Source organism: Gobio gobio (genome assembly GCF_949357685.1).
Source record: "Gobio gobio genome assembly, chromosome: 17".
In the NCBI taxonomy this organism is placed as follows: domain Eukaryota; kingdom Metazoa; phylum Chordata; class Actinopteri; order Cypriniformes; family Gobionidae; genus Gobio; species Gobio gobio.
This window is the reverse complement of record NC_137110.1, coordinates 15,487,403-15,609,444: the sequence shown is the minus strand read 5'-3', so window position 1 is coordinate 15,609,444 and position 122,042 is coordinate 15,487,403. Positions and strand designations below refer to the sequence as shown.

General features: G+C 37.9%; 5 protein-coding genes across 16 annotated transcripts; 1 reads left to right on the top strand and 4 right to left on the bottom strand.

Moving 5' to 3' along the window:
* Positions 1-13,995: 13,995 nt before the first annotated feature.
* On the bottom strand, positions 13,996-45,392 carry vdrb (vitamin D receptor b). Of its 2 annotated transcripts, none has more exons than XM_079840538.1 (9): positions 44,632-45,392; positions 29,308-29,452; positions 29,020-29,150; positions 24,813-24,997; positions 23,905-24,004; positions 22,100-22,286; positions 19,457-19,608; positions 18,268-18,384; positions 13,996-18,156 (listed from the first exon to the last, which is right to left on the bottom strand). In XM_079840538.1, exons 2-9 carry the CDS (start codon positions 29,448-29,450, stop codon positions 17,903-17,905), a joined length of 1,269 nt encoding a protein of 422 aa, XP_079696664.1. In that variant the 5' UTR covers positions 29,451-29,452; positions 44,632-45,392; the 3' UTR covers positions 13,996-17,902. The 2 variants fall into 2 exon arrangements, with proteins under 2 accessions (XP_079696664.1, XP_079696663.1); XM_079840537.1 differs by having other exon boundaries at positions 23,887-24,004; positions 44,632-45,374.
* Positions 45,393-50,559: 5,167 nt separating this feature from the next.
* On the bottom strand, positions 50,560-78,118 carry tns2b (tensin 2b). Of its 5 annotated transcripts, XM_079840513.1 has the most exons (26): positions 77,738-77,989; positions 72,100-72,205; positions 71,775-71,812; positions 68,345-68,377; positions 67,266-67,300; positions 66,937-67,120; positions 66,801-66,851; positions 66,549-66,671; positions 65,980-66,044; positions 64,792-64,875; positions 64,601-64,713; positions 64,125-64,185; positions 63,585-63,660; positions 62,464-62,593; positions 62,302-62,364; positions 62,097-62,213; positions 59,924-61,225; positions 58,633-58,702; positions 57,701-58,512; positions 56,041-56,265; positions 55,853-55,930; positions 55,696-55,773; positions 54,592-54,760; positions 54,194-54,262; positions 53,850-53,879; positions 50,565-51,286 (listed from the first exon to the last, which is right to left on the bottom strand). In XM_079840513.1, the coding sequence occupies exons 1-26, from the start codon at positions 77,849-77,851 to the stop codon at positions 51,142-51,144; spliced, it is 4,371 nt and encodes a 1,456-aa protein (XP_079696639.1). In that variant the 5' UTR covers positions 77,852-77,989; the 3' UTR covers positions 50,565-51,141. The 5 variants fall into 5 exon arrangements, with proteins under 5 accessions (XP_079696640.1, XP_079696642.1, XP_079696639.1 ...); XM_079840514.1 differs by lacking the exon at positions 53,850-53,879 and having other exon boundaries at positions 50,560-51,286; positions 77,738-78,118; XM_079840517.1 differs by lacking the exon at positions 71,775-71,812 and having other exon boundaries at positions 77,738-77,876.
* A 3,619-nt stretch (positions 78,119-81,737) lies between these two features.
* On the bottom strand, positions 81,738-98,795 carry eif4bb (eukaryotic translation initiation factor 4Bb). Of its 7 annotated transcripts, XM_079840528.1 has the most exons (15): positions 98,760-98,788; positions 96,662-96,802; positions 92,089-92,294; positions 91,861-91,977; positions 91,725-91,779; positions 91,483-91,635; positions 89,944-90,105; positions 89,598-89,735; positions 89,252-89,507; positions 88,956-89,029; positions 86,840-87,083; positions 86,722-86,750; positions 86,506-86,635; positions 82,399-82,471; positions 81,745-82,145 (listed from the first exon to the last, which is right to left on the bottom strand). In XM_079840528.1, the coding sequence occupies exons 1-15, from the start codon at positions 98,770-98,772 to the stop codon at positions 82,068-82,070; spliced, it is 1,869 nt and encodes a 622-aa protein (XP_079696654.1). In that variant the 5' UTR covers positions 98,773-98,788; the 3' UTR covers positions 81,745-82,067. The 7 variants fall into 7 exon arrangements, with proteins under 7 accessions (XP_079696656.1, XP_079696658.1, XP_079696655.1 ...); XM_079840530.1 differs by lacking the exon at positions 86,506-86,635 and having other exon boundaries at positions 81,738-82,145; positions 86,673-86,750; positions 98,760-98,790; XM_079840532.1 differs by lacking the exon at positions 82,399-82,471 and having other exon boundaries at positions 81,738-82,145.
* A 1,011-nt stretch (positions 98,796-99,806) lies between these two features.
* LOC307141282 (trypsin-like) lies at positions 99,807-102,550 on the bottom strand (the record flags this gene model as incomplete). The annotated part of the gene is made up of 7 exons (XM_079841341.1): positions 99,807-99,814; positions 101,007-101,298; positions 101,480-101,625; positions 101,714-101,982; positions 102,065-102,233; positions 102,314-102,334; positions 102,502-102,550. 7 exons carry the CDS (start codon positions 102,548-102,550, stop codon positions 99,807-99,809), a joined length of 954 nt encoding a protein of 317 aa, XP_079697467.1.
* Positions 102,551-107,552: 5,002 nt separating this feature from the next.
* On the top strand, positions 107,553-109,490 carry prss60.1 (serine protease 60.1; the record flags this gene model as incomplete). Its single annotated transcript, XM_079841340.1, has 8 exons — positions 107,553-107,601; positions 107,740-107,760; positions 107,852-108,020; positions 108,113-108,381; positions 108,470-108,615; positions 108,793-109,138; positions 109,244-109,354; positions 109,480-109,490. The coding sequence occupies 8 exons, from the start codon at positions 107,553-107,555 to the stop codon at positions 109,488-109,490; spliced, it is 1,122 nt and encodes a 373-aa protein (XP_079697466.1).
* Between the last annotated feature and the right edge of the window lie 12,552 nt (positions 109,491-122,042).

Genomic DNA, 122,042 nt, shown 5'->3' with positions numbered 1-122,042 from the left:
CAGCTTCAAGTCTCACAAGGAGTTCGTAGGCCGCGCTCCCTCTCTACTCGCCTATCGTACATACAATTTCTCAACAGTTATACTCTTTTCAAGGTCTAGCCACGGGATTTTGATTGGCTCAGAGAAAATGGACAGTCATGGTAAATTTCCACACATTATCAGTTAATCAGATTCATCTGTCCATAGATCACTTGTTGACGCTTTCACCCCGGAATTAGGCACATAGCGACCTTCCAGCACTGGAGCAGGCGCCAGCTTGCCCAGAACAACAAGTCCACCCATCTCTTAGGATGTCCGTAATCCACCTCCAGTACTGATTTGTAACAGAGAACACTACGCACACACACAGATACACAGTCTCTTCAAGGTTGAAGTTGGTTGAGCTCTGGTCCTAACCAAAAAAAGTTTCCCAAAACATACTGATAACATGTGCTTTCTCTCAGTGAGAGGTACAGACAATAGTACAGGCAATATTCATACCATTCTTAAGGGTTTCAGTAAAAGAAAATATAAAATGAATAAAATATAATATAAAAATGAAAGACTGATCCATATTTAATCTCTGGGCTAAGTGAGCAAGCACTCTTACTGCACTCCTGTCAGGTTAGGGGTGTGTGATCCCTCCAAAATCCAGACACATGACTGAAATCAAGTGTTTAGTGAGACATCACACATCCCTAGGAAAGACCCTCAGTCACCACTCAGAGACCAAACACAAACTTTAGAAAATATAAAGGAAGAAACAAACAATCAGTGGTTCTATTGATTAAGCAAAATCATAACTGGAAAGAATAATTAAAAAACAAAAAATCCTATATTATTATAATAATAATATAGGAGGATAAATATTAAGGCTTTGATTGTGAATTTAATTAGGATATATGGGTCAATGACAAATAATAAAAAAAAAAAAAAAAATTAAGCAAAAGAGTTTTAAAATGCATTTTTATGTCCAAAAAATGTATGGTGTTTTGATTCATATTGGTTTTTACAGCTTTTAAGACAGCATTAATTCATCATTAAACAAGATTTCAGATTTTACCACCCAGAAAATGTCAGGTGGTGCAACCATATATTAATTTAAAATAATATACATAAACAATATACACTCACCTAAAGGATTATTAGGAACACCTGTTCAATTTCTCATTAATGCAATTATCTAATCAACCAATCACATGGCACATTCAATGCATTTAGGGGTGTGGTCCTGGTCAAGACAATCTCCTGAACTCCAAACTGAATGTCAGAATGGGAAAGAAAGGTGATTTAAGCAATTTTGAGCATGGCATGGTTGTTGGTGCCAGACGGGCCGGTCTGAGTATTTCACAATCTGCTCAGTTACTGGGATTTTCACGCACAACCATTTCTAGGGTTTACAAAGAATGGTGTGAAAAGGGAAAAACATCCAGTATGCGGTAGTCCTGTGGGCGAAAATGCCTTGTTGATGCTAGAGGTCAGAGGAGAATGGGCCGACTGATTCAAGCTGATAGAAGAGCAACTTTGACTGAAATAACCGTTACAACCAAGGTATGCAGCAAAGCATTTGTGAAGCCACAACACGCACAACCTTGAGGCGGATGGGCTACAACAGCAGAAGACCCCACCGGGTACCACTCATCTCCACTACAAATAGGAAAAAGAGGCTACAATTTGCACGAGCTCACCAAAATTGGACAGTTGAAGACTGGAAAAATGTTGCCTGGTCTGATGAGTCTCGATTTCTGTTGAGACATTCAGATGGTAGAGTCAGAATTTGGCGTAAACAGAATGAGAACATGGATCCATCATGCCTTGTTACCACTGTGCAGGCTGGTGGTGGTGGTGTAATGGTGTGGGGGATGTTTTCTTGGCACACTTTAGGCCCCTTAGTGCCAATTGGGTATCGTTTAAATGCCACAGCCTACCTGAGCATTGTTTCTGACCATGTCCATCCCTTTATGACCACCATGTACCCATCCTCTGATGGCTACTTCCAGCAGGATAATGCACCATGTCACAAAGCTCGAATCATTTCAAAGTTTCTTGAACATGACAATGAGTTCACTGTACTAAAATGGCCCCCACAGTCACCAGATCTCAACTCAATAGAGCATCTTTGGGATGTGGTGGAACGGGAGCTTCGTGCCCTGGATGTGCATCCCACAAATCTCCATCAACTGCAAGATGCTATCCTATCAATATGGGCCAACATTTCTAAAGAATGCTTTCAGCACCTTGTTGAATCAATGCCACGTAGAATTAAGGCAGTTCTGAAGGCTAAAGGGGGTCAAACGCAGAATTAGTATGGTGTTCCTAATAATCCTTTAGGTGAGTGTACATATGAATCCTTGTAAAATGTCAAGTCAAGTCAAGTCAACTTTATTTATATAGCGCTTTTTACAATGCAGATTGTTTCAAAGCAGCTTCACAGTGTTAAACAGGAAAATAATGCAACAGAATTGTATTCGGCCGTACAGCCGCTCTGGAGAAAACGGTGATGTCATTTAACTCATTTCAATTATCATACAGTGACAATGTGAGCATTAGATTAGTAATTAGATCAGTAATTTAGTTTATATGGTTAATTTAGTTTACTAATTAGTTTTATTTGGATATTTAGTTGAAAAATGCATATCACATGGTAAATTCCCTTTCCCTTTTCTATGTATTGGCCTTTTAGTCCAATTCATATAAACGGACACTTTTCTGTGTGTTCAGAACACAATTTTCCATAAGGAGTTATGTTTTTTTTGTATACATTATATAATGGTTTACATTTATATTTCTTACTTCAATTTACAATTGCAGTGGGAATTGATACTTTTAAATGTAAATTTGCTGGTCGCACCACCTGACATTTTAGGTCTTTGAAACACCACAACTCAAAAAGTCAATTGAATTTCAAAAAAATTAAAAGAGTATCTTATAAAGGAAATATTTTAGATCAATTTGATATGTGACAAGTATTTATTATTATTTTTTCTTTAGGAAAATAAGGAATTCGGACACAAAAATTACATACCCATACTCAAGTCATACCCCCATATACAATTATATTGAAGCGGCAGTAGATTTCAGAATCCACCTTTCAGAATGGGAAAGGACCACGAGCCGAGGCTCGAACTTGGGTCTCCCATAGAGGAACAACTGCGCTATGTCAGAATGAGGCCCACATGGCTATCGGCTCCAACTTTAGGATAATTTCTAAGACAATTACACACATTTCACTCAGTCTCATTACCATAATGCATGTGTGTGATTTTTTTTAAAAATATTAAAAACGTATTTATGCCTTATGGGAGTGTTTGTATTTGTTGTACTGCTTGCATTTATGCTGATTAAATAAAGACAGAAAGTTTTTTTTATAGTATGACCAGACCTACACTTAAAACATCACAAAGAATTATATTTTAGATCTAGACTAGTTGAACTAACTACTTATATCTTTTGAATTCACATAAAGTATTTCACTTAAACAAATTCTATACAAATTTAAATGAAATTATTTTATTAAATAGTTGATGCCTATGCTTTTTTAGTTGGTCAAAAAAAAAACACTGTCCCAAATTTAAAAATTATAAGCGAATAAAATGTAGACTGTGTGTTTTAGGCAAACACCTGGTTTGGAACACTTACAGTAAAGCTAACCAAATTCTCAGTAGGCAGTTGATCTTCACCAGGAAACTCATATCAGCTAGGGCACGACTCCAAGGCAACACCCACAGTATTAATATCGAGACAGAAATAGAAATGGGACAGGAGTTGATAAGACAGCCAATAATTTTTCAGCTTTTACACAACTTTATCTAAAAGACTTGCAGCACGCACCCCGCCCTGATTTAGACCGATGTTTACACACTAAAACAGACACACACAGTCACACACACCCAACTACTCTTTTAAGTCAGCATGCCCAAAAACGCATTCTATTCTGTGAATTTTAGCACACACCATTATATTTTAATAATACACAGTGTTGGGTGTAATGCATTACTAAAATTCATTACTGTAATTACTTTTCCCTTAAAAAAATAAAGTAAGGGATTACTCTTAATTGATCTTAATTCATGTAATTGAATGACAGTTACTTCTGATGTAATTACATTAAATAGTGTATAGATTATTGAAGAATTCTATATAAAAAAACAGTAGTGGATTTAACATCAAAATGTTGTCTAATGTTAAAATGTACGTTTTTAATGTAATGTAACCTTCTCCCTTGAAATACTGTCAAGCTGTCTGTTCAAGAATAATTCATGTCATTTAATATTATTTATTTGAAAGAATTAAAAGAGCAGTTTCATTTCCAGAAAGTAATAAGTAATGCAATACTTTTCAGAGAGTATAAATAGTCTGGTAATCTAAGCACACTGTTGAATACGTAATTAGTAGTTAGTAATTAATTACTTTTTTAGAGTAATTTACACAAATATAAATGTAAACCAAAAAACACAAAAAAATATAAAGCTTAGATTGTACTAAGTTAAGGAAGATTTCAAACAAAACATTGCACTGAATCATGGCAAGCATATTTTCATTAGTAAGTCTGCACATTGATATGACGCAAGATTGGTGTTTATATGTTGTCATTGTATATACTTTTTTAAATACAATTTTTGCTGACCAAAAATATGGTTTGATATTTTTGCATGTTATATACAGTGGGGCAAAAAAGTAAGCCACCAATTGTGCAAGTTCTCCCACTTAAAAAAGATGAGAGAGGCCTGTAATTTTCATCATAGGTACACTTCAACTATAGACATAATGAGAAAAAAATCCAGAAAAGCACATTGTCTGATTTTTAAAGAATTTATTTGCAAATTATGGTGGAAAATAAGTATTTGGTCAATAACAAAAGTTAATCTCAATACTTTGTTATATACCCTTTGTTGGCAATGACAGAGGTCAAACGTTTTCTGTTAGTCTCCACAAGGTTTTTACCCACTGTTGCTGGTAGTTTGGCCCATTCCTTCATGCAGATCTCCTCTAGAGCAGTGATGTTTTGGGGCTGTTGCTGGGCAACACAGATTTTCAACTCCCTCCAAAGATTTTCTATGGGGTTGAGATCTGGAGACTGGCTAGGCCACTCCAGGACCTTGAAATGCTTCTTACGAAGCCACTCCTTCGTTGCCCGGCGGTGTGTTTGGGATCATTGTCATGCTGAAAGACCCAGCCACGTTTCATCTTCAATGCCCTTGCTGATGGAAGGAGGTTTTTTACTCAAAATCTCATGATACATGGCCCCATTCATTCTTTCCTTTACACGGATCAGTCGTCCTGGTCCCTTTGCAGAAAAACAGCCCCAAAGCATGATGTTTCCACCCCCATGCTTCACAGTAGGTATGGTGTTCTTTGGATGCAACTCAGCATTCTTTCTCCTCCAAACACGACAAGTTGAGTTTTTACCAAAAAGTTCTATTTTGGTTTCATCTGACCATATGACATTCTCCCAATCCTCTTCTGGATCATCCAAATGCTCTCTAGCAAACTTCAGACGGGCCCGGACATGTACTAGCTTAAGCAGGGGGACACGTCTGGCACTGCAGGATTTGAGTCCCTGGCGGCGTAGTGTGTTACTGAAGGTAGCCTTTGTTACTTTGGACCCAGCTCTCTGCAGGTCATTCACTAGGTCCCCCCATGTGGTTCTGGGATTTTTGCTCACCATTCTTGTGATCATTTTGACCCCATGGGGTGAGATCTTGCGTGGAGCCCCAGATCGAGGGAGATGTATTCTTTTATTGTATTTTATTGGTCTTGTATGTCTTCCATTTTCTAATGTCTTCCATTTCTTCACACCAAGCTGCTTACCTATTGCAGATTCAGTCTTCCCAGTCTTTCTTCTTCTGGTGCCCTTTGACAGCTCTTTGGTCTTGGCCATAGTGGAGTTTGAAGTCTGACTGTTTGAGGTTGTGGACAGGTGATTTTATACTGATAACGAGTTCAAACAGGTGCCATTAATACAGGTAACGAGTGGAGGACAGAGGAGCCTCTTAAAGAAGAAGTTACAGGTCTGTGAGAGCCAGAAATCTTGCCTTTTTGTAGGTGACCAAATACTTATTTTCAACCATCATTTGCAAATAAATTCTTTAAAAATCAGACAATGTGATTTTCTGGATTTTTTTTTCTCATTCTGTCTCTCATTTTTGAAGTTTACCTATGATGAAAATTAGGCCTCTCTCATCTTTTTAAGTGGGAGAACTTGCACAATTGGTGGCTGACTAATACTTTTTTGCCCCACTGCCCCACTCTTTTCTTTTCGCTGTAAATTAATCCAGTTTACGCTCCAAAATTTTTGTTGAAAACTCAGCCCAAAAAAGTTTTCACCTTTACTTAGTATTTAATTTTTCAAAACAATATCCTTGAGTATTCTTCTTAAATGCACTGTCAGTAAACAAGAGTTTCCTGTTATAGGGGCATGTTGTCTAAAGTCAACATGTAGTAAATTAACTTTTATCCTGGCTAGTAATGGTGAAAGTTTCAATAGTGTTCGCGAGTTCACACTTACATATAATAAGACATTTGATCATGCGTATTTGGTGTGCTGTCTGAGGAGAAGAGAGGGCTCCGAGCACGGAATTTGGTCCGAACCCAAAGTAATCCTCCACCTATCCCTGGCTAGGATAGGAATAATTGAGACAAAGGAGATGGGGTGGAGGAGGGAAGCTGGAACATTGTTGTGGAACAGTGGTAAGTCGGCTCTATATATAATATGGCTTCCTCTCGCGCTAATTGGGTAGATTATCTGACCATGCACCTCCTGAACTTTTATTAAAAAAAATAAAATACAAATTTTGTCGAGAAAATATATCTATAAAAATAAAAAATGTAACCAGAATACATTTTTACTAATAAGGTTAAGCATAATACATGCATTATGAGTTTTTAAGCATATTATACTGTATATGTAAAGGATCTGAAGTGGCTTAAAAGGTCAAATACAAAGGTCATTCTCATGCAAGCCATAAAGAGGGTTTAAGAAAGCACTAGGAGTCACCGTGTCAACAAACTATGTTTGCAGTCGGGAAAAGTATTTTAAAGGCTATGAAAGGGGCCTCAATCTTTAACCCATCATTCCAGCTTAATATTAAGTAAAAAAAAAAGATGTTGCTTAGTGCTGTGTTGTGCATCTGTTTTTGTTTTGTTTTCCATGCTTTCTTCTCCCGTCTGTCTTTTCTAATAGCACACAGGTGCAGCGAGTTACGGTTGTTAGAGGCGGAGTGGTGTTGGTGTTCCAGCGGAGTGTATTTAAGCAGTCGAGCAGTAATCAAGCAGTCGGACTGAAACGGATTTCCAGAAATGTGTGTTGAATAGGATTTCAAACCACATAGTAGCTCGAAACTGATTTTTTTTTTTTTAATCGTGTGCTTTTTGACCGTTCACACTTGCTAAAGTTCAATCGGATATGCACAAAAATTGGATTTGGACTGACAGTCTGAACGTAGCCTTGACGGTACAGATCCACTTTTGCGCCACGACTGAAGCGTGGTGTTTTGCAACGCTTCCCCTCATTTGTACGTTGATGGGCGTTCCTCAAGTTTACTGCTAAGGGCGTGGTTTTGAGCCAGCAGGGAATGTTGTGTTTTTAAAGCATTTGCTCGAAACCAACCTAACTTCTTCCCTCTCGAATTTTGAAATTTGGAGGGAGAAGTGATGTCTATGAATGTGAATTTTGTTGAGCAGACATGGATCGAAAACAGAGAAGGATCATTGTAGCTGCTCTGCTCTGCCTCCAGAGGAAGAAGCCACGTCGTCGCCACTGGGTTCACCCTATCCGGAGTGAAGTTGCCCGCGAGAGACTTCCCCCGGTCTCCATTTGCTCTACTTCAATTGGATAGTCGCGTTAATTTGCATAAAGATGGGCATTGGCCAGCTTTTTGACGCACAGCATTTTTACAAATGCAGCGCCACCTTCCCAGAAATAAGCCCTTTTAATGAAAATAAAGATCCATGTTTAATAAAAATGTTCACGAAACTAATTGAAAATGTTTCGAGAAATTAGATAATGTTTAAGAGATTGTTAATTTAGTTGTATACATGTTCTCACATCCATATATTCTGTTCTAATGTCACAAGTAATACTAGGTTTACTGGGTTTTACACGATTCTTTCATAGTGTAGTTTTGGTAAAGTTTAATAAAGTAAACATTGTCATGCGTGTACTTCTTCACACCATTATTTCCTGATGGTTTATAGAACAATTACTCCAAGTCGCCCTCTGTCATTTCAAAGAATAGAACAACGGCGAGCGCGTCGAGTATAAACACCTCCCTAAACGAACAGTCAGTGGAGGTTGTCCTTCGCTGCGCTGCGGAGACATACGAAAGTATAAACAAGGCTTTAGTGTTGCCAACTCATGCTCAGTGTGTCCATTTCAAGTAAACATTGACTATCAGGACTCGACATTAAGCCTGTTCACACACTTGTCCTTCGGACAAGTAAATCTGTCATTCACTTGTCCGAGTAAAACATTTGCTTGTCCGGATATTTTTTGTAAATATAATCTATTCTGAAGCAATATTCTCACCAGTGTTTAATCAGCTTTGACATATTTAAATATGCCTATTTGTCATATTTGTATCTTTTTATAAAGGGCATTTTTCCATAATCTTATTAAATATAGGATATGCTTCAGATTTCCTTTTATATTCTTAAATTTGATCTATGAATTAAATTAGAATAAGACACTATAGGCTGTTACCAATCAAATTAAATCATTTACACTGAAAAATTACAACTGCATTAAATAATGTTATGAGATTATTTAATTTTTTTTTTGCATATACAAATAAGAAATGTTGGAAAGATGAAACCAAATTGCCAGTAGGTGGCAGCATGTGACCGTCTTAATGAGTGAGTCATTGCATCGATTCGTTCAAACGGCTGATTCATTCAAGAATTTGGTGGTCGTTTACGAATAAATCATTGAATCTTTGATTCAACCGATTCATTAAAACGCTGAATCATTCAGTAACACGCTGTTGCTGTGAGATGCGTTACGGTTCTGCAGTGATATTTGTTTGGAACTGTTTTCGCTGCTGAAATAGAACAAAAACTCCATATTGCATCTAAAATGTAAGTGACTTAATGTTAAATAATTGTGTATGGAACTGGCGTATGAAATCAGTGTCATTTTCAGTCGTGATGGTATTCAGGAAAACCACACTCTTGTTAGTGTAATGTTGCTTAACTGTATCATATGTTATAAATATAAAAACTACACAATTTTAACTGTGTATGTGAACTGAGTTTCTTTGTATGAGCGGCGCTCATTTGTTTTCGATTTTCCCCTCGAGAGGCTGCGCGAGCCTCAACAGCACAACCTTGTTAACGTCAGTTTGTTTAATATTATTATCCACTATCGATCGCCACTTACACTGAATGCAGAATCATTATTGCACTTTGGTGATTACCTAGTTATTTTTTGTTTTGACGTCTTAACCAGGATACTTGTCCATCGGGCAAGTAAAAATATTTTTCACTTGCCCCTTCAAAAAATCCACTTGTCCCGGACAAGTGGACAAGCGTTAATGTCGAGCCCTGACTATGTTGTTTTGTGTACAAGGCCGCAAGTCTTCCTGCTTACTGTACGGAGACCCATGTAGGTCAGGGAGGTAAGATTATGTTGATTATTTTGTCCGGTTTCTTCTCAATGTGTAAGAAAGAGGTTAAAGTCAGCTGGCTACTTTTATTTATTTTTTTGGCTTCCCCAACTCCCAAAGCTTTTTGTTGGTCTCCTAGTAACTGTATGCTTAAATAAAACCTTCCTTTAATTGTATCCCCTGACCTGAAGGTTTTTCTTGAACAGTTAAGTTTCAGAGTGGGAGATGAGACTCCGGGCACCTCTGACTAGTCTGCGGGCTTGAGGTTTACTTTGTGGTGGAGCAGCTTTGTCAGACAATGTAACAGATGATGATTAAAGGCCTCCTGTGTGAAGACTCAAGAAAAGCTTGAAGAGATATAGAAATGGCCTGTCTCTGATTTTGGAGACCGAATGAAATCCACCACTCATCACATAGCTTCACTGACTTTGGTTCAGTCTCCCCTCCCTTCTCCTCCTGGGTTCGGGGTAACGACCGACCATCTACTCTGTGGCACAAGGCAGCTCTTATCTCCTGTTCCCTGCATGGCAACGAAAATCAACCTACGCTCTGCTAACGATCATCTTGTGACTGTGCGCCCTGATAAACTCTATTCTCTCCTTACTCTCCCTCACACCCACACTCACCACAATGAGATGAAGGTACTCAGGCAGCTGGGGAAAAAAAAACATGTCTGCTTTGTATGAGATATTTGAGGGTGCTCAAAAGATGAGATCTACCACTCGCAGCGGCAAACACACACTCAAATCCCAGCAATCCCAGACCCATCCAGCCAATATTGGATGAGTAGCTGCTCTCATAGATCTTAAAATCCTCTCCTTTAAATTTAAAGTTCATATGATATTTTAGGTTATGACTTGACTTGGTAACGTAGCGCAGTGTTTCAGGCACATACAAACTCAGTCTATTCACTACGTTACTTCATCGGAGCGATCACTTGCTCAGGAGGCCCTGAACAAGTTAATCAAGATCTTCAGGGTCACAGGCTGCATCCAAAATCGCATACTCTCTCTTTGGATAAGTAATTACTTTGTGACTGTTAAAAGAGTATGTTCTATGTAGCATGTGTGCAGTATGAATGTACTATTTTTTCATTGTCATGTGACCAGGGTTTGAAATTATCATCCGCCAACCCGCCAAATGCGGGTAAAAATCAACTGTGGCGGGTAACACTGTCAAATCACTAGCCAATTTGGCAGGTCACTTATTATTAGGGGTGCTCCGATCGATCGGCAACCGATCTCGATCGGTCGATAATCGCTTTGGGATGATTGATCGGCGGTCTCCAAAAAGGCCGATCTCATGAACCGATCACATGCTGACGACACATAAAACCCGCACCTGCCGTGAGAGCTAGGGCATGATATGCAGCGACACCGTCTCATTCCCTTTCCAGCGCGGGTAAAATAATTATAATGCTGAGGTTGAGGTACAATTCATATTTCTATATTAAATAACTTTAAATAAAGTCATTTGAAAACGTTCTGTGGGACGTAAGTTCACAAACAGCGCGCGTGAATCACCGCGTGCGCGCACTCTCTCTCCCTTTCAAAATGCTCAAATGGCTTCACATCAGCTCATCGCATGTGCACTAAAATCGAGCTGCACAGTTGACACAGGATTTGCCACTTTGCACAATCGAGGCAGTGTCGCATCGTCACTAAAGTTTATCATTTGCATTTATTTTTAAGTCTTGCCAGTGTTCAAACCGCACTTGCGCGCACGGTCTGGAGAGACACACACACACAGGCCATCTCACAAAAAGCTTGTGAGTACAAATTGCGCTGAAATGGTCAGATACACACAAATGTATGTACTAAATTACCGTCTTGACGAGTATGCACGTAAACCCCGTCGTGACTCGCGAGTGAACGTTTGTGCAACTCTAACCGTATCCGTGTTCGCTCTTAAAGTGACAGCTGTCGAATAAACTGCTGCTGTCTCTGAGTTTCTCTTTGTCTTGTGTTGTTTGATGAACCTTTATGACACTCACTGCTCTTGAATGACTAACTTTTGCAACCTTAAGTGTAAGGATTAATCTAATTTAATTTATTCAGGGAAGACCAATATTAATTTACATTTGATTTCTTATTAAATGTCTTTAGTATTTCTTACCTCAATACTAATGTTAGACCTACCTGAAAAATTGTTTTTAAAAACAAAAATGCACTGCATGATCAAATATTTAGGTGAGATAATTATATACATTTATTATATACATTTATTTGGGAAAGATGGCCTACAGTAGCCGAAAGTTATCTCATTTTCTAAAATAAACACTTGGTGGTTCTTCAAGATCTTGACTCAGTTAATTTAGAGTTAGTTTCATTTCTACAAATGGTGCAAACTCTGCAAGATTATAGATAAAAGATTGCCATTCCCCTGCCATTCTGTGATCGGCAGTGATCGGCAATCGGCAGATCATGATCTTGGTGATCGGTAATCTGTGATCGGCCCCAAAAATGCTGATCGGAGCATCTCTACTTATTATGTTTACTCACTTTTTATATATGAGGGCGCTCATGCGCACTGTCTGTGAATGTCCTGTGACGCACAGACAGCGCACCAGAATCGAGTTCTCTTTTTGAACAATAACAATAACACACAGACTTATGCCAAAGTACCTGTTTTGTCGAGTATCCTCATAAGAGCAGTCTTAAATTTGCGATATGACGTCTTAAATGAACTGAGAATGAGATGCGCGTCAATAAACCAGTTGCTGTGTTGTCTGTCATTGATGTTTATCAAAGAACAAAGGTAACAGAAAATTCTAGCTGTATTAAGGATTAATCTGTTTAATTTATTACTTATGCAGTGCAGACTGTTTGATAACTTTATTCAATTTCTGGTTATTTCCTACCTGTTTGACAGGAATGCCACAGGTATGACATTTATTATAATGGGTTATGTGAGGATTGTTTTAAGTTTACTTAAATTAAAAGTTATTTTTTTAAGCCTAATAAATGTTGAAATTGATATAGCTTTTAATTATACTGTAATGATGAATGTCTAATCATTAATGTAAAAAAAAAAAAAAAAAATACATCAGTATTAGTATCAGTGATACTGGCATTCATTCATAAAAAGATACCATTACAACAAATATTTAAAATATAATGCATTTAAGTTGTTTCTACATTAATTTGGAGAGTAACTGTGATATTATTACAATATTAAAATATTAAAAAAGCTGTGGATGTGATGTAGTCAATTCAGTTTATTTTTATTTTTTTGGCTAGTAGAAGTTCTGAATGGCCAGTAACTTAAAAATGTAGTAGCCAAATTGGCCGGTGAGTGGAAAAATACATTTCAAACACTCTGCATGTGACCTTAATTACCTTGATACATTGCTAGCCGCCATACTGGATAGGTCACGAGCCAGATAAGTACATTGATAACTTTCCAAAAGATTTTCACAAGGTTTGGTATAGCCTACATTTTGCATTCCAGATAACTCAAAATTAAAAAAGAATGCTAGTGACTAACTAATAGTAATGAAAACGTTTTTGTAAAAGTAACGGAATCAGAAAAGGTAACACAAAATTCAAATCATATTTGTTTCTAAATTAGACCCAACCATCGTACATTGTTTAATATTCGAACCCATAATCTAAGCTTGTAGGCCTATTAAGTGAGATGCCAACATTAAAGTTTAATATGACGTCTTTGTGAAGGGATGAAGTTGCTCACTAACCTTCGGTGTACGTTAGGCCCTACAGACGGAAGTTCCCTCCTTTCTGCAAAAACGCCGTTTGCTCCGTAAGTTACTTTTTTAAAAAATCTTTCTTGTATCAAACCTCAAATAAAGTTCTACAAAAAATAAATATGCCATGACAAACATTTTGAAGACTATCACACTGCAAATCAAACGATTATTTTGGCTTATTAATTATTAATATGGCAAACTGAGGCCTCCTCTGTCGATTGCCATTCACTCCGTTCCGGGATGGCAGCGCTGTTGCAGATGCAGTTCCAGGGCCAGAGTTGGTAGCCTATCGTGCTGTCGATTTTATCTTTTTAATTTTGTGAAACTTTGATAAGTAAAAGTACTTTACGTAAAGTTAGCACACAGCCTAATATCAGCACAATCTGTTCCACAGGCCGATTGCCTCAGTGTGTGTGTGTGTGTGTGTGTGTGTGCACAAAGTCTCCATCTAGTGACCATAAAAATGAAATGCAAGTGAGCTAAATATAATAGTGCCTATACCTGGGAAACTTTATATTGTATATGTAATATTACATGGGTAAAATTTGCTTTGACAAACAGGTTTGATAATATTTGATGGGCCCTTGCTATATGGTCACATATATAGTTTAATTTAGCTAGAACAGGCCTGACACAGCCTACCCCACTCTCCCCTGTATGACAGAAAGTCAAACAAGTAACCAGTGTTTATTATTATATTCTTTTATTGATTTGTAAAACATTTGACCAATATTACATGAAATCAGGAACATGAATTTACAATACTTTATGATGAAAAAGAAAAACTAAATGTTTCATGAATGGTCATATTCAACTGGTTTTGTCCTGGTGAGCAGGCATACTACTGTTAGCCTGTAAACAGCTAGCATTTGCATTACAGTTTTTCTTTATGGTACCCATTCACTCAGAGACAGAAGTGCTTCAGCACTTATGAGCCATTTAGTGCCACAAACTTTCTATTGATCTCCTGTCCTACGGTGCCCAGACAGAAGAGGAGAGGTAAAGAGCATGTCTCTCTTCATCAACTCTTTGTCACAGATGACTCTGCCATCAATTCGAATCCATCTTCTACTCCGTTTTAGGATTGACCTGGCATGAGGTATTGACCATAGAGCGTATTTATGCGTTTTTGTACGAGGTAACATTTGAGCATGTGTGATTTGCAGGGCAGATGATGTCCACTTGACAGATCACCGTTTAAAAAGAGAAAAAGAGAGAAGGCCATGCTCTGTCATGTTTTGTGTAATTATTTTTGTGGAGCAGCAAAATCCAACTGAGCAGTCAGAATAAAGAGGGGGAGGGGCCTGAGGATGGCCAACCAATCCCAGCAGCAACTGAACACTGTCAATCATGGAAGTGACCACGCCTTAACAGCTCTCAGCTTTCTTGTGAACATGTAGGTTTTGTTGTCTGTCAGTCCGTGTATGTGAATGTTTGAACGCGTTGGAGAAAGCTAAGGATACAAATACTGTACACACAGATAATAATAGTTTAAAAAAATCTGATAAAACAGCTGTTAAGGCGTCTTTGTTGTTAAGTGATATTCATACATGAGGTACTGGGTTGTCCATGTGAGCCACTGCACAGCAATAAATACAAATGAATCATAAAAAAATACAAATCAAATGTGTCTGTTCCCCAGAGAGGTAGTTTGTTATGGTTACATTTTGCACTCGGAAAAGAGACCAACATCAATTTCATCTCTGTCTTTCTCATGCATCGCCATCACCATCATCATCATCATCATCATGCATAATGTATATCTTGCAACGGTTTAAACATGACGTTGTCCTGGTTTGTCTGATATCAATTTATGGTAAGTGCTGCAGGGATATTCTCACTCGTTCGTCGTGAAATCAGAACAAAACAAAGAAGTGAAAGATTACAAAAATGCTCAAAACTGGAAGATTTCATCGTTTTCCAGTTTCAAATTGAGTGTACACCCTCATCCCACAAAGTAAAGAGCAGCTTAGTATAGAGAGAAGGCATGAAGACGATAAAATAGACAGTCGAAAGAGAGCAAAGCACTGGGCAGGAGGTTAGCATTCAATCGTACTTTCCTATATATTTGCATACCTACCCACACATACACAAACAACCATCTGCCCTCTGCCTCCACCTGTACAGATACCAGAATATCAAAACTAGTCTACAAGAAAATATTTTAATCTTTTACATTTGCAAAGTAATACTCATAGATATATATATAAAGCAAACCTTCCATATCATTAAATCGTAAGTGCCATGACTAAGTTATTTATTAGTAATGTACTGAGGAAACGATGACCTTTTCACTCACACACAAATTACCCATCTATGCTGGGTCGAATATGACACCCAATCAAATATGAATATACTTGGTGTATAGGTAAATGCTATACATCGCCCTCGCTTCATAAACACATGCTTCCACAGACACACACGCGCACTGCGCTTGCCGAGGAGCCGCAGTTTCCAGGTAGTTAAATTCAGCTTACATGATCATTAAATCGTCGACCCAGTTCCGACACCAAACTCGCACCTACAGACAATCTTCATTAACTATGATTAACTCTCATACCACAGAAAAGTTTTTTTCTAATGACCCTGAGCCCTGACCGAGAAGTAGAAGATTCGTATAAATCAGACGTGATTAAAAAAGAGCTTGTGGAGAACGTGGAGAGCACGAGATATATAAAGCAACAGAGACGGTGCTCTGTAAGTATCAGCCCTCTAATGCGACTCAGGGAGTCGACGGTCTCGCGAATATCACATACAGCTATAATACACAGCGGAGAAAAGGACATACTTAAAAAGCATAAAAAGATCAATTCAATGAATAACTGTGAATGGCTGAGGCCAAGCTAAGGCAGCTGTGTTTGGTTTAGAGGACACAATGCAGGCAGTGGCTAGAGTGATATTAATACGGTGAACAAAGACATGCAAAAAAAAAAAAAAAAAAGAGTCTATACCACGGCCGATGTGGTATTAGGTGACTGTAATTACTGTTTATATAATAACAACCCAGCATAAGAAAAGAATCCTCTGAGTTGTGTTATGCTGTAATTAGATAATGCTTTGAAGGATCTGCCTGTGCAAACAAATACCAAAAACACCCAGGTAGCATGTAAAACCGTAGCTACTGATGGCAAATAGCATGCTGCTATTAGAGTTATCCTAAAAAAGTGAGAACCAAACAGTCTCTTATTTCACAGTAAAGTCCTTCTTACTAGTGTGTGATGCACAAAACCAAAAAATAAGTTTAATCTCCCAAAAACCTGTCAAGAAGAAACTGGTCATATTTCATCCTAAAATAAAAAAGTAATACTTTTTTTTTTTTGGAGTTACATTATTTTTAATTCATGTTTCCAATTAATTACATTTATTAAGAACATTTTCATTACCGTATTGTAAAAAAAAGTCCTCATTACTAGAATACGAAGCAAAATAAATATTATTTCAAATGTTATGTATGTATAATTGTAATATTCATTATGATATTACAATAATTCATTTTTTTCTTTTGGGTTGAAATATGACCTAAACAGTTTTTTTTTATTATAGCTTTCAAACTCTTGCTTTTGTGAAACATACTATAAATTAAAAAGTGGTGATGTGATGATTAATGAAGGGTCAAATTTTGTTAGAGAAAAACGTAATTTGATGAATTAATCTGGGGGGAAAAAATAAATAAAAAGTGTCCAAAAGAAAAAATAATTGATGGAATGCAAGAGTTGAGAAATGTGTATCGCGGGATTTACAGATGTGACTTCAAAACGATGTAAAGAAAAGAGGTAATGCTCGCATTTTTCCAATTCCTGTGTGTTTGCACGAACGCACGGTTAGATCTTTACATATTGATGGTAGCCAGCCAGGGCTGCAGGGTCTCCCTTCGCTAGATTCTACCATAAGCCACAAGAAGCGCTTATTTTAAACTCTACACTAATCGAAATAGGTACGAATATAGATACTGAGTCTTATTTACAGATTAGCTGTGTGGCAAGCGCTAATTCCGCACTAACCACTTTGCAGAGGCGTCAGATAATTGGCCAATCACAGCAGAGGCAAACATTAGAGAAGACAGCCATTGTTCAGCAACCTATCAGAGCTCGGGAGGCAAAGGGAGGGGGCGGAGCTGCCGATTAATTGGTTAAGTGGCTAGGCGAGGGGTGAGTTAGAGCTGTGTGCTTGCATTAGTACTTTTAACCCTGTGCATTTAAAGGCAGGAGGTGAAGAGACAGGACATCAGCAGTAGTGGACAGCGCTTTGGGGACCATGCAGAGGTTTAGAACAGGACCGCACACTTACACACTCATCCTACACATGCAGTGTAATAATGTTGGCTATTGACAATACAGTAAAATATTACTGTATCGAGTTGCCACAGTGAAAAACACCATGACCATTTTACATTCTTTTAAGAATGTCCTCCTTACATACAACAAACAAAAGGAAACATCTATGGCACTCCCTAGCCGATCTGAAAATGATGAGGGATACACACACACACACCACTCACAAACTTCGTCCTGGAAACTCTGTATGCATTTTAAGGTGATTGTCCGTACATTCACTCCACACCCCTCCGGGTCACACCATTTAACCCAAACGTCTTGATCCGACTCGGGTGAAGTTACTAGGTCACCTGCCCGCCGAACACTTCCAGCACCAAAGGGGTCAGCTGCATGCTGTGTTCGGGCTGGAAAGAAAGGGAGCGGTACTGCTTGGAGTGCTCTTCGTTCAGGCTACGGAGGTCCGCCAGCTTCTGGATCATCTTAGCGTAGAGCAGACGGCCCCCCGAGTGATGCGCACGAATGTACGCCTGCAGAACCTCAGATAACCTGTCCTGCAACGCTTCCACTCGCACGTGGTCCTGCACCCCGGGCCGGTCTATGAGCACACACACACACACAGACAAATGAGATTCCTGTTTGCAAGCATGGGCATGTTTTTAAAGTCCCAGTCTGTCTAATGTTTAGTGTATTTGGGATACACACGGACCTGGAGACAGCAGACAAATGCCCATCAGCAGCACATGTTCCTCCTCATGTAGGTTAAGCTTTTTCAAGCCCACCTGAAACTTCACCAGAGGCTCCAACAGCTCCACAGTATGTCCAGCTGCTCCCCCAAACATACACAAAATTCAGGCGTTCATAAGACATAACCACAGATCCTGTTCATCACAAACTGAACATTTTTTTATAATTATTTTGATAACCTGAAAGTGACCAAAAAAATCTAATTTTTTAATAATATAGCTATTGTTTTATAATTGACATTTAATTATTATTATATAATTATAATAAAAATACAATAAACAATATTTCCATAGCATGTATCGGTCTAATTTAATCATTATTATAATGAGTAATAACAGTTATTAATATTATAAATCAACAATTTGAAAACGAAAAATGTCATAAAACAACAATAAACAATACGTTCATAGTTTCATAGCATATATTGGTAACATTTATGCTAAATTCTAATGTTAAATTGTACAATATGAACTAATATTAATTTATGCACAATAGTATGTTTATAAATGATCAAACCTAGATAAAAAAAAATGCTGTAAAAAAATAGTTAATTGTTAGTTCTTGATACCTAATGATAAGGAATTGTAAAAAGTTACTCAAAACTAAGTTTTTTTGTGAAATGCTTGTGCTATATTTCTTTAAAAAAAAAAAAAGATTAACTTATTTTGGTATTAATCATCAATACAAAGATTTGCATACAGTGCAGCGCAAGTGTCAAAACAGTTTGAGCCACTGTAACTGTCTCCATGCATAAAACTGGGATCAAAATTATTTAAAAAAATATTTCTACATTTCAACCGGCAATGAACTTTCATAAATCATAAGATTAACTACTGATAAGACATGAAATGCAGTAAAACATCCTCTTCAAAATCAAGGAAAACTTTTTGACATAACATGCAACTCTTCAGTGTTATTTTAGTATGATTACATACTATTGTAGTATTTATTAATGTATTTTTTTTTTTAAATATATTTTCGGTTTCATTTTAATTTTAGTAATTTTATGTCGTTGTTTTTTCTTCATCTTATTTTTATTTCAGTTTTAGTCATTTTAGTACAACTTAAATGTATTTTATTTCAGTTAGTTGCCAAGGCAACATAATTTATGTCATTGAACTAAAACTCAATGTGAGCTTGAGTTTGTGTACCTTTTGTCACATCATTGACACAGTATTTAAAGTCTGGTCCTCCACAGCTCCAACTCATGTCCTCTAGACTGAAAGACTGGTTGGACCTTAGCATGATGACTTCTATAGCGCTGGACTTCAGCAAAGCAATCTGATCTTCAGCTGTCAGCTCTCTGAGACACACAAGAACAGACACAAACGCATACACATCAAATGTTGGCTCATGCTGGATTCTGTGAATGGCAGATGTAAGAGGGAGTGGGTGAATTCAGTTCAGATAACATGACACTCCTATGGTTACCACAGCAACCGGAGGTCCATAATGAATATGCATTAACGCATATTCTGAGGAAGCCGGGAAATACATGGAAGTGCACAGAGGCAGGAAAGACACATGTACTGAGAGTGACACTTTATAAGGTCAAACCTATTTTTATGTTCCTGAGGAAATCAAATAGATGACAGTCATGTCAACAATAACCTGTCGGGAAAAGGGTGGAACTTTCCACAAACGAGATCCACTAAATGGATTAAATTAATGTACAGAACACCCTTGCTCAGATATATACACACATATACATACAAACAAACTCACTGGCCAGTTTATTAGGTACACCGTTGGAACCCGTTTCGCCTTCAGAACTGCCTTAATTCTTCATGCCATAGATTCAACAAGGTGCTGGAAACATTCCTCAGAGAATTTGGTCCATATTGGCATGATAGCATCCCGCAGTTGCTGCAGATTTGTCGGCTTCACATCCATGATGCGAATCTCCCCTTCCAAAGCATCCCAAAGGTGCTCTTTTGGATTGAGATCTGGTGACTGTGGCGGCCATTTGACTAATGTTCAAGAAACCAGTTTGAGATGATTTGATCCCCCCACCATTAGCAGATAGAAGGAAGACAGGATGGATCCATGCTTTCATGTTGTTTACACCAAATTCTGACCCTACCATCTGAATGTCGCAGCATGAATCAAGACTCATCCGACCAGCAAGGTTTTTCCAGTCTTCTATTGTCGAATTTTGGTGAGTGGCACCAGTGTGTAGCCCATCTGCTGTAGCCCATCTGCTTCAAGCTTCAACGTGTTGTGCATTCAGAGATGCTCTTTTGCAAACCTCGGTGGTAGCAAGTGGTTATTTGAGTTACTGTTGCCTTTCTATCAATCAGCCAATCACATGGCAGCAACTTAATACATTTAAGTACGTAGACATGTTCAAGACGATCTGCTGAAGTTTAAACAAGGCATGTAATTTAAGGGACTTGAGGCTGACTTGAGGTAGCCTCTACACCGTGAGCTACGCGTCGATTTTCATTTATACGTCTGCATCCTTTACCGCGTCGATGTACAGTTACACATGCAGAGGGAGTATGTGTACCCCAGAGGGAGGGGTTCTGTCAGACCAATCACAGCGCTTGCGGTCCACGTAGAATTGACACGGTGTTGCATTTTTGGAGAGGTGCATGTCAGGGTAAGTCGTACGTAGTTTTTATTTCACCAAAAACTGGTGAAAATATCCAGTGAATGGCAGCTGAGTGGGTGAAAATGCCTTGTTGATGCCAGAGATCAGAGGAGAATGGCAAGACTTAATTAGATATTTGCGTTAACAAGGTGTACCTAATAAAGTGGCCAGTGAGTGTATGTATACAGTATATATTAGGGATGCACGATATTATCGGCACGACATCGGAATCGGCCGATAAATGCATCAAATATATAAATCAGCATCGGCTGATATGAAAAAATTATGCCGATATGCCTTGCCGATATGATAACGTGTTGATACGAGCCTGCAATAACTCACATGTGCAAGGACTGCTATAGTGCTATAATGTCAGCTGTGTGGTCATTCTTGAAGCAAAAACAAGCATATACATTGCATGTATGGTTATTTATATTGACCGTTTTTAAATACTGCCTTGAATTTGTGAAAGTACAGAAGGACGTGACCGACAACATAGGGTTGCCGGGTTTTCACAACAAAACTAGCCAAAAACCCGCCCACTAAAATGTTATATAAATGTAGAGGGGGGCGCTGTTGTTACAGTAATACAATGAAAAGTAGAATACACAAATAAATTGAAGTTTCTTTTTTTTCTGAATAAATAAAGCAGTAATGATGTCAAATCACAAACATGACACTGTTTCAAATTAAATACTTGTATATACAGTTTATTAATCTGTAATAAAATTTTATGAAATGGATGATGAAAAATAATCCAAGGAGCACTAAAATAATTGTATATTTTTTTATTTGAAGCTAAAGACACCCCCCACATAGGCACAAACATTAAATCCAAAAATAAATATTTAGATTACAACTGAATCTGTCTGGGATGAAAAATCACTGACTTTATTATTATTATTTTTAGAGAAAATATACTCTTATTATAAAAATAACTTTATTAACATTTATTTATCTTTAACAAGTATCAAAATGGTGTTGTTTCCAAACAAAGGGAAAAAATAAACATATATCGGTATCGATATCGGCATCGGCCAAAATGAGTTGAAAAATATCGGCATATCGAATATCGGCAAAAATCCAATATTGTGCATCCCTAGTATATATCATTTAATAAATTCCTTGAGATGACTGTTGAATTTCTTCAAATTGCAATTCAGTAATTCCTCCTGCATTTCAATTCATAAATTAACTTTACCTGAATCCAGGAATCATTTTAGCAAAGCCGATGACTTTTTGGATGCTGTAGGAAACCAGGTCAGCCAGGTGAGGAAGCATGGAAAGACCGGAGCTCTCATCCTCCTTTGAGTCCGGACTGGAGCTCAAACCCTGCTCCTGATACATCATCAACAGATTACTCAGATTCATCTTACGATCTCCTGATTCTACATATGTGGAGGGGGGGGGGGGGGGGGGGAGAGAAAAGAAGAAAAAAGGATTAATGCTTTGCTTCATCTCAGCAACCTTTAACAATTCATAACCGTCTTCATAACCAAAGCATTTTCTGATGGTTGACTAAGGGATTTACACTCCGAACAGATGAAAACAAATCAAAGGAAATTAGATCATTCTTTGACGGTACTGAAGTTACTTTGCATGAAATAAAATTAATAATTTTTGTGGTGAAAAAGTTGGTAGGGCAAGTAAAAATCTGACTCAATGGGCAAAGAAAAAAAAATGGACAAGCACATTATTTTAATACACTGGCAGATAACTCTTAGCTGAATAACAGAAGCATTATCTCCCCCTTGTGTCTGTTCCAAAATCTGCCATCAGCCTTATATAATACAGACGGATAACATACATCTTCTGTTGTTAATATTTAGTGAATTGTATTTTAATTTTACAAATCAGCAATTTTGTGTATATGTCATTTGCTGTCATTAAATTGCATTATGTATTATGAGTGCACGATTATGGGAAAAATCATAATTGTGTATGTTTTTACCCTTGATATTATAACTTTTTTATTAATTTGGATTTTTTGTTATTCAGATTTGTAATAAATGAAGCACAGCTTGCAATAAAATCAGTGAAAACGTCTTTCCTGCATGTTTCTACAGGTACACAGGGCTGGTTGAGCCTGCAGCTCAGCACAAGCTCACTGCCTGTCAACGTACTGTGTTCCGAACTCTTGCAAACGCCTTCGTGACAGTAAACAAAGCTGTCAACAGTCAACACAGCCAAATAAATCTCTTACTTAAATTTTCCCTTTAGAGCAAACAATATCAACATATCTGAAAAACAGCGTTTGATTCAACACGAATAGACATAAATGTAATGCCGCCATCAACACTTTTCACAATGAATTAAATCAGCAGCATTTGAAAAATGAATTATATTATTATCAAAAACAGAGATTTCTAATGTGTGTGTATATATATATATATATATATATACAGCTCTGGAAAAAATTAAGAGACCACTTAACATTGATTTCTCAATGTTAAGTGGTCTCTTAATTTTTTCCAGAGCTGTGTATATAAAAAAGTACTCATATTGTGAGATGTAAGATTATGGTCATACCAATTATCCCTAGTAGAGAATTTATAACAAATGTCATATTTAATGTTACAAAAACAATTTGCTGCTTCCAAGACGAGCCAGATGTGTGTGTGTGTGTGTGTGCGCGTGTGTGTGTGGTAAACCCTACTATGGGGACCAAATGTACCCACAAATATAGTAATACCAGTCATTTTTGACCTTGTGGGGATATTTTTTGGTCCCTATAAGGAAATCAGCTTATGTGAATAGTCTGTTTGTCATTAGAGTGGCTCTCCTGTGACGTCAGGCATGGTGAGATCCTGCAGAGAGACTGCTGTGCATATAAGACACACAAACCTCTAACACAAAACACTCACGCCTGCCTGTGCCTCACACTGGGCTGAAAAACATTTCTGAGAATGAACTTTACAGGTGATTTACGCACAAACGACTGTGTGTGCATTTGCTTAGCATGCGTACGCATTTGTGTGTGTGTGTCACCTTGTGTGTGTGTGTCACCTGGAGAGTGGCTGAAGGAGTCTGAGGAGGCGTCTGATAGTGAATGAAGAGACGCGGCTCGGCTGGCACTACGTGTAACTGGACCCTCTCTAACTGGAGGCTGCAACACAAAACACACACATATACATATGAACACACTGAACAAGTTAGCAATGAATAGATGCCTAATAAACAAAAAACATGAAAGTATTTGAACACTTAAAGTATGAACGTCTCTGCATTATATAACAAAATATAAATAAAAAAAAATCAAACATTTGGTCATGGAGAAAAAGGTTTGTTAGATTTCAAAACAAAATAATACAAATATTGTTCAAAATTAAGACAAAAGGTCTCTGGACACTTTCTAGTGGAAAATGTTCATAATTAATGTACTAAACTATGGTTTCTCTGCAAGGAGATATGCATATCAAATATAGACTACAGTTCAAAGAGAAAATTTTATTTTAAAAGGAATCAATACTTTTATTCAGCAAGGACTAATTCAATCGATCAAAAGTGACAGTAAAGACTTTCACATTGTTACGAAAATGTATATTTTAATGCTGTTCTTTGGAACATTGTATTCATCAAAGCAAAAATGTATCAAAAATGTATAAAAATATTCTCAACATTTATAATAATAAGATATATTTCTTGGCAAGCAAATCAGCACAGAATTATTTCTGAAAGATAATGTAATGGCTGCTGAAAATTCTAACATTTGACTTAAAATCACTTTAGCACAAGTTGGTTGAGACAAGTTTGTTCTGAAATGTAGAAGGTACTTTGCTTGATATTTATTATTGTTTTTTTTTTGTTCACTCAAGTGTACAAAAAGCACATTGCGGCCAATGTAAAAGAGGATACTAAAACTGGTTCGGTTGAAAACAAGAGAATGATAAGCAGAAGAGGTAAAGAGTATTTACTCTGAAACGTGAGAAGTCGGAGTAGGAATCGTCATAGGTTTTGTGATGCGCATCCACCAGCGTGTCAATGATGGTGCGCTGCTCATCTGAGAGCCGGGGCTTCTGTGCCTCCTTCTGTGCCTCCTCATCCTTTCTCCTCTGGATCAGATCCTTTTTCCTCTGAACCTCTTCATCCGTCAGTATAACTGAAGGAAAAGATGAGTATCATCATCACTATACCCATGTAATATAACTTTATTACAGGTGAAATATATCTAAAAAATAAATAAATAACTAAAATCCAGTGTTCTATTATGACCATAATTTAGTTGTTTGCTGATGATAATCAATAGCTTTAAATTCAGTCTCAGGATATTTCTCTTAATTTTCCACACCAAGCGGATAATAACTATTATCATTATTATTCTTTTTCAATCTTTCTGAATAAAATTGTTATTATTTATTTTTAAGTTTAACTGAATTTAACATCATTCTCTGTACCTTCCCTGATATACTCTGGCCCACCAAAGAATTTGAAAACATGGAGTGATGACCTATATCAAATTACATTACTACTAGGTGTATTACTACTAGGGTTGTGCCGGTAAACTTGATAACGGCATTGAGTAGCACCGGCGGTGGTCCACCAAAACACTTCTTATGATTCTATTTACATATACTGTATATTTGGCCTCAGCTCAACCTTTGTCAACACCGTCAGTATTTGTCAACTCCATCAGTATTTTACACCGTCAGGTGAAGGTTTTTGTTAATTTTGAAAGAAAAGTCTGATTCTTTTTTCAATTTATTGTGTAAAAGTGTTAAAACATCAATGGAACTACATGATGATATGTCTTAATTACCTAAGAAACATTGGTGATATATGTTTAATATTAAAAGGAGGGACGAGAATTAAGGAATTTAGAAACTGGGTTGTTCATAATAGTGTGAAAACAAACAAAAAATAAACAGAGAATGCATTTTATGATTTAGATCCTTTACTGAACACCAGTATTACATAACTGAGGTTTTTACATTGTTTTTGGATGGATTAAATTAAATTAGCATGCTTTTTAGTGTGTCTGACGGAGTTGACACAAATTAAAGGGATAGTTCACCCAAAAATGAAAATTCTGTCATCATTTACTCATCCTCAAGTTGTTCCAAACCTGTATGAGTTTCTTTGTTCTGCTGAACAAAAAAGAAGATATTTTGAAGAATGTTTGTAACCAAGCAAATAGAGAAACCATTGACTACCATAGTAGGGAAAAAAATACTATGGTAGTTGCTCTATCTGCTTAGATACAAACATTCTTCAAAATATCTTCTTTTGTGTTCAGCAGAACAAAGAAACTCATACAGGTTTGGAACAACTTGAGGGTGAGTTAATGATGACAGAATTTTCATTTTTGGGTGAACTATCCCTTTAAGTTATGGACTGAATAAATGTAATTTTTTTTTTAACAAAAATTTAGAAAAAAACCTGTACCCTTACATGGTTCCTTATCTGAGACCTTTGTCTACAAAAATACCCATTTTTAATAATGTAGCGTTAAGTTTTTATTTTGTAACATTTTAAAACACGTTTTGTCCCTCATCTCAAGAATCAGTGATATATTCAGTGGGGAGAACAAGTATTTGTACACCGCCGCTTTTGCAGGTTTGCCCACTTACAAAGCATGTATACGAAGTCTGTAATTTTTATCATAGGTACTCTTCAACTGTGAGTGACAGAATGTAAAACAAAAATCCAGAAAATCACATTGTATGATTTTTAAGTAATTAATTTGCATTTTATTGCATGACATAAGTATTTGATACATCAGAAAAGCAGAACTTAATATTTGGTACAGAAACCTTATTTTGCAATTACAGAGATCATACGTTTCCTGTAGTTCTTGACCAGGTTTGCACACACTGCGGCAGGGATTTTGGCCCACTCCTCCATACAGACCTTCTCCAGATCCTTCAGGGTTCGGGGCTGTCGCTGGGCAATACGGACTTCCAGCTCCCTCCAAAGATTTTCTATTGGGTTCAGGTCTGGAGACTGGCTAGGCCACTCCAGGACCTTGAGATGCTTCTTACGGAGCCACTCCTTAGTTGACCTGGCTGTGTGTTTCGGGTCGATGTCATGCTGGACCCATCTTCAATGCTCTTACTGAGGTATGGTAGACTGGGTAAACCCAGCCTGATCTGCCAGCGATTTGATTTCGCCCTGCAACTCAGTCTGGAAACCTGTACATTCATTTCTACTGCTTCTGTTACACTTTTGCGGGAACCAATCACAGACTGGCTTACCCACCTGGCCCGCTATTGGCGGGTTTAACACAATGACGGATCGAGAAGTGATGGATCGGTGGCCGTTTGATCACGCCTCTTGTGGTCTGATTGGTTGAGGACAATCCAATTGCGTACAGAGTACTTGAATTTATGCTCGTTTATCACGCTTCTTGTGCAGTAGAAAATACATAGCAGACTACCCAGACCAATGTTCAATCTTAAATTGAGCTTGGTCTGGTGATAGCCAGACAAGAGAGAAGGAGGTTGTTGGCCAAGATCTCGTGATACACGGCCAAGTCCATCCTCCCCTCAATACGGTGCAGTCGTCCTGTCCCGTATGCAGAAAAGCATCCCCAAAGAATGATGTTTCCACCTCCATGCTTCACGATTGGGATGGTGTTCTTGGGGTTGTACTCATCCTTCTTCTTCCTCCAAACACGGCGAGTGGAGTTTAGGCCAAAAAGCTCTATTTTTGTCTCAACAGACCACATGACCTTCTCCCATTCCTCCTCTGGATCATCCAGATGGTCATTGGCAAACTTCAGACGGGGCTGGACATGTGCTGGCTTGAGCAGGGGGACCTTGCGTGCCCTGCAGGATTTTAATCCATGACGGCGTAGTGTGTTACTAATGGTTTTCTTTGAGACTGTGGTCCCAGCTCTCTTCAGGTCATTGACCAGGTCCTGCCGTGTAGTTCTGGGCTGATCCCTCACCTTCCTCATGATCATTGATGCCCCACGGGGTGAGATCTTGCATGGTGCCCCAGATCGAGGGAGATTGACCGTCGTCTTAAACTTCTTCCATTCTCTAATAATTGCGCCAACAGTTGTTGCCTTCTCATGAAGCTGCTTGCATATTGTCCTGTAGCCCATCCCAGCCTTGTGCAAGTCTACAATTTTATCCCTGATGTCCTTACACAGCTATCTGGTCTTGGCCATTATGGAGAGTTTGGCATCTGTTTGATTGAGTGTGTGGACAGGTGTCTTTTATACAGGTAACGAGTTCAAACAGGTGCAGTTAATACAGGTAATGAGTGGAGAACAGGAGGGCTTCTTAAAGAAAGACTAACAGGTCTGTGAGAGCCGGAATTCTTACTGGTTGGTAGGTGATCACATACTTATGTCATGCAATCAAAATGCAAATTAATTATTTAAAAATCATTCAATGTGATTTTCTGGATTTTTGTTTTAGATTCCGTCTCTCACAGTTGAAGTGTACCTATGATAAAAAATGACAGACCTCTACATGCTTTGTAAGTAGGAAAACCTGCAAAATCGGCAGTGTATCAAATACTTGTTCTCCCCACTGTATATGTAAATACACACACACACACACACACACACACACACACCCCAACCACTGTGACACCGCAGGTAGTTACTACCAGTATTAGTTGGTCCACTAATTGCCAGTTTATTTTGGCTCAAACTGTGACTATGAGCAATATTCAGGTTTATAGCTATTATGATTATTGGGGTCAATAAACATTTGCATCAAATATTGCCCCTTTATGACTTGTTTAGTTATCTTATTATCTTATCTTTCTGTGTGTGTTGTTTGTTTTAAATAAACAAAACGTGGCAACATACAAGCTACACATTTCGCTGATGATTCTTCACAACACAAGAGCAATTGAGCAATTTGAAAATCCCTGAAGTACCTTTCACTTTTAAAATGAAGTACTGCCACTCAGGACCATGTCCTCACAAATGGCTAAGCTACTTCCTTATACTAAGGATCACTTTGCTAACAGCCTTGTGTAAGGAACCGTCCATCATAAAAAACTTATAAAAAACATTCCCTTTCTTCAAATATGACAGTTAGGGCACGTTGAGACTCTTACCCGGTTTAAATAAAATCGAAACTATAATTAAAACATGATGTAACAAAGTGACTTGGCTCCCCGTGATCAGTGTTCCAAGATGTGTCATGTTGGCTAGTAACTCACACTCTTTCATCATGCCAATATCCAGGCAACGCTTGAGTCTGCAGGACTGGCAGTGGCGACGGTTATCTTTAGTGATGGTGCAGCTTCCATTAAAAGGACAGGTAAAACTGGCTTTCCGCTTCATACTGCGCCTAATGAACGCACACGCAAAACGCACACACATAAACTATAAATAGTCTGGCAGTATCACATTGGTTACAGATAATACGTGTTAATGTGTTTCTTAATGAACATCGGTGTAAATGTGCGAATGCCAAATTGGATGAGAGAAAGTGTGTGCGCGTGTACCTGAAGAAGCCTTTGCATCCCTCGCAGGTCATCGCATTAAAGTGAAAGCCAGTGGCTTTGTCTCCACACACACCACAGATCCGTGGAACATTACGATCAAACTCATCTGCCACTTGAGTGGATGTACTAACGGCTGACTCCATCACTGTAGGAGACGAAGGAGGAGGAGAGACAGTCAGTCGTACATACAGAATTATGCATTTATGGGGATGATGGAAAGAAAAACACTGACTGTGTAATGTACACTACTGGTTAAACATCTGGAGTAATTAAGGTTTTTTCAAGTCTCTTCTGCTCACCAAGTCAACATTTATTTGATCAAAGTAATAAGTAAAAACAGTTATATTGTGGAAAATTATTCCAATTTAAAAGAACTATTTGAATATATTTTATGCCACATGATCCTTCAGAAATCATTCTAATATGATTCAATGTTGAAAACAGTTTTTGCCTTTTTGTGGAAACCTTGATACACTAATATTTAAAAGTTTGGTGTAAGACTTAAAAAAAAAAAAAAAAAAAGTATACTTATATTTAACAAGAATTTTAAAATGATCAACCGTGACAGTAAAGACATTTATAAGGTTAGAAAATATTTCTAATTTAAATCAATGCCATTCTTCGAGCTTCCTATTCGTCCTGAAAAAAATGTATCACATTGTCCACAAAAATACTAAGCAACATTGAAAACATGTTTTAAAGAACCTTTATATTATAATTATTAATAATTAATAATAGTAATAATTGATTAAACCTGAGCACCAGATCAGCATGAAGGATCATGTGACACTAAAGACTGGAGTAATGGCTGCTGAAAATTCAGCTTTACCATCACAGGATCACATCGCATAAGATTTCACAATATTACAGCTTTTACTGTATTTTTGATCAAATAAATGTAGCCTTGGTGGCCAGAAGAGACTTAATCTTAATTATTCCAAACTTTTGACCGGTAGTGTGTATGTAAAGCAGAAAAAAAACAAAAACAAAAAAAAGGAACTTCCCTATTTCTTCAACACTGTGACATAACAAAACCACAAATCATAACTGACATTCTTTAGCAAGTGTTGAATAATTAACAATCCTTTAATAGTACGATATATCATTCTGATTAAAGCCATGAGACCAGTATAACAAACCGAATGGGGAAAAACAGAGTTCTTTATATAAGCATCACTAATGTATGCGCATTGATAAAGAGCGTACGAGATAGAGGGGAATATTAATTAGCTATCAGTGCTACTGAGGAAGGGCTGGACCGCTCGGAGGATCGGAGTGGTTGTAGGAGACCGTGCAAATGAAAACAAACAGATGTCTGCTTCGATATCTCCATCGGAAGCTTTTTTCAAAAAATAAAAAAGAACAAGGTCAGCAAACACATAAACAAAATCATTATAGCTCGATAGAACAACCCATGAGGAGGAGCAGCCTTGCTGAAATGAGTCAGAGGTCACAGTGACATGCCAACTCAAGCAGCTAAAAAGCATCAGGTGATAAGAATATTGTCACAATAAATGTGTATAAGATAATAGCACATGGTTAACCCTTTCACGGATGTAGTAAATGTGACCAGCAATGAAGAGGATATCTATGTGAAAGGTCGCAGGGACATCACGATTCTGTGTGTACAAACAGGAACAGTGCAACAAACCAAATAAACACAACTCAGCATAGAGAGTGATGTCACGCTTATCCTGTTTTCACTCCTTTTTGTGAGCTGTTCTGCAAAATCTTTCAACGAAAAAATATCTACTTCATATAGGCCTAGTGCAAGTTCCACAACAGAAATACCAGTTCATGCCTAGTACACGCGCGTGCCGCACACACACATGATGAGACCTCTTCAAGAGAACGTTCTCAAATGATTCTAATGCACACAGAAAACTCACACTAATAAAATATTTCAAAACACTTCAGCACATAATGATGCATTTATCTAAATTGGGCTGTTCATTTATTCATCTATTCAAAATGTGTGAAACATTTGCAATCCCTGTTTGTGAAGATTTAGTTGGCAGTCAGCCATAAACATGGCACTACTTATGTGCATATTTTTGAAGTTAACCTGCAGATGGACGTTGTTATTTTTCTTGACTTTTTCCAGTAATGATAATGATTGTTTTTGGTCGTCAATATTCAACAAAGGTAGATGGAAGTAAATCATGTAATAGTAAATCAAATTTAAATGAATAAATAAATAAACATTTAACAAAAATTAAATAATAATAATTAAAAAAAACATTTAACAAAAAAATAAAAATGCTTTAGCACTGGGACCATTTTGGAGGATTTCCACCTGGATTTGGCCTACCCAAATTGAAAAGCTTCCCATACCCACATACAGTGGTCTAAATACACAATTTTGGTGTCATTTTACAGGAAACCCTTTGAAGTAACATAAACCACTGCCCTCCTTCAGATCCATTAAAATAAATCTTGCATACAACATGATACACAGAAAAACCTTTTTTCCAGTATTTGCTGCCATCTAGTGGAAACAGCCCAAACTGTCTGCAGGGTGCTAGAGCACACATGGCCTGAAGGGGGGGGGGGGGGGGGGTGTTACAACTCAGACAACATATACTTTTCTATTTACAGGTTTCCTGTAAAATGACACCAAAATTGTTTATTTAGACCACTGTATGTGGGTATAGGACGCTTTTCAATTTGGGTAGGCCAAATCCAGGCGGAAATGGTACCAGAGTAATTTAGTGTAAACAAGTTACTTTGTGTAAAACAAATGCCAAAGTGATGCATGTCTCCAGAAAGTAGAGACTCTAAGCTTTCAAATGGTACCACATATGAGGTCAGATCTCCTCCACAGACATTACAAATTTAAAGTATATACTTGATGATGCCATTCTGGACCCTGTACAGGGTCCACAGAGTTTAAGAGGTTAATAAACTACAGTGGTCCAAAAGGATTGTTTAAATGGGTCTTTCATTATATAAGGAAAAACAAAACAAAGTGGTATTTATTTCAGAGAAAGTAATGATAAAGATATAAACTTAAGTCATTTTTATTTTATACATGCTTACATAAGCATTCGCATATCTGTGCAGTCAAGAGTAGGAGAAAAGTCATTGTGTTTCTTTATTCTGGATTGAGCCTAATTTCTCCACAGCCAGTGGAAAAAAAAAAAAATCTTTTAAATAATAAAGTAGATTTAGTGAAGTGAGCTGTATGACTGATTAGCCTTGCTATACAATATGATCCTCACCAACTAATATTATGAGCAATGCTCCACATTACACAAAATAAGCTCAAATGAGCTTAACATTTAAGGTGCAACACAAAAAGACAGAAGGTTAGGACCATGTTTGGCAACTAAAAAATAAGGGTCACACGTAGGGCTGCACGATATTAGGGGAAAAAACTGGCATTGCGATATTTTGTTTTTCTGCGATATAAAAACAATTTCACCAGATGACTTGAATAGCTCTATTTGGAAAGAATTAATCATTCTATAAAGATTGGGGTGATTTTTTAGGGGAATTAATGTGTACAAGCATAGATAGATACAACAGAACAAAGATACAAATGAAATAAATGTGCTTTAGTGCTTTATGTTTTTCAAGCAAGTCTAACAGTATTCAAGTACAGAAATTGAATAATAAAAATGTAAAATAACACTGCATAATCTTCACTGCATTAATATAACTAACCTTTGTTAAAGCTACGAAAGTGATTTTCTCTTTGCATTTTGTTGTTTGATTAACATGAATGACACAGACAGCAGTAGGAATATTAAGCTGCTGTCACTTTAAGGCCGAATGCACGGATCCAATATGATACGCATCTGTTTTATTTCTCAATTGTTTATGTTCACGAAAGCCATAAGCGACTGGTTTAAAATCATTTGAATGTTTAAGACCTAAAAACCACAGATGAAAATGAAAACGTTTGATCTACTACGGTTAAACTTTGCAATACATGAGAATCAAGTGCGTTTCGAATCGTGATGCCTGGTCTGTATGGATCAACTACGATCCCTATATTTGACATCTTACATCGTGCAATGTGAATATCGCAGCTGCGTACATCGCGATATTGATGCTAAAATGATATATCGTGCAGCCCTAGTCACACTACATATTAGGTGTCTTGGTAACACTTTACAATAAGGTTGTATTAGTTAACATTAGTTAATGCATTAGTTAACATTAACTAACCATGAACAACACCTCTGTTCAGCATTAGTTAATATTTGTTAACGTTAGTCAATAAAAATACAGCTGTTCATGATTTGTTCATGTTAGTTCACAGTGCATTAACTACTGTGAACAAGATTTTAATAATGCATTAGTAAATGTTGGAATTAACATTAACAAAGATACATAAATGCTTTATAAGTGCAGTTCATTATTAGTTCATGTTAACTAATGCGGTTAACTAATGTTAACTAATGAACCTTATTGTAAAGTGTTACCGATGTGTCTTTCACTACCATGTAGGGATGCACCCATTGTTCTGCAACCGAAATTATTCTGCCAAAAATAGCAAAAATAGCACTTTCGGTGTTCGGCCGAATAAGTGAAAAGACCGAATAAATGTAACCGAACAATCATGTTTTTGATGACGCGATTAAATATATTAACCAGCGCGTGAGAGAGAGGTGTGCATGCTTCTAAATGCAGAAAACATGTCAGAAGTGTAGAAGCATTAAAGTGTCCGAGATAGACGTAAAAATGGCCGTTTGCAGACACTGTCTAAGCACCCTCAAATGCAAGCAAGAGCACCCTCAGTTGATACTGTAATAATATATTGGCAAATGCTCCAGTGCATATTGGTGCCTGTAGAATGTCAAATGTATCTATTTACAAGGTGTTTCTGCAGCGGTTACAGGCTCACAAAGCCTCTCATGAACAAACAAACAAAGTGTAGACTAGGGCTGGGCAAAAAAAAATCGATTTTCCGATTAATCGCATATTTATTTCCGCAAACATTGAACATAAGATTAACGTAAAACTAATTACTAGTCTTCTCCACTAGATGTCACCCTCTTATTGGCCTTGCACGATGTTACAAAGGAGCAAGAGGCGAGCGGCCTGTCATTCATCCATTCACTGGTTAAATGGCGGCTTCCGGTGCGTTGACGTTTGTAATGCTGAGGTGAAATGCTACAAATCTGCAGAACCATTTGATGATGAGACATCACCCAGACGTGGCAAGAACAGCCAAGCACACAACCGCTAAAAATAGATCACATACATGCGAATGCCTTGCATTATGATCATTAAACTTGAGCGTTCACTTAAACACGTGCATTGGCCATAATAGACATATTCACATCAACTGAGTCAACAGACAGCGCAGGACCAATAATTCAAACCTAATAGCTTATATTATAAACAGATTTCCTCAAATAAAAGTTAGTCCAGATAAGTCAGCACGTTATGGTATTGTTCATTACCACGGCAACTAACTTGTGTCCAGGTATGAACGCGCTTCTCGTGTATGAAAAGTAACGAGCGGCCCCGCAAAGAAAGCACCCATTCCCGTTTACAGCCTCAATCCTCGAAAGGCCTCGTCAGCAGTGATGCCAGTAACGCGTTACTCAGTCAGGGTTTTTCCTACATTGAAAATTTTTTGGCAAATTTGTGTCCCGCCAAAGCTTTATTTGATGAGTTATTGTGATTTATGAATGATGTAGAATAGATGCTGCGCTTGTAACTGAGTGACAGAGAGAACGATCTGAGCTCGTCCACGGCTCACACTCTCTCTGTCTTCAAAATAAGCACTGTCTTCGCTTTCTAATATTTCACATATTACGTTAATCAAAGTAAAAAGGTCGGAAGACCGAATCCATGTTGCACGTGGCGCTATCAGACGATGTTTTCCTTTAATTACCGCTGGGTGTGAAATGCGCTCAAAAAACATTGACTGATTCTCTGACCAGCTGACATAAAGCATACTTTCAATAAACGAGAAACAAATCCTATCCGGTTATGAAGTGTTTTCTGTGTGTTGACAAATCTTTCGCGATGTTCTAACAGACGGGATTCGCACACAACGCATCTGCTAATGTCCGATTCGCAACCTAATGACTCCTTTGAACCGAATCATTTCAACGACTGGTTAGAACAACTATTCTGTCCAACACTGAACTAACGAATCAGTTTAATCATTTACTCAGAACATCTGAAATGGGAACAAAAGTGTGCTTACACAATTTAGCAAGAGTGGGTGTAAGAGTTAGTTTTAATTATCCACATTCTTTCAGCTTATTTATGTTCATAATGTGTAGTAAAATAAATAGCTTATAAATCACTTAGTTTAGACTGGAGTGAGGTGAACCCAGAACAAAGTTGTTGTTAGCTAGCTAATCATTTTATGAAATTGTATATGGCAGAAAATTTGGCTATTTGTTCATTTTTTTAATGCTACTTTTTAATATTGATATGATTATATACCAAAACAATTATCAGTAAATAGTGTAAAAATGAGGAACAAAAACAAACATCAAGGTATCCCACATGAAAAAATACTATAGTATATTATGGTAAAATTACTATAGTGTTTTTGAACCATACTATAGTAAATATACTACAGTAAATTGTAGTATATTTAGTATATTATAGTATTTACTACACTTTGTTAATTTACTGTAGTATATTTACTATAGTACGGTTCAAAAACACTATAGTATTTACAAGAGTAATTTTACTATAATATACTATAGTATTTTTTCATGTGGGATCAAAATAAGATAAGCAAAAGTTACAAACTTTCTTTGAATTTATTTAAAATGTATTGTCAGTATTGCGCTTGCAGATCACGTGGGTAGGGTACTTTTTTACTGTGCGTGCGTGCGTGTGTGTGTATGGATGACCATGTCTGTCAGCAACCACCGAAGACCATTTTTGACCCAGGAAAAACCCTGTCAGTAATGAGTAATCTAACGCGTTACTATTTCCAAACCAGTAATCAGATTAAAGTAACTTATCCAAGTCACTGTGAGTTACTATTTTAGTCATTTTCCTTAGTAAAAATATATATTTTTGCTTTCTTCTTGCGTCTCGAGGAGAGTATTTCAAAGTCAAGAAAGATTGTCTTTATTAATGTTTTTTTTTTTCAGGAACATTTTTTTCATTTCAACTTAAAATGTCAGGAGATACATTGTTGACGTTACTGTTAAAAATGCACTTCCAATAAAGTGAGTGTTGGCAAAAATGGTTGTCATTTCTATGTTGAGGCGGCAGGGGTGTTGTCGGCAAATGCTGAATGTAACTAATAAAGTAAATTATAATCTAACTTAGTTACTTTTAAAATCAAGTAAAGTAAAGTAACTAAGTTACTTTTTAAAGGAGTAATCAGTAATCAGATTACTTTTTCAAAGTAACTGTGGCAACACTGCTCGTCAGGCACTACGATCGACCCAAATTACAGATGGTTTTGCCGGCGCGTTTCTGGTCTCGTTCCATCTGTCACCCCTGAGCACTATGCCAGCGCGTCGCGGTTCTCCGTCCCGGGGGTTTCCAGTCGATCCTGCGCGGTATACAAGCCTGGTATTGCATATGCTTGTCGCAAGAATAAATTCGAATGGCAATCGTATCTAAGAAAGGCACGCAAATAACAGAGATAGTGACAAAATATAATGCACCATCCGGTGCACGAATCAAAGCTCAGATGCCCCTGGAGGAAAAAGCCTCCATAAAAACAGACAGAGTCTGAATGACGGTCTGCAAAATTGCAAGAAAAGCTTGTCCTTTACTGAAAATCATCCAATATCCTTTTTATGTTTTAGAATAAACATATGAAAATATTCATAAAAACTAAATTTTATAAAATACTTCTCAGATAAATTTTTTAGAATAAAGTTGCAACAAAATGTTATTGTATTTAACATAATTGTATGCATTTGAAATTTAGACATGGGTTCTGTTTTAGTATACCCAAAATAGAGAGTTTAATATATATATATATATATATATATATATATATATATATATATATATATATATATATATATATATATATATATATATATATATATATATATATATATATATATATATATATATATATATATATATGTGGCTCTTAATTTCTTTTTAATTACCCACTTGTAAACTTGTTCACTGTTCTTTTTTATAAATATAGTATTTGTATTAAATCTATATTCATTGAGTTGAATCGCGAATCTAATTAAGAAACGAAATCTAATATCGGAACATCTGAATCGATACCCAGCCCTAGTAGTGTAGACACCAATTGTGCATGTTAGCAGCTTCTTTGAACTTTGTGAGATCGCGATGAACTGACATAGCGTTTAGTGATCGTAAATGGAGCGGTCTTGGCTCACTTTCGAGTCTACAGTCTATATAATCCATTGAATAAAACTATTGTTTTTCATGTTGCAAAAAGGATTAATGGCCAATTGCACGCTGCAAAGTTTCGGAAGTGACATAGTGAAATAGTAACGCATTAAAGCAATGTAAAGGCAGACTAATAGATTAATAGAAAAATATTAGTTAGAAAATATTTTGGAAATTCTAAATAATCTTTAATGTCTCACTGTACACTCACTGCTGTGGCGGAGCCGTTGCTTAGCCTACATCTGGACTAGAGCACCCTTAGTGATTTGATTATGATACCTGTAGGGATAATAAGCCAAATATAATATAAGATGGCTTAAGAAGGCCAAATAAAAAAATAAAAATTCAAATTTATTTCAAGTTATATGGTGCTTTGTTTGTATAATGTCTGCTGGAATGCAAATTTTTTTTTTTTATGTTTTGTAATTTATTTTTCTTTAAAAAAAGCGAGACAAAATAATAAAAAGCAAATTTGTATTATTTAATTTATGCAATTGTGAAAAAACTGTCAAAATAAATAGAAAAAAATGGAAAAACCGCATTCGGTATTCGGCTTCAGCCAAGTGTTTTATTATTATTCGGCTTAGGCCAAGAATTTTCATTTCGGTGCATCCCTACTACTATGTTCTAACATCATAATTGTTAGGTACAATGTTCACTTCCTGCTGTTGAGGTGGAATACGGGAATGATTATGAACAGGTTTGGTAGTATGGTTATGTTTAAAGTGAAACAAAAGGGACAACAGTGTAAATATAGATTATTACATTATTACACATACTAATTCCAGCTGTAATTACATGCTGGTGCTTTTTAAATATAAGAAAGCACAATGGGTAATGGGCTTATTTTACAGTCTGTTACATATGTTACATGTAGTTACTATAGTAATAACAGTAAATTATGCATAATTACATGCAACTAACTCTAAACCAAACCAAACCCTAATCCTACAAGTAGTTTATTTATATTACTCAGTACTTAAATGTAAAAAAGACACCTTAAAATAAACTTTAACCGTACATTGTAAAAACATGTATGTACACAGCAAGGGCATTGTATCAAATTATTAATTGAAATGTTAGTACATAGTTTAAGACACTTTATATAAAGTGGGACCAAAACAAGATTTTGATGCTGAAAGTCTTGCAAAATTCTCTTTCCTTCTCAAAAGGATGCTAAACACACGATTGCAAATTGTTAGATAAATTTAGTCCTTGCTTTCACAAGTCTCCAAAATCATTAACCGCATGTGTACACTGTGTTTTGTTGAGATTCTGGACTGTGCACAATCCACATGCCACATCTCCCCTATTCACACTTGCTTCAGTATATGGCTCTTGTTATCAATCCACACATAGCATGAAGGAGATAAGAGACTTTCAGAAAATGTTAAATGTGTCTTAATTGGGCGGTCCGGTTAATGTTCCACATTTATGCCACATAGCATCTTAGGAAATCTGAGAACACTTGGGATATTTTAGGTCTGGACATGTGAAGACGGCATGACTGACACTTTGACTGTGGCCTCACTATATGTTTGACCGCGATGCCCTTTAAGGTAGTGCAGAGTTAATGATTGAACTGACTGAAGCATCACATAGCACTAACAAGTATGTAGGCCAAGGTGTACGAGAAAGACTGTCCCTCTTCAGAAGGATGACCTGGTTGTGAACGCAACGGCCTGTTTATCATTTAAAAAGAACATGATGTGCATTGTGCACCATGATTAAACCGGAGATCAGCATCGAAATATGCATGAACATTATCATTTCATCAAAACTGAAAACAAGGATTGACTAAGAATTGACTTTGACCTCCTTCTCAAAAAACAAAAAAAGCAAAGAGCAAAGTCATTGCGGATGACTATGGATTAGCATATCCCATAACACATTGCCAGTGGTTATTGTGCAACATACAGTGTTCATGCTATAGTAACTCTATAACATGTAGCTATGGTGATACCTCAATTATCATACGTAACTATGGTTCCTTCGCAATAAATACTTCTAGTAACTGCATAATGTGGTTCGACTTTGTAACTAACTAGTGCAACATTTAGGCATAGTTAGGTCATAAATTTAAGTAAACAGAGAAAAGCGCCCCAGCCCTCACAGCAGAGGTGGAGGGGCGCCTGTATGCAGGACAGGACAGAGATGCTGTCAGGGTTTCATAAACCTTCATTAGCTATGACAACAGACAGAGACAGGCTCACACGGCAGGAATGCCAGGCCTGGCATAGAGACCATGTGGAAAACACAGGAACACATGCAACAGCACATACTAAAGCTCCGTAGAAATGTTCTCACACTTGGAGCAACCCGGCATACTGCAGTAGACGGCAATAATGCAAGAACGATCAGCAGACCCATAAAAACAGACAGAGACTTTGAGACAAACTGTCCTACACATTTCCTCCACACACACACGCGCGCGCACGCCAAGGAAATGTGTGCGTATGTGTAACGCACAGAGCCAGTTGGGTCAGTTCGGGTCCAGAACACACAAAACTGCTGTTGTCCTCAAACGAACCTGACTGGAAACACACTGCCAGATTATAACACTGTCACACACTCGCACACAAAGTCTTTCTCTCACATACACAACACACAAAATTCCACAAGTACACCACACAAATACAAACTTAGACTCGTGCCAAGCAACACTCTATGAGGACATGGTAAAGTAATTTTTCTGTCGGATTCTTTCAGGAAATTTCCATTTGCATAAGCTAAAATCCTACACATTATGTAAATATAAGTAATTGTTTACAGTAGATGCTTAACCACAGGCAGCATTTACATTAACATACCGCTGAGGAGCCGGAACAGCCGATATATTCCTAGAAATCAAGCTGGTTTAGATTTAACCTCAAGAAATGTGGTAAACTTGAGGACAAACGCAAATGCAATCCATGTAGGCCAACATCACATCCTCAAAGGACAAAAATCTTTGCATAAACAAAACTTAAAGGGATGGTTCACCCAAAAAGGTAACAAAAACTATCCGTTCACTTCTTCAAAATGTCTTCTTTTATGTTCCACTGAAGAAAAGAAAGTCACACAGGTTTGGAATGACGTGAGTAAATGATGATAGAATGGGATGGGTAAACAATCTCTTTAATACAGTGGAGAATGCTGCAATTGTCATTCCCACGTTTATTGTACTTTAACCTCAGGATTCCTTTTTTATTGCATTACTTATATCTCAGAAAACTTGTCAAATATGGGACAAATGTGCATCTTGTTGATGACACATACCGCAGATAAAACCACGTGTGAAAACAACACAAGACATTGTTAAGAAGAACCTTAATTGAGCCTCAGCAACATCTACCTCTGATTTCTGTGTAATGACCACTAAATTTTATCATTATAATTGATGTATTTGTTTGGTAAATATGTAATTAGGGTGATAAACAATCCCTCCGCTTCATGATAATGACTGACTGTATTTTATGCCTTACATGCGTCACTCCAGACTATGCAAAATAATTATAGAATCTCATAAAATAAAAAAAAAACAATGCAAGGGAAAGAAATTTTAAAAAATGATCATACATTTGCTGTGTTATTTCAGTCTATTTGATTCACGGCCCATGTAGGTTTAGTGAAGCCATATATAGCAATGTCAAGCATCTGAGCAAATAGAACCAATCCACAGTAGCTGGAGATATGCTGCACAAAGACATACATTAATCATTTATCATTCCATCATGCTGAAAAACCTCCACACACTGAACATCAATTATTTCTGAACTGTTAAATTCACCATAAGCAAACAAATATTATTTATAAAAAGACGCAAAGACAAAGATAGCACTGTAAAACATTGGCCCCCGTAAACAAACAAGCATCAGGCCAACAATGTACAAGTTGCATTACAAAATGGCCTGAAGTCAAAATTAGGCTGTTTACTAATGAGAAATCTTTCTCAGCTGTGAATATTCTCTGTCTGTATGTATTCGTCTTTGGTTACCCTTGCCGTAACGCGACCACTCACTCTGCTCATGCAAAACACGGGGCAGGAACACACACATGACCAGAAAAAGTGTAACTGACTCCTCCTTCCTCTTTCCTCCCTTTTCCCTCCTTCTGTACAGGGGGTCTTTCTACCCTGTGTCCAATCCCAGTGGTCTGCATGCACACACACGCATACACACACACATACAGAGCCAACTTCCCCTTCAATGGGCCTCTCTACAGGGCTACAGTCAAGGCCTCACAGCTTCTGCCTAGAGTTACAGAAACTACACACAGGCCCACACATTCCAGCCTCTGAAATGAGCACCGCCACAATAACAACCTAAACATCACAATCCAGTTCCTTTAAACAAAAGAAACATACCATCAGTGCAAACTACATTGAGCAAGACGTGTACAAAGGAAGTCCAGTATGGCACAAGCTGAGAAACGTGTGGTTTCGTTATTGTGAACATAATATACAGGTGCATGGGAATTCTGGAACATACTGAACATGTAAACATTTTTGATTTTCCTACTGTGGTACATTCTGGAGCTCAAAACAAAAGAAATCCATGTATTTTTAGCAACTTTTACTGCACTGATAATCAAATAAAACTAACAAAAAATTAAGAGAGAGAGGAAAAAAATGTGTGCATTTATAGTGTGTGTGTGTGTATACATTACAGATCAAAAGTGTTTGAAAAAACGTCTCTCACCAAGAAAGAAGAAATGTTCACCAAGGCTGCAGTTATTTGATCAAAAATGCAGTAAAAATATTATGTGAAATATTATTACAATTCAAAATAACTGTTTTAAAATGTAATTTAGCCCTGTGATGGCAAAGCTGAATTTTCAGCATCATTATAGTCTTCAGTGTCACATGATCCAGTGTCACATGAAATCAATCTAACAGCATATTTGGTGCTCAAGGAACATTTGTCCCTATATTGTATAAACGTTTAATATTTTTGTGGAAACCATGAGAGATTTTTTTCAGGATTCTTTGATGAATAGAACATTCAAAAGAACAGTTTTTATTCATAACAGAAACACCATAAATGTTACTGTCTTTTTGAGCAGTTTAATGCATCTGCTCAATAAAAGTTTGAAAGAAAAAATACTGACTCCAAACTTTTAAATGGTAGTTACATACAAAAGACAGTGGTGCTGAATACAAGGAAAGAGGGTTTTTGAAATCTTTCCAGGGTATCACATCTAATCTTGTTACATGGTTGGATATCTCATACTATTTCCACTCAAATTAGAAAACAGCAACCATGAATTTGCTCAATGAAGCATCATTCACAAAGCAACCACTTTTAAGAAATGCATTACAGCCACACGATACACAAACACATTATTTGATACAACTAGTCCTAGGCAGAGCCAATCTATTAGTCAATCAAACATGGGACAAGGGTAAACAAATTGATTTTGAAGGTCTAGTACCTGACATAAAACCAGGAAAAAAATAGGAAATATGGGAATAAATATGGCCAGGTATTTTTCTTTTGACCATGCTTGTCTGACATGCCCTAACTTAGTTGTCCGTTACACTGTGTAAAAAAAAGTATAAATATAAAGGAATTTATATATATAAAATGAAAAAACAACAACTAATATATATATATATATATATATATATTTTTTTTTTTAGTTGTTGTTTTTTCATTTGTTTTACTTGCAATTTTAATTTGTTTTGTATTTTAGGGTTCAATAAAATCACTGCATAATGTCCTGACAGAAAATTACCAGTACATATTTACCATTCTTTAATTTCTTACAGTGTATGAACGCTGAAAAAGTCCTAGCCCAGTTGAACAGACATGTTAAACAAACTATGCGGACTACAACAGATTCTCAACATACCAACAGCACAATGTGCTTTCATGTGAGTCACACGCTCTCTCTCTCCACAAGGGCATTATGTTTAACAATACTGCTGAGGTTAATATGATTTATATAGCAGGGTTATTACCATTGGTAGGTTTTTAATAAAGCATTTTTATAATGTTTCACTTTCATCATAAGGTTTTATAAACCATATAGACCTCCATCAGGAAATTAATATGCACTTTTTTTCTAATCATATTGTGAAAAACGACAATAATAACGTAGATTATTATAACAGCAATTAAAACATATTTAATTGGAATAATTACTTTAACTTAAAATTAAACATTATAGACAAATAGGCAAGTGCATAACATATGTCTTAATGTACATTTAAACATAAACGTATGTGAAAGCATATGAATGAAAGTTTAATTACATTGTAACTATTCTAATGCATATTAACTAATGATCAATTAAGCATAACAAAATGCATTAATGTGTGGTAATATTATCAATATGATACCGCAAACACAGCTATCAAATAAAAAACATGTATCCGATGTGAATCAGTACACTAAAACCTGCATTTTTGTAATGAATTCGTAGTTCAGTATATCTGTATCAGAACTACAGTATTTGGTTAGAAAAGTGAGCTAAATCTCCAAAGCAGTAAGTTTAAATGTGCTGGTAAAGCTATAGAAGCGATATTGTCGCTCTGGCTGCATGATGTCGCAGTTACAAATTACTGCAACATACGAGACCATACGCAGCTATACAATCAAACTCATAACACGCTTTTTTATTGTTTTGAATAGAATGAATTATCATCAGAACGAATATTCTGCTTTGAGTCATTATTCAGAACTATCTGCACTTGGAGGCATGTGCAAATAAGTTTTCCACGTTGTATAACTTGCCCAGATCGGCGTTTAAATTGCATTCAATCTGAGCAACGAGAGAGATGCATCAAACACAACGAATAAAGAAACAAACAAACAGGTATTATAGAGACAAACGTGTTTTCGCACAGGAAATACCCATATTAACTCACTCTCTCTAACTGGATCTCATGTGCCAAAAAAACAGTCACTTGAGTAGGTTACCTAACATTAGCAGACTAGCAGCTTTTGTTTTGAATTGCATTAGTGTGAGCACAAGGTTCACTTTGATAATAGTGTGTGTTAGAGTAAACAGCTCGCTTCGTACCTGCGTGCAACTTTTCCGATCAAGCGTGATGCGACTTTTGCTGCTTCACTCTAGCCCGTAACTTGTAAATCTTGTTTTTTTTTCACGCCGAGAACTTGGCGCCAGCTCACATGCTAGCACGCCGAGAAAACACGCCCACCGCCTCGGCAGCACAGCCCGCAGAGGGTCGCCTTGCTCCGCGTCCAGCCGCACCGCAGCCCCGTATTCGCCTCCGAGGAGCTAGTCGATGAGATGCTAACGAATCACGCTGGCTATTGCAGCTTTGCAATCCATTCCATCTCGCGAGTCTGTGGATTAACTAAAAGCAAATAATACATAAACATCGGTCGAGTCCGAAAGCACTGGCTCCGCGCCCTGTGGGTGATTCGCAGTTTCCGGGCGCAAAACAAACTTTGAACCCACGCTGGTTAGGACTGTAAAAATGTTGTACTTGACCCTAAATAGATGGGACTCCGTGTAATTACGCCCCGCCCCGACTCTACCCTGTACGGCGGATTTTCCTCCAAAGACTGTGCTGCGAGCGTTCGTCCGCTGTTTTGGTTGGTGTGACATCCTCTGCCACGCGCGCACTGTTTGGACAGGTCGGTTGTTCGTAATGCGCGTGGGGACAACTCCCACATTCCACAAGCAAAACACACTCACTCACTCACTCACTCACACGCACGCACAAACCCCACTGCATTCACTGGCAGCGACTGCGCGCGCACATACACTCTCTCTCACACACACACACACACACACACACACACACGCGCGCGCGCGCGCGCGAGGGGTGTGTCGTGACGTCAGAGGCATCAACGAGGTAAACAGTTTGTCCGCATGAGGTCGAGCTTTATATGTTCGTGTATAAATGAGAAATGTGTGTCGGCATTGGTAAATGAATTAAAAACCATTTACGCATTCTGTTGTGGCAAATACGACTTTCTTCTTTGGAACACAAAAGATGTTATGGAGAATGACAGCCTCGGTCAATGTACGTACTGTTCACTTTCATTGTGTGTAAATAAAAAGGCTACCATTCCCTAACATTCTGCCTGATTCTCTATTTTTGTGGTCCGTGGGGAGAAAAAGTCATAAGGGTGAGTAAATTATGAGAGGAATTATTATTTTGTGTGTGTGTGTGTGTGTGTTTTTCTGTTCCTTTAAGAAAAACATAAATATAACACGAAACAATTTATGGCCGAGCCAATAACCTACTTAACCTAATAGCAGTATGCGATTTCCAGTCACTACAGTAACCGCAGTAATTCATGGAAATGTTCAGCCGTCTATGACGGCCAGTCTTTTTAAATATAATATTTTGGTTTTTAAGGAGATGAGTTCATGTTTTTTGGGTGTGTCTGTCTGAGTAGTATAGCAGAGGCTTCTGTTTTAGGCCTCGAACGCAGAGCACAATGTTGTGTGCGCCTGCGTATGTAGGTTATAAGAAAAAAATAACATACAAGTTTGCTTGTGTTCGCCTGATCACATGGGGGAATTCATGCCTGTGGCACCCAGTGAGAGAAGAATGGATCTGTGTCATGTTTGTGCGCATGCATTTGTGTTTATATGATATCTGAGCAGTATGATTGATGGTGAATGTTGAGATAAAGGGAGAGAAACGTGAGGGAGTGACGTAGCGAAAGAAAGATCGTAGAGACATGAACGGAAGTAAAATATACAGCGAGGGGGGCTCTTATGGTTATTCACTGGCTGTTTCCGTTGTCCTCTCACGGGAACATATGGGCTATTGTCTGGAAGTATAGAGGGGCGCGTTTAGGGTACTGAGCATTCTTTGTACATACACTTAAAACAGAAATGCAAAGAGAAATAAAAGATTCAGGGGCTTATGAAATAGATACCATCTCATTACACTATTAACAAAATAATATGTGAATCTGTGTGCTTTAATGGTCTTGTGACCTTCAGATGACTCTGTCGTGGTGTTCACCTATAAAAGATCCCTCTCATGATAGTCTCCTGCATTTGCTAAAGATTAAGATCATACTCGTTTCCAAAACCTTTGTTCTCCTCTCACTTTTCTAATGCACAAAATGTTCTGACGGTTACAGTCACGTAACAGGTCATAACCTCTCAGAGACTACAAAGATCACACTGGAATGTGTGAGGAACATAATGTTACTTTATTTAAGGTCAAAGGTCAAAGGCAGCCAGCCAATCGGGATTCTGCATGGAAATCATAAAAAAAACATGCCTTAAAATACTTTTATAGTTTTAAAGCTATAAACAATAAATGATTCTCAGCAATACACTTTGTAAACAGCAATATTATTAATACTTTTTATATGCTTTACTGTTGTGCAGTATGAGTTGTTTGTCGGATTAATAGTTGGAATTTAGATTAGTACATGTATTCAATTAAGAGTTATGTAAAATTAGATAAAACTGTGGTTAGACTTTATTTTAAGGTATCCTTGTTACTGCGTAATTACACAAATAAGTTATTTAAATTATAGTTCATTCCTTTTTTGCATAGGCTTTTTTGAGTTTTACTTATTTGGAAAAGTGTATCTGACAAATGTAACCCTGGACCACAAAACCAGTCATAAGTCGCATATATTCGGTATATTTGTGGCAATAGCCAACAATACATTGTATGGGTCAAAATTATCGATTTTTCTTTTATGCCAAAAATCATTAGGATATTAAGTAAACATCATGCTCCATGAAGATATTTTGTAAATTTCCTGCCGTAAATATATATATATAAAAATATATATATTATTATTAGTAATATGCGTTGCTAAGGACTTTATTTGAACAACTTTAAAGGCGATTTTCTCAATATTTAGATTTTTTGCAAATTAGATTTTCAAATAGTTGAATCTCGGCCAAATATTCTCCTATCCTAATAAACCATACATCGATGGAAAGCTTATTCAAAAGATTGACCCTTATGACTGGCTTTCTGGTCCAGCATCACACATTATAATTTAAAGTCTCCAAGCCCAGCACTACAACACAACGGCTGTCTGAATTCACTCACTCGTTTTCATTCACTCCTTAAAGTGAACTGTATTAGTGGACTAACGTAGGGAATAGTGAATGAGGGTTTAGGGGGCGATTTCGAATTCAGCCGTGGAGGAATAAGAGGTAAAAGGAGAAACAGCAATACACATACCAATAACCTTTATCACATCCTGAAACATAATGCACAAGAAAAAAACAATACGTCCTGGGACGTAACAAGACACTATCGTCTCTGGTGTCCTCACTCACAGTCAAGATGCCTACATTAACCCCACAAACAATGTCTTTCTCATCTTATCATCAATTCCTTAAAAACATTTAAGGAATTCATTGGTATTTTTTCACTGCATTTCCAGTAAATATTGAATTGTATTGTTCATGCAACAGTTTACATCAGCGGCTTGAACGCTGAACAGTAGCTGTGTTTACGTAGACAGCTTTTGTTTTATTGTTCATGTAATCATTCTCATTGATGATTTAGAACATAGGGTTTACATGAACAGAAAATAATTGGATTGATGTGTGTGTTTCGTCAAATCGGAATTATAATATATATTGGAAAATAACTGACATAGGAGCAATATTTTGTTTTTCTTTAAACCATCAAGCTCTTAATTTGTCAAAAAACTGCAGGGGGTCCTTAAAGCTTCTTTGTTGGCGTTTACTGGGATGTTGAACACAAAGGATCCTGAGCGACTCGCATTTCTAATGCACAAAAATGTTCTGACAGTTACAGTCATGTAACAGGTCATAACCTGACACTACAAAGATCACGCTGGAATGTGTGAGGAACATAATGTTTCTTAATTTTAGGTTAAATGTCAAGGACAGCCAGCCAATCGGGATTCTGCATGGAAATCATATAATAACAAATATTTTTTAAGCCAAACAATAAACTTAATTTTACTGTGTCCTTGTTTACATATGTTACATGTACTTACCATAGTATTAACAGTAAATGATGCATAATCACATGCAACTAACCCTAAACCAAACCCTAATCCTACCCAACCCTATAGTAAGTACATGTAGTTACTAAATATTACTCAGTACTTAAATATAAGTGTAAACCTTTATTCCTTGTTACTGTGTAATTACACAAATAAGTAAGTAATTTTAATGAATAACATGGTTAGTTATTGTGTATTGTAATTGTGTATAGGCATACATATTATATTATAGTATTAATAAGTACATGTAACATGTAAAACAAGGCACTGTAAAATAAAGCGTTACCAAAAATGATTTTTATTTGACCCTTAGTAATGAAAATATATATTTTTTATTTTAGATTAGGCAAAAAGGTAAACAGAAACAGGAAACACTCATCTTTATTGCTACATCTTGTTATTATAAATGGCAGAATGGGGGGGAAATCAATTGATTTCCTGGAGAAAAGTTTGGATAAACAGTGGAAAAAAATACCAAAATAAATACGGGTTTCCGCCTCAAATATGACTCACGTTAATGCAAGAACCTGCTGCAGATTTTTGGTCACAATTAAATTATAAGTAGCTAAATACCCTGCTTGTTCGTGCACGACAGTCATTTCTTGTTTTGATTTGAGATTTGACGATAATAAAAGGGACATACCGGTTTGTATCAATAGGATGTGCATGGTAGAAAGGTATAAATAAGTAAATAATACGATTTAAACCCTTTTCGATAGGGGAGATTGTGTGTGAGTACAACTGACGTACAAGAGCTTCAACAGTCATGTCGCTTAAGCACAACAAAATTCGACATGAGAAGACATATTAGCAATATTATAAATAAAAGAAAGCAAAAAAATAAGCTTATAAATAGAATATGAAAGTTGGTAGGTTATAACTTATACAATGGTTAAAATGATTTAAAAAGCTAAAAATACTGTTGTTTTGCGTGAACCTGCAGCATTGCCGAGGTCGTAGCAAAATAAGATAGCCAAGCACCATATATATGCGCGAAAGGAAGTTCACAATAAACACACATACACAATTTAATACGATACTATTATACATAACACCACTCATATCGATACGTTGAATAAATATTGATAAGTCGCTCCTCGCGGCAGTGCGGTCCCATGGTGTAATGGTTAGCACTCTGGACTTTGAATCCAGCGATCCGAGTTCAAATCTCGGTGGGACCTCGTCCTTTTGTAAATGCAGAAAAATCCACCGTAGTCGAAGATTGAAAACACATGTCGTGTTGAATTAGAAAACCCAAGTGCAAAGCATCAGCGATGTAGGCTATCTCCATGAAATGATAATTCAGCATGTGTATGTTTACAAAACAAAGCAATGACATTGTCTTCAAGAAGTGACCCGAGAGTAGCCTACGCTCATATTTCATATATTGACGAGGATGGGCTGGTTTTGATATTTGATAGCTGGTTATGGTATTTAAGTTATCAGAAATTGTGACAGTAAAATAAATTCACATCAGCACAATGTAAACAGCCCCTGAGTTGATGCCTTGTTGCAATGGCGATTCTTGTAAACACGTACGTCACAGTAAGAACATGTGTATGAAATCCTTTGTGTTAGTCCATCTCTTTCAGTCATTATTAAAAATGTATAATTCGTTTTTTTTTAGCTCTATTACCAGAATGAAGATGAAATAAAATGTTGCAAATGTCCAAACTTAATATAAATACATTGTTAATTTACACTTTGCAAAGCACACAATTCCTATTTTGATTACAGTCTGCTGGTTACTAGGAAATAAATTGTATTAAGTCTAATTAAATGGCTTTGTTCATAACATCAAGTTTAGGATTGTATGCCACACCTAAGCAAACTATGCTAACTGACAACAAGCAAAGACTAGCTCGTCAGTACCGAGCATACGAGAGTGAAGCACAACATGATTAACAAATTAAGAAGAACAAGAAAAAACATGACTGCCAACCTATATTAAAGAACTGTAAATCAGATACCTTACATAAAAAAAAAGAGAGTCTAGGCATTTTCCGTTTTTTTAAAATATTTTATTTAAATACCAAAAAAGTATGAATTTAAAAATGCATCAGTTGCTAAAAATATGATTGTCTTGTAAAGGCCGTTTCGAATAGAAAACAAAAACCAAAACATTCGGAACATTTAACTGAAAACATAAACACACAATGACGTCAAATGAAAATCAATGAAAATAAAAACAGAACACAGTCATACACTTTGGCATCCTGAGTGGTAGGATTAAAAAGGCCCATTTACTCAACCCAAAATAGGTTTGAGAGTTAAAAAACTTTCTGGCATTTGTTTATCCATTAGATATACTTTACCAGGAAAAATGTCCACTTGTTGTTTTTCTCATATAATTTATTTTTATTTAATAAAAGACAATTTAAAATCACTTCATAAAGCACTCAATTTTAACCTGACCTTATCGCACTGATGTATACTACATGTGAACGTGACAGAAAAAGTGGAAGCTTCTGAGTTGTCATAAAAGGGTAATGTAAAAAAAAAATGTAACACTGATTTATATATCCACTGCACTACCCTCTTTTCCTTTGTTCTCTCCATTTTTGTTTTTCTCCATCTCTCTATACTGTGTTCATTTTCGCAGCTGTTGAGGTCCCAGCATGACTTTATTGATGAAGTTCACAATGGCTGTGGCTGGCTGCTCTGGGTCGAGCTCTGCAAACAGGTGACACACGTTTCCCAAACCACCACTGCGCCGTGCAACAAATCCAAACATCCTAGAAAACAAGCATGTATCAGACCATGACAGATTGCCCCGATTATGCTATTTTAAAGGTTCTTAATTTTGTTTTAAAGGTCTCCAACAACAGGTTTACATGCATCAAATGTCAAAAAATCACTTTCTCATAATATACATTGCAGCATCACCTCTTTTCTTACAGTGTCTGAAACGGTTCAATAAAGGTTTCAGGGCCCTATCATACACCCAGCGCAATATGACGCCAGGCGAGTGTTTTTTGCCAGTTTCAGCCGAACGCAGTTATAATTTTCACGTCCAGCTCCACGTTGTTTATATAGCAAATGCACTCGCACCCATCATGGACGTGCTGGTCTGAAAATGAGGTGTGTTCAGGTGCATTGTTTGCGCATTGCTATTTTGAGGCAACTGAAAACGACTGCGTCATTGACCAACAGTATTTTCCGTGTTATTTAAATGGTGCGTTAGTAAAGTGCGCCTATAGGCGGGTGCACAGCGTTCGTACACTCTGCTATTTTACACATACATGGATGCGCAAGCACACAAACATGCCAAATATTAAAAATAAAAGGACTCCTCTCTGGAGAAGCGTTCAGTCTTTCCACTTGCAAATTCCACCTTGTAAATAGCGAATCCGCCATGGTGCAAGCGCAACTTAGCCTGACAAGCCTGTAAGACTGCATGAATTCGCTCCAATGATCGGTAGCGAACCGCAGTGAAGGCCGCATGCGCGTTCAGTGTTTCAGCTAGAAAAATGGATTTGATTATAATATTCTTTATCTGACTCCATTTATCATAGTTGTCGAATTTAGAAGAGAATGCCAACTGGTTGTTTGGTAATTTATATGTGATAGTTAATCATACATTTAATCATTCCGTTTTAACCCTTTGTTGCAATTATACCGTTCCGTATTGGAGATAGTGAATAAACCCTTAATTATACTCAGTAGGCCTATGCCTAGAATGTTACTACCTGTGAGAGTGAGAGAGAGAGAGAGAGAGAGAGAGAGAGAGAGAGAGAGAAGGAAAGAGAGAGCTAAAGAGCAGCTCTCTCTAGAGAAAGGCAGTGAATCCAAAGAGAGCGAGCAACAGTTGAAATCCTCTTTTATCCTCCTCCCCGATGTCACCAAACTCAAATATGACTCATTTAAAAGCTGACCAATCAGACCAAAACGTGAGACGTTTGAAACTAACCAATCAGACGAAACTTCTCCCACTGTACCAAAGGTGTGAAAGGCATTTGGCCGGCAAGCCATGCCTTTGTCCTTAGAAATTCCCACTGGCCCTTCCGATGAGGTTAAGGAGGGAGGGGGTTGAGTAAATTTCAAATATCTTGGGTGAAAGCAGATGATTTGGTTCTGTTTCAAATATCTTTGATTATTTTCAACCTTACAAGCCAGACCCAAATCAAGATGTTGGGTCTGGGAACTCACCATTGGCAGGGCTCAATCCGAGGGGCGGGATAAACGGTTGTCTTTCAAATTCCCTCTGCACGCAATAGGATAGCGCTACAACCAACCAGAGCAACGAAGGTGAAGCGGAGTTAGTTGATAGATTAAACTTTCACCGTTTCCGGTCGGCAAAACTCAGAACACATCTTCCTTTCTTAAGAATGACTTCAGTGCCGTTGTTTGTTCTTTTCTCAAAGAAAAGCTTAACAAGTTTTCCAGAGTCAAGGCCAAAGCTGTACAATTTTTCCAGCTCGCAAGCCAACGGAGAGTTGCTAGACGACCCTGGCTGCAAATTAGATTTGCTGCCGCTAGGGTGCGTCTAGATTTCTAGGCTAAGCGCAACTGGCTTTTAAAGGGAATGGGAGATGAGACTCTGATTGGTTTATTGCACATTACACCCAAAACACACCCATTAAGAGACTGGGTAGGTACAACCCTTTTGGACCATGAGCCTGGCGCGCCGACCGCTTTTTCCGTGGTTAAAATAGCAAAAGTGGATTCGGACACACCCTAAGTGCACCTGCGCTTCAGACCATGCGCTCAGATCGTTAAAATAGGGCCCTCAGTCTTTGTAAACCCCTACTTTCCGATAGCTACTCTGCTCTGATTGGTCAGATGGCCCAGTCTGTTGTGATTGGTCTACCTCTAACTGCGCATGTCAGAAACTAGACAAATTTGAATTCCAGCTCTGGAGCCTCCCTTGTGCTTGTTTACAGTAACGATAGCATTGTTGTTCATTGGCAGCCAATGAAAACCATAGGCGGGCATTATGCAAATTTGTTACAAACCATACGTAGGTTCGTGAAGGAAGTATGAGTTGAGTTACAGAAGACTCGTTTCATGCAGTTCAGAATTTGTTCTTTCTTTTAGGAGACAAAATAACTTTGTTGTGCACTTTGATCTTGAAAAATGTTTGTTGTGCGTTTGAACTTTGCAGATCTAAACAGCTAGGCTATATAGCACACTACGGTAATATCCGAAAAATCACAAAAGGGGCACTTGCTTATTCTGAGTGGCATAAAAACAGGTTGTCTCACTCCCAAATTTACATATTTGAAAATAAACTTCCAGTAAACATAAGAAATGCTAGACCGAAAGAGAATATAGGAGAGTATAAGTAGAAGCACTTACTTGCAGGAAGTGTTATCAGCAGCAATCCACCTGGCGCGCACACACATACACACACACATACACACACACACACACACACACACACAGAGAGGCTAAGCAACATGTACAAGCAGAGCAAGTAAGAGAGAAGCATAAAAGAGGGCAGGAGAGCCCTTGTGCAACAAAATAATGGCACAGTGATAGGCTTAGATGAGCATGAGAGGCAAACCCTCTCCTCTAGACATGTTCACTAGACTACGTTCAAAGCGATAAATGTTGGCTTGGCCATTGGCAGAGTATATGAACGATGCAGTATGTTGTAGATTGGAGTTGTATTTTTCGAATGATTCCATCTTGAATTTTACCTTTGATCCAGCGGATCCACACTGCTGAAAGTCACACTATGAATAGGGTAATGCCGCCTAAAAAAGAGTCTATATGAATAAAGAGAGAGAGAGAGAGAGAGAGTGACAAAGAATGAGGATATGGATTAGATGCTTATCTGAGCCATGTGTCATTTTTGGACAGAATATGACTATGAAGACTGTTTTTACTCTTCAGTGTCTCTGATTAATGTCTTGGAAATGAGCCATAACGGCCTGTAGTTTATTTGAATGTCTAAAATAAGTGACTTTAATCTCATATTTGAAGGATTGTGCTAAAAATATGCTTGGGGAGTGTTATTAATAAAGCCATGATACAATTTAAACTGTTTTGCTTGGCGAAGCAAAACATATGTGTTATTCGACATGTGTGTTTGTACCTGCGCTGATTATCAGTGAGGGTGATGCCCTGTGTGGACACTTTGAAGTGGACGACTGTTGGTGAAGGACGAGGCTCCTGGGTCAAAGTGCACTTGGTTGCCTTGGAGATGGCTTGCGGGCCAGTCAAAGATTCCGTTTCCACTGAGTTTAGGTAGAGAACATTACAAGCTGACAATGAGAGAGAGAGAGAGAGAGAGAGTAATAAAGAATATTAGAGGGAGAAAAGGGACATTTCTGTCATACTCTCTGAGTGTTTGGCATGGTAATGGATATGACAATGTTGATATGTTTGGTCTTATAGGAATAGATCTGCTATGCTGCTGCTGTTGATTATTGCTGCTGCTGCAGAGCACAGAGTACTGGACTTGCTACTGCCAATACATACACAACACTCTGCTGTGAGCAAATAAGATTGCTACTGTACAAAATAGCATATTACCCATAGCAGATCTATACAGGTGGAGCTGGGGAAGGTGGGGGTTTCTGAAAGCACGCTGCAACTGGAAATCGAGGGTAACGCGGGTATGATGTCACTGATAGGCAACGCACGGACAGAAGGAACTTCTGCCTATGTCTAGCATGACCTTTCCGACATGATTACGTAATCACTGGCACGCGCAGAGCAGCGCAAGATGAACAATTTAGGTTAAAAACCATATAATTTTTTTTTCTTTGTTGAAAATGACAGATCGTTTCACTAGATAAGACCCTATTCCTCATCTGGGATTGTGCCTCTGAAGCCCTTCGAAGCCCTTTGAAATTGCATTGATTTGGACCTTCAACATTTTGGTTGCCATGGAAGTCTATAATGTGGAGAAAAATCCTGGAATGTTTTCCTCAAAAAGCTTAATTTCTTTTCGACTGAAGAAAGAAAGACATGAACATCTTGGATAATATTGGGGTGAGTAAAATATCAGGAAATTTCCATTTAGAAGTGAACAAATCCTTTAATAATATTTCATATTATTAAGTTTTTTACTGTATTTTTGATCAAATAAATTAAACCTTGGCGAGCATAAGAAACTTTCAAAACCAACTTTTATATATAGCTATTTTTCCCCCACCATCCATACACAAAAAAATTCATTAAAACAGAAACTCACCTGCCCCCTGTTTCAATAAGTCTGCAGCTGTGCTGGTATTTGTTCCACTGTGCAACTCCTGCAATTCACCAACAAGATCTGAAACACAATCAGACAGTTATTATACACCCACTATGAAAATACAATGCATTTCCAAAGGTTTACGTGTTTGTATGACCTCTATCTGGGATTCGTAGTACACACGGAAGAGACACAGGAGTAATGGAGTGCTGATACACCAAAGCAGACAGGGAGCCTAGGAGGAAAAAGAGAAGAATCATAACACAAAATCAACAGGGGTCGCTGTTTTCAACACAGAGCATTAGGAAAACATCCATAAACCAGGCATGATCTTCTTTGTCTCACCGAAATAAGTTTCATTTTGACAGCCTTTGATCTTCACACCTTTAGCACCACTCTCAATCAGGAAGTGCCTAACTAGCTGCTCCTGTGGGCTGCCCGTCTCACCATGGTTAGTAGCGTGGGCTGGAGGTGTGGTGACTTTGAGGGCCAATCCATATGCGCCTTGAAATGAATTACTATCCCTAATGAGAAAGCAGCCAGGCTCCTTATCTTTTAATACTGCAATAGCTAAATGGGGAAAGAAATATTTTGTACTTCTGTTATAGTCACAGCAATATTTTTGTAATATGCAGTACATCAGCTCCTAAACAATGATAATTTAACACAACTATATATTTTTTAAATGTTTTGATTCCTACAAAATGTAGTTGCTAGTTTCTAGAGTACAGATTAATTATATTGGATACAATTCTGACCAATAAAAAAATCTATAATGATTTCAATGTTATGACTGATAACCAATATTAAAATTCTATCCCATTTTGTATAAACACTAAAACAAATTAACAGCGATATATACTATAAATAGCTCATCTGAACAGCTTGATTATTAATATTATTGAAAAATGTAAACTATATCATTGCTCAGCTCTAATCTGCTAAATCCGACAATAAGGCATAAAAAGATATTAAGAAAGTATTAACATTAACATAATTATTTTCTGTAAAGCTTCATTGAAAGAATGTGTATTGTAAAAAGCACTATATGCAAATAAAAGTGACTCGACGTTTAAAGGGATAGTTCACCCAAAAATGAAAATTAGTCCATTATTTACTTAATATTAAAATAATATCCATATTAAAAAATGTATTTAATTTTTTTCTATGGCTCTGCATCAGCCCTCCCCGCGCCATCACTTCCAGCGAATAAGGTCAAAATACATGCAAAATACCGGCGCGATCACATATATATATATACATAGATTCCTCATTAGTGCCTACGCGGAAAGGTCGAATGAGGCATCTACGTATATATATCTTTGATCGGTACCAGTATTTTGACATTATTCGCCAGAAGTTATGTCGCTGGGAATACTAGATGACATTCGTCTGATAAGAGGTAAAAAAATAAAATAAATACTGTTCGGTTTCTCGCAGAAACCGATCGTTTCGTGTCTTAAGACATCAATGTGTCGCCACGAGCAGCATGGTTTAATAAGGATTCGTATGTCTTTGTGTTTTTACTCTCATTGCTCTCATCCTCTAAAATATCCCCATTGACATGCGTTATACGACTATCACACTGCAATGGTTGGAGTTAAAAATCTTCATTTGTATTCTACTGAAAAAACAAAGACACTTACATCTTGGATGCCCTGGGGGTAAGCAGATAAACATAAAAAATGTGTTTTTGGGTGAACTATCCCTTTAACAGTGTTGCTAGATTATTAGTGTTTTTAAACAATACGTTAGATAACAGCAGGTAATCTAAATCGCAAAACAGCAGAAATTAGCATTTGCAATTAAATATCTAATATCATCCAATACTGAAAAATCCATATATTGTGCATCCCTATTAATATATAAACTGTAGCGCATAGGGCTAGCAATGGCATGGTCATGGGTTTGACTGCCAGAGAATACATACAAAATCTGCCAAATGAAGAAATGTAAATGTACATAATATTGACGCAAGCACCATTAAATATGCAGATGTTCTCACCCTGGTCTCTGGAGATGCCAGGTTTGTACCAGTACTTGGAGCTGTCTTGAACAAACTTGGAGCTGAGGCGGTTCTCTAGATCCTCCACACCATTAGAGGGGGTTAATTTGCAACTAGATGTGGGAGGCAATTCGCCAGTGGGAGAGGAAAAGGACACATGGAACTGGGCAGATAAAACAGAAGGTTTTGTTGATTTTACTGAGGAAATGGCAGTACTATTAGGCACGTTCTGAAAGGGAGGTGATCGTTGTTTTTCAGGAAGAGGAGGTTGGGGTAAGGAAGCCGGGATGGTAATTGCAGTGTAGCCTGTATACGGTACATGAGGCACTGTCAGAAGAGGGTAGCAGTATGACGCTATAGGGAATGTGGGTGTGACGTAGCCATCAGGGTCAGTCGACGATGTTGTCAGGTCACTGTTGATGCTTCCCTCATTGCAGTCGGGTGTCAGGCTTTGCCTTTCAGCATTTATGTTAAATGAAGGGAATTCAGAAGTGGAATTTCTCTCTGAAGAGCAAAGAGGTGGTTGAGGACTTGTTGAGGTTGAAGTTGAGGTGTAGCATGAGCTGGGGTGCTCCCCTTGCACTGATTCTGTGACACTGTTACTGAGAGGTCTGGGGTTGTGCGTTTGTACCTGCACTGACTCCACACCCTTAGATAATGATAGGTTGCTAATGACAGCGGTGTTTGATGTAGATTCTATTGTCTGCGTTTTCTTCGTCTTTTCCTCTGATCCACTGACAGTGGAGACAACTGCGAACGTTTCACCCTCTTGAGCTTTGCTTTTTATTGGTTCTCTTGCCTCCAATGGTCCACTGTTAGAATACACAGATGGATTTAGGTTGATACTAGGCCGACATTAAATTCAATCTTTAACTAACAAAATAAACACTGTGGTTGACGTGAGATTAATGTACATGAAGAAACATAATTACCTGTCGCAGGTAGGATGAGAAAAGGCCTCAATGTGACTTTTATCAGCAGCTAAGAACTTAATGCTCCTATCTACAAAACACACAAAATAGAAAGAAAATTGCAACAGATTAGAAGTTAAAAGAAAACTGAAAGTTAAAGGGATAGTTCACCCAAAAATTTAAATTCTATCATTTGTTTACATAATTTATTCATATGAACTTTTTACTATGTACACTCTAAAAAAAAAGGTTCTATATGGCACCAAAAATGGTTATTGGCTTCGTAATCATAGAGGAACCTTTTTAAGTGCTATATAGCACCAAAATTGGTGCTATATAGCACTTAAAAAGGTTCCTCACTGCTTCAGTGGTTCTCCACCGGTTCTTTGACTGAGGTGCTATATAACACCGCTACTACAGTGATGTATAGCACTGCTACCATATAGAGAACATGTTAAGATATGGTGCTATATAGCACCAAACGTGGTTCCTCTATGATTACGACGAAGAACCATATTTGGTGCCACATAGAACCTTTTTTTTTTAGAGTGTGACTTTTGTCAGTTTCATATGGACTTTTACGGTCTTTATGTCCTAGACAGTATCAATCACCAACAAAGTTTGTGTATATAAAAGAGCACTGTGCGCATTGTACAAAATATCTGGTTAAAAAAAATACTGGTTTGGATGACTTGAGAGTGATTGTTTTGTTGAACTATCCCTTACCGTTCAAAAATGTGGTTTTGGAAAAGGTCTCTTATGCTGACCAAGGCTGTATTCATTTGATCAAAAATACAGTAAAACTGTGATATTGAGAAATATTATTGCAATTTAAAATAACTGTTTTCTATTTTAATGTGATGGCAATCTGAATTTTCAGTAGAAATGACTCAGGTCTTCAGTGTCACATGATCCTTCTAATATGATTAGAAATCATTCTAATATGATGATTTGCTCAAGAAACATTTCTTATTACTATAAATGTTGAAAACAGTGCTGCTTAATATTTTTGTGGAAAGTCTTTTATCAGGATTGTATGTTGAATAGAAAGTTCAGAAGAACAGCATTTATTTGAAATATAAATAAACATTAATACATGTCTTTACTGACACTTTTGATCAATTTGATGAATAAAAGTATGAATTTGTTTTAAAAACTCTTAATGACCCCAAACTTTTGAACAGCAGTGTACATTCACTTCATTTGCATTATATTATGGCAACAAATACTTATATACATCTAATAAAAAAATGTTTTAGGAATACATTGTTTGGCATAATTTAATGACTACAAACTGTGTCAATGTGATTACCATTGAGGCCATGCTGACTCTCTTCAGCTGAGGCACTGTTGTGATTGGCTCGTTTTGGAGAAGGCGTGACAGCATTGGGGGAGGAGTTAGGGGAGTTACTGATGGAGGCGTAACCAGGACTCTCTCTCAGCGGTTGTGGAGAGCAAGGACAAGGTGGATGCGGACTGTGGTAGCCACTACTTTGAGGGCTGGGATATGGACTGAGTGGGGTAATATGTTCGGGTTGGGTGTCTGTGCAATATATCACTTGATTTTGTTTTGGGACAGCGCGGCAATGTCCGTATGATAATGTCACTGGTGACATCGCTATTTTGCGCCGCCAGTATTCGGCCTCTTGAACTCCCTCCCAACGAGACTCCACCCTTCCATCCCTCCAGTGCATAGGCACCTCTGTCCTAATCCCAAACTCTGCCTCTCTAGACCAAGGTAGAGCTTCTAATTCTCTGCCACGTAAAGAATGGAGGGCAACGTCCTCTCGTAAGCGAGAACAATCCCTGCAGGTGCATGATGTTGGAGGTGTTGTACTGTAACGTAACTCTCTGTATGGACTGGAGAGCAGTGACTGATTAGGGGACAGAGAAGGAGGGATGTGGGCATGGCCCTGAGGGAGGGCGGAGCAATGGAACAGAGGACAAGCTTCCCCTGTGAAGAACGCACGTGTCTGTGGAGGAAGTGAGTGGGAATGGGAGGACTGTGAGTGGGAAATTTGCGAATGAGGGTGGGCTTCTTGAGGGGGAAATGAGTAGAGGTGTCTGATGGTTTCTGGGCAGGGATGGTGCAGACAGTGCCCTCTCTCCCATAAAAGATCCGGCTGGGATACACACAGGTCTCGGACTGACAGTGGAGTGGTGCGGCTGCAGGGAAGTGTGTGGTGTTTAGGGTGGAGCGTTTGTGCAAGTGCATTCGGGTTGGTCAGGTCTGGGCCACAGAATGAATGAGTGTGGGAATACGGAGGACCATAACAAGACTGAACGGGCCGATCTTGTCTCAGGGGAGAGCAGTCGCCATCATCAAGAATCGCAGTTTCTCTGTGTCTTTCCTTGTCTTCGTCCTTCTCTCTTTTTTCTCTTGGAAGTGGGGAGAGAGATTCGGGAGGTGCAGATGAGCGACTTGCATCTTTGCTGAGTGAGAGAGGCTGGATGGAGAGATGAATGGGAGGAGTAGTTGGGGAGGAATGACTGGGTAAGTGTGTGGAGGTTTTGATGGAGGTCGGGCATCCGCTGGGACTGGAGTCTTGTGCTCGACGCTTCTTCACTTGAGCATACAGGCTACCGTCCAAAGGCCCACGTGTGTGACAGATATCTACAGATCACAGGGAAATACATAGACAAAACCATATTATTTACAGTCTCGTGAATTTGTAGTGTATGAAAAATGTCTTTGTCCCAAAAAGTGATTTCTACCAGTTGGGAACCCCTCAAATAAACGATTCTCTTATTGTGAAAAAAAAAAATTGAATAAAAAGATGAATTGATTATTTTGAATCCTCTTTGATATTTTTGTTCGTCACTATGGCTATGTCCACACTAGTGTGTGTCATTTTAACACAGCGTTTTAAAATGAAAACTATACTCGTCCATACTGGCGTTTCCACTGCGTTTCAGAAAAAATCTCCGTCCTACACAACTACAGACCGAAGAAAACACGTCACATGACCATTCATGCACATGCACAGGCATGCCGATTGTGCTAATAATAGCTTGCCTCTTGCGTATGTAGGCAGCTGCAGTATTATAAAATGCACAGTTTAACTGCACAATGGCTGCTAAAAAGGACAACAAAGTCAGTTCCGTCTCCATGTTATTGTTTACACAGTCGTCAAGGCTGGTCTGTTATTGTCGTCTTCCAGTAGAGTAATTGTCATATGATAGGGGCTTTACGAATAGGGAAGGACAGGCAATGATCCAGAAGACCCAATTAGGGAGCGAATGAGGGAAGCCACGCCTTCTTTCAAAAGTCTCCGTTTTGGTCCTTCTACACTGAAACGCAACCCTGGAGTCTGCAGCGCTTCCAAAAATCTCTGTTTTCGAGGGTCGAACAATATAGAGTAGTGTAGACGCCAAGCCTAACCGTAGCAAAAGTAATGCGTTTTAAAACGATTGTAGTTCAAGTACTTTTAAACTCTAAGTAGCTTGGCAAGCAACAGGTTTTTTGCTAGACTGAGTGCACTTACCCTCAACACTGTCCTCATGGTGAAGATTAAAGTTCTCATACGAGTCCCAGCGCACAACAGGATCCGTGGTGCCATAATCCACAGATACTCCTGGCACATTTCCCTGCACCTCTCCACCTGAGCACACACAAACACACACATACAGCATTAAGACAGAGCTAACACATGGAGGAATGGTGGAAGAGTTCAGTTGATAGATGTGTACCTCTCCTTTGCGGGCCAGAAGAAAACAACAACTCCACTGTGGCTTCGGCAGGAAAACGATCGTCTACACACAAACACAAATGTTATTGTTATTTCTCTGGTTTTGAGAAGCTGAGGCACTGAAGTGGACAGTCAAACAAACAGTGCCACTGCCAGTATTTACCTGTGCAAGCATGGTCAAGTTCCCCTTTGCCAAAAGCAAGCTGAGATCCATGAACACTACAGGTGTGAAACTGGACTCTAAACACACATTCTCTCTTACACACATCTGAGAGATGGTGATAACACTTCACCTAAAGAAAGACAGGAAGAACATTGTTACTGAAGGAAATGTGTTGCTTTTCTGCACAAAACTCGCCAACACGTTGTTGCCAGGGCGTTGCTATGTCATTAAGGTGTTCATAAAAGTGTTGCTATGCGGATGAGAGGGTGTTCTGATTGGTGGTTAATGGTCCACGAAGTGTCTGTGAGATTCTTATCCAGATGGCTTGGGTTTTTCTTCTTTTTTTATCTTTAAAGGGATAATTCACCCAAAGATTTAAAATTCCATTTACTCACCCTCATGTCTTTCCAAACGAATAAGACCTCCGTTCATCTTCGAAACACAAATTAAGATATTTTAATGAAACCTGAGCCTAAATTAAATCTGTTCATCATATAAAGTGATCATATCTCTTCATGAGACTATCAATACATTCAATTCATATGGATTCGTTTTACAACGCCTTTATGACCTTTTTGAATTTTCTATGTTTTGGTTAGCTGGATTTTCCATGGAGAGACAGAAACCTCTTAGGTTTCATTAAAATTATCTTAAAAGTCTTATGGGTTTGAAATGACATGAGGGCAAGTAAATGCTGACAGAATTACAATTTTAAATCATTCATTTCTGTTTTTTGCGCAAACAAAGCTCTTGCACCGCTTCATAAAATTGAGGTTAAACCACTGGAGTCGCATGGATTACTTTCATGATGCCTTTACTACCTTTCTGGGGCTTGAAAGAGGCAGTTGCGTAGCAGAAAGCTCTCAGATTTCATCAAAAAGATCTTTGAGTTCTGAATATGAATGAATGTCTTACGGGTTAGTAACTAAATGAGGGTGAGTAATTATTGACAGAATTTAAATTTTTCGAACCAACCCTTTAAGACAGATAACTGAAGTCTAATACCTAGCGTTAAAGCTTTTGATCAATTCTAACCCTTCAATGCAATGGCTAGTGAGTAGGTTTTAGGAGCATCTAATATAACAAGAATGTATTCATGTGAAATGTTTGAGTGTCCTCACCAGGATGTCTCCCTTCAGCAGCAGAGCTGGTTTAATATTCACACACAGCATCTTACTGTTAGGGCTCTGAATATCACTGTAACGCAAGCAACAAGAAGTCAGCAAAGTATGATATCTGATTTGTTTTCATAGGTCAGTCAAGAGAGGACATGGCATGAGAAGAAGAGAGGGGAAATGGGATTTGGACACACTATGAGCCAGATTGAAAATCACATTGTCTGGATTTCCTGCAGAAAAAAAAAAATCTTAAACCAGCCTAAGCTGGTCAGGCAGGCCTTTGGGGTGGTTTTGGGCACTTTTCAGTTGGAAGACCAGCTTGTTGACCAGCATAATACCAGCTTGGCACAAATGGGAGACTAGCAACATCAGTTTGGCCAGAGCAAGATCAAGATCAGCTTAAAACAGCTTAGAGCAGCAGGATGGTTATTTTTGCAGGGTTATGTGCAAGTCAATATATCAAAACACACACAGTGACCACCCATACCACAGCTCTGAAAAACATGTTAAACTTAATGAGACTGATAAAATAGGCCCACTTACTATTTTCCTGAAGAATAGATCAGCTGCATTGACTGATAGATCTTCAGAAAGGGAGAGTAACCTTCAAAATGCAATGGCAAATATGAGGAAATACAATGATGCTACATTTTGTCATCTTTTACTCACTCTCATGTCATTCCAATCCTGTATTACTTGCTTTCTTGTGTAGAATATAAAATAAAATATTTTGAAAAAGGTCTCAGGTCTCTTTTTTTTAATACAATGAAAGTCAATGGGGACCATTGCTTTTTTGCACAATCATTTGAAACATTCTTCAAAATAACTTTCTTTTGTTCAGGTTTGAAATTACAGGAAGGTTGAGTAAATGATGCCTTAATTTTTGGTTTAAACTATCACTTTAATACATTTGAACATTTAAAACATTTACATTGATTTCCCTAGTTTTCCCCCTCCCCAAACTAGTACAGACGATAGAAAATAAGGTTTGGGTTTGATTGAACAGACATGGTGTGTACCTCCTCCAGACTGGTAGTTATGTAAAGCTGGAATATGAATCTGATGCAGGAACATTGGTGAGCTGTTCATCTTTATTGCACCTGAGAGAAGACCGGCAAAATAATATATATACCTGCAATGACACAGAGAACATCATGACCAAACTAGAACAAGTTATTCTGGAACAAACAGAAATAAACATTGGTCATACCTTTTCTGGGATGGCTGGAAAGAGGAAGAGATTTTATCCTCACTAAATTTCCTCATCGCAACTGTCGAGAGAGCCTGATCTGCCCTGCACACATACACCAGAGTTAAGTCATTTGAATACCAATTATGAAAAAATAATAACATGCTTGCAAAAGGCACTACATAAGATTTTGTTTTTGATTAGATTTTTGATTTTTAAAATGTTTTCTAGAGAAGTCTCTTATGCTCACCAAGGCTGCATTTATTTGATCAAAAATACAGTAAAAACAGAATTACTGTGAAATATAATTACAATTTTAAATAACAGTTTTCTGTTTAATATATTTTAAAATGTAATTTATTTCTGTGATGGCAAAGCTTAAAATAACCACATTTATTTGAAATACAAATCTTTTTAAACATTATATGTATTTACTGTCACTTTAAAAAAAAATCAATTTATTGAGTCTTTGCTGAATTAGAGTATTGAAAAAAATAATGTCCCCAAAAAAGATAGTAATATGAGATATTTTTGACCTTGTGGGGACATTTTTTTTAAAAACCCCATGAGGAAAATTTTAATTATAAATACTAAATGTTATAAATTAAAATTTAAAAATGCAGAAAGTTTTTTGTGAGGTTTGTGTTTAGGGGGATAGAATGTACAGTTGGTACAGTAAAAATAAATAATTAAAGTCCCCATAAAACATGGAAACCAAACGTGTGCGTGTGCGCGCACTGGTTTGACCTACATTATGGGGACGCAAAGTCCTTTTATTTTATTCCACCCCAGATAGGGGATTTCATCTTTATTTTTATTTCCTTTTAATTCCTATTATACTATATATATTTTTATTTTATTCACTTATGACTATTTTAACTTCATTTCTGTGTAAAGCACTTTGAATTGCCACTGTGTATGAAATGTGCTATACAAATAAACTTGCCTTGCCTTATTCAGGTTTCAGGCCACACCCCCTACTATAGGAGGACATGCCAATGTCCTTGTAATTCAAAACGTAAAATAAATATACTAAAGGATTTTTTTATTAAAAATGTAAAAATGCAGAACGTTTGTGTGATGGGTAGGTTTAGGGGTAGGGAATAAAGAGTTTGTACAGTATAAAAACCAGTAGACCTATGGAATGTCCCCGTAAACCAGCTATACCAACGTGTGTGTGTGTGTGTGTGTGTGTGTGTGTGTAAGTACCCAGCTGATATTTTGCTATAGTGCATGTAAGCTGCCACAATCACCCCTGTTTTCCCTTTGTTTCCCTAAGAAAGTAACAGGTAGAGAGAAAGGAAGCCAGACAGAGAAGAAAAAATATATAAAACAACTAATAATAATTTGGGGTAATGATTTCTTTGACATGAAAATTTGATAACATTTAAATTCTGTCATCATTTACAAGTCTGTATGTGGGATCAGACTGATCTGGTTATTAAGTTCAACTCGCTGACTCTGATCCGGTCACAACGTTTATTACTCCACAAGAGGGAAAAATAATCGTAGGAATTATCCTATTATACTAAGAATACAGTTGTATGGACTACTTTATGTTACGTTTATAGTGGTTTTCTGTCACTTCAGTCCAAATTCATTGCAACTGCATGGAAAAGAGAGTACATTAGTCTAAACTTTTCCATTAGAAAGACTTTGGAGTAAGTAAGTGATGACAGAATCTAATTTTTGGATGATCTATTCTTTTAATAAGACTGTGATGACATTTAGACACTTTTAGCTCTTATATTAAACATTAAATATTTTCTGATCTCAACCTTGCAGTGAAGTACAACCACGTTTTGGGGGTCAGAGTTAAGCCAGTTCTCCATGGTCTTGCACACAGCGCATATTTTATCGAGGGGCGGGGCATGCAGATCAGGCCACCCAAACTCCTCAACCTGAGGAAGGGGAAGGGGTCATCACAAAAATACAGAAACAGAGCCATACGTCAAAACAAGCAAGCTATAGAGTGACTTTTAAATGTGGTTGTGTGCAAGATAATAGAATAACAAAGAACAGGAGGATACCTTTGGATTTAGCTTGCAGATGTCATGGCGTTTCTCTGACAGATTTATAAGCTGAGAAGTAGTGAAAGAGAAATAAGAGTGCTAATTCATATGGAATTAAAACTCAACAATGATTTTAAACAGAAATACAACTGACCAAGAACTTGTCTTGATGTTTCGATTTCAACATGGCCGCCACTTCCTTGAGGTTAGCGCTGTAATGCTGTTCTTCCAGGTCAGACAGGTAGAGGACAGAAATGATACGCTCAGTGATGTAGGTCAGATCGAAATCATAATTACTGCCCATCAACTTCTCCATAACATTTTCCATGCTGTCTCTACTGTGAAAGACACACACAAAAAAGAGACACTCATATACAAACACAGTCAGTAAGCGATGACAGATTTAACTATTCCTTGCATTTATAACAACTTTGCTCTTTACGCTGTCATTCAGAGTTAGCTTTATAGAGCTTTAGCTCTTACCTGGGAGGGATGTTCAACTGGTTTTGAAATGGAGGCTAGGAGAGGTCAGAGTTAAGAGAATGTAAGTAAAAGGCAGGCAGGTACAGACATTGCTTTTAAATTGCGATGCATCAAACACACTTACACCCGGTTTCACAGACAAGATTTAAGCCTAGTCCCAGACTAAAATGCATGTTTTAACTGTTTTAACTAAAAGCATCTTGCACTACCATATCTTAAAATATGTCGGTGCCATTGTTTTGTCACAAGATTCACACCAGTAATGTTTTTTTAAGGCACGTTTGTAAAAGCTAATTAAATGTCCTAATTGAACTAAGGCGAAATCTAAGACCTGTCTATGAAACCGGGCCTTAGTAATTAATTTAACCTTAATTTTCTGTTAATAAGAATTTCACTGTCTTTGTGTTTGACTCAAATTATTTCTATAAAAATAATTTAAAATTAACCTCTTATTTCCTTTTAAATTGTTTCATTATATACCTCTGATATGACCAAAGCCCAGCAGCAAGAAATTATTGAAGCTTTAACCCCCTGTTGTATTATAAATCAGGCATGTACTTTTCCCAAAAAATATCACTATATTACACAATATAATTACATAGTTTCTGCCGGGGGTCTATTTAACCCCAGCAAAAACACATTGTAGAAAATACAAGAAAATAAATCACAGTAAACAACCAGCAGGAGTGGACTACAGTGTGTATAATAAATCAGAAAATCATGTGAAAACGCATTGCATTTATTTATATTTTATACCTGGAGTCTCTGAGACCCTAAACATCAACTTCAACTTCAACCAGACATAAGATAAACAACTTCCATTTTACTTTAGAACTCTATTTTAAAGGTTGATTAAGCTACTGAATGTATAAAACGTTGACATTACATAAAAAATGTAATAAAACTTCACATAAGTTGAGTAAAAAATGTCCTGAAGCTGGTTGCTTCAAGTTTTTGAGTGTTATCAAATTCAGATTTTTACAGACTCTAGTTATCTAGGTGAGATTTTGCTTATAATCAGTTCATCCTTAGTCATAAGATATTATGGAAGTAAATGTTTATAAATTAGCAATACTCACTGGATCTGAGATAACTTCACAGGGGACAGTGACCTGGAAGAAATAGAGACAGAGAAAGGCGTGTATTATGGAAACCAGATACACAGAATCAAACATCCTTGACACATGATATGGAGGGTTTAGACATCAGATACCATTACAGAGACACTTACCAGTCTTTTAAACATACACATACACTGCTAGCATACTTCGGGGCCACTGGGTGACTCTCCATTTAAAGACATCCTCTCTGTCCTCATTAGGTTATTATCACACATGGGGGACATCTGGTACTGTTTAACACCGTGTGTGAGTGTGTGGGTGCGCACATATTTGCACAAGTTTACTCTGCTTCCTTTCCAGTAATTAGTTAGACATAACATTTTAACTTATGGACACTAACACATGACTTTGCATTTTTGTTAGTATTATGCAACTAAATGAACATCCAAGGATGAAACCATATTTTTAAATCAAATGTAAACGTTTGAGAATCTGTGACTGAAACCCTTAATTGACCACCATTCTGGATATTGGAGGGTGAAAGTGTGATGTGGGATATTCTGTTAGACTGACAGATAAGGAGGCTGATGTGGACAGAGGGTGGAGACATGTATATAAAGAGAAACAAAAGCAGCTGATCTCTCCATCCAGGACGGATGAAATGCCTGCTGGCTTTGTGAACTATTTCCACCTCTCTATTTCAGATGATCAGCTGGCCTGTGCCTCCTACTAATCATGAGTCTGTTTCTAGGAGTATTTTTTCCGCCTTGTAAGTCACGGATGTTCATTGCTGCCTTACATTGAAGAAAATTCATTTTATGAATTATTTGAACTCTAGTTTGACTTTGGATTGCCCTGCTGGAAAATCCAGTTGTTGGAAGTTGAAACTAACTGTTGCTACATACACTCTTAAAAATAAAGATTCCAAAAAAGGAGTTTTCACAGCGATGCCATAGATGAACCATTTTTGGTTCCCCAAAGAACTTTTCAGTGAACAGATCTTAAAAGAACCATTTTTTTTTCTTAGTGCGAAGAAAAATAACCTTTTTCAAGCAATGGAACGGTTCTGTAGATGTCAAAGGTTCTTCATGGACCTTTGTTTTTAAGAGTGTAATGATAAAATAATATTACAGTGCAGACCAAACAAATCCTTTATGTGGGATAAGGAAACACACAGGGGTTCATTAACTACATCCTGTTTTAGCAGGTATAGCAACTAATTGCTAGATACAGACACAATCACACGCTCACACAATCTCAATCACTAAGCAAACAAAGATAAATGTTCATCTCTAATCCTTAATAACCATCTGATTGTATCTCTCATGTGTCAGTGTGTCTTACACTCATCACCACTTTCATCAAATGGTGATTCTCTGTATTTTCTACAGTCTTCCTTTTGTGCCAACAAACAACAACGATTCTACAATCCAAAATGAAAAGTACACTAAAAGCATACTTAACTTTTGCAAAAAGCAATATGAAATCCCTTTGTTTAAAAAGTGAAAGTGGCTGTACCTTTCTCGGATGAGTCCAGTTTTCTAGAGTTCCTATAGCACACACACGAGTGCTCTCCTCTCTTTCTCTCTCTCTTTCTGATCCTCTCCCTCTCTTGCTCCCACCCAACTCTTCCTCTCTCTCTCTCTCTCTCTCTCTCTCTAAAACCAGAGGGCATGGACGGTAAAAAGTATTCTACGATCAAGTAAATGATGTTTTAAAAATGTCAGAAGATGTACTTGATTATTGTAGTTTTTCACTGTTAGCTAATGGTACCTGCATTAATTGAACCGTTAACACTCAATAAGCTCCCATTAATGAATGCATTAACATAATGCATCACCTAAAAATAAACAATACATCTGTTACAATATTTATTCATATTTGTTATACTATGGAGCTGTTATTTCAAAGGTCCTTACAGCCAAAACCACTGACCAAGCAAATAAATTCAGTAAACGACAAAATATACGTTTTTGCCACAAAATCACGTTTTATAATGTACATATAGCACATCCTCTTTCTCCCGCTCTCTCTCCCACTCAAACACACCCAGTAAAGACACACACTCTTTAGTTTAACAACTTAGCCAGACATTTCTCACTAGTGAGGTAACAACAGCACTGTTCTTGAAGCAGATAAACGTACAGTTGTTTCACTATTAGTAGAGACGCTGCTGCCAAAACACAGTTGAGAGACGCACAGACTCGGCTAATTTACACACACCTCTCTCTCTCTTTCTCTCTCTAATAACTGCATTAGTCTACTATGGCTCAAGCCTCGGTTATAGCTCTAAAATTATGTTTTGGAATTAGCAACGGAGGCGTAGGATGAGATGTGTAAGAATTTGGTCCTACACACAAGAGCGTTTTAAGGACAAAATCCAGACTAGTCTTGAAATACAATATCTGGACAATGTCTTGAGGTGTGTTAACCGTAGCATAAGCAGAATAATTGACTCCGGTCCATTGAATTATTAGAAAATAATGCACACCAGAGGTCTGCTTCGCACTGTGGCTGCATTATCACCTTGGGTCAGGTGTGCATTATTATTTTTAAATAATTCAACAGCCCGTCGTCAATTATTCCTTACTTAATGTTAGTTAATAAAAAAACAACTGTTTATGTAGTTAATGTTCGCTTAGGTCCATTAAATAATACTAACAGATACAACATTTGATTTTAATAATGTATTAGTAGGCCTAAATAATGTTGAAATTAACATTGACTAATATTTATAAATGCGTTAGAAGTAATTTTCATTGGTTGTTACTAATGTGTTACCATTCAACCTTATTGTAAAGTGTTACCATGTATCATATACTGCATTCCAATATTGCATTCCAGTCCCCTTTTTTCCAGCATGCATTGGGTAATGAATAATTATCATTGCATTATTTTGACACTTGACATTTTAAGTTCAGGCAAGGCATTTACTTAAAACAAGAATAAATGAATTAAACTCAAAACATAAGCCATGGAAACTGTTGCCTTAATTTGATTTAGATTCGATGAACACCAGAGTGCAGGAGAAATAATGAGAAAGAGAAGGCGAGAACGAGAGGAACAGCTGTGGTGTGTAGCGTGTGGATACGCTAGTGTATATCCGTGTGATACACTGATGGCATCCGGTGACTGATTGCAATTTCTATTAATACCAAAGATAACCAGAGTTCATAACTCATCTGATTTAGACCTATTTGTACTATATTTGTGAGTGACACACATCACAAGACCAAATGTTCATCTATGATATTAGTGGCTTTTGATGCCACAAGGACACGCCCAGACATTGACAATAAGCAGATCTATTTTTCTGCCACATTTCCTTATTGTTTGTAGCCAAATCCAGTGCAAATCACAGTTTATCCATATTCACTGGACTTCACATTATAAGCAAAGAGTAGTAATTAAGCAAACAGCATTTCAGCTGCGAGAGAAAGAAACATACCTTTTCCTCACATTTCTTATGCACTGCAGTTTTACACTCTGCAAGGAGAAAATGTGGATTACATGAATAAATATTGATGTACATTATATGTGTGTGTGTGTGACAGGTTTTGCCTACAATGTGGGGACCAAATATCCCACAACCTGAAATCACATACATCGTGTGGAGCAACCAATGGTGTCCATGAGTAAATGGCTTAACATAATAAAAACATTTTAAAAAGTTTTTTGTTAGGTTAAGTGCCAGAGTTAGAGGATACTTAACTAATATTAGCAAAGTATAAAAACAACAGAAGGAAATGTAAAGTAATGAATGTGTGTTTCACCTCTGCAGTACATGCCATGGCTGTCGAGGGTTTGTCTGCAAACAACACAGTGGTGTTTCTTCTTGAAGTTCCTCTCTTTAAAGGAGTGTGAACCCATTTTCCCCAACTACGCATGTAAGCACACACACAAAGACCTCAGAATTATACAGTAGCAGATCAATTTTCACAAATGTATTTTATAGGATACATTTGGCAAGAAATAAACCCAAACACATCTGCCAACCACAAACATGATATTAAAGAGAACTGAGCACACATGTCCACACGCCCCCAGACGTGATGACACGAAGACCATATAAATCAATCCCTCATACACTGGAGGTGATGAATGAGATGCTATGTTTGTATTGGGGAAGAGTACTGTGATGATAGAACTGCTTTTGATGCACTGAACAGATATTGCATATAACAGTTGAATGATTTGACAATCATTGAATGACAAAACTCTTTATTCTATTCTACCCTACAAAGTGATTTTTTTCTACTAACTCGACAAATTAGATCAACATATTACCACTATTTCGTCAACAAAATATTATGCATTCTATAGGAAAAACAATATTTAACTCCGTTCATAGCAATCATAATATTTTGTTAATGAAATTGTAGTAATGATCAGTGTTGGAGGTAACGCATTACAAGTAACTTGAGGTACACAATCAGATTACTTACTAATTTATAACAAAATATCTGAGTTAATTTTTCAAAAAAGTAACGCGTTACTTTGTTTTTCCTTTTATTGACTGACAGCTCTCCTGTCCCTATGTTGAGAGAAATCGTGAGTAGTGCAGAGGCCTTGTTTGTAAGCATGATGTTGTTGTTCTAGACCAGGGTTCCTCAAACTCGGTCCTGGAGGGCCGATTAAACACACCTGAGCAAGCTAATTAAGGTATTCAGGATCACTAGGGGCCAGTTGTTCAAAGCTAAACTGATCGGATTTTGGTTATCGGATCAAATTTTGAAAAAGAGTTGTTCAAAATGGAAAGAAGGAATCTGAAATCAGATTAGATCACGCATCACGGAATCCAATCCTAGTTTTAATCTGGATCAAACCTTCAGTTTGTGTTGTTCAAAACTTGTCAGTAGGATTTGGATAACTTTGATCCAAAAAAAACAGGATTATCCTGATCCCAACAGGGGGTAGGATTTCAAGGTGGATTCCAGGAAGAAAAAGTAGTGTACCTTTAAAACTGGTCAGAAAATACAACATTTGTATCACATAATACACAAACACATATTTTATTTTGCTCTTGATTAGTTAGGCTAATTGTTAAAGAAATAAATTAAAAGTAGACATTAGGCTACCTATTTGACCAAGCCTTTCGGTAGCCGAATTTAGCCGCTATAAAATAATCCCCAAACAGCTGTAAATATCAAACAAAAATATTATATTAAATTTAAGGTTTTTTGTAATCACTCATAAGACTTTTTACTGATCAATTATAAGAGATGGACCAGTCAAAAGTTCTTTGCGAGCAAACGTACGGTTTCTCGGGTGAACGCTACGCAAAACTTTTCTGAGAGAACTCAAAAGCATTTGAATGGGTTTTTTTCACAACTCATATTTTTTTCCATCACCATGTCCCTTTAGGGGCTCCGTAGAGCACTAGTAATCCAGATTTGGTCATCTGAAAAGGTGTGTATATGGATCAGGGTGATCCAATCCAATTTTGCTTTGAAAAACCGGCACAAAAGTAAGACGGATTACCTGATTCTAGATAGCAAAACATGGGATTTCAAAATCCAGATCATTTTGATCCAGATTAAATGTTTTGAACAACTGTCCCTAGAAAATCACAGGAAGGTGTGTTTGATTAGGGTTGGAGCTAAACTCTGCAGGACAGTGGCCCTCCAGGATCGAGTTTGAAGAACCCTGTTCTAGACTAAATGTGAGCATTTACTCATCTCACTTGCAAAAAAAACAAACAAACACTGATTCAGTATTACTAAAAATTAATAAAAACAGTGAAATGCAATCTGCGCCCTCTACTGTAAAAAGTGATTTCAAATTTCCTTTAGCCTGCTTATTCATTCCACTTTTGCTGTGAAGGGGCCTTTACATTTGCCAAAGATATAACTTTTTTTTTGTTATTAAAAAACAAACAAATAAGCCCAGCCCAGGTGAGAAAAAGGAATGCAAAAGTAATGTAACACAATACTTTCCATAAAAAGTAATTAAGTAATGCAATTAGTTACTTTTTTTTAAGGGAGTAACGCGATATTGTAATACATTACTTTTTAAAAGTACCTTTCCCCAAAACTGGTAATGATTTTAAAGACATTTTATTTTCTAAGACATTTGTATATGCACTACATTTCAAATGTTTGCAGGCTCTTATGTGCACCAAAACTTTAGGCTATTTATTTGATCAAATGTTGTAAAATATTATTATTCTTTAAAATAACTATTTTCAATTTTAATACTTTTAAAATGTACTTCAGCAAAGCCGAATTTTCAGCATCATTACTCCAGTCTTTAGTGTCACATGATCCTTCAGAAAGCATTCTATGTTGATTTGCTGCTCAATAAACATTATCATTGTGCTGCTTAAAGGGCTAGTTCACCCAAAAATGAAAAAAATTAAATAATTTATTACTCACCCTCATGCCGTTCCACTCCCGTGAGACCTCCGTTTATCTTCGGAACACAAATTAAGATATTTTTGTTGAAACCCGAAGGCTCAGTGAGGCCTGCATAGGCTTCAATGTAATTTACACTCTCAAGATCCATTAATGTACGAAAAACATATTTAAATCAGTCCATGTGAGTACAGTGGTATAATATTAATATTAAAAAGCGACGAGAATATTTTTCGTACGCCAAAAAAAAACCTAACTAACGACTTATATAGTGATAATCGATTTCAAAACACTGCTTCATGAAGCTTCGAAGCGGAAACAAATCAGCGAGTCGGTTCGGAGCGCCAAATGATTTCAGCAGTTTGGCGGTTTGACACGCGATCCAAATCAGTATTCAACTCGCTGTCAGTCGCTGATTCGTTTCCGCTCCGAAGCTTCAAAGCAGTGTTTTGAAATCGGTTATCACTTAGTCGTTATTTCGTTGTTGTTTTTTTGGCGCACGAAAAATATTCTCGTCGCTTTATAATATTATACCACTGTACTCACATGGACTGATTTAAACATGTTTTTAGGTTTTTAATGGATCTTGAGAGTGTAAATTACATTGATGCCTATGCAGGCCTCACTGAGCCTTCGGGTTTCAACAAAAATACCTTAATTTGTGTTCTGAAGATGAACGTCTTACGGGTGTGGAACATAGACCGTACAAAAATGTGTGGAACGGCATGAGGGTGAGTAAGTTAGCCTAATCCATGACATTATTTTCATTTTTGGGTGAACTAACCCTCTAATATATTTTTGTGGTAACGTTAACCATGATGCTTTTTATTTTTTATGATTCTTTGATGAATAGATCAGAAGAATAGCATTTAATTAAAATATATTTATTTTTTGTAACAATACAATAATCTTCTGACAGTCATTAGTCATTTTTGATCAATTGAATGCGTCATTGCTGAATAAAAATATGAATTTCTTTCAAACTTACTGACCCCAACCTTTGAGAGGTAGCCTTCACAACACTGTCACGTAAAACGTTGAAAGGTTTATCCGCTTGACAATGGTGCCATCTACAGACTATAAATGGGAGGTAAACAATTGCTATACCATTAGGAAGTGCGTCATGCATGTGGGTTGTATAAACACATAACACCTTAATCGATCAACCTAAATATTCTAGAGGAAATATGTTAACTGTTCTACAATCACAGAGGATGTTATAAAAAAAAAAGCACGTGCACAATAATTCGCTTATAAACTAATGCAAAAGTTCCCTTTATAGAGGTTGTTTACATACTGAAAGCCTGTGACATTCAGGCATTAAATGTAAACACACAGATATAACGGGAACTTTTTCTTTTCTTTTCTTTTTAAACAAGGTTCTTAACAAGCAGCTTTTCAGCTCTCCACCCTTTTCTCTTGCTCGCTGCAGCCAAAGTTTGGCTCATGGATAAAGCATTTCCCTCCACATATCCAACAACACAGCTTTTCCCTCATACCATTGCCTTCTCACTTCTTTGAAGAGAGAGCAGAATGAACTCACTGTTTAGGTTACTAGAATTCTCCTAAAGTCAAATGGACAGGCTATAACAGAAATAGAGAGAGAGAAATGTATTTTCCCCACTCTGCTACTGTTGCTGCTGACATTCTGAAATAGAGTTTTGGCCCTGCTAATAGAAATTCTCTTACACTCACTGCAACGCATACACACTCACATTCCGGGCAGGAGTAGACGGGAGCAGGTGGGAAGGCCGAGGTATGCTTCCACCGATCCAGAATTCCACCATCTATTTTTAACCAGTCTTTCTGACAACAGGATCCTTTGGAAATGCATGCGTTTGTGTGTATGCTTGCATGGGTATGATAATCTGGCTATTTGTCAGTGGTTATGGAATATTTCCTTTTTTGTGTCAACAGCTGCACACATATGACATGTAAGTGTTTGTCACTGCTTACAGTGAATTGTGAAGTTATTCTATTTACATGCATTCAAATCTCTAAGGGTGTTCATTTTCCATCCTATAGCTTAGTTTTGCAAGGGCACATAACATACTAAAGCTGTCTGACCCCTAAGAGTCAACCTGCCGCCTAATGACGGACATGGAAGTGTGATTGTGAGTGAGTGAGCGTGTGTGTGTGTGTGGGTGTGAATGTTCATTGACAGGAATATCCCTTCAGCTAATATTAATCTATAATCAAAAAATAGTTTTGCATGCACTTTCAATTACACTATACATTAAACTGCATTATTTGCAGTGACATGAGTCTAAATATTCTTAACAGACCAAGTGACCGCTAACAGCACTTAAAATATAAACTTTATCCTCTTGTTGGGGAAAAAAATAACACTCCTACGGAATGTCAACCAACTCGGGAACCCCAAGATAAAAAAAAAAAAGACATTTAATAATAACAGTTAATATAACTACATAACTAAAATTATAGCCAATATAAATATGCTACAACATATAATATAATGATTTAGATTTAACTAGGATTAGGCCTTAGTTCAATTAGGGCATTTAAGTAACTTTCTACAAACGTGCCTTAGAAAAAAAAAACATTACTGATTTGCATCTTGAGACGAAACAATGGAACTAACATAAGTTAAGTCAGTACAAGTTGCTTTCAGTTAAAACAACTCAAACATGCATTTTAATCTGGGACTAATAATAATAATAATATATAATAGTTTTTGGCTACAAACAGTACCTTAACATGATCTATTATTCTAGATTAATCCTAATTTCTACATACATTTTAAAATTTCAAACAGTATAAAATGAATATTTGTGTCATGAATGAACATCAGTATTAACATTAAACTAGATTAAAGTGTTGCAATGATAACTTTTATAAAGTACATTAACTAAACAAATGATTAGTTATAAAGTTACATTTGTTCTCTATGGACCCGCAATCTTAAGATTGCAAATATGGAATGATTAACAGAAGACATAAAACATTGAGGGATATCCACTGCTGTCATTGGAGATCATCTTACCTATATATGACCCCATGCTTACACACACACACACACACACACACACATACGTACCTCTGTTAAGCTGAGAATCTCTGCATCCTCTGTGAGGTCTCGTGTTTTCGGGGGGTCCGAGGGCTGGGAATTCCTCTGTTTAGCCCACCGCTGCTTGCTGAAGATACAACCCATTATACTTTTCTTGCTTTATTCCTCCTTAGATATCCTTTCCTTCTCCTCTTACACTTTCTTAGCCCTTGTTTTCCCTTTTGTCATCAGTCCAGGTTGCTCCTCGTTTTAGGTGTCCCGTCTCCTCAAGGACGTCTCCTAGTTTCTCAATGTCTTAGCGTCCAGCTCCAACACAGAATCATATCTCTCACACCATCTTTTCCACACATTCTCTCCCACTTCCAATGTCTCCCTCTAAGTGTCTCTCGGGGTGTCCTCCCTCTGAATGTCTCTTGCCCCTCTCACATGCACACTATGTAACGCCCTCCTTCGTCTCTATCGCAGCTGTTTTTGGCAGGCTTACGTCAGACCCTTCCTCTTCTCTGGCACTTGAGCTCTGCTCACCCACTGGGAGCCGTCACACACACACACCCCCCCCTAAGGCTTGTATTCCAACATCTCTCCACCACCCAGTCTCTAAGTCTGCACTCTGAGAGAAGCATTAGGTCAGTCTTCTGTTCCTCCTCATTTCTATCTTTCATTGGCAGAATGAGACAACAAAGCATCTGTTCTTGCTCCTTCACATCCGCTCTATCCTAGCAGTACTCGCCCGGCATCTGCACGTGTGGGTGTAATACTGAATAAGTTACTGTGGAGCACATGAAACCACAAAACTGTTCCATGAATAAAATTCCATTCACATTTTTTGTTTTGTTTTTTTTGTAAAACAGCTGTTGTAGCTCCAATTAAATGAAGAAAAAGGAGCTACAGGGACCACCTGAGGTGACAGTAGAAGTTGCAAGACTGTGAAAAAATATATATATAAAAGATTTGTGGGACAACATTTTTGAGTGGAATAAATCAACAATTTACTTTTGGGTTATTATTTGCAATTAATAAAGTTAATGAACGTTACATGACAGATTTGGCATTTTATGAATCAGTGTAATGTAATGCATATATCAGAAATATATCTATAAAGTTTGTGCCAAAAACTTTAATTAATTACAATTTAAAATAATTTGCATTAACCATTTTTGTTTATTCATAGGTGTCATTGTGGCTAGTGTCCTGCAGTGTGGTACTGCATTTAAATTAATTGTGTAAAATAAAATGCTCCCAATTACTGCATAATTACCATATACATATACAGTGCTAGGAAGTAATAGATAACATAATCTGGATTACAGATTCCAAAAAAGTAAGCACAAGTAATTAGATGTGTTTTAAAACACTCAGACTACAGTTACTTTGGAAGGTTTTCCTTTCAAACACATTTTAAAAGTATTTATTTGAATTTAAAATGGTTTATTTAATTATTTGCTTTTCATTAAACTTGCAAACCCCCTCCAGTTCCTTCAGGAACCCATTTGGGAAACCCTGTGTTTAATGGACTTTATGTTGTTGATCAAGAATGGAATATATTTTGCTTCTCTTGTTATTTTTATATCATTGTGGTACAATATTATCCTATTCAATCCAATGTGACAAACGAGTTGTGTCAAAAGTAATTTAAAAGTAATCAAAAAGCATTCCGATTATATTGCCTTAAATGTGAAAAGTAATGGATTACATTACAAACAAAATTTTGTGTTATGTAATTTGTAATCAGTAACCAACTACAATTTGTAATTACTCTAGCCAGCACTGCTCATATAGCTATTACAATTAAAAACAGTTAAAAGGAGGCCAAACAGCCAAAAGATAAGGTCATAAACTTCTTATCACTACATGGACTGTTTATAATAATGCAATGTTTTTACTTTTAAACATTTGTTTGCACACACCACAACACTATTTAAGTGAACTCAAATAAGGCTAGATTGAAAAGGAAAACAAAACATGACCCATTAACAAAAATGTATTTGTGAACTACCAATATAAATTACTTTTAAAGGTCGCTTCAGTGGGTTCTGTGTCCAGAGACCACCAGTTAGCACCAACTGTCATTCACCAGACAACAGAAAAAACACGCATACATGCACCTGACACAGCAGAAAACCCACACTAAACACACAAAGCGCAGCACCTGTCACTAAAGGCTGAAAACACAGGATTGCAGTCTCACACAGGCTACCTTGCCTTTTTTTCCCCTTACACAAAAGGTTTTCAATTGAGACACTCATGCTGCCTTCACGTGCTATCGGATGTTTGTGAATCCTAGTAAAAAAAAAAAATAGGACATGAACGCCCGCCCTCTCAAGTCGTATTTACCACTGGGAAGTTCGGGAATAATTTGGATACCCAAGTTCCAGTTATCAAACGCTAGCGTCTTAAATCATTATCTGAATAATTACCATAACTGCACTGTTTTTATAATTAACAACAGTAAATTAAGGGCCTGTTCACACCAAGAACAATAGCAATAAATAGTTAATTATTCTAAAAGCCCGTTCACACCAACAGCGATAACGTTGGAATCACTTTCAGAACGATTTTATCCAGCTGATGAACGATAATCAGAATCCATCCTGCTGTAACAAGCTCTATAAAAAGAAGGGAAGTCCACCTCACAACTATAGTGTTAATAACACATGATATCATTGGAATGCAAATACAGTTCTCATAATCGTGAATCTTTATCCGATTTGCATAAATGTACTGGAAACTTTGGAAGCTTATTTCCGCCACAGAATAAAACCTTTTAAAAGATAAGTCGCAATTATCTCGCAATTCTTACACAACTGCGAGTTATAAAGTCAGAATAGCGTGATATAAAGTCAGGATTGTGAGAAACTCAATTCTGACTTTATGACTCACAATTGCGACTATCACACAATTCCTAATAGTATAGCAATTGTTTACTTCCCATTTAGAGTCTGTAGATGACAGAATTCTGTGGAAAAAATGTTGCAATTATCTTTTAATTCAGTGGCGGAAACAAGCTTCCATAGGACACAGTAAATGAAAGTCCCTTGAAAAAAAAAAAAAAAAAAGAAAACCTAGCTTGAAGGTAAGCATACATGTTCGGCTCTAAAAGAAACAAATGGCAGACCACAAGAGCCATGGGTTCTTTATAAATGCCATCAGGATGACTAAAAACAGTGCGCTCATTAAATCTAATGTAAAACAGGATCAGAGAGTTGAGGCATTTCCATGTGTGGACACATTGGAACAGAGTCCATCTGAGTATTATGAAAATGTCAGACCGTGTCAGTTAGAACAGCCCAAGTTATTGGCAAGAGAGGTTCAGTTAGGACAGCTGGGAAAACACTGACGAACAGCACAATATGACCACACAAAGAATGCAACAAGCATTGCAACAAAGATCCCACCCTAGAATGGGCCATAAAATCCATCTAATAAAGCAGCTATGTGAAAGACACCTTGAGAAAAACGCATGGCTCAAAATTTGTCAACACAAGAGTAAATGGCTCTAAAACTAGTTTTCTTGTGGCACAAATGCAGCCACTGCAGTCCCAACTGTGGATTTTCACCATCCATTAAATAATAACGTATTCCTCTGGAAGGAAAAGCATTAAGTGTTTTGGACAGCTTATTTCAATACTCAATCACCAAGAGACTGGGAGGATCTGCACAGCCTCACTGTTGGACCATTACATTGGTTTGAGAGCACTTTGAGGGAGTTCACTAACCTTGCCTTTTGAGAAAATAATAATGCTATGCAGGTTTGAGATGAACAAAATAAGATAGCAGAAACCTTGAGTTTCAGTCTGAGGCATTAAGAGGATTTGAGTGCCTACGCCTCAGTTCTGAGGGTGTTTCTGCTAACCATGAACTCTTCAGTGGGAGATTAGATAGTTAAGCCCTTTTCAACAAATATACACAATGGTTTATGGCATTACAACACAAAACAGAGCATTGAGTGAACAAATAAATCAGACCCATGAAAAATCTATGCATCATATTGCAAATGCTGACTGAATGAAATCAAAGAAGGAATTCAGAGGCAAGTTATAGTATCTCACATACTTTTTTTTATTTATAACAATGACTTTCAAGTTAACAATGATTTTTAAATGTCTACATGAATGCATTTATCTACTTACTGCACTGATTTGTTTTTATTTTATTTTATTTTTAATTAAAATGGACCAGTTTTGGGAATACTTGTATACATTTCCATAAACGTGACACAGAACAGCATTGTGGGTACCTTAACCATCATTCCCTTGAGCGACACTGCTCCATCATCATGAGGGAATTCTAATTTAACCCCTCATTTGATCGTTCAGTTGCTCTTTTTCTTCTGTTCTGCCAGTTGATCCTTCCTAATTGTTTATTCCTCTCCACCTTCATCTTCTCCCTGTTCTCCGTCCATTAGTAGGGCAGCATACTTACTCACTGAGCTGAATTGCTGTAGGGACAAAAAGAAATGTTATGACCTCAATGTTAGAGTGGCATGCAGATATTAAATGTTCCAGTATTTGTTCCTGTGCAAGTTAATCCCCAAGTTCCACACAACAGTGGGCTGAACAACAACCACTGATTTGTAGTTTATACAATCAATCAACTTTGGGGTCCAATTGTTCTTGCAATGTAGCCTACATTGAAGATGCTTCAAGAAAAAAAAAACTCATTGAGGGGTCAGGACCAGGTGAGGTACTCACTGGAGGAGCGCTCTCTTCATATTTCTTTGGTTCTGAGGCTATTCTGGGATCTTTGTCCCTCCTGACCTCCTTCCTGTCAATTAAAACATGAAAGACTTGAATAGTTCTCTCAAAAGCTAAAATTTAGTCATCCTCATGCGGTTACAAATCCGTTTTTTTGCTTTGGGGGGGCGGGGGGGGGTATTTAAAAAGGCATGATTAATCTATTGATTATATTGCCGCCTAACAGAAATCATAAATGAAATCTGTTCATTATAAAATGGGATCATATCTCTTCTTGTGATCGACCAATATATTGGGTCGATATTTGCGTTTTTAACGTGTACCGGCCGATACAAGGCTGCAGCGTCCGGCGATAGTTTTTCTCCCGGCATTATTTACAGACAGCTCTGTGCTGCTGGAGACGCTGCAGTTCATGCACTGCTCCTCCCCCACTAGCAGAGTGCTGGAATCTTCTCTTCAAGACAACGCTAAGTTTTAAACTTTCAAAGCATCTTTTAATTGTTTGACTTGGTTTAAATATTGCCATACACTTTGAAAGTGGAAACACGTTGCTCTATATGTGCTTGCAACTATAGGTAAGCAAGTTCGTGCGTCCAAATGGAAAACGCAAATGATGAATGCCTCGTCTATAAAACTGCTTGCCATTGTATTTAGGGAGCTGCAAATAGCTACGCTGTAGGCTATCCGTATGCATACGGTAGATGTCACAAACACTGGTCATAGGATTAAGTAATGCCGGCGTTATTCCGTGGTATTTGTGGGAGTTTTATTCAGCGGCCACCTGGCTGCGGTTTGGACGCGTGCGTGTGTGTGTGTCTCAAAGACTGTAAAAAAAAATATGGACATAGTGTCCGTGATGTCACCCATAGGATTCTGAAGAGCCGTTTTGAAGCACAAAGAAGGGTCGAGCTGGGCGTTGCCATCTTGTCAGCACGCGTCACTCCCAGATAATAGAAAATGGGCAAAGAGGGCAGCAGTGCAGCTGAGGTGATGCGATGACTAACAGACAGCAGATAAATGGCTATCCACCTGTCACTCAAAGTAGCCACGCCCTTAATTATGCAGGACTTTAAAGCTTTATATAATGTAAACGAATGAGTTATAAAAAAAATTCACCCCCTCACAGTTGTCATGAAGGGCAAAATCAGCCGTATAGACCAAAACCACAATTTGTACCAGGCTGTAAACATGTTTTTTTCTGCTGTAAAGTTGGGCATTTTAACATGGAGCTCAATGAGATTCTGCTCCCTTCTGGAGCCTTTCCCTAGTGGCCAGTTGATGAATTGCAGTTTAAGACACTTCCGTATTGGCTTCAAGAGAAACTGCGGGAGGTTGCCGCTTGGTGTATCTCCAGTGTTTCCCACACATAACACGTGCACCACAGAATTAACACCGGCCGCCACATATTGCATTTTTCAGCAGCCGCCAAAGTGAATTTTTTTCCCGCCAAAGCCTTATTTGATCGTTGAGTGATGTAGAGACTGACTGTGCATTACTGAGAGAATGTGCAGAGAGCGCGCCCCTCCTCCGGCAGAACAGTCTTGCTTCTCCCTCTCTCCTGTATATTAATGAAAATCAATTGAGAATTGATGCGATGGTAAAAGGTCGGAAGACCGAAGTTTCACGTGGAGCATTGGGAGATTTTTTCCTGAATTACCGCTGGTGTTGCTCTACAAGAGATTAAGTTAAGTGCACCTAAGCATTAAACGACTAGGTTGTAATTAGATGCTTACTTTTAAAAATAAGTATAGTAGGGTCAGTGTGCACTTTATTATGCTGCTTCCTTGTTGCTACTGTGTGCAATACTGTAATTTTATTTATGCTTCAATATTTATTTACAGAATTTTAATTATGCTTAAATATTTATTTTCAGCACAGAACTTTTTTTTTTCTTGTTCTACCTCACCTGTTTTATTTGTTAAATGTTTTTTTTATTTTTTATTGAGACTTGTAACATTGTTTTCATCATGATCATTGTGGCATTTTTATGATGTAAATTGAGGGAGCAAAAGCCGTATCGGCAAAGGCTGATGAAGAAGAAGAAAAAAATAAATATTCGGTAATCTCTTCACAAGCTTTAAATTAAAGGGTAACTAAACCCCTGCTCAGAGCTTAACTCCACCCACTGGCAATTTTCAAAAAATGCTGGAAAAGTGGGCAGAGCCCGGCGGACACAGAGGGGACAAACCGAGGGCGGGGCTGAGCGGAGGGCGTGCACCTGAGACCCGCAGGGACGGGTTGATTGACAGCTGTCAGACTCGCGAGTCGCAAAGATGGAGAATGACTGGAGTGACTCCAGCTTTGCAACAGAGCGGTCATTTCTCCTACCTTCAACTGAAGTGGAGGAGGGTGGATTGTCTGTAGACATAAACCCGGAGCCTTATCAATGCAAGCCGCTGCTCAAACTGCGTTAACTCCCGATGCCGACGATGCTAGTGAAGCAGCCGCGCAAGAGAACTGACCTAATCTATCTGCGTCCACGGCAACCACTTGCGTGTCAGGGTTTGAAAGCGCGTCTCATGTATGAAAATTATCTGTACACATGACGGGCGGCAATAAAATCGCAGGAAAAGCCTAACGTGTACTGACAACTTCATTATTTAACCGTATTTTCTTCAATACAATGTTAAAGCATGTGTCAAGTGAGTTTCATTCATAATGTTTCCACTTCATGTAATATGACAGTTCATACTGGAGTGAAGCCGTTCTCATCATGTGATTGGGGGAATCATTTCTGAGGGCGTGGTGAGCTCGTGCCAGGGGCGCGGATAGTGAGCCGTTGGAGGTACCATCCTACGTCACGATGTACCACAACGTCCAATAGGAAAATTCAACTGCAGTAGCCACCGTTCAACCTTAGGAGGGCAGCACTTTGGCGGTTTTACACCATATTTTATAGAATTAAAACACTTTATACTCAAATGTCAAAACATTTGTTCGAATCAATGAACAGCATTAATAAAGCCCCAGTATTACAGATCATTAACTAAAAAAAGTTGGTTTAGGGTTTAGTTACCCTTTAAACTGCTCAATTCATATAGATTTTTTTCACAATGCCTTTTTGGATCTTCTAAGTTTTGGTTACCTGTCCTGGACTTGCAAACAGAGAGGCAGAAACGTCTCAGGTTTCATTAAAAAAAGCTCTCAATTTGGGTTTCAAAGATTAACCAATTTTGGAACAATATGAGGGTGAGAAAATTATGAATTTTTTTTGGGGGGGTCAACTATTATTTTTAACCTCTTAACCCGCGTTTCCTATTTTTGAGCATTTTCTGAAAACGATATACCCAAATAAAAATTAAACCCTATGGTATATATTCATAGCTCTTTTTTTGAAACTACAAAATATGGGACTGAGAACAATATTCTGATATATTTTGCTCTTTGAACAGCCTCTATTCTGCCATTAGTTAACATAAATAGTGATGAGTAGGATTTAGTTCAGAGGCTGCTGCTTGTGATGAACATAAAATGACGCATTCTAAGCAATCAACGTATTTGCGCAGTTGTTCCAGCCCTACATATCACCATTGATTCAGAAAATAAATATTTTCTTACCGTCTCTTTTGTAATATGACGCAGAAGTTTAGACTATATATAGTGCTTTTTAATTTAGTAGTTCCAACTCACTTCCAACATACAAAAAAAGACTAGGGCTGGTAATCAAATGGAATACTTGTCAACCCTGTTATTTTGACAACTTTGAGTGTATCTGACAGATTAGGCGTGCACCCAGAAGCTCAGAGCTCACTTTGCTTGTTCATGTTCTGCTCCGTCTCGGAGTGTGCACACAGAAAGCCACCTGAGAGACAGGGTGAGTTCCCGTTCATGCTTTTAAACTTGCTTTTAACTTTTTTTAATATCAAGCACATCCCGTCTCATTCTGCAAAATTCACAGTAAATGATTTTACTGATTTGCACATTAAGTTAGGGCTTTTAAGGAGGGGCAAAAGCGCACCGCTTCAAAAGGGGGCAAAATAATGGTTTTGTCTCGATTATCGTATATTCATAATCGTTGGAAGCCAAAATCGAAACTCAATTTCGATTAATCGCACAGCCCTACTCTGCAGTCATGCGAATTCACATTTGTGAAGACTGCCTCACCTGTCTGCAGGTTCTCTCCGTGCAGGTTCAACCCCTCGTCCCCGCCCCCCTCCTCCTCCTCTCCCAAATCCTCCTCCTCTTCCCTGAGGCATAACTTTATCCCTTCGAATGCCATCAACCCGGTTTTCATCTAGCAAACAGAACAACATACAAGTGAGAAAACTCACTTCAAAGGTTCTTGCCACTCTGTTGAAGTGTTATTGTCGAGACTTTTACCCTTGCCCAATACGGTCTCCTCTGCTGACCTAGAGAAACAATGACAAAAAGCACATGACTTACTTGTGCTTCATCATTAGGCGTTTTATAGTTACATAATTTGTGAGAGAAATCACACCTGTTGGGTTTGGGAGCACTTTTGTTGCTGGGGGCAGCTGAGGGTGGCCCTTCCTTCTCATTAGGACCTCCCCCAGTGCTGCGTTTGGCCCAGGCATTTTCTTTAGGGGGAGGGGCTGGCATTACTTTCAGTGGGAGCCCTCCTTGATTGGAAGAGGGTGATGGACTTGCAGGAGAAATCAGCTCATCCTCCTGGCCACTGAAGACTTCATTCTCTGAATGTTCACCATCTTGACATCTAGATCCTGAACATCACAGATACAGAAATATCTTATTACAACTAATGTTTTTTTTTTATGTTTTACTGCTATCATTATTGGCATCTTCAAATCAGTATTATTTTAGTATTATTTATATATTATAGCATTCATTCATATTTTTATTTAGCTTTTATTTATATTTTGCTGTGTGCTTTTGTCAGATTTTTTTTTATTTCTATTTAGCTTTAATTTGTATTTATTTATTTCTACTAGGGATGAAACGGTATGGAAATTTCACATCACGATTATAGTGACCCGAATTATCACGGGTATCAATATTATCACGGGTTTCTTCAAATAAGATGAAAGTGTTCAAAAAGAACAGATGCACACACTTAAAACATTTCAACAAGTTTTATATTTGAAAATCAACAAACAACAAATAAATAAAGCAGCTCTATGCACTTTTTTAAGATAGATTCTATTCTGTGGGATTTCCTTCCTTATAATGGCCATCGTCAATAGCAACGCATAACTCATAAATAATAATTTGGTGTAAATATAATCTCTAATATTATCTCTGTAAATATATTCTCAAGCAATATTCTCATCAGTGTTCTATCAGCTATGACACATTTAAATCTAGCATATTGTGTACGAGCCCAAACAGTCTCCTTCTGAAATAATGCATATCCATATTTTCATATGATTTGACAGTTTATTTTTATTAAATATCAAAAATCCAAAAGGTGTGCATCATACCTGACAGCTTACACTTTACAGCTGGTTTTATGACTGCAAGTCATTCTCTTCAAATGCTATTGAAGTTAGAAACGTGTATACCAATGAATGTAACTTTTGAGACGGTCCCTAAATTCGCGGATCTCGAATGTAAAGCCAACTTAATGCCAGTCATATCAGATGCTCTGTGGTTCTGCTGTGTTCGTTTGAAACTATTTTCGCTGCTGAAATAGAACAAAAACAGTATAAGTGAATCTCCTGCATACATCCCACGTTCATCTCCGCTGTTAGTGCAGATTTCAGTGAGTGAGCGCGCGCTCTGAACAAAACTCTGGCTAATCTGAACGCCTCTGATTATTAGACATCGCATTCATAAGCTCAATATAAGCACGTGTGATTGGTTATAATGCGCAACGCGATTATAACAGATGGCTTTTGAGAAGACTATAAGTTCAACCGCCAAAGAGGCTAGTGTGAGTGGTAGTAATCCCAGACATAGTTTCGGTATTGAGGTCAAATCCACTTGCCTTGTGTTCGCAGATGTTAAGTGTTGCCCCTATTACAGCGACTTTCTTCTGGCATGTTCTGCAGACAGGGTGACCATCTTCGATTAAGTTTCCCTCAGGCCAAAATATGACCACACCTCAGATTTGGTAATTTTAGAAGGGTGAACAATCCCCCGAGTGCTGTCACTACCATATACCATTTCTTCTCATTGAAAAAACAGCACTGCGCCTGCACCAGACTAACGCTGACTGGACAGGATTTACTGCACGTTTTCAAAATCGTGATAATCACGCACGGTTTTAATGATAATTAATTTTTAAACGATATTACTAACCGTCAGTACATTTTATCGTGGTTTATCGCGAAACCGGTAATCGCTACATCCCTAATTTCTACATTACGTTTTTCCATCTAAAATTTATATTTACAAATTTTTATTTTTATTTTTTTTATATTTTTTAATCTCTTCACACAACCTGTCATTCATTCAATACAATTAAAAAGAAGAAAAAAGCTTCAGAGTTTTTTTAATGAATACAACTTTTTAATACCAGTTATAAACTGGGTCGTTTATCAGCTATAATATATGAGCATTCATCAGAATTATAATTGCGCATCCCTAATCTACATTCTTTGACAAGGTCTCTGTTAAGAACACAAATCTATTACCTTTAGGTTGAGAGGATTCACTTCCAGTGCGTTGCCGCTCTTTAAATGGCTCTTCACTTCTCCAACTTGGGTCTCTGAAGAAAAAAAAAAAAAAAAAGGCAAATTCAACCCCTAAAATTCACCAATTACCCTTTCATCACCATTTAAATGTTACTTTTTCAGAAACTCCAGGTGTTCCCAGAGCTGTATTACATTTCATCCCCTTAAGATTTTCACACAACTAACCACCTTTCCAAGTAGACGTGAGTGTGGTTCCACCAAGTTTCGCATCAACCCATCTATTTCCCCCTTCTCACCGGTCTCGTGGTCGTCTCTCCGGGCCCCTGTTCTTGTCCTCCTCCAACTGTTTCTGGAGTCGGTCTTGTTCTTTCTTCAGCCTCTCCTCCACCTCTCTCTCCTTGGCAGCCGTGTCCACAGGTTTGGCTGCCCCAAATATAGAGGAAGTCCTGCTGGAATTCGTTGTGATGCTCTGGGGGGACAAGCTTCCACTCTTTTCCTCCTCTTTTGGGATGCTCCGTGGCTTCAGGTTTAACTTGGGCCTCTGTATAGGGCCTGGAACGGAAAATCTCATACAATTAGAATAGGGAGACAACATTTCTTAATTGTTTTATCTTTAAAGCTGATGTGTGTAATTTCATGTACCCCTCTCTTCTCGTCCTTCATCCCTCTTCTCTACACGCTCTTCACGATCTCCGTAGCGATCTCCATCTCTACGGTCACCAAAGTCTCGACTAAAGCCACTGCTGAATCCTCGCCGTCCTCCACCACGTGAGTCATAACCTAAGACAATCATACGACCATAGCATTACTTACAAAGCAAACTGCAATAAACGTCCACACCAAACATTCAGGAACCCAAAGAGAAATTAAAGGGATATATGAGCAAATTATAAAAAAATATATTTTTGGGTGAACTATCCCTTTAATAACTTTCACCACCATTTTTTATTATCAAATAGGAAATTCCACTGAACGAATCTCCACCAACCTCCACGATCGTAGTCTCTGCTACCTCGGTCATCATAGCGATCTCTGCGATCTCTATCGTCAAAGCGATCTCTACCACTGAAGCGATCTCGGCCGCTGTCAAAACGATCATCGCGCCTTGGAGCATCTCTGAATCGGTCCGACTCAAAGCGGTCACGTGACCCTGCAAAAAGAAACCATAAGGCATTACACAATAGTATGTTAACAGTCAAGCTATTTTTAAATTGAGCTATATTTAACCTTGAATAAATAACTTATTTTGGTGGAAAACTGCAGGGAGCCCTTAAAGTCCCACTGTGCCTTGAAACACACAGCATTATTCAATGTGTTGGCGTAATTTCCACTGAAACAGGAAGACAAGGCGGGACCAAGCGGCAACCTCCCGCAGTTTCTCTTGAAGCCAATACGGAAGTGACATATACTGCAATTCATCGACTGGCCGCTAGGGAAAGGCTCCAGAAGGGAGCAGAATCTCTGAGCCCCATGTTAAAATGCCCAACTTTACAGCAGAAAAAAAACATGTTTACAGCCTGGAACAAATTGTGGTTTTGGTCTATATGGCTAATTTTGCCCTTCATGACAACTGTGAGGGGGTGATTTTTTTTATAACCAATTCGTTTACATTATATAAAGCATTAAAGTTCTGCATAATTAAGGGCGTGGCCACTTCGAGTGACAGGTGGATAGCCATTTATCTGCTGTCTGTTAGTCATCGCGTCACTTCAGCTCCGCCCACGTCCCGCCTTTTTGCCCATTTGTTATCCGGGAGTGACGTGCGATGACCATCTCGTCCATACTTTGCGCTTCAGAGCGGCTCATCAGAATCCTATGGGTGACGTCACAGACACCACGTCCATATTTTTTTTACAGTCTATGGGCGGGACATATTGAAAAGCCACGCCCCTTTAAAAAAATAGCCAATAACGTTTAGTTTATAACAAATCTCAGCCAGAGCTGTTGAGCTCGGTGAAGCCACAGTTTCCTCCTAATCACATTCATATCGCTTTAAAATATAGCATTCTGTGCAGAATTCAAATGGGTCCAATATGTTTTGTGGTCCGTGCCAACTCGCGCATAAGATCCGCTCTCTGCCATCGTGTCTACGGACCAGAGCAGACTGTTTGCGTGACACTAACGTGAAACCAGATTTCATTCAGCCCAATGGAAAACATTTACACTGTCTGAATCGTTCCCTATCCCCTATATAGTGCATTATGTGCCATTCACTATGAAGAAAATAGTCAATGTGTGAACAAGTGATCGAATTCAACCACAGCTTCCGTGTCTATTTATATTGTAGGGGGCGGGATGCTTTAGATCATAGGGAGCATTTGATTGGACAGAAAATCTGAAGAGAAGCTTATCCATATTCGCAGAAGTTTTGGAGCACACTAGCTTATAGATAACAGTACGGCTAACATATTCATCCTAAAATCCAAAAAACTTCACTTGACAAGAGACTTTATTTTTAATCATTACATACACAACATATTTTGTGTTCGGTTTAACACGATATACAGTTTGCATCTGTTTAACTTACGGTCTCCAAATCCTTCATCTCTGCGTGGTGCATCATCTTGCTCCGCAGTCGGCCGTGCCCTCCAATCAGAATCCGTCTTATCAGGGCCACCATCCATCCCACGACCACGATCTCTATCACGGTCTCGCCCTGACATTGATCCACCATCCCTCTCTGGAGGAAATATGACGTTAAATTTAAATCAAGAAACACTTTCACCGAGGCAAAAACAATGTGAAGGAGTTTGTATATCATCAGTTCACCTTTGTCATTGGACTGATCTGCGATATCCACTCGGATGCGCCTGTTCCCAAGATTCTACACAAATTTAATGCAACATTAATTCAAAATAGAAAAAACCAGCAATGCACTGAGGTCAGTATTTTATTGATGACCTACCTCCTCATTCAGACTGAGAGCACGCAAGATTGAATCAACATCATCAAATTCAGCATAACCAAAACCTTTAAGCCTTTCTGGGTTATTAGGCTCCCGTGGCAAACGCACTGCACTGATCTGATAATATACACAAAAGATACAGTTACACACAACCAAGTGCACAAGCAGCTAAGACATTATAAGTTGAATATAGGCATCCTTTTTTAAAACATGCATGTTCCCACTGACCGCAAGTCCCCTGAAGAAGTCTTTGATGGATTCCTCGCTGACATCATAGGGAAGGTTACCGAGGAAGGCAGTGTAGGGCGGGCCGCGTGGCAGCCGAGAGCGGTCAATGTTTGGCTCCCTTGCTGCGCGAGGTGCGGTAGGCAGGATGGAGCGATCAATGGGAGGAGCTCTATATGTATCCTCCGCAGTATGCCAAGAAGTTGAGACTAATGAGAAGGAGAATGGGACTTGATTACCACAGAATATGATTTTAATTGACTGGATTTTCCAAAATGCATCGGATCCAATTTACACCTGTATTTAGCATCAATTACTTGTGATTGGATCATGCAAAACAGATGTTAGTAGCACATATACACTGAAGCATAACGTCTCACTAAACCTAGCATTTGGTCTTCTTAAGGCTGGAATACACTACATGACTTTTGCCTAGATCTTTTACCCAGATTTACAGTTGGAGGAGTAGACACTAGTTGCTGAAAGTCAGAGCTAGCCTGCAGATATTGGTCAGTCAGAGTTGACATTTCACAGAAGATTGCATAGAAAATCATGGGCAGAGACTCAAATTTTTGAGCTTCAGACTAGGGCTGCATGATTAATCGAAAAGAAACAAAACCATGATATGGCTCAGTACACTTATCAAATTGCAAAGGCTGCAACATTTCTGTCATGGAAATTTTTCCGCCATTTAGAATTTTTCGAACTCATCCTAGGCTGGACACTGTGTATAACACTCGTTACTGTGGTGCATTGTGGGATTGAATGAGTGCACTCAATATCGTCCACTATGGTTTCGGACACCACTATAAATGGGTTCCCCCTCAAATAGTGCCCTATTTAAAGTTATAGGGGGTGATTTCGGACATAGCCTCATGTCTGTTATGACAACCATGACCTGAGAGTACATGCACAGTTTTGGCACAGTGCCACCTAGAGATCAGGAGATATGAAATGGACATTTTTGCTTATAACTTCTGAACAGTTTACTGAACAGTGAACTGAAACACTGTAGATTCAGTGCACGCCGAGTCAAATAATACCCAACTTTTTAATGTCGGCCATTTTGAATTGTCATAAAATGCTATGTTTTACGAACACATTGGCATATCGTTATGAAACTCAGAATGCGCCATTGGCACCATGCCCTGAAGCTACTAAAAAAGTTGAGTCAGCGTCACCTTGTGGTACAAAATAATGAAATTTAAAAAAAGTGCTAATAGCCATTAGTGCTGGGCGGTATACCGGTTCATACCGAATACCGGTATTTATTTATTTTATGATATGAATTTTGATGATACCGCTATACCGGTATATGTCGCTTAAACAACGTTCGGAACGTGGCACAGCGCGTCATTGTTTGAGAGGGGACCCATTTCATTGATGCACTGTAGTAAGGAGCAGTCAGAGCACAGTTGAGATCGCATTAACAGCATAGCCTATGGCTGAATCCTATTCTCTCATTCATTATTCCCTATGTTATCACTTTATTTGAAGGAGTGAATGAAAACGTGCGTGAAATCGGACAGGCAATGTGTGTACATCGGCTGTACACTCATTATTGCGGTGCAACGGGATAGAATGAGTGCACTCAATAACGTCCACTAGGGTTTCGGACACAACTAAAAAGTGCTGTCCCCTCCAAATAATGCTATATTTGAGGTTATGGGGGCCGATTTCGGATTCAGCCCTTGATTATAGTGGAGAATTCGAACTACATGTGGCGCGCGAGAGAGAGCGGTTTCTGCGCGGAGCGCCGCTATGGGATTAACAACGCTCACCACATGGATCATATAGCACTGATATAGACCGGAGCGAGCGCGTTTACATTTTTATGGACATATTTCATAAACTAGTGCTCTAGACATGAACCAGAAGCGTGTATGCGCGCATATTTCATCACGTCTTATTAAAATGAAATGTATGCAGTATGCACTGATTACACTGATACAACCGTATGTCTGATCACGAACGCGCTGACACGATGGATTATTCTGCTACACAAAAGACAATGATGTAAATTAATAAATAAACTGACAATTCAAAGAAGAATGGGCAAAAAAGTAACTGCTTTATTCTTTCTGTGTTAAACTGACGTGTGTGATTCGTTCATAGAGTGCTCTTAAATGTATTGCAAATATCCGCGTTTCTCTTCGTTTTGGCAGTTTGTTGTTATATAGGGTTAGATTTTTAAAATGCCTAAGGTGCCCTCAACTCAACTTTTAATATTCAGGTGTCTGTAAGTATGACTGAGTGTGTTGCAGGTCTGTGTTTTATTGGTTGCTGTCTCTCCACAGCATCATTTTGTGAGGCTTTGTAAACCAGGCCTATTAACTCTAGTGTGGAATTTTTCTACAATAGTCACTCATCATGACAGTAAAACCGGGCATTCTAGTGAATCTCCTGCAGTATTTCCTCTCTTAATCAGTAGAAAATGTGATTAACACCCGGTCATGCATAGGGGAAAAAATACCGTCATATACCGTGAAACCGATATAATTTAGAAAAATACCGTGATATACATTTTTGGTCATACCGCCCAGCACTAATAGCCATGGGAGTAAATTTCATCTAACAGCTGAGGGGGGGGAAATTCTCAAGGGCAATTTTTGAAGGGGACAAATAATACAGCCAAATTTGTACCTGTAAGGATATGCGTGGCATTTTGATGCCCTGAAAAATTATCTTATGTCCATTTTCTTTTCTCTGGCCAACAACACAAAGCAATAGTCGTTTTAATAAGTAATCATTGGTTCATCACACGGTAAAATAATAATTAAATTATCTAGCTTCTTCCACATTTTGAGCAAAACCCAACACAGCGGTAGATATACAATATTAGCCTGATATCAGTTCACACATAGGCTTTTCGCCGTGTTGTAGTGGGTGACTTACAACAAGCTACCAAACAATAATCGCCAAAATATCAGACTTATGGAAAAAATAGACTGGTAATAATTTTTTATTGCTAATTTCTCAGCATTGTCAGCAACTCAACATTCGTCTGTATTAAAGAGAAAAGAATCACTTCATCCGATGTTTAAAGTGAATAAAATAGCCTTAACAGCCTGCATTCCACAACTACGGAAGAACTTTGTACTCTCCCACCGGACTTGTGTAGGTGAGGTGCGTGATGGACCAAACCACTGTGAGCCAAGAGACTTTCTAAACTTAAAACGCATTTCTTTGCCCCGTTTGCATTATTATTTTACTACCTACACAATTATTTTAAGTAATTATATTATTTACAATACACAATGTGGATTTTATTGCTATTTTTAAGGGCGTATTTTCACAGCATCACCTATTGGTCTAAAAAGTGATAAAGCATTCATTCATAGGACTAGTGACTGTATTTATCATTTTCCAGCTATTTTGCCTAAAATCATCTAAATTTCTTTAATTGCTCATCGATACAGTTGGTCTGATGCTCTCAGCCATTCTGGCATGACTTATGCCTCCTTTGTACTAGGTTTGGGCGATGTCTCCTAAATTGGCAGATGACGATGTTTGCAGTAAAACATTGTGATGGACGATGATATCGTCATTTTTTTTAATTAAAATATAATTGAATATATCTGTATTTTACCATCTCTTTACATAAATACTATTTTCTACTTAAAAATTATCTCATTTCATTATTTGACTAACCCAAATAATGACTCATCTGCGCTAGGTTGCACGTGAGGGAAAAAAGTAGCTTCCTTCCAGTTGTGCACTTTTTATTTTAATAGGCTATATCTCTTTACATAAATGCTATTTTCTACTTCAAAACTATAATTTCGTTATTAACCCAGTGTTTTGTATGTTAATGCTGCTTTACGTGAATAATACCACAGGAGTGAAGCACAGTTTATTTAAAGCATAATTTATTTAAAGTTGTTTTTCGTTATGAGTTCGAAAACGCGCAGTGATATCTGTAAACACTTCGATCATGAATAATACAATTAAGTGCATGATGTGCCGAGTCAATCTGTCAAAGCATTATAATGAGAACACGATTTTAATAAAATGTTGTTTCTGTGTGCTTTCGTTGCCCGTGTATCAGCGTTGTTAAGGGAAGAGCTTATTCAAAATGTTCCGTTTCAAACCATAGCCTGTAAAATCTAGCACGCTGAAGTTCACGTGCGCATTCACGTCCTTTAGTGTTGATTTAAGTTGTAATAGGTTCATATTCATCTTCATATTAATATTGATATAGGGTGCGTTTGGTTGAGTTTATTAACCAGCTAGCAAGCTCTGCAGGGTGGTGTTATTTCACAGTTTCAGCTCAAAGGCAATGCTCGATATTACTGACTTGGTTATTTGAGACGGTCATTTTATAAAGATGTTTATTTTTCAAAGACATTTATGCATCAGACATTTATGCATCATAATCTAGCAGTTATTTTTTGTTTTATATGTTCATGTTTTCATATACCTGTTTTCATGTCACGTTTGTATTTGTCAACAACCATTTTCATTATCTCAATGACGGACATGCCCCGCCCCCGAGTACTCGTTCTTGAGCTATCGATGATCGATATGAGAAATTGACAAAAATGCCCATCCCTAGTCCATTCTAGGATTTACTCACCATCTCCATCCAAGTCATCAGTTTCATCTGCCCAGCTGGTGGTCTTCGCGCTGGGGTAACTGGGGGGTGCACTGCCACTGCTATCATTTGCAAGGAAATCAGTCAGGGTCAGGGTCTTCCCCTTCTTCTTATTCTTCTTAGCTAAAGAAAGAATTACAGATGCTATGAGATAGCACAGTTTGGCAATTTCATTATTTGATACATTTATGCAGGTTTAAGTCACAATGAAATTAAAGTAGCAACAGATCTTTTCTTCCATATTGTGGTGTACATCTGAAAGAAAGATTATCGAAAAAGGGCGGGAAAGTAGGGAGGGGACTTGGTTCTATTCAACGGTTGCTGATTGGATGGAGGCCGATCTGAATGCAAGCTTGAGGTCGATTGTAAGAAAGGGGCAGTAATTAAGCAGACTAAATAATTGGAGAAGTCCAGAATGTCACCAGAGAGAATTCTGTCATTCATTTCAGCAGAAAATTAGATCAGAATGATGACAATTTGATTAAGAATCATACGGTCAAAAAAGGAAACATGCATGGATGAATTGTTCACAATAAGATCAATAACATGAATTTAGAAATAAGGATGAATTTATATGTCAAGTTTAACATTCAGAGTAAGAAAAATATTTTGCCATTCCCACCATAGCTTGGCCACAGTGGCAGCGATAACAGACAAAGTATGATTATGCAAAAAAAAAAAACACGCTTTTTTTCACTAGTATCTGCTTGCCTTAAGCATGTCACTATTGTAGATGATTTCCTCTACAACAACATCTGAACACCCTTCATTAAGTTGCAGAAAACAGAACAGGAGCTAATAGGCGTCACGCCACTAATTAAAAGTTGAGCAATATCACACTGGTGCAAAAGACATGTTGACACGAAACGTGGCACTGAAAAGGTGAAATAAGAGACTCAGTGAGCCTCACTAGGGATGTTGTAAGGTGAGGACATGGCTCATTCAATCATGTAAAAATTTATGGAAATGTCTAACATAAAATATACTAGCTTTAGTCCTGCATTCCAGTTAAACGAGCCAATGATCTTGTTCACATAAGCATTGTCTGTTTATGCATCTATAAAGTGTATGTGTGTAACTGGATCAGCCGGAAAAACATAGCACAATTTATGATACCACTGTTGTCAGATGCTACTACTGATTTGAAATGTCATTCAGTGGTAACATTAACAAAGACTGAATTATAAGAAACTTTCCCAATTCAAGAAGATAGGAGCTGTAACGTTACTTGCATAAGATGTACTGTACATCAGCCAGGTTGTATAAGACTTGGAAATACCATTCAAGAATCATATTTTGTGGGGAAAAATTCACATTCCACGCATGTTTGGTTAACTTACTGAGGTATTATTTTTCGTATGCTTAAACCGTTTAATATGGCTTAGATAAACTCTTGACAGAGATGTTTCGGTCGTGAATTCCTCGATTATTTGAATTAATCGAATGAATTAGTGAATGATTAAATGACTCAACAGAAATAAGAAAGTCGCCATCTACAAGAGTAACGATGTAACTGCACTGAAAGAATCGTGAACACAATCGAATCACTGACTGAGATGAAACCCCCACGGTCCCGCCACTACAGTCGGTCCTCGAGAACGTCCACGGCGCCATGCACGTGGTGACCCCTCCGGTCCCTCCTCTGGAACGTACTGCGCATGTGCACCAAGCACGGGTTATTAGCACCATCCAGAACTTTATGCACTGTCATTTACCATAATATTTAAACTTTCCGCGCACTAACGTTATAAGCTACCACGTACATTAAATTACCCGAACATCCGTTTGTGGAATCCTGTCCCGTCCTAAAACTCCGGACGACAACGAGACAGACGACGCACATGATTTGGCCGCTAGCACACTGGCTAATTCATCTGAGCATAAGGCTTCCCCAATACAGCTAATCCATGTTTTCAATGCATTTTACCAGTAGATTTAGCAGAGCCGTGTTTGAAAAACGGACACAGCGAATGCCATAATCATTACGATTTGATCCAAGTATATTGTACAAACTTGTTTAGAGCTGTTTCGCAAAGAAGCCTACAAATGTAGGCAGAGCACGAGTGCGCATTATTCTTACCTGACGCCGCCATGTTGGAGAGTGTTCTGGTGGAAGAGTCCCGGATGAAGGCGTCAGGGATTTGTCACGGGGGGCTGGCAGGCATCACACTCTCAACAAACACACGAACATGTTTAGATTAGATTAGAGGTTGCACTTTGTGAGGATGTGAACGCGGCTAATAATCATATCTGGACACCATAACTAAACTGGACAACAGAAATCCCAGAGATATAAAATAGTATAAATATTTGTATAGGCTTAGCCTATATTTTACGCATTATTTTAACAAAATATTTTACACACCATGAGTTCAGTGCTAGGTTTTCTGGACCCCTTGTACTGTGGGCCTTTGTTGGCTCCACTAAAACTGCTACTAGAAGATAGTTCTACATTTATGCATTTTAATGCATCTCCCCTTTTTAGATGATTGAGCAATATTTTTATCACTTTATTACTGTACATCTTTGTCCTATCGATACATGAGCATGTGGTTTGTACCATGACACCTTTGTCATTTATAACAGCCATTACAAAAGCCAGATGATGTAAAGTATTTTTTTAGTCATTTATATAATACAGATTACAAGATGGACTCAAATTATAATATGAAGTTATGATCATATCATCGATGATATTAGTATATATAATCCAATTAATATTAATTTGTGTATGTAGGCTACCATAAAATGAATGCTTGTATTAGGTATGTTTTGACACATACACATCTGGTTCACTTTCTTTGTGGGGACTCACCATAGACGACGTAATGGTTTTTATATTGTACAAACTGTATATTCTATCCCCTTACACTACCCCTACCCCTAAATCTTTCCATGTATCCCAATAAAACCAAACTTTATGCATATTTACAATTACATCCATGAGTCTGGATCCAATTACACACACACACACACACACACACACACACACACACACAAATCGGATTTATTCTGTTCTGGTTTAAAATAATATGTTTAGAATATTATTTATTTGATGCATGAAATATAGACTATAGTGCAGGTGAGTCGTTTAGAAGATTGTGCCAACCAAGGGTTATCCACAGGGTTATCTCCCTGCAGAGAGACAAAAACAAACAGAGGTGAATACTTTTAAAAATTTTAATCATGTTTGAATTGTTTTCCAGAACTATGAACTATTGTTTATGTTTTTGTCTGTGTATTTGGACTTACTGCATCGCCTTCTATAATCCCAGCAGCAGTTTATGCTACAGTGATGATTGCAGTTGCAGCGATTACGGATGTCAAATCTCTCACCACATCTCCCTTGACAAGAGTTTGAAACTACACCAAAATGAAGAGAACAAGCATTACGCAGAGTAGTGTAAGGTCATGGCATATATATATATATATATATATATATATATATATATATATATATATATATATATATATATATATATATATATATATATATATATATATATATATATATATATATATATAGGCTAGTAGTTATACATCATTGCACCATAGGCCCCGCACACTTACTGACATTTTCCTACACTGGATGTGAGCGTTTCGTCAAAAGCAAATAGAACCCAGTATAATCACTAACACTGTCTACACTGGATACAGTATACAGATGCGCGTTCAGTTTCTGACATTCTACACGCACTTGAGTCTGTCGACAATAGGACAAATGGAAGAGAGAAAGAATGTTGACTTTGACATGTCCAGTTTAAATGGATCATTTGTATCTCTGTAAAGACTTCAGAAGGATCCCAGCATTGGAAACAACTGGATGGTTTATTTTAATGGTGTCTTGGATCGCGTCGGAAGATTATATGTTTGTTTGGAGCATTTTGTAAATGGGACACAGTGTAATGGGGAATTCACAAAGAAACTTTTGTTTAAAGATGAAGCATCTAACTGTATTGGATATAACAGTAGCTGCATCACAAACCATAAGTAAATTATTTAATAATGCTTTGTCTGTAAATTATAGTTTTATAATGTCAAAACACTTACACGTGTGCAATAGCGAATGGGCATTGATAATGTTTCCTATGCAATGAGGTTGGCCAATCATATAGTGGCTGTTTACTGATGGTTGAAAAGAATCATTTTTCCGCATAATTATATATATATATTTTTTTTTGCAAACCCCTTTATTAATGTTATAAGGGAACCTTAAGGAACATATTAAAATAATAATAAATCCATGTCATGACCCCTTTAAAGGTATAAAGTATAGATATAGCTATTTCTTGTATAGGCGTGTAGAGTGTGTGTGTGAAAGAGTTACACTGATTGAGTGGTAGAGCAACAGTTGGTGATGAAGTAGAAGTAGTAGAAGTCTGTGAGGTAGTAGAAGCAGGTAAGGTCATAGGAACAGGTTGGCAAGTGCTTGTAGGGTTGAAGACGACGAATCCTGGGAGATTCTGGACAATGGTGGCGGTGATCCAACTCTGATACTGTGAAACACGCGTGTAAACACCAGGAGAGTTGGGATCGGCACAGCCATAACCCCAGCTGGTGATACCAGACTGAACCCACACCAAACATTGCTTGCTCACCATTGGACCTCCAGAGTCACCCTATAGAAAGACAGAGAGTTTTTGTTTATGGGACTGGCCTGTACATACTGTATATCAAATTTAAAAATGAAGCACAGATAGTTTGTGTATCAAGATATAAAAAACAACAACATAATGGACTTTCAGACATGCAGCATGTTTTGATGTGCACACTTAATAATAATCGTATTGACTGTTGTACCTGGCAGGTGTCTTTGCCTCCCTGTGTTAAACCAGCACAGATCATGTTGTTGGTAACAGATCCAGAACCCAGAAGAGAATTACATAGAGGGTTGTCCACCACTGGAACCATGGTCTCCTGCAGAGTCCCAGGAGCAGATAGGCTCACTGAACGTACACAAACACATGTAATTATTAATTAGTGATGTTAGAAGTAAATGCATATGTGAATTGATGAGTTTGTATGTGTCTGTACCTCCAGATTGAACATCTCCCCAGCCTGTGATCCAACTGCTGGTGCCAGAAGGGAAGCTGCTGTTCAGTGCCGCCAGACACACGGGTCTAATATAGTCATTAAAGGTAACTGCGGAGGACAGACGCAGCAGAGCGATGTCATTGTCATGTGTGTTGCTGTTGTAGGAGGGGTGAACGATGAACGTGACAACATTTCTACTGATTTCATTGGCATTGACTCCCTGCTGTGTCCTCCTTCCCAAGTACACACGGAGACTGGAAGCACTGACACTGAAAACAGTCAGAGAATACAATGAGAAAAGAAAAATATACTGTCTACCAATTAAAATAAGTGTGTTTAGGTGAATCTTACCCAGGTAAACAATGAGCTGCCGTCATCACCCATTCACTGTTAATGAGGGAGCCTCCGCAAAAATGACCTCCATAGGTAGAGCTGTGCAGACTGACCTGCCACGGCCACGATCCTTCAGAGGCATCCACACCACCCACAATACGAGTGTTTAGAGGAGCTTGTCCACAAACTATGAGGGAAAAGAGAGATTGTCCACATGCAAATTTCTGTGATTCATATGAACATCTAAAGAATGAGACAAGCTCTTACCATTCAGCTGAGAAAGTGAACCTGTAGTGGAAGGGATAGCACACATTAATGAGGGATGATTTTATGGACATCCAGCTGCATGTGACATCCTCCAACTAAATTAACTGATCTCACAAGAAACAGAAGAAATGGCAGAAAGTGTAGTGCTGATAAAATGTCTACCTTAAACATTAAGTGTAAGTCCTTACCTTGAACAGAAAAGAGCAGGACCAAACTGACACATGTTAACCTCCACATCTTCACAAACCGTCTCTTCTCTTGCAGAATGGATGGAGATGGTGGATTTGGTTCTCTTTGCCTCTTTATATTCACTACTTCAGTCTCTGCTCGTCACTCGTCTAATCACTCTAATGTCACACTAATCCATTTTTCTGCTCCTCGCCCTGTTTTTACAATGCAGACCTGTTAAACATGTATTCTAGAACTAAACACTGAACTAAATTTACTAAACATCTTAAATGATAAATACATTTTATTTCAGAGATTAAGAGTTTTGTTAATCTCTTTCTTATTTGGGCAGGGTGATCATGTTATATAATCATGTATTGCCGTTTGATCCAACTGAGAATAATTAGTCAGTCTCCTGACAATTAAAAAAATATATATATTAATAGTGATTAATTGATTTGACAGCCCTATTAACACATTGATATATTCAAAATCCAAAAAAAAATCCAAAAAAACTCTCTCTCTATATATATATATATATATATATATATATATATATATATATATATATATATATATATATATATATATATATATATATATATATATATATCACACCTAAAGGATTATTAGGAACACCATAATGTGTTTGACCCCCTTTCGCCTTCAGAACTGCCTTAATTCTACGTGGCATTGATTCAACAAGGTGCTGAAAGCATTCTTTAGAAATGTTGGCCATATTGATAGGATAGCATCTTGCAGTTGATGGAGATTTGTGGGATGCAAATCCAGGGCACGAAGCTCCTGTTCCACCACATCCCAAAGATGCTCTATTGAGTTGAGATCTGGTGACTGTGGGGGCCATTTTAGTGCAGTGAACTCATTGTCATGTTCAAGAAACCAATTTGAAATGATTTGAGCTTTGTGACATGGTGCATTATCCTGCTGGAAGAAGCCATCAGAGGATGGGTACATGGTGGTCATAAAGGGATGGACATGGTCAGAAACAATGCTCAGGTAGGCCGTGGCATTTAAACGATGCCCTATTGGCACTAAGTGTGCCAAGAAAACATCCCCCACACCATTACACCACCACCACAAGCCTGCACAGTAGTAACATGACATGATGGATCCATGTTCTCATTCTGTTTACGCCAAATTCTGACTCTACCATCTGAATGTCTCAACAGAAATCGAGACTCATCAGACCAGGCAACATTTTTCCAGTCTTCAACTGTCCAATTTTGGTGAGCTTGTGCAAATTGTAGCCTCTTTTTCCCATTTGTAGTGTAGATGAGTGGTACCCGGTGGGGTCTTCTGCTGTTGTAGCCCATCCGCCTCAAGGTTGTGCGTGTTGTGGCTTCACAAATGCTTTGCTGCATACCTTGGTTGTAACGGTTATTTCAGTCAAAGTTTCTCTTCTATTAGCTTGAATCAGTCGGCCCATTCTCCACTGACCTCTAGCATCAACAAGGCATTTTCGCTCACAGGACTGCCGCATACTGCATGTTTTTCCCCTTTTCACACCATTCTTTGTAAACCCTAGAAATGGTTGTGTGTGAAAATCCCAGTAACTGAGCAGATTGTGAAATACTCAGACCGGCCCGTCTGGCACCAACAACCATGAAACGTTCAAAATTGCTTAAATCACCTTTCTTTCCCATTCTGACATTCAGTTTGGAGTTCAGGAGATTGTCTTGACCAGGACCACACCCCTAAATGCATTGAAGCAACTGCTATGTGATTGGTTGATTAGATAATTGCATTAATGAGAAATTGAACAGGTGTTCCTAATAATCGTTTAGGTGAGTGTATATATATATATATATATATATATATATATATATATATATATATATATTAGTAGTAACATCAAATCAAAGTCAGGTGTCAGTCATTTTTTATGTGTTTTTTTTCATATAAATGTCTATAACTCCAAAACGAAATGAGATATTTTCACTAAAATTGACATATGATATATTAGTGGTGGGCCGTTATCGGCGTTAATGTGAGACTCTTATCGGGCGATAAAAAAAATATTGCCGTTAATCTATTCTCAAAGTTGGGTTGGGAGCTGGGTCTATACTACGCAAGCTATGATGACTTTCACCTTGATAGTTTAGCGCGGATGTATACCTAGCCGAATTGCACTGTAGGGGCGAGAGAACTAGTCTTCGAACCTGTGTGTATGCCTACTAGTGTTGTCAAAAATATCGATATTTCGCTATGTATTGATACTGAAATATTTGAAACGATACAATACTCATTTTCTACAGTATCGATATCAGCTGCGCTCTCCTCTCCGACCTACAGCGAGTTGACACCAAAGCTGTGTCCCAAAGTGAAGGGCGCGCACTTCGAAGGCCGCATTTGAAGTGCGATTGCGTCATTGCGGCACTACGAAGGGTGTCCCAATGTGAAGGCTGCACCCTCTGAAAGCCACATTCGAAGTGCGATTGCGTCACAGCGGCACTACGAAGGGTGTTCCAATGTGAAAGCTGCACTTCCGAAGGCCGCATTTGAAGTGCGATTGCGTCACAGCGGCGCGACGAAGGCTGCCGCAAGTCTAAGCGACTTTAAAATGCGCCCTCCGTTTCTCAGACAAAGGAAGGGTACAGCAGATGGAAGCTTACCACAACTTCGCAGCCTATCCTATCCCAGAATTCATAGCACACTGGTGACTTCAGGATTTGACTGGTCCGCATTCCCGCGGCACTCGATCAGATTTCTTGCGGCGCGGGATTAATGCCGCGTTCGAGGCAACCCGTAACCCGTGTTTTTCCAACCTTCTACCCGTGAAAGTGGACTGGAACGGCAGTCAAACCTGTGACTTCCCACCCGTGAACTCGTACTAGATCGATGTACTCCCAGTTACGAGTTTTGACGTCACATAGCCCGCAAAGCAAAAATGGCAGCCCCCTACGGATGCAGTGTTTATGAAACAAATATACAAATAACGTGTAATTACGGTCTATGGTTGACACGCACCAGCCTCCTCTCATTCAGTCAGTTTAATCCTCTGAACATTGCGAATGGGTGTTCTGCTGGACTTTTGTTAGTATTGGTGTGACCGGTCTGAATTTCGTGCGGGGTTGCACATAACGTTAATTCTACTAAATCCCTCAGATTTCGCACACACACATACCGTAATAAAGCCACCTCTGACATACAAGTGCAAAAATGTGCTCCTTTTTCCAGCTTATTAATGGTCAAATATACTCAAAAATGTCTCAATGCCCATCTTGGTGAGTTTTAACGTAAACACAGTCGTAACCAGCTCACAGGAACAGTGTTTGGGATCCATGCGTGTGTCAGGTCTTAAAGGGACAGAAGCTATTTATTATTCAAACTACAAAAAGATATAATCGACATAATTGCGATTAATCGCACCTAACATTAAAGTTTTAAAATATATTTTTATATTGTAATAATTTCACATTTAATATCGAAATCAATGAAACAACAAAGAAAGTCCCCTATATTTTAAATTAGTGCTGGGGAAAAATGTATCATGATTAATCGCATCCAAAATAACTAAAAGTTATAGGCCCGGTTTCACAGACAGAGCTTAGATTAAGCCAGGATTAGGCCTTAGTTCAATTAGGACATCTAAGTACCTTTATAAACGTGCCCTAGAAAAAAACATTACTGGTGTGTATCTTGAGACAAAACAATGGCATTGACATATTTTAAGATATTTCAGTGCAAGTTGCTTTCAGTTAAACCAGTTCAAACATGCATTTTAGTCTGGGACTAGGTTTAAGCCTTGTCTGTGAAACCAGGGGATAGTGTGTGTGTGTGTGTGTGTGTGTGTGTGTGTGTGTGTGTGTGTGTGTGTGTGTGTGTGTGTGTGTGTGTGTGTGTGTGTGTGTGTCGTTATTTTTGTTTGTTTTTTGCGCACAAAAATTATTCTTGTCGCTTCATAAAATTAAGATTGAACCACTGTCGTCACATGGACTATTTTAACAATGTCTTTGAATATTTGTTTCACATGTTATTTCTGGGATTCTTCATGAAGATGAAATGTTTTAAAATTGATTACTTGAATTACTAAAGCGCTAGTTGCAGCACTCAATGAGTCACCTGCCCTCTGATACACTTTTACAATGACTTGAAAATTTCCAACTGTCACATGCTGTTTTTTAGCTCCTAATTGGTGTCTTAGACTCTAATAAATACTGTCATTTTTGTATTTGTGTGTTTCACCAACACCTTTTTGTTGTTGTTGCATAAATCCAATTTGCACAAATCCAGATAAACTGAGCTTACTTTAATTGCTGTGTGATGAATGTCTTCTCTAAATAATCAACTAACATTCGTTTGCATGTTGCTCTGTATTTTTTTTATCTGAAAAGGAATCTTAACTGCTTGTGTAAATTTATATTTTGGATCATTTTATCATTCAAACATGACATAAAATCAATGAAAGAGAAACTAAATGGGCTATTTGATCACATACTTTAAAAACTATGCATGGGAATTTCTATGTAGTTTCTATTATTTTTGTATATCTGAGGCCTATTGGGATTTTTTCATTGTGATGTGATGTTTTTTTTAGTTTTATAATTGATTTATATAGTAGATAACAGAAGTGTTTCTGTCTTTTGTGTAGATTGTAGACTTATATTTTACTTTAAATCTTTTAAAAAATCTCCAAAGTTTCCAAAATAATAATATTATTGTGTCTTTTTTACATGCAGTGAATGGTGAAATATACAGAATGGTGACGGGGAAAAAAAAGGTTTGGGGAAAAATGAGCACAAGCAAATTACTTTCGGGTGAACTCTCCCTTTAAGATTTAACATGATCACCTTGCTCGATTTAGACAGATTAACAAAACTTGCATTTAAGAATTTAGTTTAAGTGAATTTAGTTCTAGAATACATGTTTAACAGGTCTGCATTGTAAAAACAGGGCAAGGAGCAGAACATAATAATAAAAATGGATTAGTGTGACATTAGAGTGATTAGACGAGTGACGAGCAGAGATTGAAGAAGTGAATATAAAGAGGCAAAGAGAACCAAATCCACCATCTCCATCCATTCTGCAAGAGAAGAGACGGTCTGTGAAGATGTGGAGGTTAACATGTGTCAGTTTGGCCCTGCTCTTATCTGTTCAAGGTAAGGACTTAAACTTAATGTTTAAGGTAGAAATTTTATCAAGACTAAATGTTTCTGCAATGGTTCTCTTTCTTGTCTTGCAGCTAAAGTAGCGTTTTTTTCTCTCTAATGTGTATGACTCTGTTTCTTCCACTACAGGTTCACTTTCTCAGCTGAATGGTAAGAGCTTGTCTCGTTCCTCATATGTTATATTAGAAATAGTCAAATAGCACAGAAATGCGCATATGAACAATCTCTCTTTTTCTCTCAGTTTGTGGACAAGCCCCTCTAAACACTCGTATTGTGGGTGGTGTGGATGCCTCTGAAGGATCGTGGCCGTGGCAGGTCAGTCTGCACAGCTCTACCAATGGAGGTCATTTTTGCGGAGGCTCCCTCATTAACAGTGAATGGGTGCTGACGGCAGCTCATTGTTTACCTGGGTAAGATTCACATCAACACACAACTATGGCTCTGAGAGATTGTTTTTACACTTTTTATTCATTCTTTTCTTCATTTTTTCACTTGTTTTCAGTGTCAGTGCATCCAGCCTGCTTGTGTACTTGGGAAAGAGGACACAGCAGGGAGTCAATACCTATGAAATCAGTAGAAATGTTGCCACGATCATTGTTCACCCCTCCTACGACAGTCAAACCAGCGACAATGACATCGCTCTGCTGCGTCTGTCCTCCGCAGTTACCTTTAATGACTATATTAGACCCGTGTGTCTGGCGGCACTGAACAGCAGCTTCCCTTCTGGCACCAGCAGTTGGATCACAGGCTGGGGAGATGTTCAATCTGGAGGTACAGACACATACAAACTCATCAATTCACATATGCATTTACTTCTAACATCACTAATTAATAATTACATGTGTTTGTGTACGTTCAGTGAGCCTATCTGCTCCTGGGACTCTGCAGGAGACCATGGTTCCAGTGGTGGACAACCCTCTATGTAATTCTCTTCTGGGTTCTGGATCTGTTACCAACAACATGATCTGTGCTGGTTTAACACAGGGAGGCAAAGACACCTGCCAGGTACAACAGTCAATACGATTATTATTAAGTGTGCACATCAAAACATACTGAATGTCTGAAAGTCCATTATGGTTTTTTTTTTTCTTGATACACAATCTATCTGTGCTTCATTTTTACATTTTATATACAGTATGTACAGGCCAGTCCCATAAACAAAAACTCTCTGTCTTTCTGTAGGGTGACTCTGGAGGTCCAATGGTGAGCAAGCAATGTTTGGTGTGGGTTCAGTCTGGTATCACCAGCTGGGGTTATGGCTGTGCCGATCCCAACTCTCCTGGTGTTTACACGCGTGTTTCACAGTATCAGAGTTGGATCACCGCCACCATTGGCCAGAATCTCCCAGGATTTGTCGTCTTCAACCCTACAAGCACTTGCCAACCTGTTCCTACGACCTTACCTGCTTCTACTACATCTCCTACTTCTACCACCTCAACCGCTTCTACTACATCTCTTACTTATACTACCTCACGGACTTCTACTTCAGCCACAACAACTACTATCCTAAGACCTCCACCCAATCAGAGTAACTCTCTCTCTCACACACACTCCTTGGTACAATCCTGTACACATTTATGCCTCCTTAACACCACTCACTTCTAATGCTTGTTTAAATCTCTTTTTGGTGTAGCCTCAGTTTCTTGTCGAAAGAGATGTGGTGAGAGATTTGACATCCGCAACCGTTGCAACTGCAATTATCGCTGCCGCAAAAACTGCTGTAGGGATTACGAAAGGCGATGCAGTAAGTCCATATACACAAACAAATACACATGCAATTGTTGCTTATAGTTTTGAAATAAAATGTATATCACTTAACCCGTAAGATACTCCAGCACCATCACACAATCTCTGTTTTTGTCTCTGCAGGGGATTACTGATGGTAATTCTTGGTTGGCACAAGCTTCATGGCACAATGTCTCTCTGTCTCTTTCTCTGTGTGTCTATATACATTTACATTTATGTATTTGGCAGACGCTTTTATCCAAAGTGACTTACTTACTTGCACTTATTACAGGGACAATCCCCCTAGAGCAACATGGAGTAAAGTGCCTTGCTCAAGGACACTGGTGGTGGCAACTGCTGGGAATATATAGCCTATATAATATGTTTTCAGTTTCTTCATACATTCTATAAAGCTATCCAAATACAGTTTATAGAATAAATATATACATATTTCTTTAAATTAGCACTAAATGCTTTAAATTTAAACTCTTTCTATTTGAAAACAAATGTGTCATAAAAATAAATTTCAGATTCATGGTACATACAAAGCATACAAAATAATATGATTTTTTTTTATATTATAAATATGTCAGCATTAAGTGATAATATAATTTGAGTCTGTGTGTAATCTGTATCTGTATTAAATGAAATAAAATAAATACTTTGCATCAAATGGCTTGTAAAGGCTTTTGCTGTAATAAATTACTCCAACAGGGGGCGTTGTTTTACAACTGAAAAGAGACAGCACGTAGAAAATAACTTTTGGTCAATGGAGACTGTTTAGATGTTGATGGACTGTTATGGTGAAACACTGACATGTTCAAACCATTAATGAGTAGGCTATAGATGCAATTTTACATTAACTTTTTTTCTAACAAAACAGTGACTTCTTATACCAAAAAAGAACAGATTTTTTTAAAAGTAGGCCTATAGCCTACTGTATTTGTCGTTTTTTAAACGATGAGAAATTCAGCATGAACAGCAACACATTTTTGGAAACAACAAAGACAATATTAGTTTTAATACAAAAATTACGAAAGTAAAATAATGGCAAATGTTTTTGAAACAACAAAGCTTGTGGAATTACACTAGCCTACTTGAAAATGCATTGTATTTTTAGGGCTTGCATTTTATGGGCTGAAATTCAACATGGTTGTATATTTAAAATGTGAATATTTCAATAAAAAAATTTCACACACATTTTCATTATTCAACCTTCAATAATCCATATATTAACCTCTCAGATTTCACTTCCAAAATATTAATTCTGATTAAAAATACAACCTATAATATTCGACAAGCAATTTTCGGTCCATTTTATTTCGCTTTACAAATTCGCGTCCACAAAATCAGTGGTTCAAATTAGACAGAAAATTCAACAGTTCACATCCGGGAACTGCAGGTATAGCAGTAGATTACCGAGCATAATCTCATCTGCTGTTAGTCGATCTCACCAACAGGTGGTGCAAGCGGCTATGACGAAGACCAGTGCAACGTGTAGAGAGAGTCATTCATTCATTAAATGGATTTACCCTTTACTGTCTATGTGATTTACAGAAATGGAGCAAGAGATACGTATTTGTGAAGATTATCAGGGCCAGTATATATGGAAAAGCTGATAAAGACACAAAAGTAGTGTTTACATTTAAGTCTTCACGGTTATTTTTGTACATGTAAGCAGCTAATGGGAAGCAATCCTAAATATGGGCAAACACAGGCATGATTTAAGTAATGACAGCTAAATGGAGTTCATGGAATTTGGCGAGAGGTTCTAATCCAATAATCATTTTAATGTATATTTAAATAAATACCCATTTCTGCAATCCCTATTCCAGATGCCTGGACTCTGAATTTGTTTACAGTTTCACATTGCACAAAGTAAGAGTATGGTTTTGTGGGCTTACGACCTATTTTCAATACTCTTCTTCATATAGCTCCTTTTCTTCTTACCTTTTTCAAGAGAAACTGGGAGGCTGCTAAAGGTCCTTCTCCGGAGTGGGGTCCTTTACCCAGGTTCTGAGTTTCTTTCTCTCTCTCTCTCTCTCTCTCTCTCTCTCTCTCTCTCTCTCTCTCTCTCTCTCTCTCTCTCTCTCTCTCTCTCTCTCTCTCTCTCTCTCTCTCCTCTCTCTCTCTCCTCTCTCTCTCTCTCTCTCTCTCTCTCTCTCTCTCTCTCTCTCTCTCTCTCTCACACACACACACACACACACGCACACACGTGTGTGCGCAATAAAGTAAGTAATTCATAAAAATCACAAGACACAATCGGACAATTGGTTATATATAAATATATTTTAATTTTTGATCGAAATTATTGCTAGGGACAAATCAGTGTCACTGGATATTGGTAGGGACCAAGCCTGCCACACGAGTCCTGAAAACTGAAGCCGACGCGTCTCGATCGCCCCCCAGGTGACTGGAAGCCGTATAGGCCATAAATCGCGCCCTCTCCATGACATGTAATGGGACATAGACAAACTTAACAATCAAATTACATTTCAAAAAATTTTTTTCCAAAGATGGTTTCTGTCATTTTTTATCACGCTGATGTTAGTTCAAGTGTTCGTTCTTTAAATAAGTTTGGTTTTAGTTAATTATTTGATGCTATATAAACGGGGGGTGTGACGTTATGATTGACAGCTGTGACTGACAGCTTCTCTGAGCGAAGTTGTCACTGAGGCACTAACAGACCTTTTTCGGGAACGTCAGGAGGAGATTGGAGCTTGAAAGTTGTTGATTAGGCGGGAGTGTGGGCGGGACCTTGACACGCCAGGGGTGTCGGACTGGGGGTAAAACCAGTACTGATTACCAGGGCCCCAAGGGGAGAGAGGGCCCTTGAAAAGTCTGGAATATATTTTAACATGGAACATGGGGGCCCATCAGGACTGCCTATGCATAGGGCCCGGGATCTTGTGCTATGTCCCTGATTGCAGCTCATCTTCGCGCTCACTACTTCACAGACTCGAGTTACCCAAGATGTCAGTGCCATATTTGAACACTGGCGGCTTCACTTACGTCAACTGAAGAGAGTGAAGACGTGTCGTCCATCTTTTTTAGCGTCCCTACTAAATTTTATGCACCTGCATATAAATAATGTGAAACTAGTTTATATATATATTTGGTGCCCCCGTCAGCACTTAGTGCCCTACGTGCAGCGCGTGATGCACGTGGTGGGAGCGGCACATTCTAGACATTCTATTCATCCATAATTGTTTTGTTATTGTTTCAAGAAAAAAGATACTATGATGGCATAAGGGACATGTACTATCCAAGAAAAGCTCATTATTGTTTAGAATTTACATTATTAACATTCTGTGATAACTATGCATATGTCCCTAACAGGGTGGGATACCTTCACGGCCAATGTCTGAACAATCTACCCATAATTATTATATGTTGATTCCCTGAGCTTGACCAATAACAGGTTAACATGTCACTATGGTAGAATGCTAAAAACATGAAAAACATGTACCTTCCCCCCCCAAAAAAAATTATGAAGACAAAATGTTACTGGATAACAGGAATGGCTCAAATCACCACTACAGTTCATGCACGTAACATCTCACCAGCAATAAAGGCTTGACACAAAGGATGGTTTGCCAACAGGATTTCCTCACTACAATAGTTCATTTCAATGCAGTTTAGAAAAAAAGGTGACTTGGAAGGGGAAGTTCTTTTTTGAAGGGTAAAGTTTCAGGATGAGATCATGGTCTATAAGGAAGTAGCAACCAAAAAATATCTCTGTAGATAAATGAATCAGTCAGCCTTGCATTCATTAGAGGTGACACTATTGACTCACTACCAGTTAGTTACTCAACATAAGGTGATAACATTTATTTCTACGGTGAACATAATCCGATAATTAAATCCTAAAATGATATTTTCCACTCTGTGGTTTCTTTAACCTCCTTTAAATAATAAGTTATTTTAATGGGTTTTTATTCATATTCTGATGTGTGTTTTTGTAATTTTATGTTTTTTTAAATGTCTATATACTTTTAATTCATTTTCATTTCAGTTTTAGTAATTTTAGTAGGCCTATATCAAGTTAAAATGAAATGTGAAATGTTTTTTAAATATTTTATTTCAGTTAAAGCCACAATATGTAACTTTTCGCCGCTCTAGGTCACTTATTCAAAACAAAGGCGTAGCTTGATGATGCCTTGTTTTCGCAGAGCTTTTATTATGCCACAGACGACTGCTTCCACTTCTTCCGTTCATGCGTATGTGGGGTAACTCAGCGCTGTTTTATCATAATTATTAGACACATCATTTGAGTGTGTTGAAAATTGTTAAAATGCTACTCTGTGAGTTCGCTCTGTGGTTACTATGAGACACTTGTTGCACAATGCAGTAAGCTCGAGTGATATTAGGCATGGTAAAACATTGTACTCGTGGTAAATCAAGAAAACGAGATTTAAACAATAAGACTGTGTCGAGCTATATAACAATCATTCGTTTTCTGTCGATGAATGTATTCAAAGTTGCTTATCTGTCTAATAAAACACATAATATACAGGGAGTGCAGAATTATTAGGCACGTTGATTTTCTGATCATATTTTTTTTCCAGGCACATTTGACCAATTCCAAACCACAGTAATCCTAATAACTACTATTGATTTAGTATTTAATAATGTATAAGTGATATATAATTGTTCATGAAGGCTGGAAATGAAAATCACCTTATATTCAGGTGTGCAGAATTATTAGGCATGTTTTCTTTTACAGATAAATTGAGCCAAAAAAGAGATTTAACTCAGACTGAAAAGTCAAAAAGTATTAAATGCCCATGAGAAGGATGCAATACTAATGCAATACTAGACATTGCAGTTAAGGCGTGACCATTGGACAGTGAAATGCTCGTTGGGTCAGCAGGATCTGACAAAAACAGGTGGTGAAGAAAAGACACCTGTTAACTGCAAAAGAATTAAGAATTAAGGTGAAGAATTAAGGGTGAAACCATCAGGAACCCTTTAGTCTCCAGCGCCACCATTTTCCAAAGCTGCAACCTACCTGGAGTCTCCAGAAGTGCAAGGTGACCAGCACCACATCCTCTAGTACCACTGTTTGAAGAATTCATCTTCCAGAATCTGGCAGTACGTTTTGGAAGTTCATTTTAGTCCATCCTGAAGTCCGTTTTGCAGAAATGGACTAAAAATGAACTCCCAAAACGTACTGCCAGATTCTGGAAGATGAATTCTTCAAACAGTGGTACTAGAGGATGTGGTGCTGGTCCTTCAAGAGTCACTCTCAACCTATCTGTCCATAAAGCCTATAAAAAAACCTTCTTCATGTATTTTACAACACTTCAGCTTGTGATTCTTATTTAGTGGGGGTCATTTTTTAGGATTCTTTACCTAACTGAAGTCTCTGAGATCCTGACACCTTGCACTTCTGGAGACTCCAGGTAGGTTGCAGCTCTGGAAAATGGTGGCGCTGGAGACTAAAGGGTTCCTGATGGTTTCACCCTTAATTCTTCACCTTAATTCTTAATTCTTTTGCGGTTAATAGGTGTCTTTTCTCCGCCACATGTTTTTGTCTGACCCTGCTGACCCAACGAGCATTTCACTGTCCAGTGGTCATGCCTTAACTGCAATGTCTAGTATTGCATTAGTATTGCATCCTTCTCATGGGCATTTAATACTTTTTGACTTTTCAGTCTGAGTTAAATCTCTTTTTTGGCTCAATTTATCTGTAAAAGAAAACATGCCTAATAATTCTGCACACCTGAATATAAGGTGTTTTTCATTTCCAGCCTTCATGAACAATTATATATCACTTATACATTATTAAATACTAAATCAATAGTAGTTATTAGGATTACTGTGGTTTGGAATTGGTCAAATGTGCCTGGAAAAAAAATATGATCAGAAAATCAACGTGCCTAATAATTCTGCACTCCCTGTGTTAAAGTGTCTTTGGTGTTTCCCTGATTACAGAAATAGAGGGTAAAACGGGTATGATAGGTGACACAGTCCATGCGTGGTTAATATGGCTTATTTCTCTGGATTTACATATTCTTGGAAACATTTGGGATAATGTAAGTACACAAGTCAACAAAATATATAACATTGTTCTAGTAGTGGTTTTTGGATATTTTAATCCAAAACATCTTATTGTGCCTTTGAAGTTTATCCTTCCAAAAATGTCCAAGTTTCGGATCATTCTGATCCTAAATAAACTTTTTCAACACCTTGGCCCAGAGCGCCAACACAGATTAAAATACGAAAGCATCATTAACATATTTTTCACTCTTTTGATATTCAATATAATGCATATCTCTCAGTACGTTTTCCTTTAAAATGGGTGCCATTTAAAAGCTTGAGATTCATAAACAGCTTCAACACTTGTTTCTCATGAAGTTTCCTGCTTGAAGAATTTTCAGTGCCATTCATCTGTCTGACATCAGAAAATGACATTTTCATGGTACAATGAACTCTTTTATCGCAAAAGTTAAATATTTCCCATGATATCACCCAAACAGTGAACTAAACTGGCTCCGGGAATAAATCCTCCAATAAAATTCCAATTTTGAACCCAACTGAACATATGCCAAAACACATACACATAAACATCGCTCAACAAATCTCTAACACTTGGCTATGCATATTTACCAGGTACGTAATTATTACATAGTGTGATGTTTCATAAGCACAGTCTAAATTTGTTTGTACTGTCTTATGTTAGGTTTATCTCTACATCCTTGTACAGTCTATTCTATAGTTCCTGCAATACTTGTTTCAGCAGTTTTTTCCACAATGACTTGCTATTTTGAAATTCCTTTGAAATGTAACTGTCATTGGAAGTGCTTCCAACATACGTCATCTCAAGTTTTTTACAGTGCTGTAAAAGAGAACATGGCTTATTTAAGTAGCTACATACAAAATGTGTAAAGACCTGAAAATAACTGAATGCACATTTTTTGTATTGCCAATATTTTGTAGGTATTGTTGCTAATACTGTTCTGTTCTTTATGGACAAGCTCTGATCTAAAGCAATTTAAAGTATATTCTGAATATAGGAAAACCCCTCTGGAGGAACCTGAGCTTACAAGCCTTGCTCAAAGCCAGAATAGTCATTGTCATCCCCTCAACCAGCAGTCTTCTGATTACCAGCCCTGAACTTTAGCCATTGTTACACCTGCCCTATTTTGTAAATGAATTTTCGTGTCTGCACATAATCCAAGATAAGTAAAAAGCAAAACATACCTTTTGGAACGTCACCTTTTTAAAGTCACTGTTTTATGAGTGACAAAGTGTAATTGATGGGCGAAAACATTTGCTATAGAATAAGTTAAGAAACTTTCAATACATTTTGAAAGTGAGATTAACTGGTTTGTTGAACTGCATTCTGTGTTAAAGGTCTGTTTTAAAAGTACACGTTTAAATGAATTACTGTATTACTGGTGCTTCAGCATACTATTCTTTATGTGTCTTTATGTTTTCTTTATGTGGGTCAATGTCATGATGTTCAATTTTGATTTTGTTTTTTAATACATAAAAATGCAATTCACACAATGACCTCTTTTATGTTTGAGGGCATAAAGTTAAAAATGTCATGATCATTCTACTGTCTTGATATCATAATGAGGAAAAAAGCCTTATTGAAAAAAATAAATTCTTGAAAACAAAACCCTAGATAGTTTGGTAAAATATATTATTTCCAGTCAGGATTTAGACCATATCATAGTACTGAGACTGCTCTCATTAGCGTTACAAATGATTTGCTCTTAACATCCGATCGTGGTTGTATCTCTCTATAAGTGTTACTCGATCTTAGCGCTGCATTCGATACTATCGACTACAACATTCTTCTGAATAGACTCGAAAATTATGTTGGCATTAGTGGATTTGCATTAGCATGGTTCAAATCATTCTTATCTGACCGCTATCAGTTTGTAGCAGTAAATGAAGAGATGTCACACCGATCACAAGTTCAGTATGGAGTACCGCAAGGCTCAGTGCTAGGACCGCTGCTTTTCACCCTGTACATGCTACCACTGGGAGATATCATTAGGAAGCATGGCGTTAGTTTTCATTGTTGTGCTGACGATCCTCAGCTCTATATTTCTTCACGCCCTGATAAAACTTACCAATTCAAAAGCTTGACGGAATGCATAGTTGATATAAAACATTGGATGACTAATTTCCTACAACTTAATTCTGAAAAAAACTTTTAATTATTGGACAAAAAACCTCTGCACGTAGTAACAGAATACTGTCTAACACTTGATGGCTGCTCTGTCAAGTCCTCGTCATCAGTTAGGAACCTGGGTGTGCTCTTTGATACCAATCTCTCACTTGAAAGTCACGTTTCCAGAATCTGCATTCTTCCATCTTAAACATATATCTAAATTACGGCACATGCTTTCAATGCAAAATGCTGAACAGTTAGTTAATGCGTTCATGAGCTCAAGGCTAGATTATTGTAATGCTCTACTGGGTGGTTGCCCTGCTCGCTTAATAAATAAACTCTAGCTGGTCCAAAACGCAGCAGCTCGAGTTCTTAGAACCAGGAAGTATGACCATATTAGCCAGGTTCTGTCAACACTGCAGGCTCCCTAACAAACATTGTATAAACTTTAAAATCTTGCTTATTACTTATAAAGTACTAAATGCTTTAGCTCCCCAGTACTTGAGCGAGCTCTTAACGCATTATACTCCATCACGTCTATTGCGGTCTCAAAACTCTGGCTGCTTTGAAGCAATCTGTGTTGCAAAAGCGCTATATAAATGAAGGTGACTTGACTTGATTATTATTATTTCTTAGAAAAACTGTTTTAACAAAACGGTTTCACTGCTTCTTAAAGTGACACTATTATGATATTTTAAAGGCTCCAAATTTTGTGTTGAGGTCTCCTACTACAGGTTTAAATGCATCAAAGCTCAAAAAACACTTTCATTTTCTCATAATATACATTGCACATCACCACATTGTTCAATGATTCTCAAAAGACTCGTCGGATGAATCAGTCTCGCTGCCTTCACTTTCTCTCTGAATTATTGTAAATACAAGTTTAGGCAAAAATTGCACATGAACGCCCTCTGATGTCGTGTTTACCACACAAATTCCCAAGATGGGTGTGCCATAAACTTTAAACATTATTGCTGTGTCAGGTATGACTTACTAGGTTTTTCCCATAACAGATGTTGTCTTGTCATTAATGTAATGCATATTTACATCATAATTTGAAGCGTATTGTATGTTTTATATACAGCGGAAATTAGCCTGCATTTGACCGAAATTACAGAATCAGCAGAAGGTGTACAGCATCATGAATGTTTATATGATTGTCAGTGCATATGACACTACAAGAATAAACCTGGTGTCCACCATGATTCCTGTTCATTCGAAAGTCCTTCCTTTCCCTGAGCCTACTCTGCTCTGATTGGCCAGATGGCCAAGTCTGTTGGGATTGGTCTACCATGTGTTTCGGAAGCTAAACGTCCATTACCATCAGGCCGTGTGTCCACCAAAGTATTTTTAGCCAGATGAAAACGCTAGGTGCTCAACTGAAAACGCCTTGCTGTGGGCGCTTGAGGACGTTTTGGCAGCGCAGCGTTTTTTTTAATTTTTTTAGTTGAGACACTTTGCTTGCTATGATACAGAATATCCACAGAAGTGTAACTCATTTCACAGATAGTTGGTTTCTGTATTGTTATAAAAATGCAGATACAATGTAAAGTATTTGCTCTGACTCTTGTTTTAAATTGTTTTGTTCCGTTATTATATGCTTCTTCTTGTCTGTTGACGTTGTACAAGTGATTGGATGGCTGGGTGAAAAGTGACAGTGATGAGCGCTGCATTTTACTCAAAGTTGAACATTCTTCAACTCTTGGTAACCAGTAAAAAACGCAGAGTGCTCAGCACTTGAGCGTAAAATACTCTCTCACCGCCTCGTTACGCTCATGGCGTTCTAAAAAGGTGCTGCTCCCATTGAAAACAATTGGATAAGCCAGCCAGCCGCATGAAAAAACGCTTTGGTGGACACACGGCCTAAACTTCAGCTCCGTCCGGCAACTTCCTAAATCAGCGATTGTACACACTGTAAAGACAGTAACAATCATGTCGATTCTACCATATCAATCCAAGTGTGAGCCTGATGATGAAACATTGGAAGAACTAGTATTCAACCCGAACCTCCATCGCAAGGACGACTTGAGCAGGACGTTTCTCAGTGATAGGCTACTCATTTTGAGGTCATTATGAGATGTTGCAACTGTAATTCACCATCAGCATTAACAAGTGTATGTCCATCAACAAACCGATGTGTATGTTTCTAATTTATTAGCCTATAACTATTATCTAACGCTATGACTAATGTAACAAACGTTACTTGCTCCATCCTTTATCTTTACTCAAAGTAGTAAGAACGACAGACAATCTGCATTAATAGACACAGTTTTAGGAAATAGTGGCCCACAGACGCTTAGCAGAAGTATTTCAGTAAGACTAGTTAGCTGGTTAGCCGCATACGTACACAATATAAAACATAAAACTACGTATTTTGAACACCCAGAAAATATGTACATCAATAATTATTCACTTACAGGTTGTGATTCTGAGGAGCAAGCTGGTCTGAATACCAGACCTATCTTTCAAGAGTAAGTGTTTTGTGAATCTTTGAGAAGCAGTCGTCAGTAAAATGACGTTTGAGGGCTGGTCAATTTGTTCATGGCAAGCATTATGCAAATGTCTTTCCTAGTGACGTAGAACCGCAATAGGATTCAAAATACAAAGGACTCGTATAGGCGGTTCAGAGTCGATTCTTTCTTTTGGGAGACGATAACTTTATTTATCATGCACTTTTGACTTTACAACTTTGCAGAACGTTTACATTCACAAAAAGCTATATTACATACAGCATGAAAAGGAATATTCGAAAAACCATAATATGGGCAATTTAATATTTGAAGTCTTTTGTCCCCAAAAATAATATTTGTGTGTATATATATATAAATTGTATATATATATATATATATATATATATATATATATATATATATATATATATATATATATATATATATATATATATATATATATATATATATTACATTTTTTACATTTAGTCATTTAGCAGACGCTTTTATCCAAAGCGACTTACAAATGAGAGCAATAGAAGCAACTACAACAGTCAGAGGCTACAGTATGCAAGTGCTGTAACAAGTCTCAGTTAATCTAACACAGAACACACAGGATTTTTTTTAATTTTTTTAAATAAATTAGACAGACAGAAAAATGAATAGAATGTTAAGTGCTATTCTTGATTGGTCAGGTGCTGCTGGAAGAGATGCGTCTTTAGATGTTTTTTGAAAATGGCTACAGACTCGGCTGCTCGAATTGAGATAGGCAGGTCATTCCACCAGGTGGGGGCAGTCCAGGAAAAGGTCCGTGACAGTGATTTCATGCCTCTCTGGTATGGCACCACAAGGCGTCGTTCACTGGTAGAACGCAAACTCCTGGAGGGTGTGTATGTCTGAACAAGTGAGTTAAGGTAAATTGGTGCAGAGCCAGTGGTTGCTTTGAAGGCGAGTACCAGTGCCTTGAATTTGATGCGAGCGGCTATTGGTAGCCAGTGGAGTCTGATGAAGAGAGGCGTGACGTGCGCTCTCTTCGGCTCGTTAAAGATCACCCTCGCCGCTGCATTCTGGATCTGTTGCAAGGGTTTGATAGTGCATGTCGGAAGGCCTGCTAGAAGAGCATTACAGTAGTCCAGTCTGGAGAGAACAAGAGCTTGGACCAAGAGTTGTGTGGTCAGCTCAGATAGGAAGGGTCTAATCTTCCTAATGTTGTATAATGCAAATCTGCAGGACCGGGTTGTTGCAGTAATGTGGTCAGTGAATTTTAGCTGATCATCGATCACAACTCCAAGATTCCTGGCTGTCCTGGACGGAGTTATGGTTGATGATCCTAGCTGAATGGAGAGATTGTGATGAAGTGCTGGGTTGGCTGAGACCACAAGCAGTTCAGTCTTTGCAAGGTTGAGTTGCAGGTGATGCTCCTTCGTCCAGGCAGAAATGTCTGTTAGGCAGGAAGCAATACGAACACCAACCGTGGGATCATCTGGTTGAAATGAGAAGTAGAGTTGAGTGTCGTCTGCATAGCAGTGATAGGAAAAGCCATGTTTCTGAATGGCCGATCCCAGTGATGACATTTAGATGGAGAAGAGAAGTGGTCCAAGCACTGAGCCCTGTGGAACTCCAGTGGCTAGATGATGTGACTTAGACACTTCACCTCTCCATGACACCCTGAAGGACCTACCTGAGAGGTAAGACTTGAGCCACTGGAGAGCAGTTCCTGAGATGCCCATCTTCATGAGAGTTGACAGGAGGATCTGGTGGTTAACTGTGTCAAAAGCAGCAGACAAATCCAGTAAGATAAGTACTGTGGATCTGGAAGCCGCTCTTGCCTGCCTCAGTGCCTCCGTAACCGAGAGCAGGGCAGTCTCAGTTGAGATGCCGCTTTTGAAGCCTGATTGGTTGATATCCAGGAGGTTGTTCTGTTCAAGAAACGTAGAGAGCTGGTTAAAAACAACTCGCTCGAGTGTCTTTGCAATGAAAGGCAGAAGGGATACCGGTCTGTAGTTTTCTAAAAGTGCTGGGTTCATAGAGTGTTTCTTAAGCAGTGGGGTTACCCGAGCCTGCTTAAATGCTGTGGGGAAAGTCCCGGTGTGAAGAGAGGTGTTGACAATGTGAGTGAGTGCAGG

What these genes read in the sequence shown, in the direction of transcription:
- tns2b (XM_079840513.1), bottom strand. Translation starts at nt 77,851, where the DNA reads ATGGGTTGTATCTTCAGCAAGCAGCGGTGGGCTAAACAGAGGAATTCC. An exon ending in CCATGGCATGTACTGCAGAG is followed by an intron (nt 71,813 to 72,099) that starts GTGAAACACACA and finishes TTCTCCTTGCAG; the next exon opens with AGTGTAAAACTGCAGTGCAT. An exon ending in TGGTTGTACTTCACTGCAAG is followed by an intron (nt 66,045 to 66,548) that starts GTTGAGATCAGA and finishes TTACTTTCTTAG; the next exon opens with GGAAACAAAGGGAAAACAGG.
- eif4bb (XM_079840528.1), bottom strand. An exon ending in CGGAGAGAACCTGCAGACAG is followed by an intron (nt 82,472 to 86,505) that starts GTGAGGCAGTCT and finishes TTTAATTGACAG; the next exon opens with GAAGGAGGTCAGGAGGGACA. An exon ending in ATGAAGAGAGCGCTCCTCCA is followed by an intron (nt 82,146 to 82,398) that starts GTGAGTACCTCA and finishes TTGTCCCTACAG; the next exon opens with CAATTCAGCTCAGTGAGTAA.
- vdrb (XM_079840537.1), bottom strand. Translation starts at nt 29,450, where the DNA reads ATGGAGTCAGCCGTTAGTACATCCACTCAAGTGGCAGATGAGTTTGAT. An exon ending in AGGTGACACACACACACAAG is followed by an intron (nt 22,287 to 23,886) that starts GTGACACACACA and finishes CCACATATGTAG; the next exon opens with AATCAGGAGATCGTAAGATG. An exon ending in CATTTGTCTGCTGTCTCCAG is followed by an intron (nt 18,157 to 18,267) that starts GTCCGTGTGTAT and finishes GTGTGCTCATAG; the next exon opens with ACCGGCCCGGGGTGCAGGAC.